Here is a 144,179-nt window from a genome sequence, read left to right on the forward strand (position 1 = left end):
TTTTATCAAATGCTGATTAGAGCCAATATATTTAATTTCACAGACAACTAATGTTTGAGAAACTTTGGTCTAATGTCTATCTGGTATCATTTAATTCAAGTAAATTCCTCAGGATCCAATAACAGAAAGGGGAAGTATTTGAGAATTTGAAGAAGATGAAGATTTCGGTAGTTAGAAGCGCCCTAACAGCCAGAGAAGCTGAGTGCTGTGCAGCAGTAAGCGCTTGGTCCTCCTGCTTCCCCGACTCTGGGTCTCAGTACTGCAGACCTACACTGTCTAATAAGATAGACACTAGCCACAGTACCTATTTACATTTAAATATTTAAATTTTCAATGTAAACAAAATTTAAAATTCAGATCCTCCGGAACACTAGTCATATTTCATTTGCTCAATAGCCATGTGACTACCGTATGAGACAGCACAAACATAGGAAGTTCTCTCTGACGGTGTTGGTCCTACCGTCACATGAATACCAGATGTATCAATTTAATGTCTCAGGTGTCACCATGTGCTAAATGAGGGGTTGAACTGGGGCACCACGAAGATCCCTTACAGCTTAAATGGTTTTTATTTTGAAAACCCACAAAGATAGTGTATGAAAGTGAGGAGTTGGGGGAAAATGCCTGAAGTCAGAGCTCTGGGGAACAAAACTTGCATGACAGGCAGCTGATCCCTGAGAGCTCAGGAGTAAGAAAAACCCAGATTTCACAGCAGCATCTGTGTTTAAAAGGAGAGAGGGTTAAGAAGAGTGCAGAGAGAACAAAGTCGTAGACTGACACCACCGGACTGTAAGATGTGATAAAGCTTCCATAATCAAGACAGTGTGGTACTGGCAACAGAACAGGCAAATAGATCAATGGAACAGAACAGAGAGCCCGAAACAGGCTCTGGTAAATGTAGTCAACTGATCTTTGACAAGGGAGTAAAGGCAATACAATTGCACAAAGATAATCTTTTCAACAAATGGTGCCAGAACAGCTGGACGTGCTTGTACAAAAAAATGAATCTGGACACAGACCTTGCACTCTTCACAAAAATGAACTCAAAATGGATCACAGACCTAAATGTAAAAGGCAAAGCTATGAAACTAGAAGATAGCGTAGGAGAAAACCTAGGTGACTTCAAGTATGGCGATGACGTTTAGATACAATACCAAAGACAATCTCTCAGAGGTTTTGCTTTACTACCATAGCCTCAGTTCCTTGCTCCTTGGTATGGACAGGAGGGGACTGTTCCTTTCCTGGTCTGTGGCAACCAGAGAGACCAAGGGAAAAGAATGATTTTGTGGGTGCATGAGCTTCAGCTCACTGCATCTCAGACAATCCCTTTCCAGAGAATAATATCAGAGAGCTGAGCTATCTATATAACCTAAAGAAAGTTCAGTCATCCTATTGAATGTCTTGGTTTTTTTGTGTTTTGGGGTCTTTTTTGTTTTGGGGGGTTTGTAAAATCTCCTTTGCAGTTAGCACTGTATTTTTTTAACTTTTTAAGCATTTTGATGTATGATTTACATACAGGGAAATGTACCCATTTTAGCTATAAAGGCCAGTGACTTTTGACACGTAGAGAGCTCATTTAACCTTCACCGCAGTCCAGACGCTGAATAGTCCCAGCATTCCCCACTCCCCATCCCTAACCCCAGGAAGTTCTGGATAGAAAGTTTTGCTTTCTGTCACTATAGATTAGTTTTGCTTTTACCAGAGTTTCCTTTTAATGGAATCAGTCAGCATGTACTTTTCTTTGTCTGGCTTCTTTGGCTCAGCACAATGTTGTTGAGATTATCTGGGTTGTGTATATCAGTAGCTGCGTTCCTTTTATTGCCTGGGAGGATTCCATTGTGAGGATTTATCATAATACGTCCCTTCATCTGTTGATGAACATTTGAGTTTGGGGTTATTATAATAAGACTGTTAAACATGCAGGTCCTTTTTGCAGACATATTTTCATTCTTCTTGGGTAAATATCCAGGAATGGAATTGCTGGGTCATATGGTAAGTGTATGTTTAACTTTATAAGTAACTGCCAGAACACATCGTTTTCTTCGTAGGAAGCTGATTTTTTTGGCAGGAGTTGTTTTGCCTCTAGTATTGTCTGTACCTTTCTGTTCCCACTGGATTTTGTAGACCAGATACTATAGACTATCTGAAAACTGGTTGGTGTGTCAATGGCTGTTTGGTCTAGAAGTTCTGGGATAAGGTCGGGGTCCATTCTGGGTGAGACAGTATTGGGTTATTGCTCACACTAAAGAGACCAGGCAGGCCAGCAACAGGGTTTAAACAAACAGTGTGTGCTCTTTGGAAGAGAATGCATTTCAAGGTCGTGGGAAAGGCTGTGCTTGTGCCATCCGAGGAGACTGCTGACCCCTAAAGGATGCAAGGTACTTCCAAGGGAAGTCGATCCTCAGGGGGAAGATGAAGGACCTTTAACACAACTGTTCCTTACCTTCCCTGCCCTCTTAGGAAGAGAACCCATCTCAGCCCTGGACTATTGAGAGTTGTCATCCAGTGCATGTAGAACAGGGAAATCTTGGCTCAGAACCTATTTCCGCTTCTAACAAGTATAGCAAATGGAAATGAGATACCAAACCTACATCACAAGGTTGACATAGGTAAGAAAGGTGCTTTGTAATGGAAATAATAGGCAAACAGAAGTTGCTATTCATCTATACACTAAGGAATAGTCAATACGCATCGCTAGTCTTTTCCTACCTTTTCTTTAAAGTAAATATGCTTGTAGTAGAACTCATATTTCTGATCACCATTTTGTAATGGTTAATTCAGCTGAAGATCACATTTTGTCTGCTTAAGTGCAGGTGTGTACTAGCTGGTATTCTCCAAATATGTTCAAAGACTTCTGGTCTCACAGACACAGTAGGTTTGGAAAATGCTATGTTGCAGTGTCTGCATGCTGGCTGTCTTGCAGATGCGCCCTGAGTGTAATAAAGTTGTTTTTGATCTCAGTAGCCCTGTTGGCTAGTGTATTAGTTATCTAATGCACAAATTTAATGAGTTACCAAAACTAGCAGCTTAAAATCACACACGTTAATTATCTCACGTAGGATCGTGAATCTTAGCGTGGCTTAGCTGCGTCTTCTGCTTTAGAATCTCTTACAAAGCTGCCATCGAGGTGTTGGCCACAGCTAGGTTCTCCTCCAAAGGCTCAACTGGAACGGATTCACTTCTGAGGTCACAAGGTTGTTGGCAGAATTCAGGTCCTTGAAGTTTAGACTGGCACCTCAATTCCTAGTTGGCTGTTGGCCAGAGGCCACCCTGTCTCTCGCCACAAGGACCTGCCCAACACGGCAGCTTGTTCCATCAAACATGCAAGCCCAGAGGCAGTAAAGAGAGTCTCTCACAAGATGTAAGCAAGTGGTATCCCATTACCTTTGCTTTGTTCTTTTTTTTTTCCCCTATCCTCACCGAAGGACATTTTTTTCATTGCTTTTAGAGAGGGGATCCAACCTGCAACCTAGTTATGGGCCTGACCACGAATTGAACCTGCAACCTTTAGGTTACAGGATGCCACTCCAACTGAGACACACTAGCCAGGGCCCTTAGCTCTATTCTTTTGGATAAATTAAGCAAGACATAGGCCCTACCCATACTCAAGGGGAGGGTATTACACACAGGAGTGGCTTCCAGCAGGACATCTTAGAATCCGCTTGCTAAAGTGGGTTACAGTCAGACCTGCCTCCCTCTGCAATCAAACATAATGCAAATAGTTGCCTAGAGATTCTAGCATTAGGCAAACGAATCAGCCATAGGAGTAAGAATTAGTGCATACACTTGGCACAAATTGTAAAGGATGGTCCAGAGCCGTTTACTCTTCTAGACTTACTCTTATAGGAAGTGGATAGAACAAACGGACTGTCAGTGGGATTTTCTCATGTATCAAGACCAGAACCCGGCACAGAGCCTGACCCATAGGAAATCCTCAGTAAAAACTGCATGAATAGACTTGGGTTTTAAAACATAGCTTAACTCAATCAGCTCTGCTGCCTTGCTTTTTAACAAAAACTTTATATCCTTCATCATGAAATGAAATTCATAAATAGGATTTACCTACATACATAACTTCAAAACATTAACATGACTTAACTGTAATATAAAAGACAAAAGAGTAATTTATTTTAAAACTGTGTTTTAGCCCTGGCTGGTGTGGCTCAGTGGATCGGGTGAGGGCATGTGGACAAAAGGGTCCCTGGTTCGATTCCCAGTCAGGGCACATGCCTGAGTTGTGGGCCAGGTCCCCAGTAGGGGGCATGCGAGAGACAACCACACACTGATGTTTCTCTCCTTCTCTTTCTCCCTCTCTTCCTCTCTCTCTAAAATACTAAATAAAATCTTTTTTTAAAAATGTGTTCTAATAGGTAAGTGCTGTAAAACAAAGTGGTTAGGTGCTTGCTTCTGAGTTTAGACGTTAACGACACAGCTGTAAATACAGACTGGTACTTAATAATGTGTGCAATGAAGGGCTCAAATCCTACACTTGTCTGTGGGTGATGTGACTTTTCCAGAAAGATGAACAATTCTTGGAAATATTCTGAACGGAACAAAAAGTAATTATCCCATATTTTACACAGTAGTTACATTCCTAGAAAATTCAGTATACAGTGATACCTCGGAACTTGTCGTTAATTCTTTCTGGAACTCGTGACGAGTGCCAAAACCAATGAGTACCGAATGATGAGGCATTTTCTCTTGCCGGGCAGCGTCATGACTCATACAAGTTCTAGCGCGTGCGATGGGTCCCGAGCAAGCGCTGAGTGCCGAAACATTGTTTTCCTCGCCCAAATGCAATGAGTACAGGGTTCGACGCGTTCTAGAGCCTGCGAGTGCTGCGGTATGACTGTATGTTCAAATTATGCAAAAACTACCTTGTTTGGAGGTTAGTTTAGGCTCGGGTTAGTCTGCAGGTATGTCATATAGGATATTGGAAAGCATGAGGGCCTTGAGACCATTCATTGTATGCGACTTGGCTTCACTCTTAGCAGAATGAGTGGCTGGGACCTGGCACTTTCCCTTACACACACTCCCCCAGTTCCAGGGATGCCCCCTCCACCCCGTTTATTGCCACAACAAAAACACTCCCATGGATTTCACTAAGGGGCAGGACTACTCCCCGTTGGAAATCACAAGAATAGGGCTTAATCTCTTGGGGAAAGGAAAGTGATACAATTATTCTGGTTTGGTTGAACACAGGTAAGCCCAAATATCACGGAGTAGCAGGAGGGAGAAGAGATGAAAATTGGTGCACTCAGGTATCTACTGTGTCCCAGGAGCCAAGGCAAAGATGGGTGTTTGGACGAGCAGAAGACCACAGTGATTGCTGGAGGTCGACAGAGGAGAAACACCGTTATATTAGGCTGTCAGGAATGGGCATCTTAAAGTGTATACTTCGAATGCTGAATTTTCAGAATACTCATGAAATGCTTCCTTTTCCAACAGAAACTTGTTCCCCTCAAATCTTGTGGTTGCAGCTTTTCGAACGGTAAGGCTTGATGCTTTGCTAAAAATGTGGGGTTTCGATGGGGGTGGGGGTCATATAAATTACTGCTGTAGAATTAGGTGAGGTGGAACAGGGAGAGCTAGTGTTGTTAACAGAACCTGGTAACACTGGTCTGAGTTTTATAGATGGGCCTCTGGAATAAAACAAACAAAACCAAAAACTCAACATTTTTCTAAAATATCCTAGTGGTTCCAATATCTTTTTCATATCACCTAAGAAAATACCCTCAAATCACATTTTGGGGTTCTCTTAAATATTTTAGAATATTTTAAATTACAATTTTATCTATTTTTCTGACTACAAAAGTAATATATGCTCGTTGCAAAAAAAAATTGAATAAAGTACAAAAAAGTAGAAGAAAATAAAGTAAAAATCACCCTTGTCCACCACCTACAGCTACCCGTGAACATTTTGGTATACGCCCATCAGATATGCTTTTTCTACGCATGCCCACATGTTTTAAAGAATCATACTATTGAACGTGGGAGGTGGGGGTGGCTAGGGCAGGCGAGAGTGATGGGGGGAAAATGGGGACAACTGTAATCGAACAAGAAGAAAAATTCGTTTTTAATCATTATACTACACATATTGTTAGTATGTGCAATACGACACATATCTTTTGCAAACTCTTCTTTTAGGCAGTATATCGTGAAGAGTTTCTCATGTTGGGAAATACCCTCTGCACAGTGGTGTAGCCCATGTCCCACTGTACGAGTGTACCATAATTTTACTCCACCAGTCTCGTATTGATGGGCTTTTGGGTGGTTTCTAGTTTTTCCCTAATTTTAGCAATACTGCCAGCAACATCCCACGGCCACGCTTTATACAGAGAAGAAATATAAAGATCTAGACGAGACTGACTAATCTGATGGTTCTTTTTAAGCAAAGACTTTTCTGTTTCTACTTACAGCCTCCCTTTTTGCAAAAAATAACAAATCTGCATATAAGCATAAATGTGGCTTGTATAGATAACATGAAGTAGGAGAAAAAGAAAAGATTTCTCTCTCCCTCTCCAATCAATCAATAAAAAAATTTTAAAAGCCCTGGCCAGATAGCTCAGTTGGTTAGAGCATGGTCCCTATACGCCAAGCTTGTGGGTTCCATCCCCCAGCAGGGCGAAAACAAGAATCAACCAATGAATGCATATATAAGTGGAACAGCAAATTAATATCTTTCTCTCTCTCCCTCTCTCCCTCTCTCTCTCTCTTTGTCTGTGTATGTGTGTGTCTCTCCTTCTTTTCTTCCCTCTCTCTCTAAAATCATTCAATAAAGAAAAAATTTTTAAAAGAAAAGAACAGGTTTATGGTGTTTCAGTGCCCGTCCCCTGTGAGGTGGGTTTTGTTTCTCTTTGATCACAGGGCCACTGAATAGCTCTGCCTGTCTGAAAGCTCAGTAAATCAGAGCTGAGGGAGACCAGAGCTCCTCATAGGCTCGCACAAAGCAGGCCTCCATGTCTGTACCTCCTAATGGGCTGCTCTTGATGGTTCAGAAGCCAGGTGTCCATAGAAAAGGTCAGGAAGGGCACTTCATAACAGATTGCCCTGGACAGTAGGCGCTGCCACAGGGAGACACCTTTGTGCATTGTGCAGAAGTGCGTGAGGTCGACTATAGGGCCCGGGCTGGAGAGATGTTTTGCTTCTGAGAGGTGGGTCTCCCACAAGACTCCGCCAGGAAACTCCATCTTGCCTGACATCCTTTGCTTTGGAGAGTGGAAGCTCAGGACATTCAGAAACCGAGTCTGAAAAGCAGTCACACTCAAGTTCTGGCACGAAGTGGAGCATAAATAGATGAATCAAAATAAAATGACAAATTGAAAAGTGGACTTGGGTATTATGGAATTAATACCAAGGTTCTCCAAATACTATGAACAGTCAGCTGTTTGAAATATCAAACTATCAGCATGAAATTGGACAGACCTGCAAACCATTGTCCAAGGGACATAAAGATCTCCCTGTGTCCTTGGGTCCCTAAATAATGCAGAGGCCCCTTGAAGCACATGCTGACTTGGTCTTAAGTGGTTTTGTATAGTTTTCAGAGTCCCTGGCCAAGCCAACCAGTTGAGCAGTCCCCCAACACTCGGAGTGAATAATGACAGAACAGCAAAAGGCCCGGCAGTCCTCCCTGTTCCTCTGGGTCCCTCTTCCTCTGTGAACTGACAGCGGTTTTCCTTTCTCTCGCTCACAGTATGCAACCGATTATAAAGAGGTGGCCTACGGCATGAACACTGGAAACGTAACCCTTGAAAAGGTAAAGCTCTCTGTAAAATCACTGTTGACGAATGCTCATAAAGCAAATAATGCTTCTTAATTGAAGGAGCATACACAGCGCAGCTTTTTCTCAGCAGGGCTGAAAACTTTGGGGTTTGGGTGGACTATTCAAAGTACACAGGTTGAGTTTGCTCCTTCGGTTACTCACCGACATGGCCAAAGGCCAGTGTCTGTAGCTTTGGAATCTTTAGTGGATCTGTTTCATTGAGTTGGAACTAATGTCCTCTTCAAGAATATTTTATAACACCCCTTCTGCTATCCTAATATGTAATTAATAGGATATATATATATCCTAACATATAATTAACCTATTCCTACACATAGAAATTGTTTTAGGGGCTTAACTTACTCTAGCCATTATTCATTCACACATGTTTTTTGGAGTACCAATTGTTTGCCAAATACTGGGCTAGGTCATGGGAGCAGGCAGCGATGGGGGCCTCAAGGATTATTCAGCCTGGCCACAGAACTGTCACCGGAAAAAGGAGGTACTTTTCCCGCCCCCACACGTGCACCTCCCTGGGGCTGAGGGGCGCAGAGTGCTACCAGCCTTTCTTTGATTGAAGGAAAAGTTCTACTTTAAAAAAAAAAAAAAAAAGCTGCTAATTCAGTCCAATTCACTTCATCTTGCAGATGAAGAACCTGAAGCCCAGAGGAGTTATTTAATATCAGAGCTGGGACTAGAACTATGGTAAAAATGCTCTTTCTGTTTTTTACCATGCTGACGTATGTTTCCCATTCAGAATTTCATACTGTGTTTTGATGGAATTAAATAACTGTCTAATATATGCTTTCAGTGATGAGATTCAACATTACTGGAAAAAATTAAGAATATATTTTATCTATACATTTAAAGTCAGTGATTTAGGAACAAATATCCTAAAAATACTCCTGCCAATCCTGAAACATCTTTTGGGAAATTTGTCAGCTAGGAGGCCGTCATAACAGCCTAGCAACAAAGCATCTGTTGACATTTAGGAGGTGAAGTTGCAATCATTGCTTTTATCGCCTGCTTTTAAAAGGAAAGCTGGTTGGTGAAAAGTTACTTCTTGATCTGAACTGATCAACAACCATCTCTCCCTTTAAAAGCAGCATTCGAAGTGATTGTCCAAAGCTCTGCTTGAATATCCAGTAGCAGGGAGCTCACCCCTTTTTGCTTCAACCAATACCAATTTTGAACAGCTTTTGGAGTTAACACCTAGGTGAGAAATTCTTGTTGATTTTCTGTATCTTTAGACTCCATCCTCCCTTGACTTTCCTACCCCTCAATTTGTGAAATCGCTAGAGGTTAAAGAAAATATGAACCTTTTCTCATCCTGGGCTGATGTTTCAGTCCAGTGGAGACACAAGGCAAACGCACCTTTAGTTCTCATTCATCTGTTCTAAACTGGGACCCCATGTTTACTCTGATCCTGCAGATCCCCATTGGCACCGAGATCGAAGGGATGAACATTTTAGGACTGGTTCTTTTTGCCCTGGTGTTAGGAGTGGCCTTAAAGAAACTAGGCCCTGAAGGAGAAGAGCTTATCCGTTTCTTCAATGCCTTCAACGAGGCTACAATGGTGCTGGTGTCATGGATTATGTGGTGAGTAGTGCCCCCCCCCCCGCCTCCTACTCTCCCTCCTATTTATCCTGCCATCCAGAAAAGAGCCCTACTCTGCTGTTCTAGGTCACCCCGGGTCACCGCCTAGCCCAAGGCTCTGTATGTGGTTGATGCAACCCGGGTTGGTCCTGGTACAGAGTGTGATGGAGGTGGCGGTAGTTTCTCCTCTTGTCCAGCACCTCAGGTGTGTACCACAGTTACCAGTTATTTCCTCTGCACCCACAGTGACCCCTGTGGTTCTGTCATCAGAGATCTATATGTTGGTTCCCACCATCACCCCATTTTATATGCAATGCCCATATCACCTTGTGGAGCAATGAATACCATACGTTTGCTCTCTGCTGTGTAAAATAAGGCTTATTTATCTTAAAACAATAGACTTTGAGCTTCAAAGGGCCCCTTACCATCCTATTGCACAACATGGGAGACAGATCCATCCTCACCCTGTGCATGTATAAACTTGGAATTGTCTTTTTTTTACATTAATGTTTCTGTATGTAATAGCAGTGAAAGTACAATTGTTTAATAAAAAAATTATTGGATTGATTTTGACTAAAAGGTAAAAATTTGACCTGATCCCTCAAAGTAACTTCTCAGAAATCATCCAATTCCAGCGGTGGTCCCTCATCAGCTTCGCCCTGCTGTTTTACTCAGGCCAGGCTCTGCGGCCAAACCTATTCCTTCCTGAGAAGCTCGCTTGTCCTTTCATGCACAAAGCGTTTTCCTCATTGTCAACCCTTAAATATCCCAGAACATCTTTCTTGAAGGCACCTGGACTGATTTTAGGAGACAAGCCTGACATTTGGTGGGAAAGTTTGTAACTAGGTGGGAGGCCAAGTCCAAAGCCCCCACTGGTGGTGTTCATTTTGTTCAACCACACATTCTAGTCTGGCTGTTACCAGTGCAAACAGGAAACTCTATTCATATGACTCTTGTTCTAGGAAGAGAAATAGTTACAGAAGGAAAAAGTGTCTTCGGCACAGTTCAGGTTCTTTTCCTGGTTTTGTTTGTTTGTTTGTTTGTTTTCTAGTCTAAGATCCCCTGCTGAGCCCTGGCCACGTGGCTCAGTTGGTTGGAGCATCACCCCTTGACACCAACAGGTTGCACATTGGATCCCTGGTCAGGGGGAGGGGGGAGGCAACCAATTCATGTTTCTCTCATCAGTGTTTCTCTCGCCCCTCCCCATTCCTCTCTCTCTAAAATCAATAAACATATCTTCAGGTGAGGATTTAAAGAAATAAACAAACAAAATCCCCTGCTGAGTGTCTAACTGCAGTGGGAGACCTTTTGCCCAGAGAGTGCCTCCCATTCAGAGCTGGAGTTTCAAATGTCTTTACTAGTTAAAGGATCTCAGCCAGGTGGGGAGGGATCTCCAGCAGCAGCTCTTTTGGCTTTTTTCCTTCACTTACTACCTACTCCAATATCAAAGCACCTGCCTCGCCTGCACTGTTCACAGAAGTAACTTCTCAGTGGATTAAATACAGGTTCAGCAAACTTCGCAGACTATATGATTTCTCATGCAACTACTTAACTCTGCTATTGTGGGGCAGAAGCAACCACAGACAATTTGTAATTGAACGGGTCTGGCTCTGTTTCATAAAACTTATAGTGCCAATCCATGCGTTAAACTATCTAGGGAGGAAGCAGAAAGAAGGAAGAAGTCCTCTAAAAGTATTAGAAGAAAATATTGGGGTAGGAAAAGTCTTCCTAAACAAAATACAAAAATTGAAAGCCATAGGAAGCTGCTAAATTTGACTACAGCAAAATATTAAACATGTGCACACAGAGATACCTTAAACATGGTTGAAAGACAAAGCACTTGTTGGGAAAGAATGATAGGCATTTGCATATAGTATATACGTGTATACGCCCGTACACACGATCTCAAAGCACTAGTGTCCAAAGGACTAGTCCAGCTCACAGACTGTTTTTCTATCTGCAATTAGATTTATAGGGAAATTGAGCATAAGTATTTAGAAACTTTTATAGCCATTTTATATTGCTGCAACACCCAAACACGTGATCACTTTTCTAATATTTTATTTTTGGTGTCTTTTATAAGAATATTGGTTCATGACCTACCTGGATAGACATTAACCAGTCTTTTACCAAAGATAGTTTGAGAAACACTAATACAGACTTCTGATTACTGAAAAAGAAGACAGACTGAATGAACTACTAGAAAATAGAAAAGGTATGTGAGCAAGCAATTCATAGAAGAGGAAACCTGAATAACCGTGTTATTCAGGGACATGAAAAGTTTGGTTTCATCAGGCACTGGTAAGCGTGAGGATAGAGTTTCTCAGCAGTAGCACTATTGATTGTGGGCTGGATCATTCTTTGCCGTGGGGGGCTACCTTGTGCATGGTAGAATATTTAGAGCTACCCCTGGCCTCCTCCCCAAAGCCGTTACAACCAAAACTACCTCTAGACTGCTACATATCCCTGGGGGCAAAATCATGCTTGGACAGGAACCAGTTGTGCAGGGGAAGGGTTATTCTCATGGACAGCTGGTGGGAATGTGAACTGGCACAGCCACTTTGGAGAACCATTTGTATCGGCTAAAATTTAAGACATACACACTTCATAACTCAGCGCTTCCGCTTTTTGGTGTCTCTGCCTCACGCACAAAGGCCTGTAGCGCACAAACAGGCTGGTCCGCAGCATTGTTTTTAATGCTGGAAATCTGGGAGCCACTTAAATGTCCATCAGCAGGGCAATAGCAAAATACTCTATAGTATTTGGGTTCTGAGGATAATATTTTAAAATAATAAAGTAAAAGTAGAAATAGCCAAATGTCCATTGACAACTAAATGAACAAAATGTGGTATATACATATAATGGAATATTATTCAGCTATAAGAAGGAATGAAATTCTAGCACATGCTACAACATGCATGGACCTTAAGGACATGCTAAGTGAAATAAGCCAGACACAAAAGTGCAAATATTATTGTGCAATTCCATTCATAAGCAGCACCCACAACAGTCAAATTCACAGAGACAGAAAGGAGAAGGGCGGTCCCCAGGACAGGGGGAGGGGGCACGGGGGGGTAGTGTTTGGTGAGCACAGAGCTTCGGTCTGGGACGAGGAAAGAGCTCTGGCGATGGGTAGTGGTGACAGTTGCACAGCAATGTGAGAGCACTTCATGCCGCTAAAACGTGCCCTTGAAATGATTAAAATGGCGAATTTTATATTATTCATATTTTACCATGATAAAAAATGTACTGATGTAGATGTCCGTGCATTTATATGAAAAGATCTCAGAAGACATATTGTGGTGATAAAAATAAACATACAAATTTAAACACATACCTCTGTATCTAAATGCATAGCAAGCGTGCCCTGACGAGGTGGCTCAGGTGGTTAGAGTGTCGTCCTGATACACCAAGGTTTCAGGTCTGATCCCTGGTCAGGGCACGTGCCTGGGTTGCGGGCCAGGTCCCGGTTGGGGGTGTGCGAGAGACAACTGATCGATGTTTCTCTTCCTCTCTTTCTCCCTCCCTTCCCTTCTTTCTAAAAATCTTTTTAAAAAAGAAAGAATCAACCAACGAATCCATAAATACATGGAACAAGTCTCTCTCTCTCTCTCTCTCTCTCTCTCTCTCTCTCTCTCTCTCTCTCTCTTTCTCTCTCTCTCTCTCTCTCTCTCTCTCTCTGTAATCAATTTAAAAAATGAATAAATGTATAGAAAGTAGGAGTGGTTATCTGAGGAAGGGTCTGGTTTGAGGGTGGTACTTAAAAAGAGGATTTTAGCCTAATCAATAGTTTTAATTTTGTGAAAGGAGAATCTATTCATGTGTTACTATGGAATTTGAAATTAATAACACTGGAAAGAAAACTCAAGAAAGCAGTGACATTGGCTTTCTCCAGAGAAGGAGACTGGTGGGGACTTGGGGGACAGAGGTGGAAGGGAGACATTACACTACTCACCCTGTGCAAATATTAGGTGAAATTTGAACTATGTGACATTAGTATCTACGTAATTAAAGTTTACCCAAAAAGTCAATGGTTAAAAATTCTTCCTCAATATATATTAGATTCAAAAAACTGACTTTTGTTCTTTGTAGCTCCCCTAGTTTACTCTTTCCCTTCCTTCTTCTCATCCTGCCATAAAAAAAAAATCTTCATGCTCCAGGAACATTCCCAGAGGGTCATTGTTAGTGGCTTTTTCCCATGGAATCATGTTTTCCAAATCGCAAAGAATTTAAAACTCACAAAGTCCCAGCTTTGTCTCAGTTCTGCGAAATATGTGGTAGGCTTTTGTGTTTCTAAGTTCTCAGAACAAAGTGCATCCCAGAGGCTTTGAGCTTCCTCTGCCCTTCCACTTGGGAGCCCCTGTGGTTAGTAACCTCTGTCTCTTAAGGACATAGTATATCCCAGGGGAAAGAAGTCTGGGTTCTGCTCCTGACTCCATTACCCATAGTGATGTATCATGTTAATTTTACTCAGTTTGATAGCCTGTAAAATGGGCCCTTCCCTTTCCATGCCTTAGGGTCACCCTAGGGGGAGCAGAAGACCGCCTAGTTGAGAGTCGCTGTGTTGGGTCAGGAAGGGCCTGCATCTCCCAGCCCCTCTATCACATTACCCTTACTGACAAGGACCCTGTGCTCATGCCCTAGGTATGTGCCCGTGGGCATCATGTTCCTGGTTGGAAGCAAGATTGTGGAAATGAAGGACATCGTCGTGCTGGTGACCAGCCTTGGGAAATACATCTTTACATCGATATTGGGCCATTTTATCCATGGAGGAATTGTTCTACCACTTATTTATTTTGTTTTCACACGAAAAAACCCATTCAGGTTCCTCCTGGGCCTCCTCACACCGTTTGCAACAGCATTTGCCACCTGCTCCAGGTGAGTGGGTTTCGGGTGCCCTTGATGACTCTGAGCTGCGTTAACATGAAACCAGGTGAGCCCAATGGTAGATGCACAACTGGAATCTTAACATATTTTGGTTCTTTGAAAACTCTAAATTAGTCTTACCTTATTTTTTGTATCACCAGCCCCTCAGCTCTTACAGAAACAGAGCTGAGATTGTCAGAATGAGGAATTGCCTTCTCTCCTTCTTCTGGCTCCTTGGTGGTCAACCTGATCATTGTTTAGTCCATAGGAACTGTGGGTCCTCGCCCTAATTAATGAGACCTTTGCCTGAGTAAAAGAAGGCAGCTACTTAACTCAAAATGCATTTGTAGGGAAGTTTCTAGAAGGATACCTGTTCAGATCTCCTTCTGGACACATGAATTAGAAAACAAGACCAAGGCATCATGGTGAGGGGTGGATGTTCAGTTCTCTAGGATTATTTAACTGAGCACAAGAGATGCACCTTGTCGTTACTGGAAATCTTTCCCCCAAAATGGACTTTCCAAATACATTAAAGAAAGCTTTCAAAGGATGGCAGCACACTGCTTCATTCTCACATTGAGATTTTGCCTCTCTACAGCTTGTTTCCTCACACCTGAAGGACTATTCCTATCACAAGGTAGTGGTGGTGAAAAGAATTGGGAAGGTCAGTTTCTTTGGCTTCAGACAGAAACAAACCTACTTCTCAGCTGCACCCACCACCCTCTGCGCAGCCCGGAGAGGCAACTGGAAAGAACAAGTCTCATTTATTCAGTTATCTACGAACATAGTTACTCTTTCCAAATTCTCAGAGCCATTTCTACATCTTGGCCTAAAAAGGGGAAAAATCACAGTTTGCCTTATACTTTAGAGGGGGGAATTCAAGAGGGGAGATGGACATATGGAGTCAGTGGTTTTTTGTTCTCTTGAGAACACTTTGTACCACAAGGCAACGTGTGGCTCTTGAGAAATTTGGAACAGGTGTACCCAGGTAAATAATATAATAAGCAAATCGAGGGAGTCAGATTTTGAATACTTTGGGAGTTGACAAAACCCTATGTTGTGACAGAAACTTTGAAACAATTCTGATTTTTCTCTTATTTCAAGGAAAGAAAGCCAGAAACTAGGATGGTACTGATAGTTGTGTTCCAGGGTCTGAGCCGAGTAATGTTACCCTTGGAAGAGCTGTTTTCATGGTTGGTTGTTTCTCTCCAGCTCCGCAACCCTTCCCTCTATGATAAAGTGTATTGAAGAAAACAATGGCGTAGACAAGAGGATCAGCAGGTTCATTCTCCCCATCGGGGCCACCGTGAACATGGACGGGGCAGCCATCTTCCAGTGTGTGGCCGCGGTGTTCATTGCCCAGCTCAACAACATAGAGCTGAAAGCAGGACAGATTTTCACGATTCTGTAAGTTCATTACTCTTTCCTTCCTCTTCAGGGCTGGGTCACAACTTGAGGTACTTCTTGAGATGTCTTTTGAAAAACCTCATAATCACCAGTCTCACCAGGACTAGGGTGTCCCGTTTATGAAATGAGGACAGCGTGTATTCATTAGTTGAAGAGGGTGGCTCATCTAGCAGAATCTGGGGTTATGTGGTTTTCCGTTTCCAAGCCAAGGCTGCCATGTTCTGCATGTCTCTGTGCCCCACCCCCACGCTCTGTGCTGATAGCTGACCCTGCTGTGCCATCCCCTAGAGTGACGGCCACGGCGTCCAGTGTTGGAGCAGCAGGCGTGCCAGCTGGAGGGGTCCTCACGATTGCCATTATCCTGGAAGCCATTGGGCTGCCCACTCATGATCTCTCTCTGATCCTGGCTGTGGACTGGATTGTGTAAGTAGCAAGTCCTGAGGGCATCGAACAGAACAGACTCTGCCGAGCTCCCAGGAGCTTTGCACACCATTGGGCCTGAGGCAGGTGGGGAAACCTCAAACGTGCTCCTTGCCTGGTGAAGGAGCCCACAGCTGAGCTGACAAGACATTTAGAGCTGGGAAAAACTAAATGTGACAGTCAGAGGCCCATGAACAATCATGAAATATCATTACTAAGAACTTGTTTAGAGCGTCCAGGAAAGCGTGGGCGCAAGAGTCACAAAACTCTGCAAATTGTTGGCTACATGGGAATCACAGCCATTGCTGCCGTGAGCCTTCAAGGATGATAGCCCTTGACCTGAGGGGAGAGAAGATGAAGCCAGCTAACGGGAATGCCTTGGCTTGGGCTCAGAGGAGCAAGTGTTAGGAAGGAGGTGTGATCCAGACTGCTTTGGGCAGGGCTGCTGTACAGACACAAAACACTGCCTGAGTGTCGATCCCTTGAGTTGCACAACACCTTTCTCAGGTATGAACAATACCTGTTTTATAAGGAAGGTGAGCTGAGGTACTAGAGCTGGACAGTAGAGCATATGGATAAGAAAATGAGCTGTAGAGCCCAGGGACCTGGGTTCAAATCCCAGCTTTGCCATTTACGAGTCATGCAAAAGGACTGTTCTGTGCTTTGTCTGCTCACCTGTGAGATGGGAACAGTAATAGGACCTACACCAGAGTTGTGGGGAGATTGAGTTCGCAGATGCATAGCACATGGACGAGTTCCAGGCACGTGGGAAAGCATTCAGTGAGCATCAGGGAAGAAAGATACTGCTTACCAGGCTAGCCAGAGCTCAGCATGAGAAAACCTCCACACTGCGGCTCAGCACCGGGCTCAGCTCTGCGCACAGTGGTGGGGAAGGGTGGGTGGCTCCCAGCATTTTCTCTTAAGCTCTGGAAACTTGAAGGGGCTTCTCAGAATCCTTACAGCTCCTCAGAGCAATGAGGGTGAAACCCACAGGAGACCTGCATTGTCCAGACACCTCATCAGAGAGAACACAGTTCCTGAACTGGCAAGTTGGACAGGACCAGAGTCAAGGGTCAGGGGTCAGAGGTCCATCTCCTTGCTCATCTCTATGGGGAAGGCAGGCATTTAATGGGTGCTCAGCCCAGAATAGGGAACAAGGGCACCAGATGGGCTGCCCAGTAGAGTCACATGAGCCCTCCATTTCTTTGTGGCCTCAGACTCCAGGGCAGTGGCCTCAGGCAAGTTCACATTTTTTTCCCATCTCTTTAAAAATGGGCACAATACTTCCTATGAGCTCCAGGGAGGGAGGATGGTTATTGGGCTAATCTATGGGAAGACAAGCTTCTGGAAAGGACAGTTTTGTTTTCTGCGAGGTGGTGTTGCCAACGGCCATGAAGATTGATATTTGGTAGAGATTCAGTGTTGAAATGAGAAGGAAGAAGAACAGCTGGACACAAAGTCATGTCTACAGTCTCATCCATTCCTGTTAGATGTGATTTTTAGATGGTGGTGTCTGTTACACCTAAAGTACATGCAGAGAAAGAAGACTGGAGGGAAATGATCAAATGTTAGTACTGATTCACTCAGAGTTGTGAAGAGTGGGTGGGTAACTTTCTTTTCTTCTTTATACTTACCTTTTTCCCCCCAAGTTTTCTACAATGAGTATCTATTACTCTCATAAGAAAAAATATTAAAAGAAAGCATTTAGAGTAAAGTGAGGCCTTCTGCCCATAGCCGCATGCTCACCAGGAAACAGCAGGGCCCCTCAGGGTCACAGCTACTCTGTGGCCCTTAGCCTCCTGTGATGGGGCTGCCCCGCGGTAGTTCCAGAGGGTGTGGGCTGTAACACCTACCTTTCTTTTCCCAGGGACCGCACCACCACCGTGGTGAATGTGGAAGGGGATGCCCTGGGTGCAGGCATTCTCCACCACCTGAATCAGAAGGCGGTGAAGAGAGGGGAGCAGGTACTGAGTGAGGTGAAAGTGGAAGCCATCCCCAACTGCAAGTCAGAAGAGGAGACATCACCTCTGGTGACACATCAGAACCCCGCTGGCCCTGCTGCCAGCACCTCAGAACTGGAATCCAAGGAATCGGTTCTGTGACGGGGCTGGGCTTCGGGCTTGCCTGCCAGGGGTGGTGCCCACCCTATCAGCCCAGCCACCGGGCACAGGCACTGCCCACCACCCTCACCGACTTTAGCCTCCTGGGCAATGAATGCGTTGGCCCAGCCACTGACTTGAGGATCACTTTTCAGCACAGGCATCGGGCTTCCCAGCCAGACCTGCTTCCTGAGGACTGGGACACTCTGACATTCAGTTTGATCCCGTAACTGTGTGTGTACCAGGCTGTGTTTGAAACACGCCCTCAAGCTGCCAGGCTGGTGGAAATAACAGGCTCACAGGGACCTGATGGTCAAAGCCTGGGAAAATGCAGAAGCACCCTTCATTGCACCCAGTCACTCTGCTTGGCTGCTTTCCGGGCAGACCTAGGGGGTTGCAGTCATCTGTCACATTGCCTTGTGAGCCGTAGTAATCGGAAGAATTCCCAAATTCTCAGCCTTGGCTGGAATTCGCTGAGCTGGGGCTTGAGGTGTTAGAGTCTGTGCTACAACTAGGTGCAGCTTGCTTCTGGTTCAAGGGTTGCTAGTGGGCTGGAGGTGCCGCACACTGTCAAGTTAGAAATAATCAGGTCAGTGTTAGCTATGTTAGGGCTGCTGGGTTCTGTGGTCAGTGGTATTAAGTAACAATGTAAATTCTGAGGTCAAAGAAAGGAGGGGGAATGCAGCCTGCAGGGGAAGGGGAAGCAACCTAACTGGGACAGGATACACACACGCAATTGTCCCCATTCTCCTCCCAGCCTTCGGGAGGTTTTCAGCTTTCAAGACGGGCCTCTGACAACACTCTCGATTTATCTCTGCCCACTCTGACTTGGCAACATGACAGAGAGACGCCTTTTCCTCTGGGGAGGTGTGATGTGGCCATTACATTCAGAATCCTGGTTGGTTTATCAATCAATTCAACTAGCCCTCCCTAAAATACTGCATTCTGGCAAAAATAAAAATAAAAAATAAATAAAAGTTAAAATTAAAAAATGCAAACCCACACACTAACTGGGGTGAGCTGTCCCCATTTCCAGGTCCCCAGATCCCCTGGTTTTGGCTGATTTCCATGGACATGGTTTCCTTTCCTGCCAGTACATCAAAGTTTGAAATTATAAGCCAGACGTCCATGTTCCTCCAGATACCTACTGGCTTGGTTTGAATCCAAGTGAGGGGTCTTATAGAGAAGACCAGTGTGGCCAGTGACAGAGAAGACCTAAAAGACGCAAGACTGCCGTGTCAGGAGGCTGTTGGTGTGGATCCGTGGTGTGGCCTGCAGCGGGTCCTGGGGCCTCACTTTACCCCATGTGTAAAAGGGGACCGAAGTCACCTGCCTCTTTCCTACCTTGGAGAGATTTGGTGAGGCACACTGAGTGAATCTGTAAAGACAACCATTTCACTTCTTGGGCATCAAGCGCTAACACCCCTGTGCTCTTACTGTTTACCGAAGTGACTCCTTTTTCCACAGAGGCACCGACCTCCCGGCGAAGACAGCTTTCCTGAGCAGGACCTGTTCTCTGTGTGCTTTAGCCACTCTCATCACGCCATGTCTCTGTCGATCCTCGGCAGCATCAAAGGCAGCCTCTTCCCAATGTCCCTCAAGTGTTCATGAATTAACCACCTCGCCTTCCCCTGTATTTCTGGGCACCCAACCTTCCTGTGACTTCCAGACCCGGGCACTGTTCCTGCCACGCCATCAAAGCTCCCCAATATTAACCCTCGCTCATGTCCTTGTTTTCCCTGTTGCTGTGGTGTGGCTGTCACCCAGGCCCTACAGAAAGGGAGCACTCCATTAAGATGTGAGTCGCATTGTGATGACTATGGGCAGATGGGACAGAGACAGTCAAGCTTCTCCATTTAAAAATCCGTGGCCCGTGTCTGAGCAGAAGGGGTGGGGTGGGGAGGAGCCATGCGCACACAGCTGGCCCAGCTCCCTCCAAATCTTTACACCTGCTAAGCCAGTCCCATCTCCTGTGGAGACTGGAGCGGCCAGGAGCTGAGCTGAGAGGTGCCTGGAAACATGTTACCCTCTGACTAGAGCTTGCTGAAATCCTTCTGTTTTCAAAGGAGGAGACAGTCCCATTGATTCCCAACTGCAGTGAACATCACTGCTTTTCAGGCTTTGATATATTTCATCTTTCCCTCTTCTCCACATACATGGCTGTATGTGTGTATGTATGTATTGTGTTAGCCCCAATCCAAGTAAGTCTGAGTTTGGATAGAGGTGAACTAACTGCAAGTTGTGTCACTTTGGCATCAGATTCTCCTTTTTCTAATGATGAATTTCACAAAACGCGGTGATTAGAGCAAAGCAGCGGGACCCCGCGGCGGCGCCAGGTCTCTGCGAGACCTGGCAATGCAGCGCGGAGAGTGTTCTGCCACGTAAAGTCCCGAGGGGGGTCGCTTCCCCTCCCCCCGGGAGGGAGAAGGTGCTGTTCTTCTCTGTTTCTCCGCCCACAGAAGGAAATCAGACCAGGGGTGACCCCGCGGGGGAAACTCCACTTTTCTCACGTCTGAAGATGTCTCCCTCACTGTTCTCTCGTCACTCGTCGTACATACTGTTCAAGTGCTGTTCACCTCTGACTTTTGTATGCATGACATTTGCCTTAAACATAGCAGTCTTCAAAAATGAATACACTATTTCTACTAGGATCTACATGTTCCTTTATTCCTTTCTTGTGTTTGGAAGTGGCATATGTTGATGGAGTTCTTACTCTACAGGAAATGACCTGTGGTGACTGAATTGGATTTTTTTTTTCCTAGCTTTTAACCAGCATGACCCCCTGAGGCAGGGTGGGCCCCCTCAGGTGGGCAAAGCTGCTGTGGGGCCATCAGTGATTTGGCTTGCAGCAGGTGATGCCTAGCTGTTGCTGGATGCCTCCCATTCAATGCTAGCAGGTCTCTTGTAAAAAATTGAGTAGTTTTATCCTGCACAGGTGGCTCAGTTAGTTGGAGCATCAGCCTGTACACCAAAGGATGTGGTTTCAATCCCCAGTTGGGGTGCATTTGGGAGGCAACTGATTGATGTTTCTCTCTTTCTCTCTCAAATCAATTTTTAAAAAATATCCTCTGATAAGGATTAAGGAAAAAAGTGAGCAGTTTTGCCACATAACTCCATAAAGTTAAGTGTTGTTAAGACAACTAGGTCAACAAGCCTTAATTGAGCATCTATTGTAAGCCAAGAGCCATGCTCAATAGAATTATCCAGAAAGTCCCTGCATCAGTGTGTTGCGACCATTCGAGGAGGGACAGGTTCACGAGATTTGGCAGATAGAAGAATATTCACAGAGCCATCGGGAGGTTTCTCTCTTCATGCCTTTATTCAAGGTTGGGCGATCCATGCACGCTGCAAGCTGTGTGTCCCCCTGCATGTCCCTGCATGTCCCCTGTCCCCCTGCATGGCACCCAGCAGGAAGCCCCTACCCCTTAAAATACTAGATACAAAGAAAGCCAGAAAGATGCCAACAGATATTATGCAAAAAAGCTTCCTGCTATGCATGTGAGCCCACTCAAGGCTATGGGAACAGTTTATCAGACCCAGTCTCAAGGCTATGAGAACACTGCTTATCAGGCCCATTCTCAAGGTAATGGGAAACTGCTTCCCTTAGTTGCCCAGACATCTGGGTGAGGAAGCCAGATTGCCTCCGTTTACCCTGCAATCAGGCAGTCTCATGCCTCTACCCTCACACCCAGCCCATTCTTTTATACAATCTTGTCTTTAGTGACACCACATTTCAGCACAGTTTGGGAATTTAGGGGCCCCTTGTAATAAGATTATCCTACAAGCTCACACTGGAAGCGTAGTTTCCACTCCCTGGTACTCTGAAGAAACAAGTCCCCATTCTAACCTAGACATTTCCAGCTCTTCGTATTATACAGAAACCAGTTTTAATTTCTGGGCAAGGGATGAGGAAGGAGTTTGCCCCGATCAAGGGCCTGATGGGGCCTGTTACTAGTGAAATGTGGGTTCCCACCTTGGAGTGTGGCTGCCCTGATTCTCTGCTATGGACAGAGTTTGGGGGCTGAGATTAGCATTCAGTGTTGAGCTCTCATGTAGCCATATCAAGAGGAACAATTCCAGAAGCTGCCTCTTCCACGTAAGTAGCTAGAGCACTGACCTGTGGGGTCGCCTGAGCCTGTTCAGAGAAACTTCCGATGACACCTGTGAATGGCATAAACCATGTAGCAAGGAGCAGTGTGCACTGTCTGGGGTCCAGTTCCAGCTTGACGCTCCTTGCTGGTGACCCTGGGCACAATAACCTCTCCGTGCCTCAGTCTCTTCATCTTTAAGATGATGATGATAATCACGCCGATGGCATAGGATATCGTGAAGAATGGGGGAGGTAATATATGTAAAGTGCTCGGAAAGGCACCTGGCACGTGGAGCATGCTCTGTCACCATTGGCTTTCCAATCAGACACAAAATGGCAGGAAAGTTCCCCAACCAGCCTGTGTCCCTTTGTGTTGAGGCCCAACAGGTGGCATGCTCAGGTTTGATCCCTTTTCCCCTTGGAGAGGCAGAGAGGAAGGTGTACGTCAATTCCTGGCTCCTCTGCTGATCTGTGCCCATGTAGTACAGGAATGGGCCCGTTTTGAACATTTGTTCTAAAACTATTTGGACAACTGCTTTAACTGGGCCTTGTAAAAAAATTGTCAGGATACACTTCAACATCCTTAGTCACAAAAGAAGCCCTCCACTCAAGGTTTCCTCTCTTCAGCTATATCCTCCCAACTTGCAACTCCGGGTGCAGGCAGCTTCCGGCAATAGCCTGCCTTCTGGAGGAGAATCTGCTCTCCTGGCCCAAGTTCAACCCCTCTTTATCACACTCAGGGGAGGCAAGGGCAGACTGGGGTGTGGAGGGTCCTCTGCCCCCCAATCTCAGGGCCCTCCACCTGCAGGCCCCTGTACTCCGGGCTCTCAGTAAGTGAGAGTATGTAGCGAGAGGAAAAATCTTAATTCATTTGAAAGAAAACTTCCCTCTTTCAGAGGAAAACAGCCACGATTCCTCACCAGTTTTTTATGTTTTTCAGAGAGTTGGAGCTGAGTGTCCTGAAATTTATCAAATCAGGGTCTCAAACCTGATTTTTTTTGTTTTAGGAACAATGTATCAATGTTGGGCTAGATTTTAGCAGATTTAGGATTATTTGGAGCGAGACCCAATCTTGAGATGACAGCTTGGGGATTCTCAGGGTGGTCTGTAACAGGTGAAGTTGCCTCAGGTCCTAGGGTACAACTGTCCCCAGGCTCTGCCTTCAGGGAGAAAGACAACCATGCACTCAGCTCGGAAGTGGTCCTTCTTCAAAAAGAGAGTTTCAGGGGCGTTCTGAGGTCAGTAAAGATTCAGTGTCTCTTCGCTCTTTTTTAGATAATAACTTCATTGAGATATAATCCACATACCATAAAATTCATCCTTTTAAAATGAATAATTCAGTGGTTTTTAGTATATTCAGAGTTGTGCAACCACCCACGATGTAATTCCAGAAGAGTTTCATCACCCCGAAAAGAAACCCAGGAGCTCTGGTAGGCACTAACCTCTGTCTCTATGGGTTTGCCTGTCCTGGACATTTCATACATACATTCTTTTACAGGCACATCCCAGATAAAGGGAATTGATGTTCAAAACATAATCACCGCCCACCTTCCCACTATACGCATCCTCCCCCCACACACCGAAAGGACACCCTGTAAGATTACTCACCAAATACAGACTCAATCATTTTAGCCTGTTGGGCCAAAAAGGGGTGCGGGAGTGTTTAACCAGAATGCTCAGAACACTTAAATAGTCTGAAGGGCCTCCTCCTCAACTATGTGTAAGCGATGAAGGCCTATGTATCTAGAGCACAGGCTAAGTTAAAGTGTGGTCGGGATCCAGGCAACCGATTCAGCTAACATCCTGCTGACCGCACTGTGCACTTTCCCGGGAAGCGCCGTTCAGTCGCGTTCAGGGCGAGCACTGCTCCCGGAGCTGAGCAGTGCACAGCCTTCACTGCTGCACACGCACACCGCAGCCCTGACCTCTGGAGGTAAGTTGCGGTGAAAAGGCTTGACTCACACTCCAATATGTGTGCCCTGTAAATCCTTTTTCTTTCTAATAGGTGGAGGCTAATGAGTCTCAGAGGCAATGGGGTCGCTTTGAGGTCAAGAGGAACCTCCTTAATCAACTTCACTGCTCAATTTGGTTTTCCTGAGCATGCCTGTTGTGCGGCATCTGGGTTTGTTGCTAGGCACGTTGTAGCATCATTGCGCCTTTTGTTATCTCTCTAGTCCACAGAGACGCCTGGGCTGGGTAGTTGGATGACTCACAGGTCCCCTCCTCGCCTCCAGCCACGACACTAAGAGAACCAATCTCATGACAAAAGGGCAGCCCCAGGATACTGTGAGTGGTGGTTCACTGCACTCAGTCCTTTCAGAAACACGAGAGAGCGACGGCCATGACTGAAAGAAGCCAGACACCAAAGACTGCAATTTACTTCATTTATATGACAAAACTGGCCTGTGGGGTTAGAAGTCAATTCAGCAACCTTCTTCAGGTGGAGAGAGGGGGCAGTGGTTGGGAGGGGGATGAGAAATGTGGGCAAGTTCTATTTCTTGATCTGGATGAGTGTTTGCTTTGTGATAATTCATTGTGTTGTACACACATTTCACGTACTTTCCCATACGGGAGTGATACTTCATTAGGGAAACAGATGGGGGCTGGGGGCAGGACCTGGCATCAGACCTAACTCTCTGTAGTGGCCACCAGTCACCTTGGTGACCATGTCTTTTCTTAGGTGTCCATTGGAAATTCTCTCAGCTGATTTCATTTTGATCATCTGCACTTTAGATTCTAAAGCAGGGGTCAGCCAACCACAGGCCACAGGTCGAGTCCAGCCCACTGCTTGTTTTTGGATGGCCCTTGGGCACTGCTCCAAAAGAGCAGCATTGTGAGCCCCAGAGACCAATTAGGGCGGCCTCCTCCACCGATGCCAGGGCTGACTTACCCACGAGGCACAGTACAAACAAACTTTGGCTTCTTCCTTTAACTACTGTCTATGGGACAGGGCAAACTCTATTTCCTAAATGCCTGTTCTTGTCATCTAAAACGACGACCCTTTGAAGCCCCCAATCTACATTACCTTATCCCTACCTAGCTCAGTGTGTCTTATATGCCTCAATCCCCTTTTCTACTTCTAAACCTCTCCTGCATCTGGGGTTTCTGACTCTCTTGTATGCGGAGTTCCCATACACACATATATATTAAATTTGCTAACTCTCTTGCTAATCTGTCTCATGTCTATCTGATCATTAGACCAGCCAGAAGAACGTTGAGGACAGAGGAGAGCGTGTTCCTCCCCCATGTGTTCATTCCCTTGCCAGCTCCCATCCACAGCAAACAGGCCTGACCTGTGTAAGGGAGATAGTCTTTGAACAGGAAGCTGGCCTCCAGCCTCAAATGCTACTTATTAGAAAAACTTATGTTGTTACTTCATCTTAAATCCTCTGATGCCCACAGTGATAGGATAAAAAGTCATAACCACAGGAGTAAATAGGGCAAAGTAGAAAGCCCCACCCAGTGGCTCTCAACCTTGAGGGTCAGTAGAATCCTCGAGTTCAAATAAATGCCTGAGCCCTACCCACGGAGATTCTGGTTCGATGATTCGACAGGCCTAGTTTGTGGCCTGGTTATTTATGATTTTTTTTTTTAAAGTCCCAGGTGATTCTAATGAGCAGTCAAGGCTGTGAACCACTGAGCTAGTACAACGTTGTATTTATAAGAAATTTATACTTGGTCGTTCAGGTGACCAAAATATATTTCTCATATATATTCGGTCTTTGTCCACAGTTCCTGGCTCACAGCTCCCAAAATCCTTGGAATTTCTGGATCAGCAAGGGCAGTGGAGGCATCTGTCATCAGTATTTGGCCTCTCGTATTCAGGTCCTAAAACCGCTTCAGAGCCGCAAAGGTAAAAGGGTGTCCGGTCATTCATCACCAGCCCCTTTCAGCCCCAGTTGAATGTATGTTAATGAGGTGACTTGTAGAAAGTACCCAAGGAGGGGGCTGGTCGTCAGGGAAGTTAACAACGTGATTGGAAGGTTGGAACTTTCAGTCCCAACCCCTAACCTCCTGGGAGAGAAACTGGAGGTTGAATTAATCGCCAAAATCCAATCAGTTAGGCCTATGTAATGAAGCGCCCATAAAAACCCAAAAGGAGGAGGCTCAGCGTTACCAGGTTGGTGAACCGGTGGAGGTGTGGGAAGAGTGACACTTTCAGAGAGCGCTAAGGCTTCTTGACCTTGTCCTATGCATCCCTTCTCTCTGGCTGTCCCAAAGTTACATCCTTTTAAACCAGTAACCTAGCGAGTAAACAGGTGTTCTGAGTTCTGTGAGCCACTGTAGCAAATTCATCAAACCCAAGTAGAGGGTCGTGAGATCCCCCAATATGTAGCCAGTTAGTCAGAAGCACAGGTGACAGCCTACCTGAGCTTGCAGTTGGCATCTTCAGTGGAGGCAGTCTTGTAGGACTGACTCCCAACCTGTGGGCTCTGAGGCTCTGAGGCTCTCTCCAGGTAGTGTCAGAACTGAGACAAATCATAGGACACCCAGCCAGCATTGAAGAATTGCTGGTCTGTGGTGGGGGTTCCCCCCCACACTGGAGTTTGGTGTTAGAGTCGCAGTTAGCCACTTTACGTCCTTTCTGAGCACAGGTGCCTCCTCTCGCTGTCTAGTGGGTGCATCTGTAGGTGGATTTCAGTGCCTATGTTCATCTTTCCTGCCATCTGCCTTTTTGTACAATGAAAATACACTACCCTAGTATTGTTATATTTAGAGCTGGTAAGGCTGTTCACATGAGGGATTACGTTATTGAAGAAAAGAGTTAACATATTTTCTTTCCAACAGTACGCATTAGCCCGTAGACAGAGTGTTACTGCACACCCTTGGCCGTGAGCGCCCTCATGGCATGCGACGCCGTGAGCTCTGGATCAGTGAGTGCTTGTGCACTGTTTTTCCGTTTTGAGTTCTGCAAGTCAATGTGTTTTCTTCCCCATGGTGTTTGTGTTCTCACAGTGAGAACTGTCAAAAAACATCCAAGTGACAGTGCCGTGAGCCAGCCTTTTGTGAACAGGAAACCACTGGTCCTGCAAAAATGCCAAGGAGTAAGAGGCTGAATGTCCAAATAAACACCTTCAGGGAACCGGATGAGGAATCGGGGCAAAAATCAGCCATCAGGTAAGGCGTGCTGGAACCCCTCGGACTGATGAACACCAGAGCTCATGGGAAGAAGAGATCAAACCTGTGAACGGTAACTAGAAGAGAGTATAATGGGAGACAGGCCACACTTCAGGGGATTTGAAGAGAATAATGTCAAACAGATCCTTGAGCCCAGGCTGAAGAACTTTGATTTGGAGAGATTAAGTTTATTGGTAAGAATTCCAGGTTGCAGACAACACAATCCACTCTAGTTATATAAAGCAAAAGTACAGGGTTTTAGTAAGGAGCACACAGAATTTCTGAGGATAAAGGAACAGGTGGGCTGCTAGTAGCCATGAACAATGCAGCTAAGAGTTCTGAGTTCTAGAAGAACTGTACTAACAGAATCCCCATTGTTGCTACTGCCCACCCCCACCCCACCCCCGCCCACCTGGGACAGCAGGAACCAGGTAGTGGGAATCTCCACCAAGCTACTGCAACCTGACCTCGCAGTGTAGCTCTGCCCTATAGTCCTCACTTCCACCCTCCCAGCCTCACCTTCTGAGTTTCACACAGGTGCCTCTGTTTGGCAGAGCTTCAGGGAAGTCCAGGAAAGTGCCTTCTAGTGCTTCAGGCTTTACATAGCTCAGGAAGGGAGAGGAGCTAGAATAGGGCTTGAGGGCCCAACAGGCAAGGTCTATCACAGCTCCCATCTACAGGACACCTCCCCCAATTCCAGACAAGGACTGGACTTTCCTAAAAGCCCGTCGTGTGACAAATGCAAACTTTCATCAGTGAATAAATGCTTCAAACCTTCTCATAATGCGATGCTCCAGCCCACGGATCTGTTTCTGTGGTGTCTGCATTTTAGTCCAGCAATATTTGTTTTATAGCTCTTTGAGTATTTTATGGCACTTGCCCTTGTTCTGTTTTTTCCTACCAAATGAGAAGAAACAGAGAAGTGAGAGTAATGATATTTGTGATAAGAAGCATAGGTCTCATAAATTTAATGGAACTGAAACAAAGATTAGATTACCAGTGGTACCCAAAGCAATCGACCCATTACCTCAGAGACCCTTATTGGGAAGAAGGAACAACTGACTGTTCACACGTAAGGAACAAACTTAAACTGCTAAAACTCTATTGTTTATTTTTTTAAGAGACAGATTTCTTTTTTGTGTGTGTGTAAAGATTTTATTTATTTATTTTTAGAGAGAATGGAAGGAAGGGAGAAAGAGAGGGAGAGAAACATCAATGGTTGCCTCTCGTGTGTCCCCTACTGGGAACTTGGCCTGCAACCCAGGCAAGTGCCCTGACTGGGAATTGAACTGTCAACCCTTTGCTTCACAGGCCCGTGCTCAATCCTGAGCTATACCAGCCAGGGCTAAAACTCTGTTATTGAAAAATGTGTTTAATGGACAAAGTGTCATCAGGAATTTCATAGCCTTGTTTGTGTAATATTTAACTTCTGCACATTCTCACTTGGATGTGTTTTCCAGATTCCACTAATGTGTAAAATGATGTTTCACTTGACAGAGAAAGAGAAGCAAGAGAACGGGTGTGCAGGGGAGAAGAGGGAAGAGCCATACATAAAGTCCACACATATTGCCACCCGTCCCCCAATTCCCCAGCGCTCACGCTTTTGGCCCATCAGCCCAGCCCAGCTCCTCCTCGGATACCAACGCCGTCCACAACGAGGCAGCGTGCCCAAGCCCAAGGAAGCCCACAGTCCTTGCTCCCTCTGTTGCCGTGGCAGACCTGCAGCCACCTTGTCTGCCTGGGCAAGAGATGAAGAGGGCAGGGGAAGGGCAGCTGGCACCTGAATGGAAGGCCCCCTTCTCCTCACAGTGAGGAGGGGTTAGGAGGACGGGTGTATATGGTTTGTAGGCCAGGCTCAATCCGCAGAGCCACACCAGCCAGGGCAACACAGAGGTGGACGCTGATCCTGAGTACACTTCCTTCGTTCTCCGCCAGACTTTCAAACCTCCTTTCCCCACGCATTTCCATCCGAGTGACTGTAGTGACTTCTAAAAGAGCATAGAATCTTACATTGCTGACAAAGCCACTGCATGTCCCATGACAGCCTTTTGTGAACAGCAAACCACTGGTCCCGCAGCTAAATGTACTGAGAGACAGAGAGAGAGAAATCATTTGGGACTTCTCCAAATAACAAAAGCTGTTGTAATTAGGGACCCGTGGAGTCATTACTGGAGCTAGGGTGCCACCCTGTGGCTAAGTGTCCAAAAATGCGGTCCACGGTTTTTCTCCACACCTATCTGCACTTAATCTTCAACCAAAGAACAGATAGCAACAACAGGACAAATTTGCCAAATTTCTGCTCAGAATGGTCACTTGGCCTTTCAGGCTGGAATATTTAGACCAAAGTATATACCTGGATCAGCATGATTAGCGTCCTTAGGAACTTACTAGAAATGCAAATTTTTAGGCCCGTTCCAGACCCACTGCATCAGAAACTCTAGGGAAGGGACCAGCCATCTGAGTTTCACGAGCCCTCCAGTGGTTCTGATTCCAGGTAAAGGCTGAAAACCCAGTTTAGACCAATTGGGTAAAACATCTCCCTGAGCTGGGCTAGCATAACAGGTCTATACTCATTATCATAGAACTCATTCATTCATTGGGAAACTATGGTATTTCATTTATGGAACAAATATTTATTGTGTGTTTAAAAAACAACAAGAAAACCTATGTGATTTGAGCAAAGTAGCTGAGCGAGAGAGTGGAGGAAATGAGTTCCGAGAGGCAGGCGGGGGCCAGGCTGCGTAGACAAGCAGACGCGGATGAGGACGGGTGCATCGTGGGACCCCTGGACGGCACTGCGCAGAGAAGAACTGTGATAAGTGTCTTCTTACAGATCGCCCCCTAGCAGATAGAGAACAGACAGTGGTGGAAGTAGACCAGAAAAGAAGCTAAAACAAAGCTCAGGAGAGGGAGCGTGGTGACTTGAATTGGGTGTAGCAGGGACATATTGAGATGGCTGGATTCCGGGTGGATTTGGAAGGTAATTCAGAGGTAATTGGTGGGATTTATGGATGGACTGAATGCCACGAGACGAGATGGACAAGATTGGATGCCAGGAGGAATCTAGGATGACTCCAGTTTTTCTGCCTGCGCAAAACTATATTTAGTGAGAAATAATTGAGAGTCTACCAAAGGTACACTTAAGATGTATCTCATAGGTAGAGAGTAAATGTTTTCGTGGGAAAGACCAATGAAGTGAAGATTATGGGTTGTTTTTTCCTTTCATACAATTTAACTAATTCTTTGTTTTAGTCAAAATATTTCTTCTGCTTTTATAAAAATGTGTTTTAATTTCCACAAGTACCTTGGAATTTCACAGATAATACTTTCATACACTGGTATCTACAATGAAGGTAGGGGCTGTACTTAAGGTAATCAAGGGCTATGCTTCATATTAGAAGCAGAAATAGAACTGCTTTACAATTTGCTACTTTTGTTCTTCCCGTGGTACAAATTAGCAGCAATTATGTGCACCTGCAAACATACCTTTTCATATATTATAGAGCCATACCCCCCACTTAATTCAGCAGCCAGACTCCTGGCAACCTCAACCGCTTGGAACTCAGATATGAATTCCCAAACTACACTCAGTAGCTTAAGTGATGTGTCTAAAATTAAGGTTAATGGTTTAATAAGGTTAATTATTTGATTTCCTCTGGCTCCGTTCCATGCTTCCCAGGTTTAATCCAATTCACTATATGGTTATTGAGCGCTAACTGTTTCCAGGACACCCTGTTAGACTGCAATGAGGATCGTAAAATAAATAGCAGTGAGCAGGTTACAATTACGTATATTTGGTAGGGGTGCGATACCCTGCCGGCAACAAGAAGGAGGAAACAGGAAAATCACTAGACGAAATAAAGGAATAAAAGTCTCAGAGCTTGCATTACACTAATAACACCAGATAATTAAATTGCCTCCCAAGCTGGATTACAACGAGCACCATGCAAAAAAAAAAAAAAAAGTTAATTTGTAACTCAATTTCTTATGACAGGGAATGATATAAGACATTTAGAAAAGCTTAATCAAAATAATTAGCATTTAATTTATTAGAGTCATGTTTGGTTGTCTGAATGATGAATTCAATCTAGACTCTTTAATTTCCATAAGAATTAATAGGATCTTATTGTAAATGTGCCTGGAAAGCTCTAGTAAGGAGGAATTTGAAAACTGAGTCTTCACTGCTAAGGTAGACCGTTACTTTGGGTCCTCTCACTATGCTGGAGATGTGGCGCTGGGCGTAGAGGAAATAATTGCTAAAATTTTATTGCTGTTACTTCACATTCTTTTTTAAACCTTTTTGTTATGGAAAAACTTAAATATACACTAAACAGAAGAGCATAAAGAACCTTTATGTAGTCAGCACACACCGACCAATCCCATTTCATCTACAGCCTCCCACGGCCCCCCTGGCATTATTTTGAAGCGTATCCCAGACAGCACAGAACTTTATCCATAAGTATTTCAGTACATGCGCTAACAGATGAGGGCTCTAAAAAATCACCCGAATTCCATGATTGCATCTGAAAAATTAGCAATACTTCTTTAATATAATGAAACATCTACTCAGAGTTCGAATGTCCAACTGTTTTCTTAAAGTTATAACTTTTAAAAGGTTTATTTCAGTTAGGATCTATATCAAGTCAACACAACAATTGACTGATATGTCTCTGAGTCCCTCTGTCCCCCATCCTACACGCCTGCCCCATTAAACATTTTTTTCATTGAAATTAACTTGAATGCAGCAGAATATTTGGCCTGGAGAGCTTCCCACACTCTGGATTTTTCTGATTACAATTCTATGGCGGCATTGTTTAATGTATTTCTCTCTCTTTTCGTTTGAGTTTATTATAATTTGGTTGTTGGAACTAGAGGCTCATTCAGATTCCCATGCAGTGTCTTTGCAGTACTTCCTGGGCAGTGGTGCAGTCTTCCAGCAGGGGGCTCTTCGTGTCTGGCTGATTCTCTTTTGCTTATAACAACAGGTGTTGATTTCCATACTCAGATCCTGTAATACCTTAGGGCTCATCAGCTGGTGATGGTCTAAGTCCGTCATTCCTTATACAGCCTTTAAACAAAGAAGAGACCCTTCATTTACTGTTTGGTTACTCAGTGGTACCGTTTTTACAGAAAACCAGGATAAATGCTTGACTCTTTGTTTATCAGTGTTTGAAATACCGAGTTGATTCTAAATGCATTCGATGTGTTTTAATCCACTGCAGTTTTTCTTCTTATTGATGCTGAAATTATCCCATTTTTGGCCAGTGCAAGGGTCCTCAGGCTGGCTCCTGGGCCCTCGTGGTGTGACCCAAGTCGTCTCTGAAAGCTTCCTTACTCTCTAACATGACAAGATCTCTAAGCTCATCTCATATGTTTTCTGGAGCCAACCAGTTCTCTAAGGACTTAGTGGGAAATGGTATTTTGAAATGTATTAATCATGTTGTAATTTTATGATATTTTGACATCTCAGGGAGCCTTGCTTACTGGGAGGAGACTACCCCTCCCAGAGCTAGCTAATTCCTAAAATAATAAACAACTCACTTGCAAGCACACCTTTCATATGCAAACCAACTAATTCTGAGTTCATACTCCCAACCACCTCCTCACCTAACTCTCACACACCAAGCCAATATTCCCCCTGCCCTAAATCAACCCAGGCCCAGATCCCAGACAACTAGAACCCACCCCAGTAGCCGAGAGCCCACCAACATTATTCAGACTATCCAATCCTAAACTTGCCTTTCCCACAGAAAACACAATAAAGTCCCTGCTGTGAAGAGAACATTCTCCTCATTCCTTCTGCCTGCTGACAAAAGCGGGTGCTTCCCCACATGGCCCCGCATGGCGCGGCATTCTCCTTCTCTTAGGAAATGTAGGTGATAAGTCTTCTTTCTAAGGCATGACCTCTCCCCATCATCACTCAGTCACCTCCATAAGTTGGTGTCCCACGGGTACATTTTAGCACGTGAGACCACAGGCTGGAGGCTAGGAGTGCTCGCTGCTACAAGGTTGGTCATCATTTCCAGGTCTTTTCCATGGACAGAGTCGAGAAATACGTTCTGAATTTATACTGAGCGCCCTCATTCCTGAGCGCCAGTTCTCAGGAGATTTTACTGGACCTCTTTCATTTCCACGTCTCCTTCCTCCCACACTGAGAGTCTGGCTCTCATTTACTCTGGGAGTGACAGAATTACAATGTCACATAGCACAGCAAACATACAACAATCTCAGAATATCAGTTCTGCCAGCAAAACTATGGTTATTTTACACAGTGTAATACGTGTATTTTGGCCGTTCCTTTTGTCCTCGGGGTGTATCCGCCAGGGATGTATGCTGAAATAACTGTTTTACGGTCACTTACGGGAGTTCCTTCTCCGGGTAGTTATCCCCCAAACTGTTTTGTTTGTTTGTTTTGATTTTTATTTTTAGGAATGGCTTTAAAACTTTTGAATGTTATTTTATGATTATGTAAATTATTTCCATGGTCAAATCTGCAGATGGAGGGATGTTCCAAGACGTGTGGCTTCTATCCCGGTCCTCGTCATAAATAGTTATGTTTGATGTGGCTGTATACTCTAGCCGCCTTCCCCTCCTTGCTTTGCTCACTGCGCAGTGCATACCAGAGATCACTCCATGACGGCATGTAGAGATACTCTTCATTCCTGCCACCTGGACAGCTGCCAGCTGTTAGTGAGTGTGGGTTTACCGAGGTGCCAGGCACCGTGCTAAGTGGTTCACACAGATAACCCCACTTCACCCTCAGAACGACCCGGTGAGGTTGGCACTATTGTAACTGCCATTTTGCAAATGGGAAACGAAGGTTAGTAATTTGTCCAAAGTCACCCTGCTGAAAAGCAGCGAGTGATCTTTTGAGATAGAAAAAGGAAATGGATATATTTTATATCTACATTACCCGTCTATTTCTTTATTTCTAGTTAGACAGGGAGGTAGAGAAACCACTTACACCAGTTTATTAGCAGACATCGGTGTCCCAGAGTACTCGGAAGCCCTGTCCAGTTTGTAAACAAGGACTCGTGCAGAAGTTTCCGTGATGCAGAGCAGGCAGAAAATTAAAATAGACAAAGTAACTTGAAACCCATTTTTAAAAGCTATTCTAGCATGTGAAAAAATATCCAGTGTAGACTCACTATACAAATGATATAAATGGCAACTGGGAATCAGCAAGAAATCAAAGCAGGTGTAACATCCCAAAAGTCATTTGGAGATTATAGATTCTTGGCACATGAAAGCAGAGGCGTGTCCACTGACCTGCTCCATCTCTTTCTCCACTTTGCTGTGTTGTTCTTTGTTTGTTTGTTTTTGTCATAGCAGAGTCTCTTTCTGCCAGCAGCTGCTGCTCCCCCCCTCCCCCCCCCCCCCCCCCCCCCCCCCCCGGGCAGGTGAGACAGATTCTAGAGAAAGGGGAAGGAATGGTGGGGGGGGGCGGGGCTGGGACAACACCCCAAATGATGTCTATCCCAGGCCTTACAATGTTTTGCATTCTAGTTACTTGTATGCTTATGTTCCCCTATTTTTTAGACTGCAACCTCATTTAACATTTATTACTTTCTTACTCCAAATATACCCACATTGGGGGGTTAGGGTCCCAACATATGGATTTGGGGAGGGGGACACGTACGTTCAATTTCTAACAGTGTAATGCCGGTAACAGTGTGATTCCTGTTAACACGACACTTTGTATCCTGTGGATAACAGAGGTATACTGTGCCCCAGAAATCTCTGCAGGAAAGATCCGCACCTTCGGCCAGACTTTCCCCGTTCAACTGTTTGATGTCCTCGTTTTTTTAAAGTGGGAGTTGGGGAAGAGGCTTTGTAATACACCCCCAAGAAATCGCTTGGATTCTGTTAAATGTTCCCTTTGTTTGAAGTCCACTTTCAGAAATAGAGAAGTACTTCTAGCTCTCAGGGGACCCAGTGTGCAGTGGGCTCTGCACCTGGTCAGGCACATCAGTGGCCGTCCTGGAAAGAAAGCTTCCCTGACCAGGTCAAAGCCTAAAACCCCACGGTGGGAAAGAGAAACGGATGCCCTCCCATACACTGCAGCCCCGCCGTACAAGTCAGGGAGCTGCTGGAAGGCAGAGTGCCCCTGCGTGTTCTGCAGATAAATACCGCACTCCCACCCTGACTCAGTCAAGTCTAAGAAACTCTCTGCAACACAATGGACTCCGTTCTGTGGTCACCCTTGAGAACTGCAGCACCGCCCCCTGGTTTACTCCCAAGGACAGCAGGATCACCACCCCTCTTTCCTAGTCCATCTTGTACCTCTAGGCAGCAGTCCCCAACCTTTTTTGGCACCAGGGACCAGTTTCGTGGAAGACAATTTTTCCATGGATTGGGGGGTGGGGGATGGTTTTGGGATGATTCAAGCGCATTGCATTCAAGCTCACCTCCTGCTGTGCCAACCAGTTCCTAACAGGCCTGGACTGGTACTGGTCCGCAGCCCAGAGGTTGGGAATCCCTGCCTCTAAGTCTCTTAGAAAAGAGAAGTACACAAAGATGAAGTCTACTGCATGGAATCTCATACAGACATCCTAAACACAACTGATCTCAAACCACATACACTCTTTATCCTTTAAGTCTCTACATCTTATTCTATGAATAATATTGGTTTTCTTCAGTTTCTTCAAAGCCATAATAGGCCAGGTGCTTTAAAAACATTTTCACATTTAATCCTCACAGTAACCTAGAAGATTGACAAATCACTATGGCCATTTCACAAATGAGGAAATCTAGGCAAGTGAGCTCAGAGAATTTCAATGACTTGCCCAAGGCCACACTGCTAATTAGTGGGGAAGCTGGGATTTAAAGTAGGTCAACTAGGTCCACGACACAGGCTCATGCTGTTGCTGGTGGAAGTGGGGCTCTTCCACGGTGCCCCAAGGAAGGCGTTTCAGGAACCACATGGGAGGTGTGGTCTTGTGGTGGGTTTATCGAAGTTGAACACAAAGGGCTGTCCTAGGTTCAGCTTTGTCCCCCCCTCCCCCCGTGAAGAGTCCAGTTTCGTCCTCAGCAAGGCCAAAACAAAGGCCAGCATTCAGAGCTTCTGTTTCATATCAAAGCCCAGTCCCCTCCAGCCTTTCTCACCATTCAGCTAGCTTAGCTCGTGCTCCTGGCTGCGCTGCTACGCTGCAGTATCCAGGCTCCCAACTGCAGCCTGCCTTCGGAGTCCTGCTGGCCATGGGCTGCGCAGCTTCCAGAGCCGCATGTAACAGGACAAAAGCCACTTTCTCAGACTGTCTTTCCCAAAACTGGCTGGACCCCATAAAGCATGACTGACCCTAGTTGTTTTACGAGCTTTATCCTCAGGACTAGCAAATTACTGGAAGCACCCTGAAGGTACAGAGGCTCCGGGACTTATGAAACAGGACACACCAGACCACAACCACCAGACCAGACCCTGCACCCAAAGATGACATCAAAACAAGTTGCAGCCCAGCTGAAACATCCTGCTCTACAACCACCCCATTACCTGATAAGAACTCACAGCCTCACTCCTCAGGACTGGGGCTGGTGCATTTCGCTACACCTAGCCCTTCCCCTGCCTTGGGAAAGTAAATAAAAGCTTTTACTCTCTGCACTTCCTTCTCTTTGGGAATTCTTTCACAGCACGTGTCCACCCTAACAACATGGTTATAGATAGAGAAGGTGTGCTCATACAGGGTGTGTGTGGGTCCCTGAGAGAGCTCTTGTTTCCTTGGATTGTATTATTTCGGGCTTAGGAAGGGCCAGGAGATTTTTCAAAATAACCACTCATCTTCCCAAACTTTCATGGGCTTCTGATGGGCCCACCCCTAGCCAACTGATCCCTTCCCCATGTTAGACTGACAGGCCTCTTGTTGGGAACCACCCTGCCTGGTTTCAGAGGCTGTAACCCCCATGGCTAAGGCTGAGTAAAATGGCCTTGGGACCATAAGCCACTAAGGAGACAAAGCTTATCTTCCCAGCAGGGGCACCACCTCTGCCCCCTTTACTTCACCCTGCCTGGCCCCGGGCAGATGACTGGTTAGCCAATGATGGGTAAGATTCCTCAAGGGAGGGATGACCTAAGACAGGCACAGTCACCATGAAGCCATCAGGGAAGGACTTGGGAGACTGTAGAAAAAGGGGGTAATAGACCCTCACCCCTGGGCTTTGACATAGCCTGATCCTCATTCTGTCTGTAAATCTCCTAATCTCTTGGCTGCCTTACTTCCCCCACCTGACTTAAGCCTGAAACAATGATGGAGGCAGGTGTGGCCCTATGCTGGAAAGGGCGGGTTTCTGGGGCAATCAGGCCTAAGTAAGAATGCATAAAATCCTGTGAAACCTGCTTTGCTAAGAATGCCCTCAATTTAAATGATATGGGTCCAAGCATAGAATGAGTTTGTTTCCCCAAAGTTTTATGGCCCTTTGGCTATCTGACCCTGACTCAGAATAAGCCCTCATAGTTCTTTGAGTGTTATCTATTGTTTGATCATTACTGACTGACAATGATTGATGAACTTTATGTATATGCCCTGTATTCCTATGCAACTTAAACCCAATAAAAGTCCATTGAGGAACAGGCTCAAAGCCCTTCTCGTTTGAGAGATCAGCCACCTTTCCTCCCCAAGCAGATCGTGTCTTAGTAGACTTATTCTCATCCATGGCAGATGGAGGAGTGCCACGTCCAGTTCCAGTACGGTCAACCATGTTGTTTGACAAAGTCCAGACATGGGGGATATGTCTTCAAAGAAGCGTATCCTGGCCTGGAGGACGTGGCATTACTTGGGATCTGTGTGTGATTTTGTTCTTTCTCTTTAATGGAATCTGCATTTTTACTGCCTTAATCATCTGGAACCTCCTGGAAATGATCACCACTCTTAGAATTGACCAGCAGCTGACACAAACAGGATATAATCAGACCAATGTGTCTCTGGTCAACAAGTCCCTGAATGTCTAAAAAGGTTGTTAGAGTAACAGCCCCTCCTTTATCTTGAATAGGAATATATATCAATTAGACAGCCATAGAAATAAGAAAAGCTGGCTAGCTATTAAGCATGTAGAAACAGTTATTATGAAGTTAAAGTTTATAGTACACAGAGAAACATATACTTTTACCCTATGAACAATTTCTGAAAATGTCTAATCGTCTGATTCATGACTCTCCTGGTTAAAATAATCTTTGTTCACGATAACTGAATCTATGGAAACTTTGTTCAAAACAGTCCTTGTTTAATATACTTAAATCCATAGAAACTTTTGTACTTTTCCTGGTTACCTTTGTATTGATTTTTCTGCTTAACTGATCATGTTATGCACTTGCAAATGTTAATCTATGCCAAAAAGGAAAATATAAAAATCCATTTGTGCTTGCAATAAACGGAACAGAGCTTCACTGTCCTCTGAGGCGTGATGTCGTCTGTCTCCCATCACCGACGCCTCATAGCACCTTCGGGACCCCCTGGACTCTGCTGCGGCTGGACTGCGGCAGAGGAGATCTGTGGGCGGGCCCCCCCCACAGCCTCTATGGTCAAGAACTTCCTCTGGCACCACTTTGACTTCTCTTGCAGATGTGTTTGCCTTCCCCTCTGCTCCCCCCAACAATCTGGTACCAGAGGGCTGGCAGTGCTCCTGGGGAGGGTTCCCGTCCGCTCCAGGCGTTAAGTCCTCTCTGTGGCAGTGCCCTGGAGTGTGTGAGTGGGTCTATGAACGCTACAGCTTCCTGGGGAAGCAAGCAGGTTTATGTTCCCTGGTTGATTGTGCTTAGTAACGTATGATTCTTTTTGCTTCCTTCCTTTTTAAATAAGTAGCTAACTACCTATGGTAACAATGCCACCAAACCACACTGTCACTTGGTTGATAGAATTCTCTTCTACTCAGGTTTTGAAGCTGGAAATCAGTAGGCTGTTCTTGATTGATTGCTCTCTCTTCTTCACCCACATGGGGAGATGGTTTATTGATATCATCTCCCAAATGACACTGGAATTTGCACCCTTCTCTCTCCCCACTGCCATAATCTTTCTGGCCTTTCCTCATATCTTATATGAACTACTGCAATAGCCTCCTAACAGGTTTCTAATCTGCCCCCCAACCAACCCCGTGGAAGAGCAGTCCTAGTTTTAAATCCAAATCTCAAAAGGTACAACCCATCCAGAGGAGATTTAGGCCATATGTATCAAGAGCCTTAATAATGTCTATATCCTTTCAATCGGTAATTTTACTTCAATGAATCTACCTTCAAAAACAAGTCGTGTATAGAGTATAGGAAGGACTAAGTGCGCAAAGACGGTCAGGACGGTGTTATTGATGTCGCATATTCATCCCCTACAACTTTTTTAAAAACTCCACTATGGAATACATTATTTAAATCAAGTTAATTTTGCCCCAGCTGGTGTGGCTCAGTGGATTGAGTGCCAGCCTGCAAACCAAAAGGTCACCGGTTCAATTCCCTGTCAGGGCACATGCCTGGGGTGCAAGCCAGGCCCCCTGTTGGGGGCATGCAAGAGGCAACCGATGGATTGATGTTTCTCTTCACACATCAATGTTTCTCTCCCTCCCTTCCCCTCTCTCTAAAAATAAATACATAAAAATCTTTTAAATCAAGTTAATTTCAACTCCAAACCAACAGGAAATTCTGCTTCAGGCTGTCCATGGGAGGTCCTTGGAAGACCCTGCAGTTTGGGGTCATCCCTGGTCACTGCCAAGGCCTCCAGTGTCTCAGTTTATGATTCCCTCAGTTCCAATAGCCCACTAGCTTACATGCCACCCTTGGGACATATGTCTATTTGGTGAGGCTGGGAACCCCTCACCACTCCTTCCTGAGGTCTGACCACTTCCCCGGGGTGGGAGTGGAGTTGTCAGGTGGCAGAGCACAGGTCCCAGGTTCCAGGGGTTGAAGGAGCCTGGACCCCTCCCCCAGCCTGAGGACATCTTTCAACCTGGGGAAAACCACCACTGCCTGCTCAGGTTTCCCTGGAGCCATGTCCTTTCTCCTCTACACTAAATCACCTCAGGGAGGTAGACTTTTGAAAACAAAGCCAGGAAGGAAAAGTGTTTTGCAAGGTCTTCCTTTTTTAGCTTACCACACACCTCCACCGAGGAAAGGAAACAGGAGCCTGCTACCTGCCTGAGGAGGAGGAAGGAGGAAATATGGGGGTAAATCCACATTAGAATGACAAAAGATTATCCTACATTGAGAAGCTCAAAGGTCGGAGCAATGTCATAAAAACGGAATGTTAGACCCGAAACCTGTGGGTGGCACATCGTTGTTGACACAGTCTGGACATCACACAGTCTGCAAAGCCTGTTCTTTCCACCTGTTTACGCTAGATGCAAATTTCTGAAGTTCTGGTAAAAATGGCTGAAAGAACGAATATTATTATAGCAACTGCCCTTGGTTTTTCCCAGCCTTATAATCCCTTCCATGTCTATAGAAATCTCCTTCCTTTCTGTAGAGAAATCGAGGGTCCTTATCACTTTGATTAAATTTAGCTTCCAGTCCTAGTCCTACAAATCATACCTCTCTGTGTACAGAGTGGACGAAAGTAGGTTTACATTTGTTCATATGGAAAAGTATAATAATCCAGTAACTATTAAGTAATAATGCAGGAATAAACCCTGTTTCACGCTCTCATGACAGCAAACCTATCGTGGCCCACCCTGTATTTATACCCCTTAGAAACGTAGTCCCCAGATAATCAGCAGCCCCCAAGGCAGCAGAAGACATTAGCCCGGACATGACTAATGGTCACACGTCTTTGACCTCTGGCAGACAAAAAATAACATCTTTTATCTGAGCCCTAAGGTGAAATGACCCTTGGGGCTACTTAACCATGATGCCAGACAGAAGACAGTGGAACAGACCTCAGAGTTGTCCTCAAGACCTGACTCATTACCCTTACCTTACCTCTGACCACTCAGCTCCCAGCATGACCCCGAACTCCTAACCGAAGGCATCTCGTGACTTGTGCCCTATATGATCTGTAACATACACACCATTGGGGAGTTTGGGCTTTTGAGCAATAGCTTCCCCTTTCTCCTGAACGGCACCTTTCATCGGTAAAATAGCCAGTATTTCTCCACTACAATTCTCCAGTTTTAGTGTTTCTCTTTCTAGCTCCAGGTGGACAAACTCTTTCTATTCAGTAACAGTAGCTTTAGACATCTGGTCTCCATGACCAACTATCTTATCATCATCTCCAGCCCTGACTTCTGAACGTCAGCTCCGTGTCTCCCCGTGACCACAAATCAGCACCCCCTGGACATCTCGCTTTCATTCTACGTCCAAAATCAACTTCCTTGTCTCTACCCCAGCCAGCTTCCCCTGTGCGTGTCTTATTCCTCCCTCTACACCAGCAATTTTCTACCGGTGTGCCACAAGAATTTTTAAAACATGCAACACCTGACTATTTAGTCAGGGGCGCTGACCTCTTTTCCTTGTCAAATTTAAAAATGACAACAGCCAACACAACAGTAGCTGTCTGGTGTGAATGAATCAAAATTATACTTATTTTTTTGTCAGATAGGCAAAAAATAAATTTTTTTGGTGTGCCACAGAAGTTTAGTAATTAGTTAATGTGTGCCATAAGATGAAAAAGGTTGAAGATTGTTGTTCTACACTGTCCTCCCCAGAGGCCTAGAATGCCTGTGGAAGTCCCCAGGTTAGGAGCTTTATTTTTATTTTTTTTTATTTTTTTAAATTTATTTTGCACAAGTTGTTCTGTCTGCTACCACCTCAGAGGCAAATAAATGGACTGGAGTTCATCCAAGGGCATCCAAGCTCATGGCCAATCTAGACCTTCCGAAGTAGCTTGGAGAGAAAGTACTGGCCAGCAAGAACACCCTCTTTTAAATAGCGACCATCTCTCTGGGGGCTTTAAAGAGACACAGACAGAGGGGGTTGGTCCTGGCAGGAGTAAAAGCAGAGCTGGAGATCAGTAGTAATTGAACTACCATGATGAGCACCGCAGAATTTTAATTAGTCACCAGAAACTCTCTGTGGATGTTATTCTCTCCTACAGCAGGTGAGCTTTCCTGACAGGTTGGGGAGTAGAGTAGGAAGCACTATAGGAGGTGTTTTCTCTTCTCTCTCTCCTTCTTCTCTTCCTACGTTCTTTTTTCCCTCCTGTTCTCTTTCTTCTCTTTTCCCTTTTCTTCCTCCTCCTCTTCCTTTCTCTTCTCTTTCTCTCCTTTTATTTTTTGTTGGGGGGTGCCTCCCCAGCACCTGAATAACCTCCCTATTTGTGAGGGATTCCCCACTGTATGGCCCTGGCAGAAGCCAGGGCCACAGCTTCCACTATGGAAGCTGAGAGTCAGGTACTTCCTGTCCCTGCGCCCTGGAAGCTGGAACGTGGGCATGTGATGATCCTGCTACTGAATCAGACACTCAGGGCCAGTGGAGAAATAATTTACTGCAGCGTCAAATATCAGCAGTGGCAGCATTTCGTATGCAGTAGCCATGGTGCCAACGGCAGTGTGCAGGCCCAACTGTCTCTACAGTGAGAAAAACAGCAAATCTATAGAACAGGGAGAGAATAAGGGGTACACCCTTTCCTTAGTAAACTAGTCTTCTCCTGCTGTGAAACAGATTACTCCACACCCAGCAGCTTAAAGGAACAAATATTTATCATGCCACAGTTTCTGTGGCTCAGGAAGCCACGCACCGCTCAGCTGGGTGCCTGTGGCTCAGGGTCTCTCACCAGGCCGCACCAAGGTGTCGAAGGGGTTGCACTCTCACATGAAGGCTGGTCTTGGGAAAGATCTCCTTCCCAGCCTGCTCATGTGGTTGTTCGCAGAATTCGGCCCCTTACAGGCCGTTGGACTGAAGGTCTCAATTCCGTACTGGCTGTTGGCCCGAGGCCTCCCTCAGCTCCTTGTCACACGGGCGTCTTGTCCATGGGCCTGTTCACAAAACTGCAGCCAGCTTCCATCTGAGCCAGTGAGGGAGAATGCCCGAGATGAAAGTCACAGTGTTTTGGTCATCTAATCACAGAAGTGACATTTCATCATCTCTGCTATGTCCTGTTTGCTAGAATTCAGTCACTAAATCTAGCTCATGCTCAAGGAAAGGGATTACATGGTGTGTGAATTCCAGAAAGGAAGAGTAGGATTCCATAAGGACTATCTTAGATGGTGCCAACCATAGATTCATTGATTGATAATATGTTACCTTATTTGCTCTACTCCCCTTTACATAGATATGGAGATACGTATCTCTATAGAGACCTATAGAGATATGTAAAGATATCTGTATACAGTATCTATCTCTTTGTATATACACACTTTTTGGTTAAACAACAAAAACAAGTTATAGACATCAAGGCATTTCAACTGTAACTACCTCAGCATCCGTCTCCTAAGAATAACGGCATTGCCCCGCACGACCACGGTGCTACCGCACTACTTAACAACAGTGCAGTAATACTGTCTAATATCAGCCAAACTCAATTTCCCAATTATTCCAAAAATACCTTTCGTAGCTCTTTTTCATTTTCTGCTCCAGTATCCCATATTATTTCTGGTTGTTTTATCTATTTAGTATCTTTTAATCTAGAACAATTCTTCATTTTCTGTTTTTTTTCATACCATGGACTTTTTTTTGGAGAGTCCAGGCCAATTGTTTTGTAGAATGTCCCATGTTCTGGAGACGATTATTTCCTTATGGTTTTGTTTAACTTGTCCCCGTATCTGCTGTGTTTCCTGTAAGCAGGAAGTTAGGTTAAATATTTTTGGAAAGAATATTACTTTGGGGGCACTAATCCCATTACTACTGACGTTTGATCAATTGGTTATTGTTGTAACTGCTCAATTTCTCCTTTATAAATACATAACCCTCCTCTTATAATCAGTAAGTATGTAATCTGTGGGGCAATCCTTGGAGTCGGTGTGAAATCCTGTTCCCCAGCAATCCTTCTCTCAGTACTTTTAGCATCTGTTAATAATCCATGACTGGGTTCATTGTTACACTTGGGGCTGCAAGTGGTGACTGTCTCATCTGTCATTCTTTCTACATTTATCACTCTGTAAAGATCACCGTTCCCTTGTCCCGCCTTTTTTTAATGTTTTGTTTATTTGACAATTATAATGATGCCATGTTTTAAAAATTATTACATTAGACCTGGCTGGTATAGCTCAGTGGATTGAGCGCTGGCTGTGAACCAAAGGGTCACTAGTTCGATTCCCAGTCAGGGCACATGCCTGGGCTGCAGGCCAGGCCCTCAGTAGGGGGCCATGTGAGAGGCAACCACACATTGATGTTTCTCTCCCTCCCTACCCTTCTCTCTAGAAATAAATAAATAAAATCTTTAAAATAATAATAATAAAATAAAAATTATTACATTATAATCAATTAACACTATTCATTTTGACATGCAAATTGTCCCAAATTTGACTAGTGAGAAACTTTCAAGCTGACTCCTCTATCCATTTAAAAAAAAAAAGCTTTATTAAGAAATAACTCACCTACTATACAATCACCTGTTTACAGTATACAATTCCTGGTTTTTAGTTTATTCACAGAGTTGTACAACTTTAGAGCATTTTATCACCCCAGAAAGAAAGCTGTTGCCCATTCCTTAGTGGTCACTTCCCATTCGCCCCAGACGCCTCAGCACTGAGCAACAATCATTCTACTCCCTCTCTAAAGACCTGCCTATTGTGGACATGTCATGTTAATGGACTCGTATAATGTGGTCTTTTGCAAATGACTTCTTACACTTAGCAGTATGTTTTCAAGGTTCATCCATATTATGAAGTATGCATCAGTTCATTTATTTTTATTGCCAGATAACATTCTATTTTATGACTATACCACATTTTATTTATTCACTCATCAGTTGACAAAATTTGAGTTGTTTCTACTCTTTTGCTATTATGAATAATGCTGCTATGAACATATAGTACAAGTGTTTGCATGAACATTTGTAATTGCTGGGCCATATGGCAACTCTATACTTAACCTTTTATACAGACAGCTAGGCTGTGTTTCAAAGTGACTGCACCATACATTCCTATAGCAAAGTAAGAGGATTCCAATTTCTCCACATTGTCACCAACACTTGTTACTACCTGTATTTTTTTATTAAAAATAGCTTAATAGAGGTGAACTAATATCTCAGTGTTGTTTTGATTCGTATTTCCACTAGGCTAATGATATTGAGTCCATTTTCCCCCCAGATATCTTTGGTACTTTCAAAACTTCGTATCTTATTTTCTTGTATTATAGTTTTGTTTTACTGTTGTTTTTCTCCTTTGGTGACTGATGATACATATGTTGGCTGTTCTTTGTCTCTTTATCTCTCACTTTCTGATACTTTTACTTCTTTTCCTAATTTATTTATTTTGTGATTGTTTAAATTTTTTTTCCAATGTCTCTTATTGAATTCTTAGCCTGACTCATTTTCCCTTGGATGCCATGTAATTAAGTTTTCATCTCTTTTTTTAAAGATTTTATTTATTTTTAGAGAGGGAAAGGGAGGGAGAAAGAGAGGGAAACATCGATGTGTGGTTGCTTCTTGTGCACCCCCACTGGGGACCTGGCCTGCAACCCAGGTGTGTGCCCTGACTGGGAATCAAACTGGCAACACTTTGGTTTGCAGGCCGGCACTCAATCCACTGAACCACACCAGCCAGGACAAGTTTTAATATCTTAAGATTATTTTTTTCTTCTATTTCCTTCCTGAATTCAGTGGATCCTCATTTTACAGCTTTCAGTTTTGTGTCCATTTCTATTTTGAGCTTTTAACAATCTGATTGTTTAGATTCTTTACAGCTGCCATTGCTTGCTAAGTGATATTTAATTCATGTTAAGAGTGCTGTGTGACAGTTTTTCTCTGCTTTTTGGTTATACTTTATTAGCAAAAAAATGGTTTAATTATTTTGTTATTATAGTTGCTTTATATGGATGTCAGTTGCTGTTTTCTGTTTATTTCAACAAGTCTTGAATCTTCCTGAACCAGAAATAAATGTTTCTACTGAGGGTAGATGACCTTAGTAGGATGCCTAAAAGAAAACAGGTCAAGGTTGGAGTGAGATGTTGGAAGGAAGGAAGGAAGGGAGGGAGGAAAGGAGGGAGGATTTCTTAGGAAGGAAATCTCTGAGGGGGGAAATGAAACAGTAGAACATATTAGTGAGTATTTTAAAACTACTGGGAGAAATATGACACATTCAATGGAAAAAATAAGCATAAATACAATGAAATCTGTGAAAACATCATTAGCTTCAGAAAAACAAAAAGTTACAAGAGAAAGGAAACATAACCATAGTATAGAACTTGGCACAGCGGAAAACAATATTCACAAAGTCATAATGACTTTTACTTAAAATATGAAAATTGTGACATAGCAAACATAAGGTAGATGAGAGAAAATGGGAAAGGGGCTATAACAGGGCTAAATCCTCATCTAACATAATACAAGTCAACAGATCAGGTCTCTGATTCATAAATCAATAAATAACATTATTTAAAAATATAAAAATAACAGAAGAAAGCTAAAAACTGAAAGAAAAATCCTCTGACAAGACACTAAGAAGGTTGAATGGACAGTAGAATCCTTTGAGTTGTCTTTTAGTACTACATGATTTTTTATAAAAGGATATGTGGATATATCACTTTAACAACATTTAAAAATGTAATTTTTGAAAGATTAGTTCCAACGCCATCTGGGAGACAGTACTCTGAGAGTCTGTAGTATTGTCCTGGTGTACACTCTGAACCAAGGGCCACTTTCTTGCACAGCAGAATGCAGCTGTCAGTGAACCAGCTGGTCAAAGTGGGAGTGGCACCTCTCAAAGTATACTGATGATTCTTCTTCAAAACGTGTGCTTCCCTTTTCCTATCAGCTGGTTAGATATTTTAGTGCAGTACTTTCACCAGAGCCTGTAATAGTGGTTCCCACTGACTGGCAACTGAGACAGATAGGGTCTCCTAATGCCACTGGAGGTTACAATGTTGGCTGGTGACTGGTTCTGGCTATTAAGGGAATAGTGGTGTATGACTAGAACCCAGGAGGTCTCCTAGGGACCTCCCCACTCCTGTGACACATATACAAGTTAATGAAAAGGTACTAAGCTACATATTGACAGGCCCAAGACAGATGCCTCAAGAATGAAGATTTTGGTTAACCCCACCAGGTTAAGAATCCTGGCCAGCTTAAAGGTAAGCGGAACCTGGAATGGGTAGTGGAGAAGGGAAATCATAAATGCCAATGCAGATTCATTACCAGTTGCAAAAATGAAGATTGTTGCCTCTACTGGTATTTCCTTTCTTGCTGTATCATATATAGTTTTTATTGATTGCCCTTTTCTTTAATTTCCCTTCCCTTTATTTATTTAAAGTACATCAGCGAGGGTTAACTTTAAAATTCAGTCCACACTGTATAACATTGAGATAGAATGATGATGAAACTTAGAGGAACAATGCATCATCACCTACAGATTTGGACTTGGGACCAGATAAAATAACTGATGAAACTCTGAGCTGTCCTCTTTTGGGGGTGAGGGGATGGGAGCATTTTTATTTAACATTGAGAGCTTGACCCTTTCCCCACCTCAGCCAGATGGTAGTTTTCCTGTGCCCCAGGATTCCGCTGAGCAGTAAGAGCTGGAGTTGTGTCATTGGGCTCCTAAACACTGCTGGAGGGAGTGGAGAGAAAGAGGATGTGGTAGACGCGGATGTGCATCATGGCCTCCCACAAGCTGGTTCCCACTTCCCCTTGGGCGCCATACCTCCATCAGACTGGGCAGCTCAGAAAGTGACTAAGTAGCTCCCGGCTCACTTACCCACACACCTCCTATCCTTTCCGAGGCAGCTAAAGTCCCACCTTCTCCAGGAAGCTGTCCCCAACCCCCAGCCTGGACCTCGCCCTCGTCCACAGCACAGGCCTCGTAGCACTTGTTCAGATCTCTGTCACACTCCGGGTTGTTTTGATGAGAATGTAAACAAACGCACTAAGACTGCGGGACCGCCTCCCTGTCAGTGTCGCAAAACGAATGAATGAATGCACGTCTCAGGACGCAGCCTCCACGCTGGGAAAGACGTCCCGAGATACCTACACCTCCGCGCCGTGCCAGACAACGCGCCCTCGCACGACTCCGCGGCACAGAAAAAAAGCGAACCGCTCCAGCGAGCGCGGTGGGCAGGGAGGGAGGGCGAGATCCCGAAAAAGATCCAGCCTCCCATACGCCAAGACGGCACAAGGAGGTGGGCTTTTCTTGCAGAAGGGGGCCGTGCATTGGTCAATCCTCTGGACTGAGGGCTGGGATTGGCCGCGCATCTCAAAAGACGACCTCCGCGCGGAGGCGCGACGGGTACGAGGGGCGTGACCGGCGCTCGGTTCCGCCCCGGGCTTTTGGGCTCCGGCTGGAGGGCCGCATTTGGCACCTGGGACGCCCATTTCAGGTACGGTGTGTGCGGCTGTTGGGGTCGCGGGCCCGGTTTGGGTGTCCGAAAAGTTCGAGGCGCGGTAGGTAGTGGCCCGCGTGTGGGGGTTGGGAGTTTCGGGGCTCTGGAGGCGGTGGCCCAGTCATTCCCCACCCGCGTAGCCCTGCCCCCTGTGCCCTGCAGCCTCTCTGGGTCGGGGAGGCCTGGAGGCCGCCCAGCCTGGCGTCCCCTGCCTGGGAGGGCACAATGGCTTTCTGGGTATGGGGGCGCCCCGCGCCTTTGCCTCCATTTTGCAGACGGATCGGCGGGTGAGGAACGCGGCAGGGCAGTGGGACGCGGAGGCGAGAGGCCGGGATTGCGGCGAGGCGAGGTGTGGCGGAGGGGGTGCGCGTGGCCACGCATCCTCGCTGCCGCGCCTCTGGGGGGCTTCTGTCTGGGGGGAACTAACTCTTAGGGCCTCGACTGTTTACCCTGCTCCCACGTCGGGGCCCAGATGCCCCTGGGCTAGGGAGTCCTACCCAAGCTAACGCAGAGATCCTCTTACCACCTCTGGGGCATTCCCACTGGAAAGATGGACCGGAATGATGCTTCCTTTTCCACTTGAATGCAGTTGTTCAGGGCTGCCAAGGGGAAAACGCAGGATATCCCACTCATGCCCAGAAGGGTCACCCTTTCCAATTGTCTTCACTAGAACAGCTCTAAGCAGCCCAGGGGGCACATGTCCAAAACCTATTTCAGGCCCTTTATAATTACTAGGTTGAGTTCGGTGTATTGTTTGTAATAAAAATGAGCGGAATCTTGCAAGAGCACATTGGCCCTAACTGGGAATTTATTGGAGAATGGAGGGAGGTGGCCCGAAGGTAGCTAGCTTTCATAAATATCCTATCAGTTCCAAGATTTAGGGTATGAAGAATGTTGTTAAAATGCATGACAAAATGTGTCCAGTCAAGAAATCAAGGTTCTAGGGCTTGGTTAAAAGAAGTAGAAGCCACCAGTTGGATCAACCAGTCCTGGGCCACGCAGTGCAGAACTCAGAGGAACAAAGAACTCAGTCTCACCTCTTTGGAGAAGCTTTTTAAAGCTCTCCCCCCACCCCACAAGTAATAGTCACTCCTTTCTTTAGGCTACCTTCTGTTGCTGTATTGTGGTTTCCCCAGCCCCTGGCACAATGCTGGGAACTCGGTGACTGTCGAAAGCCTAAGGAAAACAAAAACAGCAGCAGCATAGCCAAAAAGTTCACAAAACAAAAACGTTAATTCTTTTTTTTTCTTAAGATTTATTTACTTTTAGAGAGAGGGGAAGGGAGGGAGAGAGAGAGAGAGAGAAACATACATCAATGTGTAAGAGCAGGCCCCCAGCTGAGGACCCAGCTGGCAACCCAGGCATGTGTCCTGACTGGGAATTGAACCAGTGACCCTTTGGTTCCCAGGCGGGCGCTCAGTCCACTGAGCCACACCAGCCAGGGCAAACTCAATTCTTTTAACTTGTCGGACCAATTATTCTTACAGGGTAGGGAGTCAGTTGAACTGTGGTTTCAAGTCAAATCAGACTTTAGTTCTTCCATGTTACTAACTCTAGACAAGTAATTAAACTTCCCTGTGCCTCAGTTTTCCTCATCTGTAAAACAGGAATTATAATAGTACTACTCCATGGGTTTTGAGGGTTAAATAAAATACTGACATAAAGTGCTTAGCATAGCTGTTAGCAGTTGTTAGGATAAAAATAAACAGATACTTGAATAGACTCACTAATACTAAATATCTATATAGTACTTGACCCTGCAGGACCTGTCTGCATTTAGTCCTATGTGTTTTCTTGATTTTTAAAAAATCTCTCAACCAGGGGTGTCCAACCTGTGCCACGGGCCCAGGATGGCTAAGAATGTGGCCCAACACAAAAATCATAAATTTACTTAAAACCTTTTTTTCGCTCATTAGTTTTTATTAGTGTTTGTGTATTTAATGTGTGGCCCAAGACAACTGTTCTTCTTCCACTGTGGCCCAGAGACACCAAAAGGTTGGATACCCCGGCTTAAACCTTTTGAGAGCCCACCCCATCGCCCCTCAGTAAAAGTACATGCAGGCATACCTCGTTTTATTGTGCTTTACAGATGTTGTGTTTTGTACAAATTGAAGGCAGGACCCTTCAAGCAAACAGATTACAACTCACTTAATTGCCACCCTCATTTTATTGCCATCGTCTGGAACCGAACCCGCAGTATCTCCAAGGTAGGCCTCTATTCCATAGAAAACAGGCTCTTCACGCTTTTAGTCTCACTGCCCACTAGAGACTGATGAAGTGCCAAACAACATTTGGCAAATATTATAGTAGTATTGGGTACACTCACAACGTGGTCTCTTAAAATGAGCAGAGGAGTAAATCAAATGGGGCCTGGTGTGGGTAACAAAAAAAAGATTTTAGGATGGTTGGCTCAGCCGGAAAGAGGCAGAACGTGTGGAGGTGGACCTGGAGTGGCTTCTTATAACAAATCTGGTCTACTGAAGAAACCAGTTCCTGTCTTTGAAGTTGTTCATAAACATTGTGAAAAGTGGAAGAAGTCTTCCAGTTGGTTTTAGACCTGTTTGCCAGACCTAGAGGTGGCAGATAATATATCCCCAGGCCTAGGGGATATTGCCTCACTTCCAGGTTTTCCTGTACCACTTTCTGGTTGCAGGAAACAGGCTGTTATGCGTTTCCTTCCAGGTGTAGGTCCCCTTTGCACGTCAGTTCCTCTTAAATAATATAGAGTCTCCAAAACAAAACTCATTTGTAACCATTACAAGAGAATTCTGATCTGTAATTCTTCTTTTACTGTAGCCACCAAGAATCTTGAATTCTTCCTAGGGAATGTTGTTCTTTCTGGGGACTCCCATCCAGCCGTGATATTCTGTAATTAGCCATTAAAAATCTCCCACAAGATGTGAGCTTTTTCTAGTGCCCTGTTGGAAAGATGTTAGGGACAGGATAAATTTTCTTCTGTGTGGTGGGTGTAAGTAAGATAGGCACTCAGTGAATGCATGTAAAGCCAAAATGGTTCTGCTTCCCAGTGCTAAAACAGGCTTATGACTCTGGTGGTTCTAAGACATTGTGCTTACCAGTCATCTGGAGATCTTGCTAAAGTGCAGGCTCTGATTCCAAGGCTGTGGGGTAGGGCCCGAGAGTCTGTATTTCCAACAAGCTCTACAGTGATGTGGATGCTGCTGGTCTGTGGACCACACTTTGAGTAGAAAGGGACTAACATATGTGTCTGCATTTGCTTTTAAAACACTTTTTTTTTATGTTATTGATTTGAGAGATTGAGAGGGACGTTGACTTGTTTCACCCATCTGTGCATTCATTGGTTGATTCCTGTGTGTGCCCTGACCGGGGACAGGACCCCTAACCACGGTGCAGCAGAACCAGTGCTCTGACCAACTCAGGTTTGCGGCCAGCTTTTTAGAAGTACTAATAAACAGGTTTTGTTTTCTTGTAGTATTGGGATGAAGTCTTGGATTTAGTAGCTTTTCCCCCTCTATTATTCTGTTTTATTCCCCTCATTTCCTCTGTTTTGTTCCAAAAAATAATTTGAGGAATCGTTCCAAGATCCTTCCAGTGTAACAAGATTTTTAATAAAGCAAGTGAGGCCGATAGTGTAAATGAAAAGAAGTCCAGGCTAAGGTCAGTACAAAAAATGAGTGCCTTTTTGCCCTATAGATTTTGCTTGGGTGGTACTACACATCTGGCCCTGGGCTTCCTAGCAACCAAAGCAAAGAGGAAATTTTTTTAAATCAGTTTTACCAATAACTATAAAGTAAAAACCAGCTGGCTGCTCAGTGAAACAGCTCTTTCTCTTAGTGAGATTAGAGAATTCTTGTCCCGTGAGTTCTCTTAAGAGGTTTTGGTACTTGAGTGACATTCTTCATGGCATCTCTTGAGAGAATCAGTAAGATTCTTACTCTTCATACGTGCAGCCTGAAGGGCTCACAGCGAACTGTCAGTACAGTAAAGCGGTGGCCTGTAGAACTGGCCCAGGGCCAGCTTCCTGACACAGTAGGAGCAATTTTTGTTCCAGGGAAGCTGTTTTTCTGCGGTGCCCTTTGGTGGGAACAGAGGGTACAGTTGACTGACATGTTCATTCCTCAACATCCTTGTTCTTTGACTGCTGAGGAGGCCTCGAGAGCTTAAGGTTGAAGGGAGAGGTGGCTGGGAGCTCAGTCCTAAATTCCTTGTAGGTGTGGCCATTGCATTTCTTTAAAGGCCACCCAAAGACCTCTCAGGACAAGTTGGAAGATTGGCCCTGCGCTGAGGCTGTCTGGTGATCCCAGTCAGCCAGCCAACTGCTGAGAGAGTGAGGGAGGGGGAAGGAAGGGAAGAGCAGCCTGGCAACAACCTTCCCACTGCATAGATCTGGAGGGGCCCAGTGGCTCCTCCCAGGGCCCTGGAGGACCTTTCTTTGAACAAAAGGTGGGGAAGCAGCCATAGGGGAAACAAAAGGGGTGGTGGTACTGGAGGATCCAAACCTCCAGCCACAGCATGGCTGGCATCCACCCGCCTCTGAGGCCGGTCTGGGCCTTTTGTGACTGCCCCTGTTGTTGGCTTCCCCCACATATGTCTTTACCCCCTTGCATGCTGCCTCCCACACAAAGGTGGGTTCCCACCTTTAAGCTCCCTTCTCCCATCAGTCTAGTTCCCCCAGAAGCCTTCAGGCAGCCTACAGTGCTGGGTTCTACCCCATCCCCTCCCCCTTTCCTTGTTGTGGGCAGTTTCCTGTTCTTAGAGAAAGAGCAGCACTGAGAGCCTCTTTGTCTGGTTGTCTGTCACATTCTGCCGCTGTGTGTGCATGGCATTTGCCACTTACACCTGTGGTCTCCTGTAAAAACAACGAGGAGTGTCAGGGCTTTGGTCCTGAACTGGTAGGGCTTGCTGTGCCGAGCACACCTCGCTCTGGCTATACAGGCGCCTGCTGGTGTGCGTAGGCACAGAGACGGGCCCTTCCCAGACAAAGTTGGTGTAAATCAGATTGTTTCAAAGGGAGCTCGTGATTTCAAGAATCCTGGGCAAGTCCTGTTTTGATATGAGGATTGCTTTCTACCTGGTAATTTGTATATTTGAATGGTCTCGTGAAGAGAGGAACATCCCCTTCCCCGCCTCAATTCCCAGCCCTCTCTCCATCTGGGACAGGAGCAAGTGGGAGGAAGCCCTGGCAGCTGTGGCAGGAGGGTGGTGCAGCAGACACCAGGGAGGGTCAGGTGTCCAGGCCTGCGGAGTTAGTGTTACCACAAACGTGATGTGTGAGCATATTTTCTCTGGAGGGCAGGAGTAAGCCAAGCAAGTCTGCATCACTCCTAATTATACCTGGTAGGTCATTCGGCTTCTGTAAGTCCTGGAAACTAGTGGAGAATTTTAAGTGCAGTGGTCCCTAGAATATCCTGAAGCTTATGTGGCCTGTCTCTTTGGCCAAGGAGAGGGCAGATACGGTGTGTGCAGATGTTTCTCAGGTGGGAGGGCTGAATTCATTGTTCATTGTCTGTGCTCTGAGGCCTGCAGTCAGTCAGACTTACTGGTGCTTCCCTATTAGGAGGCCAACTGAGGCCTCTGCCTACCACGGAGCTGCTAGTCCCCAGGTACACTGTAAGATGTGTGATCAAAGAGCAGGGAAGCTCTACGCAGCATAGTAGGTTGTTTAAAGCTACTAACCTGGGACAGTGTTCGTCCATCCCAGCAAGTCATTTTCATCATTCTGAGTGGACTATTTGGAGATTTGGAAAGGAGTAAACTGTCTTTCCTTGGAAGGGTGCAAGCAAAATCCCACACCTCTGTCCTCATTCCCAGGTGGTTAGAAAGAATGACGTGTAAAATGTAGAATCTGGAAATGAGGGCTGGATCTTCATGTTGTATTAAGATGTCTACCTGGCAAGTGCAGACTGGGTTGGGCCCCGGAAATCCAAACCCTGCACATTTTCTAGGCTATGGTTTTCTTCAACATGATTGATGGCTCAGAAAAAATTTTAAAACATGTTTATGGATTTTGCCCTGGCTGGTGTGGCTCAGTGGACTGAACACCAGCCTGTGAACCCAAGGGTCGCTGGTTCAATTCCCAGTCAGGGCAGATGCCTAAGTTACAGGCCAGGTCCCCAGTGGGGGGCAACCGAGAGGCAACCACACATTGATGTTTCTTTCCCACTTTCTCCCTCCTTTCCCTCTCTCTAAAAAGAAATGAAATCTTTTAAAAAAATGTTTATTGATTTTGGAGAGAGAGAGAGAAGGAGAGAAACATCAGTGGGTTGCTTCTCATACATGCCCCCGCCAGGGATTGAACCCGCAACCTAGGTATGTGCTCTGACTGGGAATCGGACCCCCAGCCTTTTGATGAATGGGACGACGCTCCAACCAACTGAGCCACACCAGCCAGGGCCAGCGTGATTGATGTTTTAAAAATGGTCTGTCTTCAGCAATCGTTACTTTCAGCAGTTTTCCCTGATTGTCTCTACCCCAGTTGACTTCTCCCTTTTCTCTATATTCTGTAGCATCTTGTACACAATTTACAGTGAACCCTCATGGATTCTTTTTAAATTTTTTTCACATATATCTGTCTTAGTTCTCGTAATATACTTGTATAGCACAGCCCTGACTGGTGTGGCTCAGTGGGTTGGGTGTCAGCGGTCACCGGTTAGTCGGGTCACATACCTAGGCTACAGGCCTGGTTCCTGGCTGGGGACTTGTGAGAGGCAACCGACCAATGTTTCTCTCCCTCTCCCACTTCCTTCCCCTCTCCCTAAAAATAAATAAATAAAATCTTTAAAAAACAAAAAAAAACCCTTGTACAGCGCAGGCTAAAAAGTAGGATTTGTTAGGTAGATGAGTGAGATTTTGAAGGGACTGCTTATCCGGACAGAAAAAATAACCACCTATAATCTGTCTTTTCAGAAGTACCATTTTCATCAAAGTCATTGAATTTCATACCCTTTTACCTAGTTGCTGAAGCGCCTCTGGCAAAACTGTTAACCTAGTTCAGGTTTATATATATTCTTGAAAGTTACCCAGAGGTGTCTCCTGAATAGCTTAAAATTCTAGCTCACCCCCCCTCCAGGGGTAAGTGGATATCTTCTATTTTGAGTAATGAAATCTAAAAAGACATAAAAAATACCTTATCAAAACAAAGACAGAGATGATTTGTTGTACCCATCTCTTGCCCCGACATCGTCTTCTTCTGGCCCTGACTCAGGACGCAACCTTCAGTGGAGAGAGGAGTGGGGGAGTGAACGGGGGACTAGCTGCCACCCTTGAGGGCCCAGCACCAGCCAGTGAGAGAGTTTAGGAACGGAGTAAGGAATAGAAACTAGGGGCTACAGACTAAGTTCAGCCGTCACCCTGATTTTTCTAGCTCATGGGCTCAGCTTATCCCCACAGTTGGGAAAACACAATTTGCCCGTGTTTTCATGTGCAGTTTCTTAAATAGCCACAAGGTGAGGGTGTAGCTCCACGAAACTCTCTCTGCAGGACTTGGTCACTCGTCTCTGTCCCTCTTCTAGTCTCTTCCCTCTTCTACTTTGTGTACCTCTGTTTTGTAACTTGTTCCCTAATTGTTTCATAAAGAGCCTAGATTCTGGAGTCACACGGGTCTAGATTGGAACCTCTCTGAGCCTTGATTTCCCCTCTGTGAAGTGAGGGTAAGGGCTGCTTCCCTCATTTCCCTCATGGGCACCAGGCAGCATCTACCGGAAGCACGCTTGCAGGTACCCTTCCTGGCTGTTTGCGCTGTGGGGTTCCTAGCATGCGTGCAGATGGTGTGTGTTTGTGGTGATTCATCACAGCGTTGTAATAGCAAAAGATTGGAAATAACCCAAATACCTACTGCTAAGGGACTGGTAAAATAAATGAGAGAGCAGTCTTACATGGAGTGCAGTACTGGGCCGTGATGCAAAGGAAGAGGAAGCTCTCTCTGTATTGTTAAGGAATGATCTCCAAGATAATTTGTTTAAAAAGAAAAAGCAGCAAGGTTCTGAGTAACGTGTCCTATACAGTTTGCTTTTTTAAAAAAAAATCCTTACCCAAGGACACACTTAATCAATTTTAGAGAGAGAGGAATGGTGGGGGAGGCATTCATCATTTGCCTCTTGTATGTGCCCCAACTGGGGACCGAACCTGCAACCTAGGCACGTACCCTGACGGGGAATCAAACCTGCGACCTTCCAGTTTGTGGGACAATGCTCTAACCAACCACGCCACACTGGCCAGGACTAGTTTGCTGTTTTTATGTAAAAAGGGAGAAAGATGAAATAGATTTTTGTGTTTGTCTGCATATGTACCAAGAGATGAGCAACACAAAATTGATGAGGTGGTTGGCCTGTTTTTGTGGGAGTATCTAGTAGTAAATATTTTGCTTAGCTCTTGTAAAAAACATAGGCTACTTTTCCTCCCTCTGTTAGACTTCGTTCCTTGTAACTTGTTACACTGATTCTGACACACAGCCCCCGTGACAGCGATGGCATTAGCCGGCACTGGGCCAGGCACTGCCGTGATGCCTTGTGTGCACTGGTTCGTTTTAGGGAAAAACAGGGACAGGAGCGGGGGGGGGGGTACTTGATCTACAGTGCATCTTGTATTTGAGTCCTAAATTGAAATTGTCCCCCAAAAGTGTGTTTTTCCTATTAGTTTCCGCCACATGGGGTGTTGTGAGAAGTAAGAGTACATGTGAAGCATGTGCTCTTCTCCAGGGTGGCCTCTGAGTCGGTCTGGAGCCAGCCAGGCAGGGCAGGACCTCCTGTTTGGGCGGTCTTGGGGTAGCTGTCCTCACCCAGTTGTGTTTCCTCGTGTGCAAGCCGAGCAGGGTGAGCCCACGTCCACTGCCTCCTCCACCTTCTCACTTCCTGCTGCTTCCTGCTTGCCATGGCTTCACCTCCTGGTCTCTGGGGAAACAAGGCTATTTGTGTCCAGGCTTTATTTATATTTAGCCTTGAAGTTGACCAAGTGTACTTCAGGAGCAGCCCTCGCCTGCGCACTTAGGCCACGGGGTTCTCCCTCTGTTCCTGAAGCTCTTCGTGCGACGGTCCTGTTTTCAGATCTACCTCTTAAATTGTTCCTCCTTCCTTCCCTGCCCACCGACTGCCCCGTATCTCTCTCTCCCCCCCCAACCTGGAGCGTGGCTTCTGTGCTTTGAGAGGGTCCTGCCTTCTCCGCAGGGCAGAGTGGGCACTGTGGGGAGCACCCTGGGTTCAGGCGAGGCCTGGGCAAGCCCTGACTTGCTCTTCGGAGCAGAGAGGTCAGAGCCAGGCCAGAGCCGCCTGCTGATGGGCGCGTTTTCACAACAGAGCCACAGCTGGGCTGGCACGGGCCAGGCCTCTTACCCAGTGGAGCTCGGCTGAAGGGACAGGGACACAAAGGTGACTTCAGTGAGGACCAGGCCTTGACCTGATTTGGACCTGCACCGACCCCCCGGGCACCTGCTGCTGGGGCTGGTACAGGCCACATAAAGCGGAGGACAAATGTTGTCCTCCTGCCTCCCCTTCGGAAGGGTTTGGTGCTGAGGAGAAGCTGGAGGTCCAGACCTTTGTTCTTCCCTGAGGAAGTAGGCATGGTTTGTTTGGTTGTTTCTCTTTGACCCACCCCCCTGCCCCCCAAAAAATGTTTCTCTCAATCATTAAAGAGCAAGATTGCCTAGACACAGAGGTGAAAATCTTGTCTTTTTGTCTCCCTTTCCCATTTTGTAGGCAGCTGAAGGCTTCAGGGAGCCCTGACCTAGGGGCGTGTCGATGGCACTGGGAGAAGAAAAGGCAGAGGTGGAGGCATCCGCGGACACCGAGGCCCCGGCTTGTGGGAGGTGGGGCTGCAGGAAACAGGAGGTGGACATCCTTGTGCCTGTGAGTGGGGAGCAGCTGCCACGCCTAGAAGCTGAGGGAGAGTCTGCCTCCCCTGTGTGGGGGGCAGAGGGCCTATCTGCCCCCACCTGTTGCCCCTCTGGAGCCTGCCAGTCACAGGCCACCAACACCAGCAAGGAGCCAGTGGCTGGTGCATCTCAGCGTGCTCTCAGTTGCCTGCGTCCTCCTGCCCGTGTGGGGACTGGAGATCTGCATTCTGTGGGAAGTCAGGTAGCTACTAAGGTAAATGGGACTGCAGGTTTACCTAATGCTATCTTTTGAGAGTGCATTCCAGTGTTTTGTCACCATCTTAAAATGCTCTCCCTGTCCCTGTACAAGGTAGGGCATTGGGGGAGCCTGGGTGGGTTATCTCTGTGTTACAGGCTTACCTGGAGAATTGGGCCTTGGGGCCAGCGGGGGACTCTGTCCATAGCATCTCCTCTTCCTTAAGAGATTGGTGATCTGAGAACCAGGGATGCTCTGGCCAAGACCCAGAGGGCTAGGCCAGGAGAGCTCTGAAAGGGGGAGCCCTTTCTGTATCTGACTTGGTGATCTGAAGGCCTCAGGGGGGTCCTAAGAGGAGGCTTGGCGAAGGAGGGCCCAGGGCTGTGGTCTCCTGAGGGCTTTGAGACTGTATCCCCTAGAAACCCAGGATACCTGGCAAAGCCTGGAGCCCCTGCAGGGGGCAGCACTGTTGCTGGGCAAGGAGAGTTTCTCAGGCCGCCCTGACTGCAGCGCAGCCTCGCCTAGTGGGAGTCAGGTGCGTGCAGCAGGGTAACTGCCTGGCTCTGTGACCTCAGGCAAATCACTGAATCTTCTAGGCCCTCTGTGTAATTGGGAAGGTGACTTGCATGACCTGCCCCTCCCAGCTCTGATGTCCTGTTCTGTTCTGCTTGCCCAGACCTTTCATGGGAATGGCTTTGATCTCTTCAGGGTCATTGTGGCCTTGGCTGCTGCATGCTGCTCCTGTGTGGGAGAAAACAGGAGCTGGGCCCACCTGCCTGGGGGCCAGGGCCATGGGGGCTCAGGGAACCTGTGAGTCAGAGTTTCAGAGAGACGGGAGGCCAATAAGCCTACCGGCTTTTTTCATGATGTGAGTCCGGTGCTTATTGTGACTCCTGCTGTGTGTCGAGCTCTCACCCTGTGCCCTTCACACACGAGCTCATTTACTCCTCGTGTCCTGAGGAAGCGGCGCTGTTACTGTCCCCATTTTACAGGTGTGGGAATTGAAACGGGTAGTAATAGTACCGCTTTCACTGGAAGGTGGCAGTTAGGGGTTGGCACCAGGTCTCTCTGGTGCCGAAGCCCATGGCCTTTAACCACTGTGCCACCGGCCTCCCTCAGGCGGATGAAAAGTTCAGAGTGAAGAGGCCGAGGTGAATGACTGATTTTGCCGGTGTGTAGTTACCACTGGCATGCGAGCTGAGCGACTGGGTTTGGGTGTGTCTCCCATCAGTGACGGATGGTTAGGGTTGCGTGTGCACAGGACATGCTTCCAAAAGGTTAGGCAGTGTGTTCAGTCTGACAGCTCTGAGTTCTGCTCACAGGCAGGGTATCGGTGGAGGAAGACCTTTGGAAAGGACTGAGTGTGGCATCAGTTTGGGGAAGACAGGCTGCTCCAGAGCAGGCTGAGTCTCCGGGCTGCCACCAGCAGCTCTCTGACTCCTGAATCAGGTAGCAGGCTATCCATGTCAGGCCCTCCCCCGAACATCATTTGGGTTCCCCAAAGACAACTTCCGGATTGTCATCTAAGAAAAAAATTTAGTTCACTTACTTTCACTTGAGTGTTTTTTCTTCCCTCTTATAATTGCAGATGGAGGACACCAGTCTCTCTGCCTCAGGGGAGCTACCTCAGACTGTAACCATTCCCAAAGCCACAGGTCTTTGCTCAGGACATGATGCGGATACCGAAGATGATCCATCCCCAGTTGAGTCACCTCCGGTGCTGGACCTCAGCCAACAGCCTCACATCTCAGGTTTCCCTTTCTCGTCAAAGTGGAGGTCCATGGTGAGCCCAGGTGCCGCCACTCCTCAGTTTTCCAGCTGCAGTGTCTCTGCCTCATCCCCTGGTGGCAGTTTCCAGGGTTGCCAAGAGAAGGCAGAGCCTCAAGGTTGCTCCCTTGCCAAGGTCTCCTCCTCCCTGGAGCTGGTTGGCCCCCAGTCACTTCCCTCTGTGGTGGGGCCAGGGCCTCAGCTCCAGTGGTCTCCACAGCCTATGTCCTCTGGGGGTGATGCTCCTGGGCTGAGCAGGAGTCACCTGTCCTTCCAAGCCGAGTACTGGGCCTGCGTGCTGCCAGATTCCCTGCCCCCTTCCCCTGACCGCCACTCCCCTCACTGGAACCCAAATAAAGAGTATGAAGACCTGCTGGACTATACTTACCCACTTAGGCCCAGGCCTCGGCTCCCCAAGCATGTTGACAGCCACGTGCTGGCTGACCCTGTCCTGCAGGACTCGGGTGTAGACCTGGATAGCTTTTCTGTCTCCCCAGCGAGCACTCTGAAGTCACCCACCGATGTCTCCCACAGTTGCCCACCAGCAGAGGCCACAGCCCTGCCATTCTCTGGGCCCCAAGAGCCAAGCCTCAAACGGTGGCACTCCGGAGTACCCCAGGAGCAGGGCAGCATCGGGTTGGCATCTTGTAGCCAGCTTGCATCTACACCCAGAGCCGTGGGCAGTAGGGGCAGTCCTTGGAAGAGTAGAGAGCCAGCCCTGAGGGGTGTGAAGAACTGGCGGCCTATGGGCAAGCCCCTCAAGGTAAGCCCTCCCCAGCTGAGGACATGGGATAGAGGGTGGCCCTCATCCAGGCCAGAAAGAGAGAAGGGAGCTAGCCAGGGTATCCAGCGCCCTGCCTACATGGAGTCGGGATGGAAAGCAGAAGAGGACCTGGAAAGTGACGACGAGTACCTTGCCCTGCCCACTCGGCTGACACAGGCTTCTAGCTTGGTTTCATATCTAGGTTCCGTTCCCACATTGGTGACCCTGCCAGCCGCAGCTGCCGAAGGGCAGAGCTCCCTGAGTGTGTCGGACAGTGATGGGCCTGCTTCCTTCCCATCGGACTGCAGCCAAAGCCACCTTCCCTCTGGGACTACCCTCAGAGGCTCTGGGGAGCTTGAGGGGCAGAACCACTGTTTGCTGCGCTCCTTCATCCACGCGAGGGACTCCGCAGGGGACGGCAGTCTGGTGAGCAGCCAGGCGCTGGAAGTCTCCAGACTGCAGAGAACACACTCCTCCTTGCCAGTTGTCCTGGACCCAGATTCTAAAGGGCAGCCTCCCAGAAGAGGGAGAGAGGCAGGAAAAGACTCACTCATGCAGTGTGTGAAGGTAAACTCAACATTTAAGAGGTTTTGCAGAGAGGTATCTCATTTCTTGCCCCAGTCCACTAATATAATAAAACTTAGCAACTTTGAGCACATTCGTGTGCCAGGCACTGGACTACTGTACCTTATCCTGTTTAAGCCTCACAACTCTCTACTCCATGAGGACTATTGTTCTCATTTCACAGTTAGAGAAAATGGCTGACAAGAAGTTAGGCAACCTGCCCACTTAAAATTAGCAGGGCTGGAGCCTGAGCTCTTAACCACTACCCCAGGCAGCTTCCCAAGGCTCTTGACCTTGAAGATGAAGAGGTCCTCTGCACAAGAAAGGTTTGTGCTCAGATGCCTTTGGGAAACACTGAGCTAAACAAAAGGAAGTGCTCTCGACTGCATGGCTTCTCGGAGCTTCGGTTTTAATAAAGTGGTGTAACGGCAGAGGTTTATGGACCCCCCAAGGTATCTGGAGATACATACTACTACTGCTGGCGGGAACAGGGTTGTCAGCGTCAGGCAGATGTGAATGTGAATCACACGGCACTGCTCTCTTCGGAATTCAGCTCAGTCTCTTAAGTTTGCCCCTTTGCTAGAATATGGAGATGTGCCATGTCAGGTGTTGTGTGGATTAAATGAAATAATTCACGTTGAGGGCTTCACGCAGTCCCTGACACAGGTATGTTCAGAAATGTGGCTCATCGTGCACACGGGGAGAGTCCCCAAGGTGAGCGCGGGAATACTGCATCTCACCACAGCAGGGCGGCCAGCCACAGGGCCCTGTGTGGGCCCCTGAGCTGCTGCCACAGGTGGTTTCCTAGCCCTCGAGGAGGGCTTTAGCCTGCTCCTGATGTCCCGGGGATGGTTTTATTTGTGCTGTGAAGCAGGTAGGACAAATGTTAGCATGCACTGTCCTTTATGATAAAAGATTGAGAGATGGTGAGGTGTAGTGCTTGGCTCGCAGCTCCCCACGGAGTGTAGGGGCCCTGCTCCTTGAGCAGTGGGGAAGCGGAAAAGGGACGCGTAGCTTTAAGTCAGTTGTCAGCCGTACATTCAGGTTAGGCTTGACCGGTCACTTATCTTATGTCCACAGTTTTCCCAGAAACAGTCTGATAGTTAGCAGTGGTGCTGACCCAAGAACTGGGTCCTGGGGCTGGGCCGTTCCCCATCCCTGCCTCACCTTCTCTGCTCCGTTCCCCGTGCAGGGCTGGCCTTTCTCAGACTCATTTTTGGTGTCGCATTGGGCTGAGGGGAGGCAGAACCAAGCTGGGGCTGTTGCTATTGCCCTGGCAGAGATCTGGAATCATGGGGTGGGGACAGGCAGGGGAGGAGAAAGGAGACTAAAGCCTCAAGTGAAGGAATGCCCTGGGAAGGTACACAGTCCGTATCTCGGAATCCCCTGGATGTTTTTAACCTCTTGGAAATGTAAACAGCGTGTGTCTTTTATTTGTCTACACAGACCTTTTGCTGTCAGCTAGAAGAGCTGATCCACTGGCTGTATAGCGTGGCAGACGTTACTGACCACTTGACTCCGCCCAAGTCCAGTCTTACAGGTCTCAAGTCGTCTCTGCAGCTTTACCGGGTAATGCGTGGTCCTGGCTCTTGGCCGTTCACTCACAAGAGGGATGGCTACATTACTTGATTACAAGGTGATCAAGTGATTTAGCTCAAATAACTGATGCTTAGCATGTGGCTCAGTTGACTGTGTTACCTAGAATCTAATCATAGGTCCTTTTCAAATTCTTAATGCTGAAAAACTAAGATGTATCAGTTATTCTGTAGGCCAAATAGAGTTTGGAGAACGCAGTAATAGTATTTATCCTGAATCAAAAATACTTACAGGTCATTTCCGGTGTAATTTTCCAAATGTCTTAGGGATTGATTAAACATAGATCTGCACTAATAGGGAGTCGCTAGGCACACATGGCTGTTTAAGTACAATCGAAAATTCGGATCTCAGTTGCACTAGTCACATTCCAAGTGCTCAGTCATCACACTCGCCTAGTGGCTACCACGTTGAACAGTGCGGACGGAGCATTTCCATCACACACAGTTCTAAAATCTCTTTAATTGTGGCGCTGGTTACAACTTTAGACCGAGTATATTTAGGGTGACAGTTTGTGCCTGCTATTCTGGCATAATTATCAGTAGGTCCCCCTTCATTCCCAGAAGTGTTCTGAATTGGATGATAAATTATTCAGTTACCCTAAACATAACATTAACCTTGACTGAACTATCCATGGCTTGCAGCATGTCTGGTTGGCCAAACCTTTATGACGTCTAGTGAAGGAGCAGGGGTATTTGTGGTCTGAGTCCAGAAAGGGTTCTCTGGGACAGTTCTGTGAATTGCTCCCACATTACAATCTAATCCTGCACCTTTAACAGAAGAGGGTGTGATTTACAAGTGACTGAGCCAAGGGCCACACTAGGTTGGGATGAGCCTGGAGCTCCCACCACACCCAAGCAGGATGGAGGACCTTTGTTTTCCAACTTGGAGCCAAGTAAAATTTAAGGGAGGGGGCTCACCTGGGTGGGCCAGCTGCCCTACATTAGTGAGATTGCTGTTTCCTGCTGTGTAGAGAATTTCTTGCCCAGAGTACACTGAGACTGACTGACTATGAGGGTCCTCCGTGTGCAGGGTCCACCCCCAAGAGGCCCAGGGGCAGCACCATCATTGGGAGAGGAAACTGCCCTTGTAAGATTTACCTGGGTGGCCCTTCCAGAGCGCCTCAGCCCTGCCCCCATCAGAGCAGGCCAAGTAAAACTCCATTCCCTCTTCTGTGTCCCTCATTCTATCCAGTGCCTCAACTTCCAGACTAACCAGAAGCAACTCTCTTGCTTTGTGGGTAGAGCTGAGATCTGAGCTGTGAGTTACCCCTGCAGGTCAGTGAAGCCTAGCCCTCGTGTGTCACCCATACAACTGTGGGACCACACTGTCAACCCCTTCCCCACACAGAATGGTGCGTGGCTCATGCATATGTATGAGCTACCTTGACCCATGCTGAGATACTTAATATAAGCCTGAGTGTGGGTATGTACCCATATGTTTTAACTGTGACTCTGTCTCATACATTTTGTCTTATCACAGTCAGTTTGTGGCAGCATATAAGCATAGGTAGTAGGGCTGAACACAGGAATATAATAAATCCAAGAGTAAAATTATAACTTCAGAATGTGAACTAAGTTCTGCACCCTGTACTAAAGAATGGTCACGAATTTGACTTTATCCTTTTTAGCTAAAGGGACATTAATAAAAGTCAACTACAAGGCTTGGTACCTGTGAGAAAAACAGATGAGCTGCTTAGGAGAATGACAGCTTCCCTGATGCCTTCCCCAAGGCCTAAGGGCCACATGGACAGGACAGTTAGGGAGGGCACAGCAGTCCTTGTGGTCAGGATAACAGCATGTCTTGTGGCTCTTACTTGCTAGTTCCACTAGAACAGAAAACTGTTTGAGAATCCTGTTGCCTTGTGACTTTAAAGAGAACCCAGCTATGAGGGGTGAGACAGGAAGCAAGCCCTGGCTCCAGCTGTTGCTAAGCCAGGCTCCACCAAGACAAACAAAACTTTTTTTTGTTAAACTGGGGAGGAGGAAGGATTGACCCTATGTACCTTGGGCTCAAAAGAGGTGAAGTTAAACTTTTACACTGTTTACTTGGAGAAGCCTAAAAACCAGTGGGTTCACCTTCCAGGTTAGAGGGGAATCAAGCTACCCTACAAGGGATCATTTTGAATAACTAATAAAACAATAATAACAAAGCTTTTTCCTTCTTTTCTGATACACTTTTAAGCAACTTAAGAAAGATATAGATGAACACCAGTCCCTGACAGAGAATGTCTTAAAGAAAGGGGAGATTCTTCTTCAGTGCCTGTTGGAGAACACCCCAGGTGAGTTGCTTGAGACTCTGAACGCAGCCAGCCTGTCAACAGCAGGTCCAGGGATCCACACTCACTCACTGGTAAGGAGCCAGTAGTGCCAGAGCCCCTCCCATAGGTACCCACTGTCAGCAGCCCTCACATCACTACTGCCCCAGACCACACCATGAAGCAGTTACAGTCATAGAGGTAAGCCGTGAAGAAGTAAAGTGTCAAGCTTTAAGAATGACACTCTTGCTTCTGCTCTTGTCTTTTCCTGGTGGTGTGCTGGGTGGGAATGCTGGTTTTAATCCAGCTGTGCTTGGTTTTTGGCTAGGGCATTCACAGTGGGGAGCCCTCAGGGCATCCCCTCCTTTCCCAGCACAGGCTGAATCCCTTTTGTCATTTGCTCTGGTGAAGAGTCACAATTTAAGAGTTGTCGATCTATGCTGAGGGAACAGACTGAAGGAAGAAGTGAAGTGATAGGAGGGGACAGGGTGGACAATGGTGCACAAACTGAGCTCAAGCCCGTTTTGTAGGGTGGATTTCCACCACAGGAAAATGTGAAAACCACAAGCCTTTAAGAATGCATTAAAGCATGAATGGTGCAAGGATTTATGGTCATGTTACCCTTGTTGGGGGGAGACAGGATATGGAAGATGAGCTAAGAGAATGGTAGGGTAAAGCAGTGTAAGTGATGGACCCCTCAAAGCAGCCCGTGATTTCCTATAAGATTGAATATCCAAGTGCTAAAAAAGCCTATCTATATTGTGCCTCAAAGGTGGAGATGGAGTTTTATGCTAGAACCAAATAGCATTAAGCAAAGCTGAGCAGGACCTGCAGGCTTGAGGGGCAGTGAGGTTGCACTTTCCTGACCAGAAGTAGCAGGCAGGTACACACTAGGGAGGTGGTATGGAAGAGCCTCAACCTTAAGCACTGTGACATTTTGGACCACATAATCTTTGTTGTGAGGGTAGTTATCTGTGTGTGGTAGGATGTTGAATAGCATGCCTGGCCTCTACCCATTTGATGCTAGTAGCACCCCCTCCCCAGTGATGACAACCTAAAATACCCCCAGACATCGCCAAATGTCCCCTGGGAAGAAAAATCACCAGGGTTGGGGCCTGAATGAGCCATGGAGCCACCGCAGGGATTTCCCAAGGGGCAGCACTTATCCAGGGCGTATATGAGACTTCTGCAACCCCCTGCCTTTGGGAGGCTTTTGATTTGGCTCTTCTCGTGTTCTCTCGCACTAGCGTTTTTTTGGTTTTGGTTTTGATTGGGGCAGAAACTCAGTATGCCGAGCTCCTTGCTACCTGTAATTACACCGGTATCTTACTGAACATTGTGTGCCAGACACTGCTGAAGCAGTTGACACAAGACTTCTTTTCAGTTCATCACAGCCCTGTAAGATGGATACTCCTGTTACTCCCCCCGTAGCAGAGTGGCGAATTTGCCTTGGGTCACACAAGGACTAGCAGCCTGGCTCCAGCCCCATATGCTGGCTGGCTCCCCTGCTGTTGTCAGTGTCTGGAGGTGCAGGGGCCTGGGCGGGAAGGAAAGCAGCTCAATACCAGGAAACTCTTCCCAGAGGCCACAAGTAACAATGGGCCTCTTAAAAGCTATGGGTTCTTTGACCATTTAAAAATCAGTTCAGCTTAAATTTCAGTGCTTAATTTGTATGTATGTATTTATGAGCGAGAGGGGAAGGGAAGGAGAGAAACTTCAATGTGTGAGAGAAATATTGATTGGTTGCGTCTTGCACACACCCCACCTGGGGACCAAACCCACAACCCAGACATGTGCCCTGACCAGGAATCAAACTGGCGACCTTTCGCTTTGCTGGGCGACACCCAACCAAGTGAGCCACACCAGTCAGGGCAGTGCTTAATTCGTAATAAAAACATCCCACTTTGCCTTTCTCTCAAAGGAGTCTACAGGTATTTTACTGCCAAAATAAGAGGCTTTTGGGGTTTCTGTGGTTTTCAAACACACATCCAGGCTCTTTCAGATTGACACACGGCCCCTCCACACCCTGTTTGGCATAATCAGGAAATCTACTGTTTGGTGAAAACCGCAAGTTCCCCATGATACTCACGGGGTCCTGGCGCCTAGGTGCGTGCCTCTTCTCTCCCGGGCATGCTGTCAGAGTCTGCAGAGCCCCAGCACAGCCGCTCCTCCCTGAGCCTGCTTTCTCCTCTGCCACAGTATAGCCTCAGGGCCGGAAGCTAAGTTAACTCCCCCTCCAAAACATGCCGATCTCAGACTGCTGCCAAAGGCCTCCCCATGGAAATCTGGCAGGTTTTCCCTGCATTTTAGTGTGTGAGTTGAAAATCTCACACCCAAACTCATTATCAAATGGCTGGAATCTATGTGCATCCAGCTGAACCAGGCCCCTGTAAAATTAAAACATAAAAATATCACTGGGAAAAATGATTTTATTTGCATTCCCAGCTTTCCTTTTACTTACTTTCAACCAAACATCTAACATTCTAAAATAAAAGTTCAAAAATAAAGATCCCTGAATTTCACTGCCAGCAGGCAGGACTGATAACGGTCAGGTGAACATGGAGGAGAGCCCATCCCAGGTGCCCTCACAGGCACGCTGGACTGTGCACCCTGGCCTTGCGCTTACAGTTCTGGTGAGTTGTCAGGACAGTACTTTGCCCGGAGTACCAACAAGGCTCCCCTCGGGGCTGATCGCAATACAGCCAGCCCATGCTTCCACCCACCACCCATCAGCATCCTCTGTAGATACACAGCTTCCGCTTTCCATTCTGCTGCTGGCAGATGTTGCAGCTGTGGCAGGAAACTAGGGAGAGTGTTAACACAGCTGATAAAGGCACAGGAAACCAAAGTGGCCTTTGTGTTTAACAAAGGACAAAGTTTTTAAGAAAAAAAAAAAAAAACAAGCCTGCTGTGTGGGATGCACTCTGAACCTAGCCTACCCTGTAGGAGGGAATTTTGGCCTTACTAACAATCTTGTCTTTGCCGGCTTTTATATAATTTTCTTTTGAAGCCTGTTCATTTAGAACACCCAAAAAAGGGTTCACAAGCATTCTCAAATGTTACCCGACTACCTGTACACATGCTAAATGACAGCTCCCCGGCTGATAGGACCTGGTAGCAGGACCCTAATCTGGGTGTGTTTTATTTCATTTAAGCCTTCTGCCCCCCAAGATCTGGGTGTGCCCTGAATCTTATCTCTGAAAGTCAGGCCGTGTCTCTGCCTCTCTGTGAATTACGTAATTCCAGACTGGAGCCGGTGGAATTCTCAGATTCAGGCAGGAGTTACCATATCTACCAGTGCAATAGCATTTCCTGGAGGGTCACTGTTAAGAGCAGACATTACGAAACTGTTGCTGTGTTCCTATTTTGTGTGAAATGCTACACCCTTGTATTTTCTCTTGCATGATTTTTTTGGCTTAATTGCTTTAAAACCTCGTTTGTTAGTGTTACAGGATGTTCTTGGGAGAATCGCAAAGCAGCCCCGCGAGCTGGAGAGCCACGCAGATCACTTGTATGACATTATATTAGCCTCTGTGGACATGCTGGCTGGTTGCACCCTCATCTCTGACAACACACTGGTGGCACACAGGGGTGCCGATGTGACTGGGATTAGCCTGGTAAGTAGAATAACCCAAGGGAACCTTTGTCCTCAGACCCCAGTGCTGGATTAGGGGTCAGAGCTCTTGCTCTAACATTTGGCTGTTTCTTAGAGGCTGGAGCCAAGAGCTATTAAACGAGATGTTAGGAGAAAACCGATACTGAACAGGAGAGATGCTGCCATTGCCGGGCAAAAGCTTGGGGGTCTTCCTGTGGTGATCAAGGTTCCCTGTGGTGCATTCTGTTCTGCCTGCTGAGGACTAGGATGTCCCATGTCCCCAGTAAAACTTAACTTAAACCTGCTTTTTTGTTGTGTACATCTATCACCCAACTCATTTGGTACTCCATCTCCAAGCAACTACTGACAGCACCCAGTGCCTAGAGACATAGTTACTGGTAATTCCCCATACTTTCCTTTCCCACAAAGAGCTAGGGGACTAAGAGTGCAGCTGTCTTCTGATCTCTGGAAAAGTCGTACAGGACATGATAGGAAAGAGGAAGTGAGAGAGCGTGGGGGTTGGTGCCCACTTTGGGGGATAACTGGACCACGCTCTCTCTGAAATTGCCTCTCCAAACAAAATGTACTTAACTCAGATCTTCCAGGTTAGAATTCACTATAGACAAAAGAATGGTAGAGCGTAAAACTCAGGTATGTCAAGAGCAGGGAGTCCATATATTTCTATCCAAGAAATTTGAGTGAGTCACTTTAATTCTAAATGAGTGCAGGTTGGTATTTGTTGTCATGTCTTCCTCTGCAGCATTCTCCCCCTAACAAATGCTTCCCTTCTCTTTCAGGCATCTTCTCAGGCAGAGATGTAATCTGCCTCCCCAAACCTGGCTGGTGGGAAACTTTCAGGAAGTCCTAGCAAGAGCCATTTAATGTTGTTGTTAGGGAGGAAACTTAACTCCAATGTACTAGCTTTAAAATGCCTCTCTCTTCCCTAAAGTAAGGGGCTACTGAGTTACCGTTTTTATTTAAAATGAATCCTTCCAAACTAAGGTATTCCTTTGGTGCTTCTCTACAAAGAGCATGCGGCTTAGCTGATTTTGATAAAATAATGCTCATAGGCTTATTCATCTTTCCTCCCTTCTCTATCCAGTTAAAAAGAGCAGACAGTGCTCTTAAACTAGTCCACGTGCTGAGATCATTTAAAGAAGGTACCAAATACTGAGTTACTCTCAGGCATACAGGAGAAGGACCTAAGAGACTGAAAAAAAGTGAGTGGTTGGCCAGGAACTTGGGTCTTTCAGTAAACTGAAGCTTACGTTTATAAATCTCTCTTTGAGGATTTTTAGAAGAAACTTTAACTCACCAAATTCTTAGAAGGCTCTGAACGACTGGAACCTCTACAAATCAGTCTGGGCTGTCAGTACCTTCTGTCATCTTCAGGACTTAGGGGTCCGTGCCTCTGCCTAAATGTCTTAAAGGAAAATGAGCAGGGACTTCGGGAGCTGCTGTTGAGCTTCAGCTAGGCTGTGGACTAACGACCCACTGTAAGGGATACCTCTAGGAGGAGGCACCCCTTCATTCCTGCTCTGGTGTGGAAGAGTAAGTCCAAGGTCAGGGAAGGGAAGGCCATGGACTATCCAAGGCTGTCAATAATGAAGGAAAACAAGGAAATTTTTTGTTGCTTGGGAGTTGACCTAAGTACCTTCATAGAAATAAATCTACAGATCAACCACTGAAAGCATCAATTTTATGGCTTTTTAAAGCAAAATGATCACCTATTGCTGGAGTAACCACAGATTCTGCAAAACCAAAAATCACTTAGTTTCTACTGAGCCATGAATGAACATGGAAGGAGGAAAGCACATTTTGCCCCATATACTTTTAGTATGATAGTAAGTTAGTAAGACTTAAATATATGAGATAAGCCCTTAAAGATCTTTTTTCAAACTCCTTCCAGGTTCTCATTTGAGGAAGGTGCTTAAAAAAGGAGTTATCTTCTAAGTTTATAAAGAGCTAAGCAAGTTATCTTGAACTAAAAGAAGGTGGTTTTGAAACAGTCACTCTCATAAGCAGACCTCTGATTTCCCCTCAACAAAACATTTAAGACCAAGTTACTTCCTGTAAAAGAAGTTTAACACTTTAGTTTTGGAGGTTGAGCCACATAATTTTTTTTTTTTAATTCTCACCAGAGGGCTATTTTTTCCCCCCACTGCTTTGAGAGAGGGGAAACACCATCAGTATGAAAGAGAAACATCAATTGGTTGTTTTTGCGCCCGCCCCAACCAGGGATCAAACCCACCACAGTTCAGTCTCTGGAACGCAGCTCCAACTGAGCCACATATACCATCCCACTCACCTCCATATGAACTAAGGTCCTACTAAATGTTTCTACTTTAGAATTTCTTAGACTTCATAGTCACTGGAAAATTATATAAAATTCAGTATTTCAAGTGCCTACTGCTGCTATGGTATATCATTTACCATAATGCTTAAGGGCATGATCAGAATTAAACTGTATATTCAGATTTTGCCTGTGTTGTGATTTTCCATCTTTAAACCTTGGTTCCATACATGGACTTTAAATAGACAAAACACCTCCTTGGCAAATAATTGTAAATGTAAAATATTCATAACAGCCTAGAATTGGTTAAAAAGGCAGTTATGTCTAATAGCCTGTTATAAAATGGACATACTTCACCTTCTCTGATGGGGCTATAAAGTGGTACATGCCTTTCCACTGAGTATGTTATAGGATAGCAGGAGTTAAATCCAGTTATCTACTAGTATTTGATAGGCATGAAAGTAAGTCTCTATCCCTTAGCAAAGAAAAACTGAAGTTGACAACTCTATAGAAACAAACTGGCCGATGTTACAGTAATTGAATGCTGCATATGCCATTCGCCATTCTATTCCCATTCTACCTAGTAAGTGTAATGACAGGAATTTTCAGTGTTTTATTTCAAAGGAGCCCATTTCCCAAGAAAGTACTACTTTATACAGAGATGAACTCAAGGTTTTTGTTCATCTCCTTCGAAATGAGGTGCTTATTCTGGACTTAGCTGTGAATGCCATGGAAGAATATCAGCACAGCTGCTAATTTCATCTTCAGCAGTGCTACATACAGAAAGTTGAAGACCTCCCTTAAAACTGAAGCTGAACCTTTCAGCCTAGGAAGCAGCATTTCCATGAGCAAACATGGCCACATTGATTCAAGTAGTCTGGCTGGCCAGCACTAGTGGTCTACAGTGACGGAAGTGTGGTAATGAAATTCCAACTTTACCTGCAATTTCCTAGTAGTCCCTTTAAATAAGTAGAATTGAAGTCCACCGGGAAGTTTCAATACTAAGCCGTATTGGCAGTTTCAAGATCTGGGTTCTTGTAGCACCTTCGTGGCTAAAGTGCAAATTGGAGAATGTCAACACAGCTGTTTTGAGGCATAGAGAGAAGGGTTGATATGAAATGTGCTGCAATGGCAGCACGTATGTATGCTGAAGGAAAATGCAGTCAAAGGCCCAAGAATAGCAAGTCACTGCTCATACCAGAATGGCTCATTCCGCAAGGATTTCCCAGAGACTAAACTGCTTCGGCTTAACTTACTCTTAATGTAAGCTAATTTATAGCAGCCATTTACATTTACAATATGACAAGTGATAAGTTTCCCTTTATTAAGTGATCATATTGTTAAAGCCCATAGTAGCTTGAAATGGGGGTAGGAATAGGAATATATTTTTCTCAAGACTATTTATTGGCATATTCATAAAAGCAAGGCAATGCAGTGAGCCCCCAGCCTTGACTGTCACGGGGGAAAGAATGCTAGAATTTTCAAAACTAAGTATGTAAATACGCTTACAGCTTACAATAAATCCATGTAATGTTTTTTACTAACTCACCGAGAACCTGACAGTTTGAACAACTTGCTGTTTAAAGTGCATGCCATCACACTGTCTAACATTTGTATCATTTACCTACTTTAGAACATAGTTTCTGGATTCTTTCCCCCTTTATATTGTATTGTAAAGTAAAAAAACCTTTTGAAGCATTTTAAGGAATCTTCACCCAGATAATTACTATTTGGTAAGTAACTTGAGTTCAGTTGCCTTATTTGAGGATGAATAGATCCAACAAGCACATCTATAATACAAAGTAAACTGTGATTTTTATTGTGAAATTCTCATAGATGGAAAATTAAACTGAATATTTATTCTGTCAATTTCATTTTACAATAATCTTATCACTTATTTTTGTACCATGTATTTTCAATTGCCTGTTTAGTGAAAATTAAAAAAAAACTTATAATTTTTGGCTTGTTTTTAATTTAAATTTAATCATTGAATTCAAGACCCCACCATAAAATGTGTTGCCAACAACCACATCCCAAGCCCCTAAGTATTTTGGTGGCTGCTGCAACCACAAGGAAACAGTTTTTGATTTCTATCACCCTAAAATGCCAGTGTTAGCAAAAGATGTGTTTCCCACAATAAAAACAAACTCTAGAATCTTTAAGGTCCTATTTAACAAAATTCTCATGTGCAAAATTCCACTCAAATAAATACATTTTTCTCATTTATCATTCCCATCCAGCATTTGTATTTTCAGTTAATTTTTAGGGGTATAATTTCTAAAATTAGGGCAATCAAACAGTAAGTTTTTCCTGCTTTCAACTTTAATGCTTCAATTCTCCTCCAACCTAAGTTATACAATTGTGGAGGATAAAACAGTCAACATCTGACTCAGAGCATGAAGAAATATTAGCACATGCGTTAGTCTGATCACTTGCCAGTTAGGAAAGGTGATGCTTTCTACCTTTACCACAGGAAAGAATTAACAAAGTATTAATTTATTAAGCCATTTCAGATGGTTCAGAGAAGGAACAGAGACAACAGGCTAGATAGCACACATCCTAAACTTGTTTTCCATAGTTTAATCTTCCTGAACCACTAAGCTTGGTTAAATACCTGCCCGACACAAAAGCCTCCCTAGGTCATTGAATGCATACATCGTCCGGAGAGCACATCGGACGCTGCTCTAAGGTAGGTCTACAACGCCCTGGTTGCACACACAAATGGATGTTTTAAGAATGCGAGGTTCTATTTCCCTTTAACCGTAAGAATTAAAACAATACTTATCACCATACGGTTGGATATTACTTCCAATAAGTACAATATTTATTAAACATATCTTCAGTTGTTCTGTTACATAGTGTGCAACAAATTACAATATTCTGCAGCCACAAATTATATGCAGAGTATGAAGAAACTATTAATCAGATAGTGTAATCTTTCTGTTTATAACTCTACAAGGAAGAACTAGCAAATCAGATCTTACATATAACATCTCACTAAACTTTATGCATGGAAAGTGACAGACACTGGTTGTGCTGTTTGATACAAAATGGCTGAACTTCATCTTCAGAAGACTAAACCTGACATCTAAACATGCCAATATAAACATCAAAACAAAATATATTCTAACCAACCACGGGAAACAGTCTGATATCAGGAAAGCAACAAGGATTACACACATTATTTTATAAACCAGCACACAAAGGTTTAAAACGGTTCTGAAAATGAAGTTAGCGGTCTTGAGTCAAGGGAATAAAAAAAAAGTCAGTATTGACCATTTACAATCTCTGACCTTTGTGGAGACGGTAAGAATCTGTTGTAGTGCAGCTACATACAGTACAATTCAGGCAATTTTGTTTTTTCACTTGGGTTCAGATTGCAAATTCATTGCTGTGAGAAAAGGACGGAGGCAAATTTTAGCAGCAGCCTCCACCTGACTGCTTGACCGGAGTGCTCTGAATTTTAACATTGGACTTCTCTGCACCACCAGCTGTTGCTCCAGGACCCATTCGCTTTTTAATCTCAGCTGCCATTGTCATGAAAGACTGTTCTACATTTGTTGCGTTCTTAGCACTGGTTTCCAAAAACGGAATTCCAAGGGAATCAGCAAATTCCTAAGAGAATAACAAGGCACAATTAACATTGAAAAATATTTTTCACTTACTACATTTCTATCTAATATGGGTGGTAAGGAAAGGCTAAGTTTACTGAATCCAAACAGGCACCATAAAAATACTGTCATTTCAAAGCATTCTAGTGCACATTTTAAAAGCCAAGGTGGTGGCTCACCTTCACATTCAGCTTGAAAATCAAACTAAACATACCTTTGCTGTTGTGTAGTCTACTACTTTCTTTGTGGTCAGATCACATTTGTTCCCTACCAACAACTTGTTGACGTTTTCACTGGCATAACGATCTATTTCCTGCAGCCACTGTTTAACATTATTGAAGGACTCCTAAGAAGACAGACATTTTTAAGAATGATTAATACAGTTCTCTGTAACCTAACAACTGTTCTAATGAAGCAAGTGATAAACAGAACTGTCTCTCTTGACCTAAGAAGAGAGAGTGAAACAACTCTAGCTACAAAATAACTATACTGCTGGCTAAGAAGTGAACTGATAACATTAAAATGACTATCCATACCTAAATGAGTAAGAAATTGGAATTTGAAGGCTTGAGGATAAAAATACCTTATTTGAGAGAGAACTACAGCTCAGCATCAAGCTGTAGCTCAAGCAAATTTGATAAATTTGAATTAAAATCTGATTATTTTGGTGTATGGATAGTTTAAGTGTTACTACTAGGGACTCAAAAAATATTACTTAATAAATGGGTCCAAAGTAAAGATGCTTGTTTTCCAGTCATATTAAGGAGAAGGAATTTTTCATTTTTAAATAGTTCATGGTAATGACATGAGAGTTGAAATTAGCAACAACTTTTCCTCCTGTTGTATCATTCACCCAATACAATCTACAGTCTTATAATTCTAGTTATCTCCTAATTAGCTAAGATATCATAGTTGTGGTGACATTTAACATTTGCTGCAAGAAAAAATAAGTTCTAAAAGTGTATTTTATTCTTTGACAGCAAAAAAAAAAAAAAAACAAAAACAACCAACTCTGAAATCTTCTAATTTTCTAATCAAAACAATAGTTATGGTCCTTGAACCACATTTTTCCCACTATTCCTGCAACCCTCACTTTCTCTTAAAGCAACCTTTAGTTTCTCTTTATCCTAAAATCTTCCTCTAGCTCATCCTATTTCTGTACCACATGCTCAAGGGAGCGACTGATAACCTTGCTTTGGGCAATTCTAACAAGTCTATAATTACCAGGCAAATTCCTGTTAATACTTAACACCAAGAACATGGTATAAACCAAACAACCCAACACTCCCAATAAACTCTTGCCAAAATGATTATTTAGTTGACAATAAATATAACCGGAGTCCCTTGAAAGCAAGTGTAAAACCAATTACTAAATTTTCTATTTAAGGAAAACAGGAAATTGTGGTTGACCAATTCACTAGGTACCCAAAATAATGTTTATGTGATTAACTTATTTGGAGGTAGACAAAGTTTTTTGCCACATAAATAATATGGATGGCTATTTATCAAACAGTAACTTCCTACTTTGTCACTGTAACACAATTTCCTCCTGGAACTTACCTGATCTGTCACATCATACACAACTATGATGCCATGGGCTCCTCTGTAATAACTGGAGGTGATTGTTCGAAATCTTTCTTGGCCTGCTGTGTCCCACTATTATAAAATAATCAAGAAATCCAAACAGTTCCATTAAGACAGAGTTGGGGAAAAGGGCAAGAGGAGGGAGAACAGTTAGTTTACAGTTATGGAAATGACCAGGATTTGATATTAGCCCTCAATGTTCACACTAATAAAGTGCATGGTAACTGCCAAATACCTGAAGGTCCAGAAAAGAACGTAGTGCCTCTAGATTAGTTTGCAGTAATGCTACCAGTATCACAAGGTCTTTGAGAACAGGAACTATGTCAAACTCTTCATATTCCTTACAGCCCTCAGCACTGTGTAAGACATTCAGTATGACTGCAGAAACAGGCTGACTTGAATAGGAAGGCTACTGGCCTAACACCCCTTTAACACAGTACATTCAGATGACTACCAGTCAAGAAAACACTTTAACCGTCTCTAGAAGGTATTATCTTAATCCTAGGGTCAATGTAAGGAAGATGATTCAAAATACTTTTATAAAATTCATTTTAAAAGTCACCACACTTGAACCACTTAGGCTTAAACACCAAAAACATGCTTAAATTACTACATTCAAGTTCTGGGTTTAAAAAAACTAAGGGGAAAACTCAGTTGTTAGATTTTAAAGTCTTGGTTTTAATTAACAAGGACAATGAGAATTTTGTTTAAGTAGCTCTTAGACAATGGTCTTTTACAAAAAGTGTATACTGAGAATAGCTACCTACTCTACTGGTGAAAGGTAACATCTTGATTGATAGAGAAGTAACAGACTGGTTACTGTAAAAAAAAAAAAAAAAAAAAAAAAAAAAAAGGACTCGAAGCCTAGAACAAGTGGATATTAAAATGCAATAGCCTTTAGGGGGAGGGAATTATAAAGTTTAGAAGTATATCTGTGAACTTGACATTCATCCCCTCTAATGTTTTAAATGGCAAAATTAAAAAACAACAAAAACCCAGTTCAGGAGCACTCAGTGAAATACTTCCTTTTCTAGAACCCAGCTGACACAGACCTGTTAAAAACAAGTACAATTTTGGGGAAATATGAATACAGACTGATATTAGGTAATATCGAGGCATTAGTATCAGTTTTGTTAAATATGATTAATGGTTACATAGTAAAACACAGATGCATACCAACCTATATTTGGAGTAAATAATGTCTGTAATTTAACATACTCCAAGGGAAAAAAAATAAATGAAGCAAAAAAGTTAACATCCTTAATCTAAAATAAACAAAAGCAAGTCAGAGCAGCTTCATTACTTTTTTTGTTAAAAGTACTAGCCTGAGAGCCCAGAAGACTTTAGATCTGTTGTCAGTAAAGAGCATCAAAGTCTTTCAGGATATCCTTGGAGAAGCATGAGCTTTGGAGTCAAGCCAACCTGACTTCAAAACATCAAATCTAGGTTCCTGGTTATTTAATGATAGGGATAGTTTCCTCATCTAATCCTAGGTGTCACTCACCTTATAGCATTGCTAAATGGGTTTAAATGAACTAATGTTTGTCAAATGCCTAGCAGAGTGCTTGACTGTAGAAGCTGTTCAACAGAACATCACAGAAATGCTTACACTATACCAGGCACTCAGAATCAGGATAGAGAGATGAATGAAACATAGCCCTCATAGGAGATCTCATTTCAGTGGGGGAAACAAACCTGGGAAAATCAGTCACACTGTGATTATGAGGGGTAATGTGGATTATATACCGAAGAAAGTTCTCCCTTCTCTACCCACCAACCCCTTGCACAAAGATAGCACAAGGAAGAAATAGTTTATGAATAAATGTTAAGAATTATAGCTGACTGAGCAATGGCATCTAAAGAGTAAAATTTCTGATGTCTCCTCACCACTGGGGAAACTCTCCTGAGTCCATATCCTAACAGTGCCTTCCTCTGTAATTGATCACCGTTTGTATATAATCCCATTACCCCTCAGAATCACAGGGTAACTGATTTTCCCATGTTTATCTCTCCCACTGAAATGGGATCTCCTCCTATGAGGCTATGTTAATCATTTGTCTCTGTAACCTCGAATCTGTCTGAGTGCCTGGCATAATGTAAGCATTTCCATAAATGCTTCATCAATGAACAATCACAGAAGTATGCCTTCATACTGTGGGTCTAGACTCCATACCCGCCCTGCCCTGCTGAATGTTTTGTGATCACTAACTCTGATAAAGTCCCAGATGGCACTAAGAGGATATTTAAAATATAGATCAACAGCCCTGGCTGCTGTGGCTCAGTGGATTGAGCACCAGCCTGCGAAACAGGGGGTCGCTGGTTCGGTTCCCAGTCGGGGCACATGCCTGGGTTGCGGACCAGGCTGGGTTGCCAGCAGGGCAGGGGGTGCGTGCAAGAGGCAACCACACATTGATGTTTCTCTCCCTCTCTCCTTCCCTTAAGTTCTCTCTAAAAATAAATAAAATCTTAAATATATGTGTGCGTGTATAAAAATAATTTTGAAAGACCTAGAAAACTTGGAATGATAATTGAAGCCAAGCAATCTGAAGTGTAATGGGGTTAAAAGTAAAATCTAGCATTCAGATTTAAAAACGGCAGTCACAAAGTGTCTTTAAAAAATTACAAACTCAAAGCCCTAAGATCCAAAGTGAGGAGCTATTTAAGTCCTTGAATGGATTAATGATGAGAAAACCCCATGAGTCCCTGAAGTCCAGAGAGGGGGGAAAAAATTCAGAGTCCAAATAAAGAGGATTTTCCTCACATAGTCCACACACTCTGGGCTATATGTCCTATTTGATTTCAGGAATCACATTTTAATAAGAGGTACTTATAAAACACATGAATAACTCAAACTGTAAAAGGTTCAGAAAACGTACTTCCAGAAAGGAATAACTAACTCCAGAAGTAAAGGTTGTGATAAGATCTGAAGCACAGGCTAGGCAGTAACTCGAATCCTCCCACAACATCATCAAAACTACAACTAAACTACAGAACAACCATCATTCAGAACTGCTGAACCAAGTCTACAACTAAGGATATAAAGAAGAAGCCACATTGAGACCACCAGGAAGGGCCTGGACACAGCTACACCCCCACACCCATATATGGCAGATTAAAAAGTCGGAAGGGATATTTGGCTGCCAAGGATCCCCCTTGAGGAGTGAAGATCTCAGCTCCACACCAGGTCCCCAGCCCAGGGTTCCAGTGCCTGAAGAGAACTCCCATTGTAACTTCTGGCTGTACAAGCCAACAGGGATTGTGACTGAGTGAGACAAAGGGTTTCTGGAATCCTAAGCACAGACTTACTCAGGCACTCCCTCTGAGCTCCAGCATGGGGCAGCAGCTTGAAAGGTGACAGGGACATACAGAGAAGAACTGAGTTTGTCTGGCATCAGGGCAAAAGCTGCAGGGGAAGCTTTCAAAGTACGGGCAGAGGCCATTGTTTCTTTTCTGAGCTCTCCCCCTAGAGCTGGCAGGCGGGCACCATATCTGAGTCTCCATCAACCTGGCTATCACTGTTCCCCCCAACCACCCTGGTTATTATTCCCTGAGACCCCCCCCCCAACTTGCCAGTTCACCCAAGATATTTCCATGGCTTTTCCATAGGAATGGCCTGTCTTGGCTCATGCTTCAGGTCTTCCTAAAATCTCTCAAAACAAGCAGCATCTGACCTCTGCATGCCTCGTACCTCTCACTAAGTGGCCCCAGGCCTGGCACTAGTAGCAGGGGCCTTGGTTTGCAGCCAGGCCTCTCCTGGGCACCTCCAAGCCTAGTACAAGTATCAGCCATCTGCAGAAGGCTTTACAGGCTCAGGCCAGGTGGCCCGGGCAGAATACAGGTGTCAGCTGACCTCTGACAGCACCTCCCAGGAAACCCCAGAGCCAGACACCTTCAGACCACAATGAAGCACCACCCGACCACCTCCACAAGCAACACACTCAAAATGCAAACTAAGCAGGCACCACAGCCCTCCAGAAGTAAGTCCTGCTCCATGGGGTGGGCCCCTGCATAGCTGATTCCCCAGAGTCCTCAGTGGTCACAGCCAATCCTTGCAGCTGATCAGCCTAGGGGTAAATCCCTCCCACTGACATGCCAATAGCAATCAAGGCTCAACTACAAGAGGAGGGTGGACACAGCCCACAGGAGGTGTACCAGTAGTGCCCAGCTTGGTGAATAAAAAGGCTATCCCACTGGACTCTGCAGGACACTTACTGCATTAGGTCACTCTAACAAACTCTGGAAACATAGGAGCTCTACCTAATACATAGAAACAAACACAGGGAGGCTGCCAAAATGAAGAGACAAAAAAAAAATGTGTCCCAAATGAAAGAAAAGAACTCCAGAAAAAGAACTAAACAAAACTGAGACAAGCAAACTACTAGATGCAGAGTTCAAAACTATAACAATGCTCAATGAACTTGGAGGAAAAGTAGATGAACAGCGAGAATTTTATTTTTTTGTTTTAATTTTTTTTTAAGATTTTATTTATTTTTAGAGAGAGGGAAAGGGAGGGAGAGAGGGAGAGAAAGATCAATGTGTGGTTGCCTCTCACACGCCCTCGCCTGGGGACCTGGCCCACAATCCTGGCATGTGCCCTGACTGGGAATCAAACCAGTGACCCTTTGGTTTGCAGGCCGGTAATCAATTCACTGAGCCACACCAGCCAGGGCAGTGAGAACTCTAATAGCATAAAAAAGGACATGGAAACCATAAAAAAGAACCAGTCAGAAATAAAGGATACCCTAACTGAAATGAATAATTTACAGGGGAGTAATAGAAGATTAAATGAACCCAAGAATCAAATCAGTGATTTGGAATATAAGGAACCAAAAAACCCCCACCTAATTAGAACAGCAAAAAGAAAAAAGAATCCAGCTCTGACTGGTGTGACTCAGTTGACTGGACCTCATTCTACAAAGTGAAAGGTCGCCAGTTCAATTCCCAGTTAGGGTACACATCTGGGTTGTGGGTTTGGTTCCCGGTCCAGGCACATACAAGAGACAACCAAATCAATGTCTCTTTCACATTGATGTTTCTCTTTCTCCCTCCCTTCCCCTCTCTAAAAAAATAAGTAAAATCTTTAAAAAAGAAAGAATCCAAAAAAATGAGGACAGTGTAAGGAGCCTCTGTGACAACTTCAAGGGTACAACATTCATATCAGAGGGTGCCAGCAGAAGAGAGGAAGCAAGAAATTGAAAACCTATTTGAAAAAATGACAGAAAACTTCCCTAGCCCGGTGAAGGAAATAGATACACAAATCTAGGAAGCACAGAGTCCCAAAGAAGATGAACCCAAAGAGTCCCACACCAAGACACATCATGATTAAAATGTAAAAAGTTAAGAGAGCATTGTAAAAGCAGCGAGAGAAAAGCAATTACCTACAAGGGAGCTCCCATGAAACTGTCAGCTAATTTCTCAACAGAAACTTTGCAGGCCAGAAGACATTGGCAAGAGATATTCCAAATCACAGGTGGCAAACACAAGGCCCACAGGCCGAATCCGGCCCTCCACCTTGTTTTATCCAGCCCAGCACTGTTTCTACCCGACGGCAGCGCCAAGCTCTCGCTTAACTGTTAAGGAGTAGTTATATTTATACAGTCCTAAAATTACATTCGGCCCTTTGAAGGCAACCGCCAGGCTGATGTGGCCCCCAGTGAAAATGAGTTTGACACCCCTGTTCTAAGTGATGAAAAGCAAGGAACTACAACCAAGATTATTCTACCCTGTGAAGCTATCATTTAGCATCAAAGAACAGATAAAGAGCTTCCCAGACAAGAAAAAGCTAAAGGAGTTCATCACCACTGTGACATACACTTTAAGAAGAAAAAAAAGATAAAAAATATGAACAATAAAATGGCAATAAATTCATGTCTATCAACAATTGAATCTAAAAAAAAAAGGCAGAACAGAAACAGACTTAGAAAGAACATTTTGATGGTTGCCAGATGAGAGGGGTGGGGCTGGGGGGTGGGTGAAAAAGGTGAAGGGATTAAAAAGTACAAATTGGTAGTTACAAAATAGTCATGGGGCCCTGGCTGGTGTGGCTCAGTAGATTGAGTGCCAGCCTGTGAACCAAAAGGTCGCTGGTTCGATTGCTAGTCAGGGAGCATGCCTGGGTTTGTGGGCCAGGTTCCCAGTTGGGGGCATGCGAGAGGTAACCAATCGATGTATCTCTCACACATCAATTTCTCTCCCTCTCTCACTTCCTTCCCTCTCTCTAAATAAATAAATAAAATCTATTAAAAAAAAAAAGAATAGTCATGGGGATGTAAAATACAGGGAATATAGTCAATAATATTCTAACTATGTATGGTGTCAGATGGGTATGAGATTTATCGGGATGATCACTTAGTAAGTTATATAATGTCTAATCACTGGGTTGTACACCAGAAACTAAAATAATAGTGTATGTCAACTCTAATTAAAAAACAATAATGATTTTTTTTAAAAGAAAGATTATAAAAATTAAAAATAAAGGGCAGACTGCCAACAGAAAAGGAATTAATCTCATTCAGGCAGCTCTAAAAGGCAGAGGAGAGAGAGCTAGAAGTTAAAGGAAACTGGCATCAGTTCAATATAATGAATTAACCATTAGAGGTTATTTATAAATGGAGCTAGCTTCTTTGATAAGCTGGGGAACTTCCCAAAAATGTTCAAAAAGAGGCAGCCGATAGGGAAAGGAAAAGGAGAAAAAAGATGAAAGGAAGACCAACTGAGTGACCTATTACGGTCTGTTCCAGCCATAGGAAAGTAGCAGTATATGACTGTTTTCACAAATATACACTCAAATCTTATGGAGACCAATGATCACACATAATTATAATCACTTCACATCAGTAGTTAGAGGCCTGGGTGCACCTTTCTGAAACATGTCTCTAACTTTATACTTGGCACCTGAAATATTGTGCCAAGTATGAAGTCCTACATATAATGGGGGGAAAATTAATATGGAAGGTAATCTCGTTTACAGGTCTAAAGTATTTCAAACTCTCTCATAACTATATCCTTGCAAGTCCTAATTTGGAGTACCAAGTATGTTAACTTATATAAAAACCCACAATTCTTTTGTAATGCACTTCTCCCCACCCCCATCAGAGTCTTATAAGAACAGGGAGCAACTAAAAAAAAAAAAAATTACCTCTGAGGTATGTCATATCATCCGTAACATTTGTATACAGTACCCCCTTCCCCCTTATCCACGGTTTCACTGTGGTTTCAGTTATCCACAGACAGTCACTGTCCAAAACTTTAAATGGAATTCTAGAAATAATTCGTAAGTTTTAAACTGCATGCCATCCTGAGCAGTGCAATGAAATCTCACAACATCACACTCTAGCCCACCTTTGACCTGAATCACCCCCTTTCCCCAGCATATCTACCTCACCTCATCTCATCACAAAGGCATTGTATTATTTCACATTATCACAAGAAGGGTGAGTACAATACAATATGATATTCTGAGAGATGACATTCATATATCTTCTATCGCAGTATACAGTTAGCACCTTACTGTGCCTTATTTATAAATTAAACTTTATCATAGGTATGTATACACATATAAAAAAAACACAGTATATGTAGGGTTCTGTACTATCTGTGGTTTCAGGCATCCCCTCAAGGTCTTGGGAGGGACCTATCATACTGCCCAAAAGTTTACAAAGGGCTTTCATACACATTATCATATACACATACACAGAGCTACTAGATTTGGTTCTTACAACAACCTTATGAGTTAGCAAATCAAGTATCCTCATACTCATTTCAGAGATGATAAACTGAGTCTCAGGAAAAAGGCTGAAGTAAGTTAACCCATGACTTTCTAAATAGTAAATATCAGAAAGAAAATAACAAATCCAAGTCTTCTGACTCCAAATCCAAACTCCCAGGTCAGTGTTTTATCAATTCCATCAAAAGAACAGTCACTGGTTTTCTATGTTACCTCACACTAATAGCCAGTTCCAAAAGATACCCATAAATTAGTATTTTTAAAGACCACAGACATGTCCACACTGGTAGTCCCAGACCCATACAATTGCCTATTTTTAATGTGGGGTTGGGGTTGTAAGGATAGACAAGGGGGCTTAGGCAAAGGGACACAAAATATTGAAGACAGAGCTATAGGTCATTTGGTTCTGCTAGGAACTGTAGATTAGTAATTAAATCAGCATCCATTTTTCTGAGCTGTAAAACAGGTTAGAAAAGCTAAGCTCCTTTTCAATAAAATTCTAAGACTTGGTACATACTATGTAATAAATACAAAAGAACTAAATAAACACAGTTGACCCTTGAATAACACAGAGCTCAGGGTCAACCATCAGTGCCGTCAAAAATTCACATGTAAATTATGTCTGCCCCCAACACACGTGGCTTTCCAACTGTCAGAAGACCCTTGAACAATGCAGGTTTGAACTGCATGGGTCAAATGAACTGCACACATCAACTGAAAAAGACCCATGTATAAGTGGACATGCACATTTAAAACTCATGTTGTTCAAGGGTCAACTATTCAATTTAGCCACATATGAAGAAGCTTCCCCTAGCTTTCTTTTCATGTCTCACCATATTTAGCACAGTAAAAGACATAAAGAAAATGCTCAATATACTTTTGATAAAAGGCAGGTAAACTTTTAACTTAGACTCCACTGATAAAATCACAAGAAAAATAACTAGGACCATGGATGGGGTGGGTGGAGGTGGTAGAGGGTATAGCAGGATAAAAATACAGTAAAATACAATAAGAAGTAAACTTAAAAGCAAAAAAGTAGCAACTAGGACCAAGTTTGACTTAAAACATGTACTTCTCTGCTTTATGAATAGAAAATTCAATGAGGAAGGATAGTCTTAGAGAAATCATTTTTAATCTGAACTCTTATTCCACACTCTACCACAGATACATGGTTAAGATACTATAAATTTAATTTTGTTACTACACTAAAAAATAGCAAATACATTTTAAATTTACCAAAAATAATTTCAAAAATACTTCTAGTCCAAAAATTACTTACTATTTGAAGCTTGATTGTTTTTCCATCTAATTCTATAGTTCTTATTTTGAAATCCACACCAATAGTGCTAATGTAGCTTTCTGTATACGTATCATCCTGAAGGGATAAAAAGTTAGTGATTAAAGTTAATGTTCAATAGAGTAAATAAAATAATGTTAACTTGTTCATACAAAGTTGATATGGTTAAAAGGCCCAGCATGTTGAGGACAACCACTTCATCCTGCTCCACTACTCAGTTCATATTTTGATTACAAAGCACTGTTTAACAGTAGTCTCTTCTTAAGACTTTTTCAATAGTTATCCTTAATTTTCCCACATATTTCTTGATAAATTCTTATATAGAAAAAGGTTTTATATTTACAATGATTATGAATGTTTTTCCTAATTCCTAATTAGTGAAACTCTAGCTCCCTTCACCCCCAAATCCAATTTATTCACCACAAAGTAATGTCACTCTCCTCTTCTGGGTTTTTTTAGAAGCCAATTTTATTTCCTAGTTATGACTTTTTCAAATTCTCAAATATAAAATGTACGCTTTTAAAGTGTACAATTCAGTGGTTTTTAAGTATATTCATACAGTTGTGCAACCATCACCATCGTTTAACCCCAGGACATTTCCACCACCCTGTGATGAAACCCTGTACCCAGCAGCAGTCACTCTCTGTTTCCTTCTCTTCCCCTAGACCCTGGAAACCACTCATCTACTTTATGTCTCTATGGATTTGCCTATTCTGGACATGTCTTATGAATGGAATCATATAACATGTGGCCTTTGGTGTCTGGCTTCTTTAACTCAACATAAAGTTTTCCTTCCTTTTTATGGCTAATACACATTGTATGGGTATACCGCATTTTATTTATCCATTCATCAGCTGGTGGACATCTGGGTTGTTTCTACTTTTTGGCTAATATGAATAATGCTGCTATGAACATTCGTGTACAAGCTTTTATGTGAACAATGTGTAACCCAATGTTAAACATTTAAAATAATACTTGTTTTTCTCAACAATCTGTTATGACATGTTACTCCAAATGGAAACAAAACTTTTAATGCTTGTGAAAAAATGTATGAATGGAGAGGTCAGGCTATCACCACCTAAACCCAATGAACAATTTTAGCGAGCAGAAAGCACCACCTACTAAGTATTCTGCCAACAAAGATGGGCCTAAATCTAATCAAATCTAAATCCATTAAGAGAAACAATATCAACAGAACTTTGATGATGGAAACATCCTACAAGCTGAGCTACTCAATACAGTAGCCACTAGCCCCAAGTGGCAAGTGAGAACAAGGAAAGGAATGTTTAATTTTATTCAACTTTAATTAGTTTAAATTTAAATAGCTATTTAAATGGGGCTAGTAGCTATCCTAAGGATAGCACAGCTCTGGGGGTTTACTTCCAATTACAGAAGCATGAGGAATTTGAACAATTGAAAGACACCACAAGGAAGCAAAGTGGCAAATCTAAAATGCTGGACAATCTGTAGGAAAACTGCCCTGGTTTCTGCAAAAAGTAAAGGACAGGAAAACATAAATAAAAAGGCAAGGTTGGAAAAACTCTAGATTAAGAGACTAAGCAGCAAAACCACCAGAATGTGTGGACCATGTTTGAATCCTGATTCAAACTAACCATAATACCAACACTTCTGATACAATCAGGGGAAATTATTCTTCTAATTAACAACGGCAATGTTATTTTATATAAAAAATGTCCCGTTTTTGGAAATTCATACTAAAGTATGTAGGGGGGGAAAAATACTTTCGCAATTTGCAATACAACACTACAACAGAGCAGGGGAAGAAACGATTAAATGAAGCCAGTGTGAGCAAGTCTTGATGATGCTGAATCCAATACGTACATGGGATTGAAAAAAACTCTCTAAGAAAATTGTAAAATGTGACTGAGGGAGGGATTTTTGTTAGAAACATTTATAAATGCTTTGCTAGAATACTTATAAATCCCTAAATGACCCATATTGCATGGCTCTGAGTCACTGCACATGCTCTTCCTTCTGTTCAAATTCTCAGTTATCTCTTTCTGCACACCCCCTAGTCCCCCAGCCCCTGGGTCACATGGCAATTTTTATTCACTATTCAATTCTGAGCCCAGGCAACAGTAATTGTCCAAACATTCTCCAACTCCTCAAACAATAGTTAAGAGATCATTCCCTGTGTGTTTCCATAGCTTATCATACATTTTGTTATAATACCTTTTGTACCTTGTCTATTTTGGGGATCCAGAAATTAGTATTTTTATAAATGCTTCCAGGTGATTTTACTATGTGGGTACTAATGAAAACCTGTAACTTAGATCGACAGGCATCTCAGAGAGGATTTTCTATGAAACACAAACATCTCAGGCCTATATAGCCAATTTCATCAAGAGATGCCAGATCCTTCCCACCTACCCAGAACTGCTGATTTAATACTAGGAGTTATTCTTAACTTTAATATTTGCCAATTTAATAAATATCAAGTAAAATCCACTTTTAAACCTTTACTCACAAATAAAATTGAACATTTTTTCATAATCATTGGCAATTTGTATTTCTTTTTTTGTGACCTGCCCCTCATGTATTTGCACATATTTCTATTAAGACAAACATCCTTTTCTTATTAATGTATGTATAAGTGTGCTTTATAAATTGAGAATATCATCCCTTCCTCATATATATATTTTTTGCTAGTACCATCTGTTTTCTAAGGTTTTTATACGCTTGCCATTAACTTTTATGCAAATTTAACAATCTTTTCTTTTGTAATTTTTTTGTTAGAAAATACTTTTACACATATTAAAGAATCTAGTACTTCCATTTCACTTTTAACTATGATATACAATGAAATTATTTTTTAATGACATTCATTAATATCACCGTTCATCTCATCCAAAAAGGCATACTTAGTAATTGAAATGCTGTCAAGCTCGCAGTGGTGAATTACAAGTTTTCTAAAATTCTGATTTTTCTCTGAAAGCTTGAATTTTATTACAGGCAGCAAATGCCGTCAGATATTTTCCTTGAAGTGACAATCTCAGTTCATTTGAGAAAATGTCTGCTAATATCCAATTCTACACAACTGTAGTCTATCAGTTGTTCTTTCAAGTAAAAAAAAAATGATTTACTTTTCCTCAAGACAACTACACCAAAACACTCTAGTAAGCAGGAGAAGTGCTTTATGTGTATTCCTCACTTCTTCACAACCCGATATTTAAAAAAGGAACTAGATTTTTTAAACTTAATAATTTTTACTGTTTCATCAAAGACACTCTGAAGTGAAAATGGCGTTTTCCTCCTGGTGAGTGAAGAGAGGTAAATAACATGACTAGGAGCACAGTGTGGGGGCTCAGCGCAGCCTTGACATGGTGTGTTAAGATGCCAGCGGTTTCACCCCACCACTGCTTTTGCATTATCAGAGCAAATGTCAACACAGTGAAAAAAGCAAATGTTTTTAATTTAACTACTAAGTAATTATTTACTAAGTAAATACTAACAGCTTGGTATCATTAGGATAATAGTTTTGATCTCATGGACAACCCCCTAAGAGGGTCTCAATAATCCCCAGGGATCTTTACTCCATACTCTAAGAACCATGATCCACACAGCAAGATGGAAAACATGTTAAATTTGAAGGCAGTCAATGTGCTTATTACAGAACACAATACCATTGTCAAAAAACAGTTTGTACTAGACCCTGCATTTCCTTTTTGTTCTGCTATACTTTTACTTGAAAATTCATTTTCCATCAAGGCATTTTCAACATAGGCCAACTGTTTTCCATTTACCTTACTATCTATGTTGGAGTGAAACATTGTTTGACCTCTACCAAGAATATCATTTTGACTTTATAACCACACTTTGTTGAATTTCTTTTAAGAACAGCATTTGTTTTATTTAAGGCTCCAAGGTATCACTAGGGATGTATACTTGAAGACTTTAATCTCTATATTCTGAAGAATTTATTGTGAGTAAAACTTTAATCTTTTGCTTTATTGTGAGTAAAACTTTAATCTACCTAGAAGACATATACAGTATTAATTTCTTTAAAAGTATTTCAATTTCAACTTACTGCAAACCTGAGGAGGAGGCAAGACTTTCCAACTCCAGAGTCTCCAATCAGAAGCAACTTGAATAAATAATCACTGCAAAAAGAAAAAAAAAATCACGTTAATAAAAAGCATATTTCTGCAACAACAAAAACATTGCAAGAATAATAAGCAGGTCGGTAAGGCAGACTATAGCTCTTGAAAAGTCCAATAGCTCAGCAGAAGCCAAAATTGCAATCAAGTTCTTTTTCAGCTAAGTCCTTACCAGAAGTCCTTTTGATGAAATCACTGAACACGACAAAATTACATAAAAGTAAGAGAGGCAATGTGTCCCCAATGATCTGAGATCAGTGAACTACTTCCAAGGAAAGAATGAAAGAAAACATAAGTGATATGCATTCTTGGAGAGCCCAAGAAACTGTTGGATAAACCCCACTACCTCTGCAGTATTAGAATGCAAGCGGTATTCTTGCCAGTGAAACAAATCTCTCCTAATTCCAAGATAAAACATTATTTCATAGCAATCTTCCAAAGGGCTTTTATGATCCTTTCCTAGCATCCACCTGCAAATTCTCCCTTAAAAAAAAAAAAAATCGTTTAACTTCTATAAGCCTGTATTATAAATATTTTAAACTGAAGATGTGGTAAACTCAAAGGTGGTTTATGCAAACGCACAAACTGACAAACATTCTAAGCCTGTATTAAAGCAATCTTCAGAACCCTAGCAGGGCAGTTTAGTTGGTTAGAGCATCATCCCACCAAGGTTCACTCCCTGGTCAGGTCACATACAAGAATCAACCAATGAATGCACAGGTAAGTGGAACAACAAATCAATGTTTCTCTCTCCCCCTTCCTCTCTTTCTCTAACAAGTCAGTAAAGCATTCTTCAGAAAATACTGACATCTAGGCTTTGTTTATGTACAGTGACCACTGCCAGGCCTGACTCAAAGACCATGCATGGGTTTTCTTTCACGGACCTGAAGACAAAAGACTACCTGTCCATGGTCTCCAAAGGAATCCTCCATAGATCCATTCTAATTCTGACCAGTTCTATGTGTTCTTTTATGCAATTTCAAAAAGATTTCTAAAAATCCAGAATTTATAGTTTATTATTTTAGAAGATAAGCATGAGTTTCAACTTTGTTCTCTGTGATTCTATTTTTAAAAAATGCTACCTACTTAAAGTGAAACCCAAATATCACTCACAATTTAAATTACATTACAACTAATCATAATTATAAGCAAGATATAAAACTTTTAACAGTGATTATCTTTGTGGATACTCATCAATTACTACCCAGGTTTACAGTGATATGTATTACATAAAGTTATCTTTTTGGTTATATTAAGTTACTATGGTATACTTATTGTCCCTAATTATATCTCAAGGAAAGGGGAAAAAATCCCAAGTGCTCTAGTCAACAGCAAAATAAAAGTCATAGAAGGAAATAAGAAGCTTTTAAGCAAGCGTTAAGAAGGGGATCAAAGCCTTGGCTGGTGTGGCTCAGTTGGTTGGGCATCATACATGAAGGCAAGGGGTCGCCAGTCGGGATTCCCAGTGGGGCCCTATGCCTGGATTGCAGGTTCCATCCCCATTCGGGGCGTGTACGAGAGGCAACAGATCTATGTTTCTCTCACACATGGATACACGGATGTTTCCCTCCCTCCTTTTCTCCCTCCCTTCCCCTCTCTCTAAAGGTAAATAAAATCTTTTTAAAAAGGGGGGGAAGATTAAAGCACAGAATGAACTAAAAAATAGTCTTTCCAGTTTGACATCCTAAAGAAAAAAGGGGGGAAGGTAATGACTGAAATTTTACCCTTAATAATTCATACATAACACCATACAACTTTTATTAGGCACTACAATTAGGCCTGATTGACTTTAGCACTACTGATAGCTTCCTCCTTAATTAGACTAAATTCTTAAGAATGCCGAATACTGACATTAGCAATGAGTATGTTGAGAATTTACATTTCAGTGAGCAAGAATAATTGCACCATTAATACTACTATAGTTAGATTTTTTTTTAAGTATAATACTACTATAGTTAGTTTTTCTTTTTAAGTATACTTTATGGCTATTACAGTTTTCCCAATTTTTTTCTCCCCTTTATCCCTGCTCTGCCCTGCATTCCCCCCCACCTTCCAGTATTCCCACCCGCTTTAGTTCATGTCCATGGGTTGTACATTTAAGTTCTTTGGCTTCTCTGTTTCCTATACTATTCTTAACCACCCCCCATCTATTTTATGCCTACCAATTATGCTTATTCCCTGTACCTCCCCCACCATTCATCCCCTCCCCCTCCCACTAATAACCCTCCATATGATCTCCATTTCTCTGGTTCTATTCCTGTTCTAGATGTTTGCTTAATTTTTGTTTTCTAGGTTCATTTGTTGATAGTTGTTTGTTGTCACTTTACTCTTCGTATTTTTGATCATCTTCTTTTTCTTCGATAAGTCCCTTCAACAATTCATATAATAAAGGCCTGGTGATGATGAACTCCTCTATCTTGACCTTATCTAGGAAGCACTTTATCTGCTCTTCCATTCTAAATGATAGCTTTGCTGGATACAGTAATCTTGGATGTAGGTTCTTGCCTTTCATGACTTCAAATACTACTTCCCAGCCCCTTCTTGCCTGTAAGGATTATTTTGGGAAATCAGCTGATAAATCTTATGGGAACTCCTTTGTAGATAACTGTCTCCTTTTCTCTTGCTGCTTGTAAGATTCTCTTTTTGTCTTTTTGTTGGGTAACTTAATTATGATGTGCCTTGGTGCGTTCCTCCTTGGGTCCAATTTCTTTGGGACTCTCTGGGCTTCCTGGACTTCCTGGAAGTCTATTTCCTTCGCCAGATTGGGGATGTTTTTCTTCATTATTTTTTCAAATAAGTTTTCAATTTCTTGCTCTTCCTCTTCTTCTGCCAGCACCCCCATGATTTGGATGTCGGAGTGCTTAAGGGTGTCCCAGAGGTTCCTAAGCCTCTCCTCATCATTTTGAATTCTTGTTTCTTCATTCTGTTCCAGTGGATGTTTATTTCCTCCTTTTGTTCCAAATTGTTCATTTGAATCCTGGTTTCCTTCCCATCACTGTTGGTTCCCTGTATATTTTGCTTTATTTCACCTTGGGTAGACTTCATTTGTTCCTTCATTATGCCACCGAGCTCCATCAGTTCTGTAAGCATCCTGATTACCAGCGTTTTGAACTCTGCATCAGATAGGTTGTCTGTCTCCTTGTCACTTAGCTCTTTTTCTGAGTTTTGATCTGTTCTTTCATTCGGGCCATATTTCTTTGTATTGGCGCACTTGTTATGTTGTAAGGGACGGAGCCTTAGGTATTTGCCAGGGCGGGGCAACCCTGTTTGCTGTGTTGTGGCACTATCTGTCGGGGAGGGACCAGAGAGGGAACAGTGCCACTTGCAGGCACCACTCTAGCCCCACTTTCCAATGAACTCTCCTGTGAGACTAGGAGTTTCTCCTGCCATTGCAACCCCCGCAGTTTTTACAGTTACAGGTTTTGAATCTTTAGTTTCCCCCTTCATCAACCCCACACTACCTGCGTGGTCCACCACCTTACCCCAGGCACCATCCTTTCAGCTTGGCTACCCATCTCCTGTCTCGCCCCTCCTACCTGTCTGGATGAACATTTTTTTTAACTTTTTGGTTGTCAGAGTTCCATGCAGTTTGATTTTCTGCATTAGTTTTTAACATAAATTTCGACACACCAGATACCCTGAATTTACCAATCTCCCTGAGCACAGTGCCAAGCCTCCTGTAGACATTCAATAAACATCACCTGAATCAGCTGTACTGGACCCTGTTACAATAAAGGACGGCACTGGGTCACAGATGTTGCCTGAAGTAGCATTCATTCCCTTAAAAATCAATTTCTCTACTTCAGAGTAATCTTAAAGTTGTAAAAAACATGAATGCTTCCTAGTAATTGTTACAAATTACATTATGTTTTCAAGAAATTAATAGAGCATTTGAGATCTTGCTCTACAGCATATATTGTCAGCTTGGTTCAAATAAACTCTTATGAAAATTCCCAACAGGTTTGGGAGGGAAAAAAAATTAGTACTCAATTTTTTAAAATCACCTTTCTCAATTATAAATAATATGAAGAGTTCAGTACTCTTCTCTACAATGGGATAATCATTGCTAAACAAGACCACAGTTAAGACGGGTTTAAATTGCATGGGTCCATCTACATATGGATTTTTAAAACCCACGTTGTTCATGGGTCGTGTTTTTAATCAGATAGGAATCTGCATATTAAGTTATATGCAGATTTTATATTGCGCCCAGGTAGGTGCCCCTAACCTCCCCACTGGTTCAAGGGTCAACTGTATTTTGTTCTCTCCCAACATAACAAAAGACATGGAGAACGGCAAACAAAGTCAAACTCACAGACTTCTTCTGTTTATTGAATACACACACCTAGAGAATGTTACTTGCATATTACCTGCATTGGGACATTTTAAGTAACCTACTACTTAGCACCTTATTTCTAAACTATTAATATACTGAATGTTCAGGATAATTCAGGGATTTGAGATTGCTTGAACATATTTCTGTCCTGATTGGTATGTGTCTCAGTGGGTTGGGCATCATCCTGCAAACTGAAAGGTCATGGGCTCAATTCCCAGTTAGGGGCATGGGAGAGGTGAATGATCAGTGTTTCTCTCACACATCGATGTTTCTCTTTCTTCCTCCTTTCTCCTCTCTCTATAAATAAATAAATAAATGAATAAATAAATAAATGAAATTTCTATAACTATAATTTACAGAACACACAGAAAAATGTTGATAGACAATATGCAAATCTAAAATTAGAAAGCACAAGGTCAGAATTTTGGTACAAAGATTCAAGAATACTATAGCAAATGTTAAGACTTTAAATACACAGCCAGTTATATCTCAGTACTAGTCAGCTTCAGAATTTGTCAAACCTGTACTCATCTCATTTTGACGAGAAAAAAATGTTTCAGCACTCAGTGCTTGAGCTTGCTCAGGACTTGTCACGCTTACCAGAACCTGTATGAGTCACAGTACTGCCCCGCAAGAGAAAATGCTTCATTACTCATCACTTGCTTGGTACTTGTCACAAGTTCTGGAACAAATTAAGGATGAGTACCAAGGTACCACTGTATTTTTCCTTTATTCACCAAGAATTTGGATTAGACTTTCAGTCTACAATATAATTGTGACTTAAGTGACAAAACTGGATTACTATATATCAGAAATGTATAGTTACAAATGTAATCACCATTCTCGTATATTAGATTATTCTAGTAAGTCCTCTCCATTGCTCCCAAATCAGGACTTCCTCTGGTCTTTTTCATGTCTAATTTGCTATAACCCTTCATACTCTCTCCCCCTAAGTCACCTGGAATCTTCTCCACAATCTTACGTTTGACATATCTGTGAGTGTGAAAGTAAACTGACTTATTAGTGTATACAAAATCTAGCACAGTGCCTTTTACAAAGCATGTGCTAAGAAATCAGAGGACATTTTAATCTTGTATTTTTAATCAGCCTCTTTCATGGTGAGATTCAGTTAATGAACATTATGGCCATCTTTAATTAACATTTTGGGCAAAATACTAGAGGAAAAAAATGGATGGGAACATGTTCAAAGGACAGAGGAGCTGCCCTAGCCAGGTTGCTAAGTTGCTCAGAGTATGTTCCCCATATACCAAGGCTGCAGGTTCCATCTCAGTCAGGGCACACACTAGAAGCACCAACAAATGCATTAAGTAAATGGAACAACAAACTGATGTGTCTCTCTTTCAAATCAATTTTAAAAAGACACAACAAGCCAACCTGAAATTTCTCTCAGTGGCCAAAGCAAAACAATTTGAGCCACAAAGTAAACAACCGCATACTGGATTATAACCCAAACAATAAAAGAAATACCCATGAGTCCATACTGGTATAAATGTAAATAAATGAGAAAGAAGAGATAAATCTTCCTTACAGGAGGATTCCAAATAATGCATGTAGAAGGAACAAGAGAAATAGAAAATCACCAGCAGATCATCACAATAATAACTGTTACAGGCAAGATCCACCAGTGAGTGCTAAAATTAGCAAGTGACACTTTAAGAAGAAACAAGTCAGTTGCAGAGCCTCAAAGCATGTCCCCCCAAATATTACCGTGGTGGTTTTAACATATACTCACAAATCCTTTAAACACTCCTCCCTCTAGAGATGGAGCTTATTAATTCTCCTTCCTTTAGTGTGGGCTCTTAACGATTGCTTTCTAACAGAGTATGGAAAGAAAAAATATTAATTTTATAATGAGAGTAACCTGACAGATGCTACCGTAACTAAGTGACCAAAGTGAACAACACGAGCAATAAGTCATACTGGTACCAAGTACCCTCTAATATGTGATTAGTACAGCACTTCACCGCTACGGTATCTTCCCCCACATAAATCCATAACCCACCCCTGCCTAATCATAAGAAATGCAAACTGAAGGAAATTTTACCAAGTACCTAACATTACTCTTCAAAAGTGTCAAGATCATAAAAAACAAGGCAAGACTGAGAAACTCACAAATTGAAGGAAGCTAACATGATATAACAACTAAATAAAACAAGGCAGCCTGGATTAAACCCTGGAACAGAAAAAGAACTTAGTGAAAAACTGGAGCAATTGGATGCAAGCCCACAGTTTAGCTAATAATGTATCAATGTTAATTCCTTAATTTTGATAAAGGTACCATGGTATATAAGATGTTAATATTAGGGGAAGTTGGGGAAGGGTATACAGGAATTTTCTGTATAATTTTTAGAACTCTTCTGTAAATCTAAATTTATTTCACAAATTTAAAAAAATACTATGAGGACATTAGTAAAATGGGTTCATACAACCATCTCTTTGAAAAGCTAGCTCCTAGTATTTTTAAATGTAAGAGAGATATTTTATGTTTTTTCAAGTTAAACCAAAAATCATAAATCATAAATCATGCTGGAATCTATAACATATAATATAAAAACAAAGCTGCTTATGAGGAACAAGTATTTTTATTATCACAGAAAACTCTTTTGAACTGCCTGAATTTATAATAGCATGAATAAGTATGTTTTGATTTAAAAAGGTAATTTAGTGAGAAAGCTAAATAGTTAAAAGACTGACACAGATGAAAGCTAGATGGAAAGGGGAAGATTCAGAGAAATTAACAGTCTTTAAAAATTGGGTGCTGGGACATCAGAGACAATAAAAAGTGAAAAATTATTTTTGCTATCAGTTCTTCCTGTAAGTCAACTCATGGTCTACTTTAGCAATATTGGAGCCTCTATTTTCATTGTTTACGATCATAATATAATCTCAACACCTATGCCATTTTTATATGCAAGCACTAACATTTTCTGTACCTTTAACAAACTCACAATTGTTTAGGTAAAATGCTTTCCTTTTCATGAAGTTACCTAACTGCCTACATAAAATATGAAGTAGGAGATAAATCTGCTGATTCCTGAATCTAAAACGCCACTGGAAATTCTAAAATCTCAAAAGAGACAGTTATGTGAAACACTGTTATGTGCAAAGACTATAGACCATTTTGTTTAGTATAACCCATTTTTGTTTTTAGAAATTTTGCACACACATAAAAGATTTGGAGAAAATGGACACTTATAAATTATAGTATCACAATTGACACTTTTCTTTATACTTTTTTTTTTTTTTAACAGTCTGCAATAAGCCTGTATTACTTTTACAACCAGAAAAAGATGTTGAGGGGCGGAAAAAATGTTGTAATCAGACGGTTTGTTCAATGACTTAATAGTCTTGCAAGTTCATTCAGCTTTCTTGCCCTCACACAAATGATTTCTACATTAAGTAGGTGGAGTAGGTCAAGGTTAGAGGTAGACAGCACTGGCACATTTCCAATATAGTCACAAGTATAACTTTTTGGATTAAATGAAAATAAATATTTTTTTTCTTTTATGTAATATAATTTGGATTATTAGACACAGTTCCCAGCTCAGTGAAAATTTTACAAGAGAAAGTTGACGGACATTAACACAACTTTCAACATTCCACCCTTTGGATACATATACAAAAAAGGAAAGACAAAACAGAAGAAGACTATCATGACTAGTAGTTTTCAATCAAATAGTAGCCCCAAAATACAAATTTCACAATGTCAGCTATAAGTGTACCTTTAAAACACTTGTTGTTTTAAAAAGTTCAATGGAAACTAAATTTGTTCTCTTTCATCTAGAACTAATTCAGCTGCATGATAGGAATCATGTTATTTTACCTTCAATTCACTATTAAACTACACACTATTTTATTAACCTTCAGGGTATGGAATAACTTATAAACTTGGGCTGCAATATTTGTGTTTAACATCAACTTTTCTTTTTACTCACTTTAAGTATGCTCCACAGAACACCCTTCAAAATTGACCATTAGGCTGGAGAAAAAAGGTAAGAACTTTTAGTTACTTCCTATGCTTCTATATTGTTTGAATTTTACAGAGCACATATCAGTGATTAAATTAAATAAAGAACAAATAAACCTTTAGCTATGGACAAAAGCAGCCTGTTAGTCAAAATAATCAATTACCAGATTTAAGGAAAACAGTCATGCAATTTTTAAAAAACTATCCCCATAACCCCTAAAAACAACATGTTTTTCTTTGACATTTGGAGACAATAACTTTCCAGGTTCCATTTTAGCTGTTCAGAACAGTGTTCTAAAAATTCAAAACTGGAATTCTGAAATTTTGGTAGTGCTGAAGAACTGGCATATCATACAAGATAAACGAGTAGATGGTCTTGCAACCTACATTAATAAACACTGCTGAAAAACATGCCAAGGAGGTGTGTATGTCCTCTACCTCATTACCTTTCAAGGCCTGCATGGGTTTTAAAGCTGGAAAGACCAGTGTTTGAATTCCGGTACCATCATATACTATCTATAATTGAAGCAAGGTACTCACCAATTTACTCATCTGTAAAAGATTCTATCAGCACCCTCTACTGTCCAATTAGGCTTCTTGTCAGGATTAGAAATAAAGCCTCTAAAACTGCTAGCACAGTGCCTGGCACATTATAGGAGCATAATAAGTGGTACTTACTATTAATTTTCCTTTCTCCATCCAAACTACAAGGTAACTTGATGAAAAATTTTAAGAGCTACAGACAAAAACTATGAAGCTATTTTTCCAAAGCTTCTGGTTCAGACGATGGATGAAAAAGTATCACAATTTACCAGTATAATCTAAGCTTAAAAATTACCAATAGTTATAAGTACTATGATCACACTGGTCACAATTCCCAAAACCTAGCAACATGTACATAATAGTATGTCTGCAGCAAGTGTGCATGCTCCAGCGAGAGAAAGGCAGTTCTCTGCTTCACTTGCTTTACTCACAGAAGATAAGCATGACTTCCAGTGCCCCAAGTATACATACTTCAGGATGGATAGTCATGAGGGCAGAAAAACTGAGAATGGATAAAATAATTAACTTCAAGCCTGAAGAAGCTTTAAATATCAACCCAAAATGAGATATGAAGGAGAAAGTCAATGATCCATTCATAATATGAAACTCACAAACTCTTTTTAATAACACTTTAAAAAGACCTCTCTGATCATGAATTTTAAAAGTAACTGACCACAAAAATGTTAGTTGCCTAATTAACTGGCTAAAATTTTAAATTCACAGAAGTTAACCACACACAGTAAACCGGAAACAGCATATCTGGGCTGTGAATTTGCAGGTCCTTGAGTTAAAATTCCAATTCTGCTGTTTACTCTGAATGCCCTTGCACAAGCCATTAACTCTTCTCTCTTTTTCCTCATCTGTAAAACTAGAGCACTATTTCTTCACAGAATTAAGGGAAATAGTGTACAAACATAATTTTCTGGCTGGTGGTGGATACTCAAATTGTTAGTTGGTGACCTCGTCCCCAGACTGACTAGCTAGCATCAAGGGTTCTGGAGAGGCCTCAGTGCTCTATTCCTTTCCAGTTAAATAACACGTAACTAAAACTTTCTGTTAAAAAATGGAAATCACAGGCCCCTCCTCCAAATCTTTTGCACTGTATATCCTGCCATCCTAAGTCTTAAAAGTATCACAGGATTTAACTTGTACTAATGCTGTTATATTGATTATGCCTGGTTGAGCAGGAGTCAACTTAACTAATGGGTAAGTACCTACAAGCAGAGTTCGCATTTCATAATTAAAGAACAAAAACAGAAAAACCCCTCAACTCCTAGACTAGCATACTCTAATGATGACAGAGTATGGTGTCATCATACTCTGATGACAGAGAAAGCAAGAGCTGGCTGTTTTCTTCATCAAGCTCTCTTTCAAGGTGAAATTAGCCATGTGTGCACACACATAATTATATATATGTATGCACATACATTCACTGGAAGATTTTAAAAGTCTGTACTGAAATAACTGTTAAAGCAGACAAGCATAGGGATAAATATATAATGATTAAATGTGTGAGAAAGTCTTTAAAATTGAAACTACCTGCCATTTACCTATATTCTAATAGCCCTTACTAGAATGTGCATGTCAAATAATGTCTATATAGCATTGTACAGTTTACTGTTGAAAATCAGAACTGAAGTGGAACTAACCACATTTTATAAATAAAAAGGCTCAAAAGGCATAAATAATGTATATGGGGCAAGTGGCAGTCTGAACTTAAACCTAGGATTTACAACTCCAAATGGTATGTTCTTTTTATCGCACCACATTCCCTCAATGACATATTTTATATACTCAGATGATAAAAATGTCAGTTATTATGCTAAGTCCTATGTATAAAACCTAAGAGAATGAATCAAAGCATCTATGAACTAGCACACAGGACCTGACCAAATATAAAGAAAAGTGTGATTCACAGCTTAAATTAACTTAGACCATCTGTATTAGTAAATAAGTTAGCTCAGCTCAGAAGAGCATGGTAAATTTTAGAGTTCAGACTTCATTAGCTTTAGTAAGTGAGGAACACAAAAGCTATTCATGAGGATAGGTGCTAGCCACCATCTACATGATGTACACTTCACAAAGTTGCTTTAAATGTCCTTTTCTAAATCTAGCTACTAAACTTTTTTTATAAATTCCATCTAATCTACTTCAGACTATATTACACTTGGCTAGGCATTTATCCTAACTACATCCACATGGACTTTAAACTCGTAAAGACACTACAGAGATGACCTATTGTTCTTAAAGTGAATGCTAATGTTCTGTGAACTCAGTGTGTCTTTGTTTCAAGACTCTTAGAAGCACTTAATATATTAATAACTTAATGAGGAACAGAAATGTAAGCATTTTTAAAAAAGGAAAGGAAGAAAATCATAGACTAGGTCATCAAAATAAAGCCATGCCCCAACAAATCTCACATTTTAACACTAATTACTTCAAGATACCAGATTTAAAATTAAACTCTTCACTCTCAGATTTCCACATTTCAAAAGAGTGGTAGTAAACATTCTCTTTTCTACTTTCAATCTCCTAAATCAGGCATTCTTAACTTGAGGTTTGTGAACAGGCTCAGGTAGTGTGAGAGGTTGCAACTTCATACAAAATATCATGAGTATGTATTCATACAGGTAGCAGGTCCACTGGGCTCATCAAATGCTCCTAAGGGTACATGAACATAAATGGGTTAAGAATAACCCAAATCAAGTTACTAGAAAACATCTAAAGGCAGAGTTAAAAGGATAAAGAATAATTCCACTTAAGTACTATTGTTACTCCAAGAAAATACATTCAGACGAGTTAAAACCATCACTGTTCTTGGAGAACGTCAATTATATAATTCGCTAAGTTTATTTGTAAAGTTCACAAAAAAAAATCTGAGGTACAGGCTGAATGAATAAAATGCCCTGCATAAGTCAAGCAGGTAGCACACAGAGTAAGCACTAATTAAATAGTAGCTATTATTATTTTTAAGTGTTTTCAAAGACTGACTGGCTCCCCTTGTGAGCAAAGGCACTCACACTGAACACTGCCTGTCAGAATTAGGAATCTACAAACATAGAATAGAGTAAACGTAACTGGAACCTATCACAACCTTGGATTTAACAAAGCAGTGTGTGCTGACCAACTGAGCCAACCGGTCACAAAAGTACCAAGGAAAACTTCCACTTTCTACTTCTTTGTACCTTACTTCTTCACATGTTTAAGTCAGTCAACAAACCAACAAACACTTGTTCTCAAGCTTCTTACAGCCTCAGGACTATATATTTTCCCAAATATTCCACCATCACCCTTTTGTAATCTGGAACACTCACAGGGTGGTTCCACAGGAAAGCCAACCCCTAGATTTTCTTCCCTAAATTCTATTTCAGACATCAAAAAAGCACTCTCAGCCCCCGCCTCTACAGGAAAACAGTGGAATAATCTTGACTTCTCCCTCTCCCTGTAAGATATTAAAAAAAAAAAAAAAAAAAAAAAAAAGTGTGGGCATTTTGCCTAAATCTCAAAACTCCAAAACGTAATTCAAAGAGTGAAAACTGATGAGCTACACATCTAAAATATCTCATGCACTGGCATCCTACACCCATTTTTGGTTTCTCTTCATCTTAAAACACTCCAAGTATTTTTTTTTTTAGCAAATCTTTAAAAATCTCAAAACCCTAAAAAGCATTTTATTTAACCCTTAACATTTTTTTTAACATTTTTCATATGTTAGGAAAGAGACAAGAGTAGATAACATTAGCAAAAGGAAGCTATTTTTAACAATCAAAAATGAAAACTATTACAACTGCTAATAGTAAAATCATGTATGTATAGAGAACCTTGCCAAGGAGAGAAAACACACAAAAGATTGCTAATAGGATGTGACTATAACAACATGTTAGCACATAGGTAAATTCCTAAGATTGCTTCCAGAACTTAAAAAAAAAAGACAAATAAAATTACTCAGAATGAAAAAATTCTCTTTAAAAGCCAACTAAAGAGTTGGCAAGGGAACATTTTTACTTTTTTTTTAAGATTTTATTTATTTATATTTAGAGAGAGGGGAAGGGAGGGAGAAAGAGAGGGAGAGAAACACCGATCTGTTGGCTCTTGTATGCCCTCAACTAGGAACCTGGCCCACAACCCAGGCATGTGCCCTGACTGGGATGGAACCAGTGACCTTTTGGTTCACAGGCCCACACTCAATCCACTGAGCTACACCAGCCAGGGCAAGAACACTTGTTTCTTAAGTTCATCCATCTCCATACAACATTTTTTGAAGAGCTTTACATGATTTATTTGCTGGGAATATGTAAGAAACTGTCAACATGTCTCATTTTAACTAATCTTAAAAAAAAAAAAAATCACAGTTGATCCAAGTAGACTATACAGTTCTACTGCAGTTAACTGGTATGTTCATAATAGACACATGTACATTTTTCTTGACACCAAAAAAGCCCACTAGAAGCTAGTGGATTAGGAAAAATGTTTCTGGTATGAGAATAATGTTAAGTATTTCTTAACCAGTGTGCTGAAATAATCACTGCCTGCTTCACCACCTAGTTCAGTAAATTAAAAATCTTTCTTCAGATCTCAAAAAAAAAACAAGGAAAGAAAGAAATAAAAATAAAACAGCCCTGGCTGGTGTGACTCAGTGGGTTGAGCACCTGCTTGTGAACCAAAAGGTCGCCGGTTCAATTCCCAGCCAGGGCACAAACCTGGGTTGAGAGCCAGGTCCCAAGTTGGGGGCATGCAAGAGGCAACTGATGGATGTTTCTTTCACACATCAATGTTTCTCTCCCTCTTTCTCCCTCCCTTCCCTTCTCTCTAAAAAGAAAAAGAAAGCTCTGACACTTTCCATCTATTTTTCCACTGTTCAGATTCCATTTCCAGTGGCTTTTTGTTTTTGTACTTGAAATTCAAACGAGTCAGTTATTACCCTTAATTACTACCATAAAGATTAACCCAGGGTTGTCAATTCTCCCAAATCAGAAAAATAACATGGAAAGCATTCAAAGGGATAGCTTAAAATTTAATCATCGATTGATATTTTTTAAAGATTTTATTTATTTATTTTTAGAGAGAGGGGAAGGGGGGAGAAAGAAAGGGAGAGAAACATCAGTGTGTGCTTGCTTCTCACATACTCCCTACTGGGGACCTGGCCCACAACCCAGGCATTTGCTCTGACTGGGAACTGAACTGGCAACCCCTAAGTTCACAGGCTGGTGCTCAATCCACTGGTCACACCAGCCAGGGCAGTGATTGGTATATTTTTTATTCTCCTCACTCCAAAACCAAAACCTTACAACTTGAAGATCATAAAGTAAAAGCATTCAGTAATAAAGCCACCAACAGGTAATCTTGTGTCAACAAATACAAATCTAAAATGCTGTTCCCTCTGAGAGAACCAAACTTTTTCTTTTGTCAAGAACCCATCATGGAATCATGAAAGGTACTCACCCATTAAAAGTTTTAATTTAATAAAAAACACGTAAGACTTTAAAGTTTAGAACAAGGTGTTAAAGTAAATGGACCCGTGTGGGGGTGATAAAACTAAGAATTTCCTTCTTTTCTCTATTTGCCATCTTTTCCCTAATTGCTTTTATGATAACAAATTTCACTAAAGACAAAAGAAACTTAAGTCAGGCTGCTGAAAATTCCTTTGCTAGTTGCCCTTGTGACCTTCCATAATAAAATATCCATCATCTCCTCTCACCTCAAGTAATTTTCACTAATGCTTTTCCAAGTTTCCCCAAAACTCCTAGATTATTTTACTAGGCACAATATAGAGTATAAATACAGCAGGCCAGGAACTGGTATACTTGATGCCAGAAAAAATATAAACATGATTTCTGGGTTTGGTTCTGCTGAGATCATTCGTCAGAGAACTCCAAGGAAGGATGATTTGGCACCATATTGACTTTAGAATTACTCCTCCTTGCCATTTATTCCCCCTGGAAAAGTCCTCCTCACTCCCTCTGCTTCTCCAAAACTACTGCTAATAATTCCCTAACAGGTCTCTTTTCTATGAAGTCTTCCTTAAACCAACTAGCCAACAACAACCCTCGACCCTCCTTCGGAATTTTGTTGCTCCGATTCATGGCGTATATCTGGAATTTGCTATATCTACTAGTATTTGACATACCTACAACCTATTTTCTATACTCCATTATTAGCTCCTTCGGAGTAGGGATTACAGTACATTCCTAAACCCTACCACTATCAGAATGTCTTACAAGATAATGATGTACACCATCTAGTGTGCTTACAGTTTTGCAGATTCTTTTACACATATTTTAACCTCAGAACTACCCTGATAGGAGTAACTCCTATTATCTTGTTTTTATTTATCTTTTAAATGCCTTGAAATTTTATTTTTTGCCGGACGTAATCACTTTTCAAAAAAATATTGTATTTTTTCCATTACCATTTAGTCTCCTTTTACTCCCCCCCATTATCCTATTTTTAAAAAGCAGAAACAAATTCAGAGCTAAATAATCTGTCACTGTTCTGTTAAATTAATCTTCAAAATCTACTTACAGCACTAAATATGTGTAGCAAATATAAGAAACTTCCTGAACAAAAGAGGTTTACAAAACTCCAGAAAGTGGCCAATCCATGTACTTTATTGTTGCCAGGAAAATTAGGGACCTGAAGTTCAACCCTGCCCAACTATGCAAAACAAACTTTGTCCTTGGAGCCCTTCGTGAAGAAATTTAAAAACTGCCAACATAGAAAATATGGCACTATGGGAACATTACTCTCGATTTCTTAGTTTGTAAAATTTTAATTAAATACTATGGCTTCTTTTTAATACAAAAAGGGGACATTTTGCATAAAACCACAATATTACAAAACTTGAAGTCAGAATGCATTTTGCAAGAGCCATGTGACACACACATGACAGTCAGCTAAACTGATGGGTGGACCTTGTAAGGGAAATGTTTAGTCCACCAAAGCAGCCAATAAGCTCAACTTTGTTTTCTTTTTTTTTTTTTAAATCCTCACCAGAGGATATGCTTATTGATATTTAGAGAGAGGGGAGCGGAAAGGGGGAGGGGGACAGAAACACCCATGTGAGAGAGAAACATCGATCAGTTTAGTTGCTAGTTGCTTCTCATAGGCACCCCAAACTGGGACATATCTGCAACGCAGGCATGGGTCCTGACCAGGAATCGAACCTGAGACCTTCCGGTTTAGGGGACGTTCCAACAGAGTCATGCTGGCCAGGGCTAAACTCAACTTTTAGAACAAATACTGATCTGCTTTAAAAAAAAAAAACATCACCCTGTCCCCCAAAGCCTTCTAATACTTAAAAGGAACACCAGGCAAATTTCCTCCAATGTATTCATTAATTTATACATGCAAACTGCAGGAGAATTTTTTTAAAGGGCCATTAAGAGAGCCCAATAAAGTCTTCCCAAGGAAAGTGAACACCAGTTCCCCGGAAAAGTGCCAGGTGTGTCACATCTGCTGTGGTGACTTCTTGAGTAAGCAAGAAAAAGAAATGCATTAACTTTTCATGACACGTCATGGAACCTCATTCCCTATCTGCAAACATTCAAGAAGGTAACACAAAACCTCAGATCTATCATAGGGCCCATTCGTTTCCCTTTCAACTTGACAGCAAAATCTTCTTTAAATTTGGGAACATCAAAAAAATGTTCTTTAAGATTTAGTCTTTTTCTTTCTTGACCTACACAACGCAAAATGACTTCAGTGTCCTCTGTAAGAAATTCTCACAAATGCCTAGGTTTTTAGGAAGGCAATGGGTCTGGTGAGTTCTTAAAAAACTCCAACAAATAACTTAAAAAAGAACTAAACATTTTCAATCTACTCACTCCCCTCAATCCCGCGCAGTCCTGAAAAGCATCTATATTACCTGCAACCAGGCGGGGAGGGTGGAAGCAGAGCCAAGAAGCTCAAAATTTACAAGTGAACTGGTCTCCACCCAGACGATTCTGACAGCTCCGCAGAGTGCGGGGGCAGGGTCTGACATTGCCCTCTAGAAGAGCTCTCCCACCCCATCCTCTCCCCTTAAAAACAAGTCCTCCTTCAGAAGTCACTGCCTCCAAGAGGAGCTATCCCTTCCCACCGCCCTACCACCAACTCCCAAACGCCCCCATCCTTCTGAGCAGACAGTTCCTCCGCGCCGGCCCGGCACTCAGGTCTCCACCCCGACCCGGTCCAGGCCCGGGCGGCTCACCACTCCGACCAACCCCTCCCCGAGGCCGCCCCTCCACCTTCAGACAATGGGGCCCGACTCCCGGCCGCCAGCCTCTCCTGCCCCATCATCCTCACCTCACCCCGGCCGAGACCCCCACCCCCGCCCCAGCCCTCCTCGCCCGCTTTGAGCTTCCCCAAGCTGGCCCACGGACCCGGCCGACCGGTGCGCTCTTGCACTCACTATTCGGGATTCATGCTGGACATGTCACTGCAGCTGCCGCCGCCGCCACCGCCGCCCTTGCTGCTGCAGCCGCCGCCCTGACTCTCCGCGCCACGGGTAATCGAAGAGGAACGAGATACGCTGTTCCGGGAGAACAAACGTCTTCCCCACTCCGTCCCCTTAGAACACAATCAGGAGCAGCCGCCACTCAGCTACCGCTTCCACCCAAAATGGCCGCTGGCGAACCAGGAAATAGGAAAGCCTTAGACCGAGGGGCCTTTACTTAGCCCAGAGGGCGGCCGCGCCGCGTGGCACGACGGGAAAGAGTGTTGCTAGCTAGTCTGTGGGAGCTGGGGCTGACGGTGTGGCGCGGAGGCCGGGACTCAGCTTCCCGCCCAGCCCCGCGCGTCTGGTGCATGCGTACTGGAGGGGTTGTCGCCCTCCCCACTCCACACTCTCTCTCCGCCCCCCCTCGCCTCTCCCCGCTGCCCTCCCCGCTGACTCGCTGGCTAGGACTTCGCTCGGACTCCCCCTAGCGGATTGGCTAAGGCCGAGCGGCCCTGGTGATGTCATCAGTGAGACGTGGCAGCCCGGCGAGTCAGCGCCCCACCGGGGAGGAGGAGCGGGGAGGGGGAAGGGAGGAGAGGGGAGGGGTAGAAGGCGGTGCTGGCAGCGGACGGATGGTAGGGGTGGGGGTCATCTGGAGACTGTGATGAACAGAGAGGGGTTGGATCCCGAGGGACTGCTAGAGTGCGGAGGAGGGAAGAGGGCCGGGGGACATTCCTGGCTGGTCCTGCCTCCCAGTGTGCTTTCTTTCTACTGGCCAGACCATCTTGAGACTTAAGCTTTCAGGCTGATCTCGGGACGTCCGCTCTAAGGACGGAAGAGGAGTTAAGGGGCCCCTAGTAAAAACTTCGCGTCTCCGGAAAACGTGAAGCCGCTCTTTCAGTTTTCTTCCTCACTCCCGTAACCCGAAGGGCACTACCATTTTCTTTTTTCTTGGCATTCCCTTTCAGCCCTGCTCTGATCTCCGCGGGCTGGATATCGCAGAAGCCTCCCAGTACACTAAACTGCCTCTGTCTCTTCTTTGTTCCAAGCCATTTGCACACACAGCCAGATCTGTCTTCCTGGAACGACACTTGCACCACAATGCCACAACTTTCAATGGCTTCACATCCCGTGTCTGGGACACAGCCCAGGGTCCTGCCCTGGTCTCAGCCTTCAAGTTGAACTGTACTTATTTTTAGTTGTTTAATGCTGAGCTGTTCTGCAAGATTGGAAAGTAATACGCGATAGAAACGTGCAATTAATCACTGTATAACGTTGAGAAACTCTAGGAGTAATATTAACACATTTTTTGTTCATAACAGCTCCCTAGAATCAGTTTGGGAATTTAAATCTCCACTGAACTTTAACACATTATCTTGGGTTATTTAATTACAAAGAGCATAGCATAATACATTGTCCAAAGTTTGTCTTCCAACTTGTTTTAAGAACCAAGAAAATTGTCTGTCTAGAGTGACTGCAAAGTCACTTTAAATTACAAAATATAGAAAGAAGGCAGTTCTTATTTCTACCCATCTGCTAACTACACACCTTAACCTCGCGATTCCACCATGTGCTTTAGTTGACAACCTCATCAAAGAGTACACTAGAGTTCCTTCACATCATATCGGCTAATGAAATGAGTATGGTCACCACACCAGAAGCATCCTGAATGGATCGATGATAGACATTAATAAGTGTTTATTACTCTAGACTCTTGTCCTTTCTCGTTTATTGTGATTTCACAGAAGACAAAGAAAATCTCTGAAGAACTCCCTAATCCAAAAATACAATTTTTAACCTGCCCCTCCCCTTGAAGGTATACCCCTAAATTTCCTTGAATTGCCTATTTACTTTCCCAACAAACAAATACCTCCTGCCCTGGCTGATGTGGCTCAGCAGATTGAGCGCCAGCCTGTGAACCAAGGGGTTGCAAGTTCAATTCCCAGTCTGGGCGCTTCCTGGGTTGTAGGCCAGGTCCCCAGTGGGGGGCACGTGAGAGGCAGCCACACATTGATGTTTCTCTCCCTCTCTTCCCCTCTCTAAAATAAATAAAAATTAAAAAAAAAACCTCCTAATAACTTTTAACCAAAGTGAGAGAGTGGTTGTAAGAGTTAAAACATTATAAAGCATATGGCACAATGGCTGTGGGGGCACTTGGTAAATGTGAATTATCTTTCTCCTTCTCTTAACTTCCCTGGAACTTCTAAGTGTACTTGCTGTGTGCCAAGAACAGAACACCATATATCTTAGAGTGTTGCAATATGCATGGAGATCAGAGGCAGCTTAGCTTGGAAGTGGTGGCGGGTTGTTTCCTACAACCTACCACAACTTATATGTCATTTACATTAAGACTTCCTTCCCAATTAAAGTGCCAGTTTTGCTGATTCTAACAATATGCTTTACGTGTAGATGTTTAAGAGTGGCTACTTTTATATACTCACATTAATAGCTCAGAATAATTCATTAAACTACCATGAACTCTGTTGGTTGCCCTATTATTGAATCAGAACTCTTCTAGAGTGGTTTGGCCATTTGTTCTTTGGATCATTCTTTTCTTTCTTCCTTCCTTTCTTTTTCTTCTTTCCTTTTCCTTTCCTTCCCTTTCTCTTTTATCAAATATTTACGACCTGGCACATAGCAAATGTGTTTGGAACTTGTGCTTGGAACCATGAGGAATACAAAGGTGAATAATCACCACTCTGTCTGCAAGATTACAACCCAGTGAGAGATATGTGTATACAGAACAAGGCCTACAGGAGAAAATGCAAAAATAAGATTAAATTATATAAGGTGCACAGGGACAGAAATCAGATCAGTGATTACCAGGAACTAGGAGTGGGAAGAGGAAATGTCTACAAACAGACAGAGGGGAACTTCGTTTGATAGAAATACAGTTGTTATACAAAAATTTTTGACTGCACGGGAGGTCAACACCTCTAACCTCCACGTTGTTCAAGGATCGACTGTACTCTATGTCTTCATTATGGTGACGGTTACTTATACCTCAGTTACGAACCTGACATTCAGAAATGATACAAGGTGGAAATACGGAGGAGGGAAACCATTCCAACTGAAATTATTGGGAATGCTTATATGAAGGAAATGATTTTTGAATTGGGCCTTGAAAGAGATTAAAATTTTAATCATTGGCAAAAATGGGAGAGAGCCATTTATTCTAGAATGACAAAAGAATATGAGCGTACCCTAGAAGTGTGAAGGTACGCATGTGTTTAAAGAATAGTTCCATGGAAGATGAGGTGGGAGACAGCGAGGTTAAGGGGAAATCATGGGAGCCCCAAATGCCTGCTGAAGAGTTTTAACTTTATTCAGTTAGCCAATAGAGTCAAAAGTTCTGAGAAGGGGAGTGAGGTGATCAGCTCAGAGCTTTGGAAGTACTTTGGAGGTAGGGAGATTAGTTAAAAGGTAATTAGAGTCATTTAGGCAGGAGTTGATGTGTCCTGATCTAGAGCAATTGCATCAAGAATGAAAAGGAGGGGAGATTCCAGAGAGGAGGAGGTAAAATCTGAAGTGGGGAAAGGGAGGAGCTAAAACTGACTCAAGAGATATCCAGTTTACCTGCCAGCATGGGAACCAAGGCCCAGCCAAGTCAGGGAACAGGGGAGGAGGGGAGAGAAGTAGGGTAAAAAAAAGAGGAAGACTCTGCAGTTCTAGATCAGGGTTAAAGCTGTCCTGGTGTGGAAGTCCTAGATTATAGCCATGTGCTGCTCAATGAAGGGATATGTTCTGAGAAATGTGCCTTTAGGTAATTTTGTCACTGCACAAACATCGTAGAGTGCTCTTACACAAACCTAGATGGCAGAGCTTACCACACACTAGGCTACACGGTATAGCCTATTACTCCTAGGCTACAAGCCTGCCCGGCTTGTTACTGTACAAAGCAACACAAGATCAAATTAAGCACAAGAGAAAATGATAGAATCTAGAGACTTCATAAACACAAGATGTATGAGGCTGCTGCCAGCATAACAAGGCATCCTGTTTTACAATACTTTTTTTATAAGTAGAAAGAGGACACTCTAAAATAACAAAAGCATGGGAGAGTAAATACATACACCAGCAGCAGTCATTTATTATGAATATCAAGTGTTATGTACTGTATGTAACTGTATATACTATACTTATAAAACTGGCAGCTTAGCAGGTTTGTTTACACCAGCATCACCACAAAGTGAGTAAGGCGTTGCATTATGACTTCAGATGGCTATGACATCACTAGACTGCAGGAATTTTTCAGCTCCGTTATAATCTTATAGGACCACCATCATATATGTGGTCCACCGTTGACTAAAACGTTAAGTGGCGCATTAGTGTACCAGAAATTGTTCCCCTTCCGAATCAGCACAAAACACAGAAGGCTGGCAAAGACAGAGAAAACCAGACACTAAAGTAGTAAGAATAGACTTTATTTAGTAATAACTATTGCAATAGGGAAAAGGGCCTAGGGTGAACTGAATTCAATGTCACTAAAACAAAAGATAGGCTTTTTAAAAGCTGGTGTGTGCCAAGGAAAAGGCATGGAAGGGTGTTAAGGGGATTGGTCCATGTGGTTAGGCCACCTGGGTTTGTTAACTGGCATTTAATTGGAAGACAAACTTTTTGCATGTTTTTGAAACAATTCATCACAGGCTCTTTTTGTATCTTTTTGACAGGAGGTAGTGATGCCAGTAAGAGCCCTGGGCTGGGAGTGAGTTATCTTTTGCATGTTTGCATTTCAAAAAGAAAGGAAGCAGCAACGGATTTATCATTGCAAGCTTTGAAAAGTAACTGCTTAAAGAAGGGGTTCTGGGGCCAATCTGACTATCACTAAATTTTGGCTGGAACAAACAGTAAATTCTCCAGGCATTTTAGGTGGGGGCGGGTGGGTGGGGGCTGGGATTATCCTAAAGATGTGGCCTTGAGCTGAAAAACTATCCTGGTGTTTGTTCAGACCTCTTAGTGTGGGGCGGGGCAGGGGGGCAGGGATGGGGGTAGGACAGAGGGCGGGAGGATGGGGGAGATGGACAAAATCATTCATGCTGAGAGCTTTTATAGTTTTTATAGGCCAAGGTTGAGACGTAGTTGAGAACAGGACTCCAAGGAGCCTGACTAAATTTTGGTAAAGGAGAGTTTGTAAATCTGGATTTACAATGTTCAATGACTGTGAGAAAGATACATTTATTGCAGTGGCCCTAAAACACCAGCACATGTGATCTACAGATAGTAAGCAGCCATGGTGAAAAACCTTAATGGAATTGTCAAGTTGGAAATGTTTTCAGAACTTGAACTTGCCAATCACCACCACCTCCTTCCTCCAGAAACCTCCTCCCTATACCCAACCTTACCCCAGATACTCTCGACACACCTTAAACTCATCCCCACTTCACTTTAAGGTGTTTTCCACTCCTGCTTTACCTATCCCCACCCGTCCCAATGTATAGAAGATCCCCTGTTGACTTCAGGGTGAGAGATATTTTAGAAGTGAGCTTACTATTCCTGTACCTCTGCTTTCTCCCTTCAAGAAAGGAAGGTAGGGAGAATGTAGACTCTTATATTCCTACCCCCCACCCCCACCCTGCCCCTTCTTCACCTTAAGCAAGACTTTAAGCTGGATGATATGGGCTAGGCCATCCTATTCCACCCAAATGTAGTGGGAATCAGAGAACACAGGTACAGAACAGAACCCTTGATTCTTTTCAGACAGGGAAACTAAGCCCTGTGGGTAAAGTAATGACACAGCAGGAGTAGAACCCATGTCTTCTGACTCCTATTTTAGTGCTCTTTTGATTGCCTTTAAGAGTAATCGGTCAGGCCCCTGGAAAATGTCAGAGATCACTAAAGAGGGGTGATTGCCTCATCAAACCCTACCATCTTTTCGACGCAATAGATAAAATGAAAACCAGAAGAGGACTCTATACTCTATTTAATATTTGCTCTCTGGTACTACCTAACAGTTCTCTGAAAATTCTCCAAAGCCAGTATTAGCTTTTTTCTATCCCCTTATCATCAGCCTATATATTCCTGAGGGCCCATCTGTAATCACATGCCTTTCTGGAAGCCTTCCCAGTCCATATCAACCTGAAATAGATGATCTTTGTCCTCTTCTTTTTTTTTTTTACCTCAGCTCTTTTTTTAGTGCTCATTAATGCTTCATACAAAGCTCTTAAGTTCAGAAGCCATGATCCACTATAGCTATTTAAATTAATTAAGTAAAAGTTCAGTTCCTCAGTTGTACCATCCACATTTCAAGTGCTCAACAGCCACATGTGGCTAGTGACTACTGTATTAGACATGAACTTTATAGAATATTAACATTATTAAGTTGCAGAAAGCCCTACCGGACAGTGCTACATACTACTACAATTTTCTGTGTATGTTTTATGTTTGCAGCTAGACTATAATTGCTTTGAGAGCAGAGACCACACCTTATCAAACTCTGCACCCTCTCCCACCAGTACTTTGCGCATGGCTTTATATCTAAGAAATAGCCGGTATTTTCATTGACTGGGTCCTCAGGAAAGAATTGCCTTATTAGTAAGCTCTAGAGTTACTTCAATTTTTTTTTTTACTCACCCAAAAATAAAACTCTTTCTCTTCCAAGAAAGAACAACACTGCATTGAAGACATAAGAAACTCCTGTCTACCGGGCTGGTCAGCAGGAAGAAAGAGCAAAGGAAGGGATTGGCTAAAGTGTACTCTGCCTACCATAGATATCAAACTCCAGAACACTTCAGTCCTCTGAAAAGAACTTCTGTCTGAATGCCTCGCTCCCTTACTTCCACCTCCCATGGAGTTGTCCCCAGTTTAAAATATTCCTGTGAGGTCAGGGTACTGCCAAGGCCACCTGGTGTTCAGCAATCAGCAGGGCGGGCCAATGGTGTGTCAAATAAAATCAGATTGAAAATATTCTGAATAGGTTTCAGAACCCTTCCAGACACCCCGGGCTCAGGGTGACAGGGCTAAGCTAGCCAGTCTGGACCTGTTTCGGAGCATACCTCCTACAGCCTGACCTTCCTCAGCTCTCACTTACCTACTTGATCTCTATCGGGAGGGCTTTTGGACTCAGTTCCTGAAGTCTAACGTCTTCCGGAAATCCACTAGCCAGGGAGAGCTGAACCATGCTTGACTATATTCAGTCCAATATTCTCTTTGCTAATGTTTTCTATTGTTTTCTAATTGCTATAAGTGTAATACTCATACCCTGAGAAAAAAGACCTCATTTCCACCCTTGTCCTCTACATTTTTTTAGATGACTGAATGAAGATAGTGTTTGTGAAGGTGCCTACCATGGAGGAGGCCTCAAAAATGTCAACTCCCTCTGCCTTTGTCTCCTTCCCCAGCATCTAACCCTGAGATGTACCTCTCTCTCATTCCTCCAAGTCATACCCATTCTACAGATGCAGTTGAAAGGCTCCCTTCTCTCCATGAACTGTTTCTTTACCACTGAGTGGAAAGAAAGATCCCTCTCTCCTCTGAACTTCTACCGCCCTACTGAATCTCACAGCGCTTTCTTGGCAGGAGTGTTGTTAATTACCCTTCCTGTAAGCTTCTTGGGGATTATAAACTTTTTTTCTGAGAGAAAGAGAGAGAAACATTGATTTGTTGTTCCACTTATTTATGCAGTCTTGGTTCTCACATGTGCCCTGGCGGAGATTGAACCCCGGAACCTTGGCGTATCGGACAACACTCTGAGTACCCCATCAGGGCCTGAGGATTGTACACTTCTTTGTGTCTCCAGGGCTTGGCCCATAATAGATCTCCTGTGAATATTGAGTATTTGATTCGTTTGTAAAATCAACACATATGATAGTCAATTATAATGAACACACAGGCATTGGTTATCTTTTGCCATAATAGAATATATTCAGGACAAAGGTTTTTAAAGTATTTTTTAAATTATATATATCAAAACACTTCATATGGGGCCTAAGATGTTTTAAGTGCTAAGTAAATTTAGACTGAGTGAAGTTTCTAGATAAGCCTTATAAAAAAGCAAGTCGCACTCCTCTGGTCACTTACATTCCAATATGTATATAAGTGACAGACGGGCTTACATCAACTGCACCACTAATTGACAAGTCTCAAAAATGGCTCTTCTTATGGGTTACGCCCCAGGGCAGCTGCAGCAACACCCATGGATAAAGCACCATGATCTTCCATGGTAGATCGCTCAAGTTTCAGTTGATGCTCTTTTAGGAAAGCAAAAAAATATTTTTCTGCCCTGGCTGGTGTGGCTTAGTGGATTGAGTGCTGGCTTGTGAACCAAAGTGTCGCCAGTTCAATTCCCAGTCAGGACACATGCCTGGGTTGTGGGCCAGATTCCTAGTTGGGGACATGCAAGAGGCAACAGATCGATGTTTCCCTCCTTCTCTTTCTCCCTCCCTTCCCCCATCTCTAAAAATAAATAATAAAATCTTAAAAATATTTTTTTTCCTCTATCCATCTTAGGTTCATTGGCTAGCACCTTGTAAGTTAGACTGTTAAAAGACAGATTAACTTAAGGAAGAAAAAACAAATGGAAGCATGTACCATGCTCATGGATTGGAAGAATTAACATCATCAAAATGGCCATACTATCCAAAGCGATTTATAGATTCAATGCAATCCTTATTAAAGTACCCATGACATATTTCACAGATATAGAACAAACATTTCAGAAATTCATATAGAACCATAAACAACCCTGAATAGCTGCAGCAATTTTGAGAAAGAAGAACAAAGCAAGAGGGATCACAATACCTGATATCAAACTGTATTATAAGGCCACTGTAATCAAAACAGCCTGGTACTGCCATAAAAACAGGCACATAGACCAATGGAACAGAACAGAGAGCCCAGAAATAAACTCAAGTCTTTACGGTCAATTAATATTTGATAAAGGAGGCAGGAGCATAAAATGGAGCAACAACAGCCTCTTCAACAAATGGTGTTGGGAGATCTGGACAGCTACATGCAACAAAATGAAACTCGATCACCAACTTACGCCATACACAAAAATAAACTCAAGATGGATAAAAGACTTAAACATAAGTCGTAACACCATAAAAGTCCTACAGGAAAACATTGGCAGGAAAATCTCAGACATTCCACACAGCAACATCCTCACAGACACGTCCCCTAAAGCAAGGGACATAAAGGAAAGAATAAACAAATGGGACCTCGTCAAAATAAAAAGCTTCTGCACGGCTAAAGAAAACAGCATTAAAATAAAAAGAGAACCAACAGTACGGGAAAACATATTTGCCAATGATACCTCAGATAGGGGTCTGATCTCCAAAATATATAAAGAACTCACATGACTCCACTCCAGGAAGACAAACAACCCAATTAAAAAATGGGCAAAGGACTTGAACAGACACTTCTCTAAAGAAGACATACAGAGGGCCCAGAGACATATGAAAAGATGCTCAGCATCACTAGCCATCAGAGAGATGCAAATTAAAACTAAAATGAGATACCATCTCACACTGGTCAGAGTGGCCAACATAAACAAATCAACAAACAAATGTTGGAGAGGATGTGGAGAAAAGGGAACCCTAGTGCACTATTGGTGGGAATGCAGACTGGTGAGGCCACTGTGGAAAACAGTATGGAATTTCCTCAGAAAACTAAAAATGGAACTGCCCTTTGACCCAGCAATTCCGCTGCTGGGATTATACCCTAAGAACCCTGAAACACCAGTCCAAAAGAACCTATGCATCCCAATGTTCATAGCAGCACAATTGACAATAGCCAAGTACTGGAAGCAACCTAAGTGCCCATCAGCAAACGAGTGGATCAAAAAACTATGGTATATTTACACAATGGAATTCTGTGCAGCAGAGAGAAAGAAGGAGCTTATACCCTTTGCAACAGCATGGATGGATCTGGAGAGCATTATGCTAAGTGAAATAAGCTAGACGGTGAGGGACAAATACCATATAATCTCACCTTTAACTGGAACATAATCAACAGAAGAAAAAGCAAACAAAATATAACCAGAGACACTGAAGTTAAGAACAATCTAACAATAGCCAGGGGGGAGTGGGGAGGGGACAGTGGGAAGAGGGGATTACAGGAACTACTATGAAGGACACATGGACAAAGTCAAAGGGGAGGGTGGAGGTGGGGGAAGGAGGGGGGTTCAGCTGGGGTGGGGTGGAGGGATGGGGAGAAAAGGCATACAACTGTAATTGAATAACAATAAAATTTTTTTTTAAAAAGACAGATTAACAAACAGAAAATGAAAAGAAATTTACTGACATGTGCGTGGGTGTGTATACACACACACAGGGGTCCGGCACAAATAACACCCCTTGTTTTTTACATAAAAATCTTCTATTACAAAGTCATAAGCATGTAATTCTGTAACATAACAATATCACGCTCAAGCACACCATGTGACATTTCAGATGAAATGTCCAAATTGCTGTCCATCTCATGTGAGACATTCACATACCCTACCAACCACTCTCAATGGCGTTACTTCTGCTGGACCCTGCATATACATGGGAATGCTCAAATATGAGTTACTCAAAATAGTGATTAAAATTGTGCTTATACATGTGTAGCATTTTTTAAAAAGAATAACACATTTGTTGAGAAGTGACAAAACAAAAAGGACTTTGAGTTTTCAACGATGGCAAATTGTGAGAGGTATACATATAGGGGAACTAATGGAAGATAGGACTAGTTAGTAAGCTTGTTATATAGATTCCTCTGGTGCTACCTCTGGGCTGGTAAGGGCCTAGAGTAGTCTCTGAGGATTAACTTCTTTCCTTCTAGGTAGAGAGGAGAGAGGGGTACATCTTTACAAATTTATGTCCTGCTTTTAGGCAAATGGGGGAGGGCAGAGAGTTTTCCTAATATCTGCTTCTTCTTAACTGCCTTTAGCTCAAAATAATACTAATGCCAAAGTGGCATGTATGGGCGTGTCAAATTTGACTACCCTTCATTCTTCAATCAGTCAAGCCACACTAACAACTGTTAGGAACTCTCTCGCTCACTTCTCAATGGCAGCCCTTGTGGACAACTTCTATTTCACCTAATGGTGATATTACATAACTAGGCTGGGTAAATTGAAATCATAAACGAGCAGAGAAACAGCTGTGTAACAATATGAAGTCACAATCAGAGCTCCATGTAAAATCCTCTACGGTGGCATGATGTTCTCTGGAATTAGGCTAGAGTGGAAGGGTGAGAAAGCGGAGTTATCTTTTCCAATTCACTCTGCCACGAGAGTCTCAGCCAGGAAGTTGCATCAGTAAGCCCTTGGACTGCCCTTGCAGTCCACGAAATCCTATTCATTCAACAGTCATATAGTAAGCACCTATTCTGCTCCAACCTGAAGATTAAACCAATGTACAGAACTGACCAGGTCCATGCCCTTATGGAGAATGTGAATTCTCATGAGAGATCCATCAATCACCTAGTATATTTCTTCAAATCTAAGGATTCATTGAGTTCTATCATAGGGGTTCAGACAGTCCTTCCCCAAATGTGCCATTTTGGCAAATGAATTATTTTAAGCTGAAGGCAGTTGAGACTTGCAAGCTCATGAGAAACTTTTACTTCTCCTTTAAAGAATTTAAATTAGAGGACTTGCCTAAAATATAAGTTATCACCAGAAATAACTTTTAATGACCTATCTATAGAGCAGGGCAAACTTCTCATTTCTAAGCATCTGCTCTTACCATCCTGTAATGGCCCCCGGAAGCCCCTAGGGCACCTTACCTTAGTCTTAGCTCAGTCTGCCACATCCAGCTCATGTAAACTCTTTGTGCTGGAACCTCTCCTGTATGTGAGGTCTCCGCCTCTCTCGTGCGTGGGGTTCCCACACACATGTAGTATCAAATTTGGTTATTTTCTCTTGTTAATCTGTTTCGTGTCTATTTGATTATTAGGCCAGCCAAAAGAACCTTGAGAATAGAGGAAAGTTTCTTTCTTTTCTACACCATCGTGGATTTATTAACAGCTTTTCAGGGGGGGGGGGGAAGAGAGAGAAGAAGAAGTGCTACCACATTAAATATGCATGTTGATTGGATGTTAAAATCAAAAGTGCTTCCCTCAAAATATCACCAAAAATTCAGTTTATTGCTTACCCAGGTAAGGGAGAGCACTATCTAGACAGGCTTTGTAGCACCTCAAAGTGGGGTAAGGGCAAAGTTGGGCTATTTATTGAACTTTAAAAAGTCTGCTTTAAAGTGGGTCTCTCACTGGGGAGAAAGATAAGTCTTAGAATTGGGTAAGGATCATGATACAATAGTTCAGGATTGGCAGGCACAGCAACTAAGGCAAGGGGTCAAAGAGTCTTGGAGTATGAATTGTCATTTGATACTTTATTTTAAAGAGCTGATGGGTGGGCTCTGGCCAGCTAACTCAGTTGGTTAGAACATCTTCCCCATAACCAAGGTTGCAGGTTCAATCTCGGGTCAGGGCACATACAGGAAGCACCAATGATGCATAAATGGGTGGAACAACAAATTGATGTCTCTGTCTGTCTGTGTGTCTGTCTCTCTCTCCCCTTCCTCTCTCACTCTCTAAAATCAATAAAAATAAATAAATAAAAATTTTAGAAGAGTTGGTGGGTCTTTCAAGAAAATCCCAGAATCAACAATAGAGTTGTTTATAACTTTTATCTTCCTGATCAAGAGTTTCCTGGAATAGTAAAGTTCTGTGAATGGCAGCAGTAGAATAGTAAAGTCATGTATACAGCAAGCTATGTAGATTGTTTCATAAACATGTAAAGTTACATGTACCTTAGGAGAAATAAAGTAATTACACAATGAAGGATATGTCATTATAATCGCAAAATATGCTGTGGTATAATTGGGGCATATAACTGGAACACCTCACCTACTCTGCAGAGGCCAGAAAAAGCATCTTTGAAGAGTTTGTGTTTGAACTGAGGCAAAATGACAGTTTGGCTCAATGAAGAAGTGGGGAGCTGGGGGTGGGACGATGAGATAGCAGGTGCAAAGGTCCCATGGCCAGAAGGAACACGGTATAATTGAGGACTTGAAAGATCAGCAAGGCTGGAGCACAAGGAGTGATAGGAAAGAAGCACAGTTAAGCTAATTGGCTGGGTGGTGGGAAGGAGGTTGCTGTTAACTGCTATACATCAGAGTAATTATCTTCTTTTAAACAAAAAACACTTTATGCACTAAGATCTGAAGACTGTATTCCCAGGATCATCATCTAACATTCTCAATGCTTTAAAAGGGTGACAACGAGCCTCCATGCTAGGTTACCATAACGACATCAGCCTCAAACTGTTGCCCAACAATAAATAGCAAAACCAGTTGTTGAGCAACCTCCTACCTGAGCTCAAACTTGTGATCAAACAGGTTATCTCGATTCTGTATATCTGGTCATGCCCGACAAGCCAAGTGCATTTAAATTAAAAAAGAAAAGTTATTTCCAAATGTTTGATGTATAGGTGACCAAATCAACATTTTTGTAAATCTAGGATTAACATCTCTACCTTATAGTGCTTTTTAGTTTATATACAATCATTCATTAATTCATAACATTACTTCAATAATGCCTACTAGGTACAAGCAGCCACGCTAGATCTTGAGTAAAACTTACTTCCTGTTTTAAGGATTCTAAGAAGTTGAGGATGGGTTTAGAACTACACCGTCAACTGAAATTCTATATTCATGGACCTCTTTGTTTTGGTTCGTTATGCTTATGTAAACAAGCTACCCCCAAACAACAATTTATTATTATCTCTCATGGTTTTGCCGGTTGCCTGGGTTCAGCTCAGCAGTTCTTGCTTGGGGTCTCGTGCAATCAACCGGGACTGCAGTCACCCAAAGGCTCAGCTAGGTTAGACATCCAAGATGACGCACTTAGCTGGCTGGCAGTTGATGCTGAATGCTGGTCAGGAACACAGCTGAGGCTGTCACCCAGAGCACCCACATGTGGCTCTCCACATGGCCTGGGCTTCTCACAACATGGAGGCTGGTTTGTGAGAGAAAGCAGCCTGAGAGCAAGTGTTCGAAGAGGCAGGATCAGAAGCTGCTGGGCCAGTAAATGATGATGCCTGGAACTTCCCCGGTATTACTTCCCCCATATTCTACTGGTCAGAGAGTCACAGGGCCTGCCCAGAGTTGAGGGGATGAAGGAATAGACTCCACCTCTTGATGAGAGAATGACAAGGTCACAATGCACAAGATCGATGTGGTGGGGTGGGGGACATCACTGCAGCAATCTTTGGAAAGTACAATGCACCATATTGGAATAATGATGATGTTTGAACAGAAGCTTGTACCAAGCCTTATAAAAAGGGGGAGAGGGATGCAAAGGAAGAGCATTCGTGGGCCTTGCCTTTGGGGTGATTGTTGGAAATGCGAAGCTTACACTTGAGAGAATTGAGTTGAGGTACTTTTAAAACCACATACTGGTAAAATGTGGACAAAGGCTCTTACTCAATACCAGAAAAGCTCTTCTGAAAAGTAGGAATTCTGTGTGAAAGAGAATTTGCAATATACATTTTCTGTCACCAACATACTCAAAACTGAGGCCATGGGAGGGGATAATGAGATCACCATCTCACCATCTGTTTATTTCTTCATTCAGGTATTCACTCATTCATTTATCCAACAAAGAATTATTTAGCCTCTGAGGATATAGAAGTGGAAAAGACAGTCATGTTCCCTGCTGTCATAGAGCTTATGGCCTAGTGGAAGACACAGACATTAAACAACTAATTATATAATGAACTGTTTATTAGAATTATGCTGAGTGCTTTGTAAGAGGGAAGCATCTCTTACCTGAGGAGTCAGGGAAGGCTTATTTGAGCAAGGCAGGTGAAGGACAAGTAGTACAGTAGTAAACATTATCACCGACCTAAAATTTCATCTCTAATGGTTTCAAGATTATGTTCCATTTAGATGATGGATGAATACAGCAATGTAGCCACTAAAATTTTGTGTTGGGAGAGTATTTGGTGACGCAGGAAAGTGCTGACCATTTACTGTAGTTTCTTAAAGGATATTACAAAGTAATAGGTACTACATCATTTCAATTAAAGATAGAGATATATGCACAAGGGAATGAATAAACTGTGGTATGTTCCTACAATGCCACAGAAAATAGCAATTAAAAGAAATCAATCCTCACAGATGAGCTAGGTAGAGCTCAAAACTATAAAGCTGAGTGAAACTGTTACAAAATGATACATACCACATGATATCATTTATAAAAAGATTAGAAACATACAAAATAGTACCACATCTTGATTATGGTTATGCGCTATCAATATTTGTAAAACACAGAATAGTGTCTGGCAGATAGTAAGTGCTTATAACAGATTGTATTTTCTAAGGTGGCCACAAGATTTCCCAGTCTGCATGATCTTCATGCAATATGACATTTACATTCCTCCCACCAAGACATGTGGGGGGTATTGGGGGGAAAGTGGATCTGTTTCCTCTTCTTTAATCTGGGTGAGCCTATGCCCATGGCAGAAATAGTATCACGTGACTTCTGAAGACAGATCATAAAGGGCAATGCAACTTCTACCTGGTCCCCTTACAACATTTCCTCCTGAAATCCAGCCACATGCTGTGAGAAAGCTCAGGCCACATGAGGAAGCCACCTGCAGCTGCTCCTGCTGATGGCCCTCGATGAGTTCTTAGCCAATAGCCAGCATGAGTCACTAGATCTGGCAGTGAGGAGATCTTTAAGAGGACTCCAGCCCCAGCCGCCACCAGACTGCAATCTGACCAAAGAACTGCCTCGCTGAGCCCATCATCCCACAGGATAGTAAAAGATAATAATACAATTATCATTATTACCTTGAGCCAATACATTTTGGAGTGGTTTGTGATGTGGCAATAAATAACTGATATACTGTTTTATAGGTGTTTATTAAAATAAATAAAATAGTACAAATATTAAAAACAGAGACAGGAAGTGTACCTGCCAACTTCAAGATAGTAAATGCATCTGGGAAGGGGAGAAAGAAAATTGCAACTGGAGAGGACTTAATATGTTAGTTCTTTAAATACAAGCAAAATATATCTGGAAGAAAGAAAATTAGTATAAATTCTGGATTTGAAAGTTTTTAATTAAAAAAAATTGGCCAGCTCTGGCCAATGTGGCTTAGTTGGTTGGGCAATATCCTATTAAATGAAGGGTTGGAGGTTCAAGTCCCAGTCAGGGCACACGCCTAAGTTGTGGGTTCATGGTCTGGACAGCATGTGTACAAGAGGCAACCACTTGATGTTTCTCTCTCACATAGATGTTTCTCTCCCTCTTTTTTTCCATCCCTTTCCCTCTCTCTAAAATCAATAAGCAAGTTCTCGGGTGAGGATAAAAAAAATTGTTTTCCAGCCCTTCCATCACCCAATATACACATACTTCTCCAAAAAAGTAGATATAAATATACAAAAAGGAACTCTAAACCCTTCAGATATAATCAGATGCCAGAGAAGCCCTGAAGCCTTGACAGGCTCCTGTATGTGTTTATCAGGGTGGAGAAGGGCACCAAGGCCAGGAGAATAAACAAAGAGGCCAGGAGGGTGCCTCAGTTCAGTCACAGTCTAGGGCTTACTAAGAAGAAGGAAGGTCACCTCATATCCTATGACAGGTTACCTCAGATCTCAGCTAACCTAATTTTTCTCTGACGCAAGAATGATACACAGCAGGTCCTCCTAGAATGGGAGGTAGGAATGTGGAGACACCAGAGAGAAGAGATATTTCTTAACACTCATCTAAACACAGAGGCCCCCTCCAGAGCATCCTGGACATATCACAAAGGCCATACTTTTGATAGTGCATAAGATCTGGGAGGAAATGAGTCCTACTTGGAAAGAATTAAGGAGACTAGAGGGTAGAAGGGAAGGAAACTGGTTCTCCATCAAGGAACTGGTACTTGGAGGTGAAAACACTGGTTATATGTCTTCACGCTTGGACGCAGAGCAGCTAAGAAGAACAGAACAATCTATCCTCTTGCCTAAGAAACTTGAATGAGAACAGTCATCATTGGGAAAGATAGTATAGGGCTGAAAGAATCCCCTATGGTAGCATTTGTCAAACTATTTCAGAACCAGATTTTTTTCATTTCCAATCCAACACGAACTGACACTTTTGCCAAATGAAATGAAAATCAAATCCAGTACTAGAAAAATAATCACATACTTAAATAGCTATAAAACTTCCTAGATGCTTACTCTCAATTTCTGTGCTTTTGTCATATGAACAAGTAAGTGCGCTGACCAGTACTAGTCAGTGGGTCCCATCTTGAGTAGCACTGTCTCTTAGGAAGGCAAACCTCATACCATCCAGTTCTGCAATAAATAGGTCTCTTGTAAACACACCACTATAAAACGTGGGGACTCCTTATTCTATTCTATATTACTTTTTAAAAAATCCATTCAATTTCTATGGTTTATTTTTCATCGCTGCATCTAGTGAAGTTGGCTCCTTCCAGGAGATATATTTCCAATGGTTTTGGTGCAAGAAATTAAGACAGGCATGCATTTTGCAAAACTTCTTCTCAAGCCTTAAATACGAATCGAATAAGATAGACCGCCTGGAGTCTCAGGAGCTATGCTACTTTTCTTATCTGGCAATTTTTGTTAATTGAGGCACCAGTTAAGAAAAAAAAAAAGAGGAAAACCCTAACAGTTAATCTAGAGCATGGCTGTCAAAATTGAGGAGCATAACATTCCAGTGCTCTTGAGACATCTCACAGCTGCCTAACTCTGAGCCACGCGCACCTGTTTCCCAAGACAACTTCAAAGACAGCGCATCCATTCAGGCTGGCAAGAAAAGGAATGAGTTTTAAGCAAGGACCTGTATTTGGGGCTTAATGAGGCACACAGGATTATTATAACACAATCAACATATGCAAGTTATGGAGTGATGAAATCCTGTCCCAGAAGAGCTCCCATGGATCTGCGCCCTGATGACCCAATTATTTAAAAGATCCTTTTCTTTTCTGTCATAATTTGCTCTCCTGTGACCAAAAAAGGATGAACTACTCTTAGATAAAATTCAAGGTCATAACACCCTTTATTTCCTGAGATTAAATGGTAGCAGAAACAAAGACTTAGCTTTAAAAAGCAAAACAAATTAAAAATAACCTCACCTTGAACCCTCAGATGGGGCCATGCACATTTTGATCTTGGACTTGTCCTCCTTGGTATTTTTCTATCCTTTCTTTCCTTAGGACCTTACATTGATATGGTTGTTATTCTTTGAATGTGTTTTCAGTTGCTTTACAAGACCCTTCCAAACCCTTTGGGGTGGGCAATATAATTACTATAATCACTCTGGGTGGTGATAGTAAAAAATTTGGCTTGGGCACCAACAGTCCAAATGAAATATGAGCCAATTAGGAGAGATGCTGGCAGACAACTCCCAGTATAGCCAGAGCAGAGTCCACAAGGAGAATTGGTTCCGCCCATTGGAGAGAGAAGGATGTGGATGGTTAGGAAAACTACGCCTTCCAGTCACATAGTCAATATTCCCTACTTCAGGGTAGTAGGACTGGTTCCAGGCTGCCTGACTTCCAGTCTGAAACCCCTCCCCCCATTAGATTTCTTACCACGTAAAAATAATACTGAAACTTCAAACTGAGTAGAGAAGATGGTAGATAAGTTTCTATTATGTCATATGAAAAGGAAGGAAGGAAGGGAGGGAGGAAAAGAGGGGAGAATGGAAGGATGCAGCAGAAAAGGTGAAGAGGGGAGAAAGAAAGAGAGAGACAGGAAGAAATATTGGAACCCCATAATTAGCATTCTTTATGAGAACAGGAAATAAAGTCTCATTGTAATCAACTATTTTCAAATATAAATTCTGTTTGGGATGATTGTAGTTTAGTGCAAGTTTCTCAACAGTGGCATAATTGACATTTGACATTTGGGGCCATGTCATTCTTCCTTGTAATTCATCCTGTCCTGTGTGTGGCAGGGCGTGTAGCCACCCTGACCTCTACCTACTAGATGCTAGGAGCAACCCCGCTGAGTAGGCACAACCAAAACTGTCTCCAGACATTGCCAAGTGTCTCCGACAGCTCGCCAGTTGAGGACCACTGGCTTCGTGTGTTTGTTCTAAATATATTTTCAGACCCAATTCAATTTGTGCTTCGAAGGTCAAAAGTTGTAGCTGAGAACTGGAATTTACATAGAATAAAATATAAGATTCATTTATTAATGGAATTCTATGCTTTGATCAAAAATTTCCCCCATACTCATCCTCTGATTGAATTCTCAATACTAATGGAATTATTAAAACAGGCAGGTAGCTAAGAGCAGATACCTATCTTTGAACTGTATGGTTCACAGACCTGACAACAGGTTCTCACTCTTCTACCCACTCTGACACATAGAATGTCATTTCTTGATGTTTTTCTAACATTTCCAATGATTTCTTGTATTTGGTTTAGATTTATAACAAATTTTCTTTCATTGTTTTCTTAAGGATAATAACTTTACATTACTTGTGGAATTTACTTAAATTCTTTTTAATTTTCTCATGCAAAAGTTATTTTCAAGCTGCTTTGAAATAAGTGAAAAATGCTTCATGAGGAAGCAATGCACCTTTCGGCTGGTCCTACATCAGTGTTCACATTGGCATTATTCACAATAGCCAAGAGGTAGAATCAACCTAAACGTCCATCAACAGAAAGACGAAATGGATCAACAAAATGTGGTATATACGTACAATGAAATATTGTTCACATTAAAAAGTAAAGAAATTCTGGCACATGCTACAACATGGATGAACTTAAGGACATCATGCTAAGTGAAATATGCCAATCGTAAGAGGACAAATATTGTACACTTCCACCTCAGGTAAATTAGGCACCTAGAGTAGTCAGATCTTATAGATATAAAGAAGAATGGTGATAAGTGGGGCTGGAGAAAGGAGGGAATTGGAGGGTTTTGTTTAGTGGGTACAGGGTTTCTGTTTGGGATGATAAAAAAACTTCTGGAGCCCTGGCTGGTGTGGCTCAGTGGCTTAAGCACTGGCCTGTGAACTGAAAGGTCACTCACTGGTTCAATTCCTGCTCAGGGTACATGCCTCTGTTGCAGGCCAGGTCTCCAGTTGGGGGTGCATGAGAAGCAACCACACATGGACGTTTCTCTCCCTCTTTTTCTCTCCCTTCCCTTCTGAAAATAAATAAATAAAATCTTTAAAAGAAAAGTTCTGGAGATGGATAGTGGTGATGGCTTGCAAAACAATATGAATGTACTTAATGCCACTGAACTACGAACTTGAAATGATAAAAAATAGTAAATTTTATTTTATGTGTATTTTGCCACAATAAAAAAAAATCAAACCAGAACATTTAGCAATATGAAAATACTCTATGTACATTTAAAAAGCGCAACATTTGACTGGAGAGACCTGGTTCTTCTTGCTGACGCACTTAAAGAATTATGGATAAGCAAATCTATTAGTGTGTAATCAGTTTATTAGTGAGCATTTCCATGGAAGAGAACAGGACTGGGTAGAGTGGGGGTGAAAGGCAAAGTTTCAGGGCAAAGCAGGGCGGCAAAAGTAAGAGTGGCTGAAGACCAGGGTGGCAAGCCCCAGGGCTGCCTGAGGCCGGGTGGCCAGAGGCCCAGTGGTCTGGGAGCCAAGAGCGTCAAGAGTGCCCTGAGCCCCAAGAGAGAGGCAGCATCTTTGTTCTGAGAATTATATAGTTGGTGGGATAGGAGAAAAAAGTTACATATTGATTAACGGGTAAATGTGGTGCCAGCTTTCCTGGGGGAAGTGACTTCCTGAACATAGGTATGTGTGGGGGTCTGTTAACTCGAATCCTTATCCTGCTCCAGACTCCATTAGTTCATCTTGTTGTAAAACAAATACGTGACAGGAGGCAGTTAATTAAAATTGGGGCACTTTCCAAAGTTATTTATGGGCTCTTTCTGTAAGCATCAGGGACTCCCTTGCAAAACAGATAGTGACCAGAGGTAGACAATTAACCAAAGTTGTTTCACGGGCTCCTTCTTTGGGCATTGGGGACCCTCTCCCACATTCAGGCCCTGGGATGGAAGCACAGTTTCAAGGCTTCCTTCCCAGATAGTGGGAATGCTACATAGAATTTCACGGACTTCCCTTCTTTCTTGCTGACATAGTGTTTCTTGTGATGTTGGAACACCTGGCAATATTATCAGACCAGGCTCAGGACTGCTGAGTTAGCACGTGAGACCTGTCTCCTTCCTCCCCCCTGCCTCGGTTTACTATTTAATCTACCTAATTGGTGAAAGGCGTTTCCTGGCAACCAGCGTGCTAGATGCTGGCCGGTAACAGTATTGCAGTCTCAGAGTTCTTCCTATGCTGTCTCCTGCCTCACAACCCTAACACCTCATTCACAAAAAGCCCTCTTCTCTGGGGTAAAGAGTGTGACATCAATGTGATATCCAGGGACACATCCATTGTTCCTTGGAATTTGGTCAAATGTGTTTCCAGATGTTCTGCTGACTGCACAGCGGCGGAGCCAACCATTCAGCCGTCCCTGAAATCCAACTGCTGTGGCAAGTCAACCCCACAGGAACTCCCTGAGCTCACTCGGACCATTCAAAAGAAGGCACTGGTCTTCTCTGTCCTTTTTGCTCAGAGTCCCAACCTTGGAGTCAGTTCATTAGCCTCAAAAGATCATTGAGATCATTAAGAGTCGAGACATTAATATTGTTTCTCTCATCCACTGGGAAAGCAAGGTGGAAGCAGCACCCCATTTCGTTTCATTGTACAAAATCCTATCAAAAACATTTGACACTGTGAAGTTGATTTCTGTCTGTACTAAAAGGTTGAGTGTCTCTAGTGGAATACATCTATACTAGTCAATTAAATTAAAAGTTGAAAAGGCAGGTATCAATTGTGAGATGAAGTGCCATCAGCAAACACGTACGTACAAAACAGGACATTTATCGTCTGATCACTGCCGGCGTAGACCGCACTGATCCTACCACGTCCACATCAGTTCATTTAGCACGTGTGCATTCATCTGTACGGAGCTTTTCTTTTGTAACAGAATGTGGAGCTGGGAGAGCCGTAGATGGGAGGGAATCAGGAGTATCACCGTGAAGCTGCAGAGAGCAGCAGTGGACAAGGGGGGCCGAATCGGGGGAAGATGGGGGGAGTGCCATGACGGGCACTAGTGACACACCTGTTTGTTGCTGCCGGTAGTAATGCAGGGTCATTACTATGGAGGGGAAAGTGGGGGGAGTCTTCCTTATGCAATCCATAAACATCAGTAGATATTGAATTACACATAGATTGTTTTCTTTAGTCCCTATAATAATCCTGTGAGGGTGGTATAATTACCACTCCTGTTTTACAGATGTCAGTCTGAGAGATAAGGTAACTTTCTTGAGGCCACATGGCTCTCAAGAGGCAGAGTTGGGATTAGAACCCAAGTATATTTGACTCTAAAATCTGTGTTCCTGACCACGTGCTTTATTGCTTTCTTATACAGAAAACAAAGACCGGGGCGGAACAGCAGAATTGCGAATGTTGCTAGTTGTCCCCTTTTATGCATTAATTATTATTTTATAAAACACTGCTAAGAATGCTACAGGTTTTATGTATTCATGGTTTTGTTACTAAGTAGAAAAAAGGCTCAGAGTTTACACAATCAACATAAATATCTTTCTTTTGTATCTTACTAGAGTACTTAAAAATGCTTAGCATAAAGCTGGAGGAAAATAGTGTGTTTCAAACCATTTTCAGATGAGACAAAAGCCTTCTAAAGTACAGTTCTCACTGACTAAACACCTCCATACACCTTCCACTTTCTTTGTCACCTGAAAGCGTATGTAATCCACACATTAACGGCAGTTATGACTCCATCACAGATTATTTTGTGTGATTCTTTTGAAATGTTTTTACACCCTAGTCGACAAAGTCTCTTTTGAAATAAGCTCCCTTAACGTAGTTGAATACATTCCAAGTGCTTAACAGACCCTAGAGGCCTGCTGGGAGGATGCCTTTTGCATTTAGTTCACCTGTGAGGTTACAAGACGTCTTCCACTAGAGAGCAAAGTCTGAAAACAGGGGCCTTAATTGTTCTCTGCTGTACCTCTGGAGTCCAGAACTGTGCCTGGAATAGAGTAGATGTTCCGTACATACTTGAGTAAGTGAATGAGTGAGGGCATGCATCCAGACCACGTGAAGAAAAAGAGGGGTTTAATTTATTTTTTAAATTTTATTTTTCAATTAGAGTTTACAGTCAATATTATTTTGTGTTAGTTTCAGGTGTACAGCTTAGTGGTTAGACAATCACATACTTTACAGAGTATTCCCCTGATATTTCCAGCACCCACCTGGCACCGTACATAGTTATTACAATATTATTGACACTATTCTCTATGCTGTACTTTACATCTCCGGGGCTATTTTGTAACTGCCAATTTGTACTTAATCCCTTCACCTTTTTCACCCAGTCCTCTAATTCCACTCCACTTTGGCAACCATCAATTTGTTCTCTGTACCTATGAATCTGTTTCAATTTTGTTTATTTATTTAGTTAGTTAGTTCTTTAGATTCCACATATAAATGAAATCATATGGCATTTGTCTTTCTTTCACTGACTTATTTCAGTTAGCATAATACCCTCTAGTTCCATCCATGCTGTCACAAATTGTAAGATTTCATTCTTTTTTATAGCTGACTAATATTCCATTGTATATGCATTCCACATCTTCTTCATCCACTCTTCTATTGATGAGTGCTTGGGTTGCTTCCATATCTTAGCTGTTGTAAATAATGCTGCAATGACCATAGGAGTGAATGTATTCTCTCGAATTAGTGTTTTGTGTTTCTTTGAATATATACCCAGAATTGGAATCACCAAGTCATAAGGCAGTTCTATATTTAATTTTTGCAGGAACCTCCATACTGTTTTCCTTAGTGGCTGCACCAGTCTGCATTCCCACCAGTAGTGTACAACATATGGGGAAAAGGGTTCCCTTTACTCCATATTCTCTCCAAATACATTGTTTGTTGATTTATTGATGATAGCCATTCTTCCAGATGTGAGGTGACATCTCATTGTGGTTTTAATTTGCATTTCTCTGATGATTAGTGACATTGAGCTTGTTTTCATATGTCTAGTGGCCATCTGTACATCCGCTTTGGAGAAGTGTGGGAGGGTTGTTTTAGATACACATGGAATGGAACTCTAGAACCTATCTCACCCCACTGGAAGCTACAGGTACTGCCTTTGGAGCCTGGACTGCAGATTCCTAGTCTGGGTGGTCCAACTAATGGCCCCCGTGAGCTGCACCATCTCAAATTTTGAAGCCCAGCCTATGGATGAGCTCTCCTTGGGTCGCAGACCCACTGTGGGTCCAATCAATACCTTCCTCTCCCCACTCTTTGCAAAAGTCCTGAAAGGAGGACTAAGGAGGAAGATAGGCAGTTTCAGCAGACACCATCACAAACACTGTGGCTGACATGTCCTCTACTTTGGCCTTTCAAGTGTGGTCCCTGGACCAGCAGCATCAGCATCACCTTGTTAGAGATGCAAGCTCTCAGTCCTTGCTGGCTAGCTCAGCTGGTTAGAGTGTGGTCCCCATATACCAAGGTTGGGGGTTCCATCCTCAGCCAGGGCACATTCAAGAATCAACCATTAAATGCATAAATAAGTGGAACAACAAATCGATGTTTCTTTCTCTATCTCTCCCCCTCTTTCTCTCTAAAAATCAATACACAAAGAAAGAAAGAAAGAAAGAAAGAAAGAAAGAAAGAAAGAAAGAAGGAAAGAAAGAAAGAAAGAAAAAAATGCAGACCCTCAGCCCTCCTCAAGACCCATCCTGACCTGCAGGAACATTGAAGTTTGCAAAGCACCGTTATGCAACACCAACCTTGCAACATTCCTAGGCACAGTGCTGACCAGAGCCATTTTGCCTAGAGCAACTTTCCAGTAGTATCTGTTACCTTGGTAGTACCATTTTAAAGTTCTTATTTTGCTTTTTATATTATCTTTATTATTTAAATAATAGAAGAGTTATTTTTATTGAGCACTATGAGATTTTTATCCTTATTTTTTTTATTCATTAGGAAACTGAAGCTAAGAGTTGTTATAACATTTGCTCAGGAATGTAACTGTGAATCTAAAAATGATGTATAGTTCCTCATCATTCCTTGACTCTCCTGAGGGATAAGTCCCTTAAAAAACCATGCACATCCCATGGACATGCACAATGGTGTGGGGAATCGACTGTGGGAATGGGGGGCAGGCTGGATGGAGGGGGGCAAAGGGGAAAATTGGGCCAACTGTAATAGCATAAACAATAAAATATTTAAAAGAAAAAAAAGCATGCATATGTCAAATAACTTCCTCTGAATGAAGAATATCAAAACATTTTGTTGCTTCCTTTCCAGGCTCTCAGAGTTGAAGTGAGGAGGCCTGGGTTCCTCTGGGCTGGCCCTACCTCAAGAAGAAAGTTACCCAAACAAAGCTCTGGAGAAGCTCCAGGAACTCCAGCCACGCACTTCCCGCCAGTGGGCCTCTTAAGTCAGGTTCCTAAGGCAGGTGCAGCCTAGATCACCAGGGGTGCTCAGTAAATTACCACTGTCTGTCTGCACACCATTCTCAGATATTCTGAATTAACCGGGCTGGAGTGAGGACTGAGGACAGCTTTCTTTTTAGTTCTTTGAAAATTCAAGTTCTCAAGTTTTTGCTTTTTTTTTTAAAAGATTTTATTTATATATTTTTAGAGAGAGGGAAAGAGAGAAACATCAATGTGCAAGAGAAACATAATTTGGTTGCCTCTCACATGCTCCCAGCCAGGTCCTGGCCCACAACCCAGGCTTGTGCTCTGACTGGGAATCAAACAGGCGACCTTTCGTTTCTCAGGCCAGCACTCAATCCACTGAGCCATGCAAGCCAGGCCTCAAGATTTTTAAAAAGACAATTCTCACATGTAGTCAGAGTTCAGAGATGGTGTCCTAAAATTGGTGAAACCAGTGACTCCCAGGCCCAAGCAGGAGACACGTGTCTAAATAAGGCTATGCTGAAGGCACTTTAGTAGCTTGACGTTGCCACAGCTTTCTGATTACTAGAAAGAGTAATCAGAAAGCTGTGTCTAGGCCTAGAGTACTAGAAGGGCTCTTTCCTGACATGGTACAAGGCCAATTCACAAGTAGTTTTTGTAATTAGAGTTTATTTTGTGGTGTAGATCAGCAAAAAGGGCACAAAAATAGTGAGCGAGGATAGAAGCCTCACTGGAGGCTCCCTTTAGCTGGTGACGAACTCCTTTCACATTGCCGGCTAACTCGGTGTTCCGAAAGGACAGACCACCACAGTACCTGTCAGGGCCGGCAGGCCATGCCAGTGGTGTCTCTGGCTTAATAAGAGATCTAAATGGAAAGTTCAAACCATCCCAAACTCTGAAAGTCTACTGAGAAGTGAAACTCACACTTTATCCATGGGACTGAATTAGGCCCAAGTGGTTGAGTTAGAAATGACAAAAGACACACGGTACAAAACCTACTAATTTCAGTCCTGGAGTTTCAGAGAAAGATGGCAAATACTTTTCCCCCTTAAAAACAACAGTATACAATATGGAGGGATTTTTGTTGTTGTTGTTAAGATATAAACCCACAAGAACAGGAAGAATGGGAGAAGAGACAACAGCAACACAATTTTGGAAGCTGGAAAGTAGGAGGCAAAGAATTTAGCAGAACAGAGAAACCTAAAGATAATGACACTGAAGGTCTTCCAACTAACTAGCAAAACCAGATCAGCTACAGAGAATTTCAGTCAGGGAGGTCCATGCATGCACCCAAAGTTTCAAATCAGATTTTGAGACTCCACTCTCTTTCAAATAAGGGCATTGTGAGATTGGAAACAAGATGAAATGCCTACTTTCACCACTTCTATTCACCATTATACTGGAAGTTCTAGCCAGAGTAGTTAGGTAAGAAAATGAAATATATAGTACTCAAATTGGAAAGGAAGAGGTAAAAATTTGCAGATGACATGATCTTATATACAGAAAATCCTAAAGACCCCACCAAAAAAATAAAAGCTATTAGAGGTGATAAATGAATTCAGCAAAATTATAGGATACAAGCTTGACACACAAAAATTAGTTGTATTGTCACATGCTAGCAATGAACAATCCAAAAATGAAATTAAGAAAACAAAAACAATTCCATTTGCAATAGGATCAGGAAGAAATACTTAGGAATAAATTTAACCGAGGAAGTACACGGCTTATAAACTGAAATCTAAAAATCATTGCTGAAAGAAATTTAAAAATACCCAAATAAATAGAAAGCCATCCTGCATTTGTGGATTGGAAAATTTAACGTTGTTAGGAGGGCAGTTCTGCCCAAAGTGATCAACAGATTCAAAGCAATCCCTGTAAAATCTCAATAGCCTTTTTTTTTTTTTTCGAAGAATGGAAAAACTTGTTTTAAAATTAACATAGAATTGCAAGGGACCCCAAGTAGCCAAAACAATCTTTCAAAAGATAACAAAAATTTGGAGGAGTCAGAACTTTTGGATTCCAAAACTTTCTGCAAAGCTACAATAATCAGGACAGTGTGGTACTGGCATACAGATAGACGTATAGATCAATGGAATAGATTTGAAGTTCAGTAATAAATCCATACATCTATGGTCAATTGACTTTCAATTAGGGTGCCAAAACCATTCAATGGGAAGAAGAATAATCACTTCAACAAATGGTGTTGGGAAAACTGGATATCCACATGTAAAAGAAAAAAGTTAGACCCCCACCTCACACCATATACAAAATTAATTCAAAATGGATCAAAGACCTAAATATAACTTCTAAAAGTATAAAACTCTTAGAAGAAAGCAGGAAAATCTGCATGACCTTGGATTAGGCAATGATTTCTTAGATATAACACCAAAAGAAAGAAAGTGAAAGGCAACCTATGGAATGGGAGAAAATATTTGCAAGTCATATATCTGATAAAGATCTAGCATCCAGAATATTTTTAAAACTCTTACAACTCAAAACAAAAAAGACACACAACCCAATCAAATAGGAGGGGACACCTGAAAGTTAACAGACATCAGAAGGAAGCTTCTTATGCCAAGGATATGAGTCAGGACAAGCAAACATGAAAAACAAACTTATTGGAAACAGGGATAATGCAGGGAGAGGGCAATCAGTAACTATGAAACAAGAATAGACCTTTATTAGTAAAAAAGAAAATGAATAGAAAACAGCATGCAGAGAATGGTCTTGGAAATTAAAAGTGAAAGTGAATAGAAGTTTTGGAAAATGAAGCAGAAAGTGTCAAAACTGTCATTTGTACCCAAGTTAGCCTGACCCCAAATCCTATGAAAATAAAAGAAAGATATCTTACCACTGTTGACAGTATCGAAACTGAAATATACTTGTATTTTCTTGTGATAGAAATAGGGCATCTTACATTGCCAAATGTATTAGATTCAGCATGCATAGATAGTGGTTTTGGAATCTGCTATATCATCAGTAGAACTAGAGTCAACCTACTGTTTTTATTTGTTCTGGAATAAGAAATAACAATAACTTCTGATTTCTATCTCCATATTTATGAAGTCATCATGCTCCAATTATGGGATGCAATTCATACCAATTGCTACAGGCTAAACCCCCACTATATATGATGTGTGGTTGCTGTTTGTTTTAGCTCAAAGAATTGTATCTAAGAAAAAATCTAAGAAAGCAATGATTTTAGGATTATGAAATGTTGGAGCAAGGTATAACCCTAGATATCATCCAGCCTTGCTTCTTCATCTCAAATATGTAAAAAACTAAGTTAGTTGGTGATTGCACTGGCATTGGAATTCAAGTAGGCTAACTCCACATCTACAGCTATTTCTGAGTCATAGAACTATTAGAGGTAGAAATAGCAATAGCATCCATGTCCTCCTATAATTACTTTAAAATCAGGAAACAGTAACTGGGTCATCTGCTTCAACCACAGAATAAAATGAAAGTGAGGACAGAAACCCTTGATTCTTGTCTCCATACAGCAGTGCTGATGGAAAAGAAAGATCAGGTCTTTTTTGCTTAGTTTAGTTTTGGTTTTTTATATTTTATATATTTTTAAAGATTTTATTTATTTTAGACAGAGGGGAAGGGAGGGGGAAAGAAAGGGAGAGGAACATCAACATGTGGTTGCCTCTCCTGAACCCCCTATTGGGGACCTGGCCCCCAACCCAGCATGTGCCCTGTCTGGGAATCAAACTGGTAACCCTTTGGTTTTCAGGCTGGCACTCAATCCACTGAGTCACAGCAGCCAGGGCTATTTATGAATTATATTTTAGTGATTATGCTATTACAGTTGTCCTGATTTTCCCCCTTTGCCCACCCTCCACCCAGCACCCCCCACTCCCTCAGGCAATCCCCACACCATTGTTCATGTCCATAGGTCATGTGTCTAAGTTCTTTGGCTACTCCATTTCGTACACTATACTTTACATCCCCATGGCTATTCTGTAAGTACCTATTAGTACCCCTCACCTCTTCACCCATTCCCCCACAACCCCTTCTTTCTGGCAACCACCAGAACACTCTATATCCATGATTCTGTCTCTGTTCTTCTTGTTTGCTTAGTTTGTTTTTTAGATGCAGTTGTTGATAGATATGTATTTACGCTATTTTATTGTTCATAGATTTGCTCTTCTTCTTTTCTTAAATAAGTCCCTTTAACATTTCATAAAATAATGGTTTCGTGATAGTGAACTCCTTTCGTTTTTTCCTATCTGGGAAGCTCTTTATCTGCCCTTTGATTCTAAATGATAGCTTTGCGGGGTAGAGCAGTCTTGGCTGTAGGTCCCTGCTTTTCATGCCTTTGAATATTTCTTGCCAATCCCTTCTAGCCTGCAAAGTTTCCTTTGAGAAATCAGCTGACAGTCTTATTGGAACTTCCCTGTAGGTAACTAACTTCTTTTCTCTTGCTGCTTTTAAGATTCTCTCTTTATCTCTAACCTTGGACATTCTAATTATGATATGTCTTGGAGTGAGCCTTTTTTCATCCACTTGTTTGGAACACTCTGTGGTTCCTGGACTTGCATGTCTATTTCCTTCACCAAATTAGGGAATTCTTCTTTTACTATTTTTTCAGATAGAAATCCAATTTCTTGCTCTTTCTCTTCTCCTTCTGGCACCCCTATGATTTGAATGTTAGAATGCTTGAAGTTGTCTTTGTGTGGGTTGAGTACACCTTCCTCTTGTAGTTGAGGCTTGATTGATGTTGGCAGGTCAACGGGAGGGATTTACCCAGGCCAGTCAGTTGCAAAGACTGGCAGTGACCATTTACCACAACCTCTGCCCTCTGTGGAGGATCGGCTGTGCAGGGGCAGGGTGGTAGTGCTCCAATGTGGTCTGTAGCTGTCTGATGGGTGTGCTGGCCCTGGGATTTAGTAAGTGGTGCAGGCCAAGGTCAGTCCTGACCTGTGTTTTGCCCAGGGCTACCTGCCTGAGCTATAAAGCAATCAGAGATGGCTGCTACTTGTGCTGGGCTTGGAGTTTCCCAGGCAAAGCCAAGCTGTGAATCCAGGCTGGCTGATGCTAGTGCCTGGCCTGGGGCTCATAAGGCCAGCTGCTGCTTGTTTGAGAGGATTTAGGAAGTTGTAAAGCATGAGTCAAAACCAGCCATTCTTACGGAAAAGCAGCTTGGGTGGGCCAGTAAGTTGAGTGGGGCAGAGTTTCTGGGGACCTCCAAGGTGGGTCAAATAGCTTTAGCTAGTTTGACTGAGTCTCAGATATGGTACCAACTTGCAGGCTCTGCTGGGGGAGGGTTTAGGAAATGTAAAATGGCCTCTGCTCACCTTGATACCAGACACTTCAGTTTCTCTCAGTATGCCACTGATGTCTTTCAAGCTGCTACCCTGGTTCTGGAGCTCAGAGGGAATGAATCTGAGTAGGTGAGTCCATGTGTGGGTTCTTTAAGAGAAACTCCTTGGAGCTCTAGCAGTTTCTTCCACTGACTCACTCAATCCTTGCTGGGTTTTGCAGCCAGAATTTATGGGAACTTATTTTCCTGGCACTGGAACTTTGGGCTGGTGGGCCTGGTGTGGGGCTGGGACTTTTCGCTCCCAAGATATCCCTCCCAAACTTTTATCCACCACACATGGGTGAGGGACCAGCCCGTTCCGCATCTGTGCCCCTTGTACTAGTCTGGATGGATGTGGTTTCTTTAATTCCGTAGTTGTCAGACTCCCGTTCAACTCAATTTCTGACATTTCTGAGTGATGGTTGCTCTGTATTTTTAGTTGTAATTTTGATGTGGTTGTGCGAGGAGGCAAGCCGAGTTTACCTGTGCCATCATCTTGACCGGAAATCTCAGATCAGGTCTTCTACTTTAACTTTTTCTACATGTAATCATCACGTATTTATTGAATTGTCACAAAATTTATAACAATGAATAAAACTATTAGAATACAGAGTGAAGCACAAACAGATGCTACGCATTGGCCAACTCATGTGACGTAGTACATTATTTAATATCATTTGGTGCAACAGTCATTCATTTCAGTGAATAACTAACTTAGAACTGTTACACATGAAGTTGAATTCCTCCCACCATTATACCAATTAAACATTGTCTCTTTTGTGTGGCGTGTTTTTTTAGGGCGAGTAAACTGTGGGCAGTCACAGGGAGATGAAGTGGAACTGGGTCCAGTCTAGTGAAGTAAAAAAGTATTTTCTACCTTTTTTAAGACAACTCATTATATTACAGATGCACTATATATACAGCAAAAAAATAGTAACATGCAGATGAACAAAAATAAAAACCAGAGATTATCACATTAGTGATATTTATAACCAAAAATATATTATATTGTACATAATGCTTTGTCACCTGCTTTTTTCCCTAGTGTTCTATTTCCATTTTAGTAAATTTTATCTCAATTAAAATATACAGACACTACACTGTCATTGTCATTTGGTTTGTTCCAGAAGATTCAGTCCAACAGCTTTGATTAAAAAAAAAAAAAAAAACAGCAGGGATGTAAATGCTGATGAAGTGTCCTGGCAACCCAGTCCAGATGCAAGTCGGACAAAGGCTCTTCCCTTCCACCCGCAGCTGTCATGCCGTGTCTGCATCTCCCACGGGTTCGATCCCATGGTGCAGCCAGCCAGAGATGGGTTTTGGAGGGCTCAGCACCTTCCAAGTCCTTGTTAATCAGATACTGAAGCCTGTGATTAATCTGCAGAAACAGAAGTTGGCTCTCAAGCATCCCTGTTACAGTCCAGGAAGGTAAAGTCACCTGAGACTTTGGGTGAGGACGTTGTGTTCCCTCAGAGGTGAGCATTTGAAGAGACTGCTGCGGGACTTCAGAGTTATGGAGCACTAAAACTAAGTCTGGATTGTAAATCTGGGTAGACTAAAGCCTATGGGCCGTAACTATAGACATTAAATATATTTTTTAATTAAAAAAAAAAGAAGATTCAGTCCAGGACTTTTATTACATCTAGTAATTCTGTCCCTTAATCTCTTTTAATCCAGCAGGTCTGTTGCAGCACGACTCAGTGGGGGTGCTCAGCCAGTCACCCCACCTTCTGGTCTGATTGCTGCTGTATCTGTTAGCCCAGTCCGCTATCCACACCCCCACCCCGCCCCGTATTTCCTACAAACTGTCAGAAAACAAAATTCAACAGAGTAAGTTTGAAGATAATTGGCTTTATTAAGCGATTCACGAATAAGGTGGGTATTTGTACAAAATGGAAGGTTTTTATAGGAAGAATGGTGGAAAAAGGGAGTGAATAACAAAAGAAAAGAAAGGATTATTTTTGTGCCGGACACCTTTTCTTTGGGCGGGGAGGAAGGGTTTTTATTGTGTAGACTGCCTTTTTTCTACGGGGCCAAAGTGACAAGTTACCTTGTTGGTGCTTTACCAGAAAATCCCCTACTGTTGACTATGTTTCTGGGAGAGGTTGAAAGTGCTGCTAGGTCAGGTATTAAATTTGGAGTCATGGGCTTTTAGTGTGAGTGACATTGTTTGGGGCCTGCAGTGTCACCACCATCCCTTAAACATTTCATGTCCCTTTGCAATTGTCTCACAACATGACGCTTCCTTCCACCTGCAATGTCATCCCCCACTTTTGGTCTAGCACTCCTAATTGACTTTCTAGACCCAAAACCAATAGCCCTCTTTTGTAAAGCATTCTTGACTTTCCTGCATTAGATATCCCTTGTCATTGCTATTTTATACCCGCTAGCACCACATCTTTAACTTACCTGGAACCAGTAGGCTGAGCAAACATCATGCACAGATTATGATGGAAATCCAACTTTCTTCCACTTTTCTTCTTCTTTAACATTACCTAGTGGGAAATTTCAACGTATAAAAAGTAGAGCCTTGGCTGGTGTGGTTCAATGGATTGTGTGCAGCCTGTGAACCAAAGGGCTGCCAGTTCGATTACCAGTCAGGGCACATGGCTGGGTTGCAGGCCAGGTCCCCAGTTGGGGGCGTGTGAGAGGCAACCGATCAATGTATCTCTCACACACTGCTGTTTCTCTCCCTCTCTTTCTCCCTTCCTTCCCTTCTCTCTAAAAATAAATATTTTTTAAAAAAATAGAGAAAATACTATAATAATCTCTGTGTTTCCATCACCCAGCTTCAGGAATCATTAACTCATGGCCAAAATTGTTCATCTCTGCCAGCACTCATTTCCTCCCCTCGACAGTGTTACACAGGAGCCAATACCAGACTTCGTACCCTTTGATCTATAGATACCTTAGGATGTATCTCTAAATGATAGGTCTTTTAAAAAACATGATAATGATACAGAGAGATCAGATCAGATCACTGGAGAGGAGTAGGAAGGGGCTGTAGGAGGAGGTTGCCCGAGACAATGGTAAACAGTCTAGGACAGGATTGGCTGGGAAGCTGAATGCCTCCAGAGCACATGGAATTACAGGCCAGAAGACTTAAAATAAAAGAAGGGCAGAGATGGGCTCTCCTCCTGGAGGATGCCTGGGTGATCATGCTGCAGCTGCCTGCATTCCCCAATGGACCGTATTTTGCATGGGAAGTAACTCTGAGCACACCTACGATCAGGCTGGCCTGGTACAGGGTGGCAGGGTTATTCTCTGGGTTTTCTAGAGGGGACGAGCTGAGGCAGAAACCGGTCTTCCAAAATTGTGTAGCTTTTGTATCTTTTTTATTTATTATTGTTCAATTACAGTTGTCCCATTTTCTCGCCACTTTTCCCCTCCCCACCCACCTGCCACCCTCAATCCTCCCTCTTTTTGGCTTTGTCCATGGGTCCTTTATACATGTTCCTTGATGACCCTTCCCCTTCTTTCCCATGTTATTCCCCTCCATCTCCCCTTCTGGTTACTGTCAGTTTTTTCTTTATTTCAATGTCTCTGGTTCTATTTGGCTTATTTGTTTCGTTGATTAGGTTCCACTTGTAGATGAGATCATTTGGTATTTGTCTTTCACTGCCTGGCTTATTTCACTTAGCATAATGCTATCAATGTCATCAGTAAATGGATCAAAAAACTATGGTACATTTACACAATGCAATACTATGCAGCAGAAAGAAAGGAGGAGCTCCTACCCTGCACAACAGCGTGGATGGAGCTAGAGAGCATTAAGCTTTTGTATCTTATGTTGTTTTAGTTTGTAAATTAACCCTATAGAAATACAATAATTAAAAACTAAGGGGACACTGGCTGGTGTGGCTCAGTGGATTGAGAACCACACTGTGAATCTAAAGATCATGGGTTCCATTCCCAGTCAGGGCACATGCCTGAGTTGGGGGCCAAGTCCCCAGTTGGGCACGTGCAACAGGCAACTAATTGATGTATCTCTTGCACACTGACATTTCTCTCCCTTTCTCCTTCCCTTCCCCCCTCTCTGAAAGTAAATAAATAAAATCTTTACAAAAACAAAAAAAACCTAACTAGGGAATGATAGAACTCAGGTATTAAGGAGTTTAGCCTTAACTAAAGATCTTAGCCTTAATTGATAGGCTTAAGTGACTAACACTTGTGGAAAGCTGTCATTTAAAAATTATGTAGCTTTTGAATAAAGACTCCTTTCCTTAATCACCAAAACTCTGCCTCCGGAATTTTGGCCTAGAAGGTGGCAACAGGCAGCAGAACCCCACTTGCTATTCAGTGATGGCAACAGCTCTGGTTGGTGTGGCTCAGTGGATCGAGCATTGGCCTGCAAACTGAAGGATCACTGGTTCAATTCCCAGTCAGGGCACATGCCTGGGTTGTGGGCCAGATGCCTAGTAGGGGGCGTGTGGGAGGAAATCTATTGGTGTTTCTCTCCCTCTCCCTTCAAAATAAATAAAATCTTTAAAAAAAAATAGATACTGTTGTCACTTTAAAAATTAACCATAATTCCTTGATAGCTCAATGCCTACAAAATGCTGTCATTTTTCACTCAGTGGAGTTACTCTTCTCCTGGCACTAGTTGAAAGTCCAGTTGGCCGGTGATGCCTCTACTGAGTCTCACAAAATAGTCTTGTGCTTGAGACAGACTAGTCAGCCAGAACAAGTGAAATAGGGAAACTGAGACAGATAGTTAAAAGGCCAAGCAGTTTATAGCCATCTAGTAAATCCCAAAATCCTGCCTTCCCTAACCAAGGACACTTAAGAGTTTACACTCCTCCTCCCCAACCAGAGGGTAAATAGCTTAAATCACCCTACTCAGGGAGGTAGATGAAAAGGCAAAGCCAGTGCCATTTGCTATCGTGGCACCATATGCCCAGCAGGCCTATGACCTTGTTAAACATGACTGCATTTTACACTCCTGAGCTTATGTCCTCAGAAATGGAAATTACTGGAAAGCCAGAACAGAACGTGACTAACTGCCCCCCACAGCCACAGGCAGAAGATAACATTGGAACAAACTGCAGCTTTTGCAAAACCACCCCAAACCTCCTGGGTTGCAACAGCCCAGGGGCCACACAGCAGTAACCCCCGTAACCCTTTTATAATCTAATAAAAGCTCAGCCCCTACCCCTCAATGCTGGTGTATCTCTCCACACCATGCCCCTCTCCTCTCCTGGAGAGTGAATAAAAGCTTTACTCTCTGCACTTTCCTCTCTTTGTGAATTCTTTCACAGCCTGAGTCACAATAGATAGCAGAAATCCAGTTAGTGCCATTTCTGCCAACCCCCCCCCCCCCAAAGGACAGATGAAGTTAAGGGAATAAATCTCATTTTGGCACATCAGCATAAAGATGAGTATTCTATTGTGATCCTCCCCTAAATCTCCCCTAAGTCCCCCTCAAAGTCCTGGACTTTAAAACCCTCAAGATGAAGGACCCAGGGCCTGCTCTCCCTCCTGGGAGCACGCCCACACCTTTCTTCCCTTGCAGGTGTGCTTCTCCTAAACTATAAGGGTTTCCATGAGACTTGTGCAACCAGAGGAGCAATGGGCAGCAGCTGCTCATCCTGGGCTGACCCCCTGAACCTGTCTCCAAGGCCTCCTTTTCTCTGACTTCCCGCTGAGTCAAAGCAGCCCCACCTAGGCTCTCTCCTGTTGCTTCTATCCTAAGCCCTTCCCTGTTTCACTGTCCCCAGCTTTAATATAGTTTTCATTGATTTATTTATTTTAGATAAAGGAAGGGGGAGAGAGAGAGAAAAATGTCAAGTTTTGTTGTTTCACTTAATTACATACTTATTGATTCCTGTATGTGTCCTGATCAGGGATTGAACTCACAACCTTGGCACATCAAGATGACGCTCCAACCAACTGGGCTACATGGCCAAAGCACCCCCAGTTTTAGTAAGTGTACTCTCAAAATCACCTGGACTCATGTTGTGAAATCTTTTCTGCACAGATCGAAGAAACCACACTGTACTGGCTGGCCCAAAGCAGACTGACTCTGGGCCCAGTTTCTTTCTGGTGACATGCTCACTTTTCCTACAATAAATTTAAATAGCAAATATAATCTCAATTAAGAAATCAGAATGTCCACCCTGGCTATGTGGCTAGGTGGATTGATTGCTGGCCTGCAAACCAAAGGCTCACCAGTTCGATACCCAGTCAGGGCACATGCCTGAGTTG

The 144,179-nt window shown here is 42.9% G+C and overlaps 3 protein-coding genes across 6 annotated transcripts in view; 2 read left to right on the forward strand and 1 right to left on the reverse strand.

Annotated features, from left to right (window-relative positions):
- The window catches only part of SLC1A4 (solute carrier family 1 member 4), a 25,994-nt gene extending 6,846 nt beyond the window's left edge, over positions 1-19,148 (forward strand). Inside the window, exons 2-8 of the mRNA XM_024552716.3 lie at positions 5,449-5,491; positions 7,694-7,756; positions 9,195-9,361; positions 14,003-14,236; positions 15,437-15,631; positions 15,920-16,054; positions 17,919-19,148. Coding sequence (XP_024408484.2) covers positions 5,449-5,491; positions 7,694-7,756; positions 9,195-9,361; positions 14,003-14,236; positions 15,437-15,631; positions 15,920-16,054; positions 17,919-18,153 — 1,072 coding nt within the window. The 3' untranslated portion in view covers positions 18,154-19,148. The remainder of the gene's footprint in view (positions 1-5,448; positions 5,492-7,693; positions 7,757-9,194; positions 9,362-14,002; positions 14,237-15,436; positions 15,632-15,919; positions 16,055-17,918) is intronic.
- A 29,504-nt stretch (positions 19,149-48,652) lies between these two features.
- CEP68 (centrosomal protein 68) lies at positions 48,653-73,264 on the forward strand. Of its 4 annotated transcripts, none has more exons than XM_045189372.3 (8): positions 48,664-48,737; positions 50,830-50,947; positions 58,409-58,798; positions 60,369-61,877; positions 63,321-63,443; positions 65,652-65,748; positions 69,169-69,341; positions 70,117-73,264. In XM_045189372.3, exons 3-8 carry the CDS (start codon positions 58,451-58,453, stop codon positions 70,138-70,140), a joined length of 2,274 nt encoding a protein of 757 aa, XP_045045307.2. In that variant the 5' UTR covers positions 48,664-48,737; positions 50,830-50,947; positions 58,409-58,450; the 3' UTR covers positions 70,141-73,264. The 4 variants fall into 4 exon arrangements, with proteins under 4 accessions (XP_024408482.2, XP_045045307.2, XP_045045309.2 ...); XM_045189373.3 differs by lacking the exon at positions 48,664-48,737 and adding an exon at positions 48,752-48,801; XM_024552714.4 differs by lacking the exon at positions 50,830-50,947 and having other exon boundaries at positions 48,653-48,737.
- A 1,143-nt stretch (positions 73,265-74,407) lies between these two features.
- Positions 74,408-107,441, reverse strand: RAB1A (RAB1A, member RAS oncogene family). Its single transcript, XM_024552715.4, has 6 exons — positions 107,205-107,441; positions 89,879-89,951; positions 85,813-85,908; positions 76,784-76,879; positions 75,438-75,569; positions 74,408-75,227 (listed from the first exon to the last, which is right to left on the reverse strand). Exons 1-6 carry the CDS (start codon positions 107,225-107,227, stop codon positions 75,030-75,032), a joined length of 618 nt encoding a protein of 205 aa, XP_024408483.1. The 5' UTR covers positions 107,228-107,441; the 3' UTR covers positions 74,408-75,029.
- Between the last annotated feature and the right edge of the window lie 36,738 nt (positions 107,442-144,179).

This window comes from Desmodus rotundus, chromosome 5, assembly GCF_022682495.2.
Source record: "Desmodus rotundus isolate HL8 chromosome 5, HLdesRot8A.1, whole genome shotgun sequence".
Taxonomy (NCBI): Eukaryota; Metazoa; Chordata; class Mammalia; order Chiroptera; family Phyllostomidae; genus Desmodus; species Desmodus rotundus.

Coding starts and splice junctions, on each gene's coding strand:
- RAB1A (XM_024552715.4), bottom strand. CDS start 107,227: ATGTCCAGCATGAATCCCGAATA. Junction 85,909..89,878: donor GCCTCCTCCTCAGGTTTGCA/GTAAGTTGAAAT, acceptor TTATCCCTTCAG/GATGATACGTATACAGAAAG. Junction 76,880..85,812: donor AAACAATCAAGCTTCAAATA/GTAAGTAATTTT, acceptor ATTTTATAATAG/TGGGACACAGCAGGCCAAGA.
- CEP68 (XM_024552714.4), top strand. CDS start 58,451: ATGGCACTGGGAGAAGAAAAGGCAGAGGTGGAGGCATCCGCGGACACC. Junction 58,799..60,368: donor GAAGTCAGGTAGCTACTAAG/GTAAATGGGACT, acceptor TTATAATTGCAG/ATGGAGGACACCAGTCTCTC. Junction 61,878..63,320: donor CACTCATGCAGTGTGTGAAG/GTAAACTCAACA, acceptor TTGTCTACACAG/ACCTTTTGCTGTCAGCTAGA.